Raw genomic sequence first — 144,179 nt, forward strand, 5'->3', positions numbered from 1 at the left:
TTTATGTAAGATAGGTATTGGAACTCTTTTGTGCTCTGCACCAGTTGTTCTCCAAGTCCCCAGTTCCCTTTCTTTGGGGGGGGGGTGGTCTGCAAGTCATTCACTCTCTAACAAGTAACAGGGGAGTTTTCCAGCTGATACTTGACATGTGATGCCACATGGATTGAATGCAGAAAGAGATACGAGAATCCACATTTGCAAAATTGTAAAAGAATGCCCCTTTTCTCACTGTATATTTTATTTTGGAAAATGTTTTTTTAATAAAAATGTTAACGTATAATGGCTTTATTATTTTTAAGATAAAATTTTTAAGTGTTCATTTGTTAATTTAAATTTCTAAGATGATAAATATTGACAGATATGGCCCATATAAACAAGCTATTTAGGGCTTTCAGTAGTTCTGTTTTGTTTTTTTTATTAAACTTTTTATTTTGAGATAATTGTAGATTCACATGAAGTTGTAAGAAGTATTCCTGAGAGATCCCAGTTTCCCCCAAAGGTAGCATCTCCCGGTACTCCAGGACAGTATCACAGCCAGGGTGTTAACGTTGGTATAGTCTAGGTGCAGAGCATTCCCATCACCAGAAGGATCTCCCTTCTGCCAGTCACTAATCTATTCTCCATGTCTATAATTTTGTCGTTCAACAGTATTATATAAATGGAATCATACAGAATGGAACCTTTTGGGATTGGCTTTTTTCACTCAGCATAATTCTTTGGAAATTCATCCAGGTTGTTTGTGCGTCCTTAGTTCGTTCTTTTTTATTGTTGAGTAGGATTCTGTGGTGACTGTGCCACAGTTTGTTTAACATTTCACTTGTTGAAGGGCATCCAGGTTGGATCCAGGTTGGGGCTGTTATGAATAAAGCTGCTGTAAATATTCATGTGCAGGTCTTTGTGTGAACATAAGTTTTCATTTTTCTGGGATAAATGGCATGCAGCTGCTGCATCATACAGTAGTTACATGTTAATTTTTTAAGAAACTGCCAAACTTTTTTCCAGATGTGGTAAAAGGGATCCTGAGATCAGGAAGTTTGACAACTGCTGCTCTATACAGAGGCAGCTATCCCAGCTGATGTGCAGCATATACAATAAGAAAATTTTATTGTGTTGACATCATCTAGTAAGGGAACCCTTTTATTTTTTCTCAGCCTTTTGAAAATTAAAGGGAATAATATTGTATTCTTTGCTTTTTTAATCACAGGACAGAGTCCAAGATTTTGTTTGCTTTGCATATGCCACAAGAACTTCACAGGTTTTTTTTCCAGTATATTTATACAGCTATACTCTATGTTTCAGGACTCATACATTTCAGGCTCATGTATGAGTCCAGCCATAAACCTTCCTTGAATGCATAGTATGTGCCAGGAATATATGCAGAAGATAAAAAAGACACTATTTCTAACCTCAAAGAGGTAAGGAGAAACATATACGGATTTGCATTTACTATGCAAATATGTAGTAATTGCTGAAATGAAGGCATGTGTAAAAAGCATCTGGAGCATACAGGAAGGAAGATGTATCCCAAAACAAGAGGAATCGGAAATGATGGGACAGAGGATGCAGAATTTGAGCTGAGATTAAGGAGTGAGTAATGAGTTTGCCAGGAACTCTCTTTGCAAAGAGAAATTATTCTTAGGTTCTCGACCTCTGATGACACTAAGGAACTGTAAATGTTTTCCCAGCTAACCGTTCTTTGAATGATGGCAATCCTTAGCTTATCATCTTTTTTCTAGGCTGGATTCCTAGGTTAGGGCCATTGAGGACTCTTTAAATTTGAGTCAAAAATAATGTCAAGAGAAATGATCTGAATAATGTATAGTTTTGAAGTCTGCAGATTAACTGTGTGAAAAAGTCTTAGTTCTTTCTGAGATTCTTTGTGATGTAACAGGATATTCTTGTCCCAAAAACCAGGAAGGCCAAGCATATTAATCTACCTGGAGTTAGATAATAAACAGTGTGTTATAACTCCCTTTTCATTGCAACTTGCTTTTTCCCCAAATGTTATTTAAAATGTGTTGTAAAATTCCAAGCAAATTAATAGCTTCCATCTCTAATATTCCTGGAAAGTAGCTGAACAGACAATGTAGAGTGTAAACATGTTTATTGTGCCATATTTTATCTTTACATTTTCAGAAATGTTTGACTTATTTATTTAACTTGTATTTTAATATTTCAAACTGTGCTCATGTGAGACATGTGAAATCAAAATTTTATCCAAACATGGGCATATCTTGCTGTATGCATAGATGTGATAGGCCACCTTGAACTTGCCAACAGTGAGAGTAGTGTCACCAGTTGGTCATTCAACATTTATAGAGCCTTTTCCCTGTGGAAGCTTTAGCTGGTAAAGAGCACATAATGAGAGTCAACAATGTGAGAAGTAAATTAAGGTGTTATGGTGGAATTAAAATGATCTGCTTGGGTTGGGAAAGAGGGGTGGGTGGTGGATTGGAGAAAGGGGATTGGGCTGTCTTTCTCCTTGCAAAACTCACTGTCACAGCCCAAAAGGGCTTTTGCAGCTGAAGGACCAAAGAAAGCACTAGACACATTCTAAGACATGAGCTTTTATTTGGGGGCTTACCTACAGGGTGGAAAGTCAGTCATATTGCCCTGAATTCAGAAGCTTCTCTGAATGGACCCAGCAGCTGCTCTGAGTGGCGGTGGGTTCCGAGCTCAACATGAAGATTCTCCACAAAAGCAGGGGGTGCCAGGGAGTGGTTTATAAGGGTTAGGACAAAGACATTTAAATGGGTATGAGAGGAGCGGGGGTCTTGTGACGTAGGGAGGGATTGATGGTAGTTAACAGGGAAAAGGGGAGGATTATAGACTATCTTGTAGCCTCAGGGAGTTTCAGGGAGGAGGTAATTTCAGGAGGGTACATTTAGCGCCCGAGGCCTGATTTTACGAGGAGAGTAGGTCAAACCTTAACTGTCCTAGGTCAAGCAAGGAGTTGTGTGCAGTCTTCAAGGCACTTGGGGAAGGCCCTGTGTCCCACACTCACGCACTGAATCATCTGTGAAATGCCTTTCCCCTTTCCTAGAATTACTTAATTTACTTTTGGGTTATTTTGAAGCAAGAAAGAACTGAGTTGATCTTTCTGTCTCTCTTACTAAATGCTTATGAGTTCTGTGCCTTTGGGCAGGTCATAAGATCTGTTTGAACTTCTGTCTTTATCTGTAATAACAGTAATAATAGCTAAGACTTATATAGTGTCTGTTATGCCCCAGGCACTGTTGAAGCACTTTATATGTTTATGAATTCATTTATTCTTTATATCAACCCTTTGAGGCAGGCCCTGTTACCACCCACATTTTATGTAGAAGAAGTAAGTTCTTGGAGGTACTAACTGACAGAGCAAAGATTTGAACCCCCACAGACTGGCGCCAGGGCTTTTGCTCTTAACTAATTAGGCTATATTGCCTCTCAGATCTTTAATCGATACTTTTATATATACACGTTGCTGATCTACCCATGGTAATTTTTCATTTAATGTTTATTTCTTGGGAAAATGGAGGTATCTTGGGGGTGGAGATGATGCAGTTGTTATTTGGTATTTTTAATGGGAACATGTTATTTTTCCTCATGAAAAGATTTTGTGGTAAAATGAAAATAAAGAATTAAAAGTTATTTAGAGATCTAGAAAATAGCTAAAACATAATAGTCTTAAGATAAATGCTTTCTTAGTCATTATGTGGGAGGCTAGAATTGCAGTTTATTTGCTTGAAGAAAAGAAATATTAGAATAAAAGCTACCACAAACAAAATAGCAAAGGATATGTAAATTTTTTGCTAATTGAGTAGGAAATTAGAGTCTATAAGAAATTCTGTATTAAAATACCTAGATTGAACTAGTCTGTGTTAGATAAATGATGTTTCTCTCTGTAATCTGGCATAATTTGCATTGAAATTTTTAAAATTAAATATCCTTAGAGGTGAAAGAACAAGCCCCATGAGTTATAAAATATGAGAAGTGTTTGCTGTCTTGCTGTCTTGCTATTGGCACTGTAAAAGTTTAGATCATAGGCTGTTATTATTGTTATTTCATTAGATAGTTTTCAAAAACCCACCTAATTTATCTGAGGTCAGCCATCCCATCTGAATCCTGTCCTACCCCCTCATATCATAGCAGTTCTTATTAAATCTGTTTTTTTTTTAAGAGGTTAATGTTGTTCTTCTAATATGTGGTCCAAATGAATGAAATCGCAAATACATACACATGATCGGAGGAGAATTTGATTATTGAAATACAAATGCTAGTAGCATGAACATGGTGTCCTACTGTCTTCACGTTCTTGTGGCAAGGACACTAAGTGTTATCATTCATGTGCCCTGAATGCATCTTTCTTTGCCCAGATATTTTACCTTCTTCATATTCCCTGAATTTGCCCGCACTTTCAAGGCTCTGTGTCTTTGCTTTTGCTCTTCTCTTGCCTGAGACCAGTCACTACTCCCCTTTTTCTCCCCTGCTAATGCTTCCTGTCACAACTCGGTGTGTGGATTTTCCCCTTTCAAATGTATTTCTAGCCAGAAAGCCATACTGAGTTAGATGCCAATTCTCTTCCTTTTTCTCCATACCCGTATAGCATCCTGTACTAAACCTTCTTAGAGTACTTATTACACTGAATTTTTTTCTTTAAATTTAGTTTTTATTTCAAAATAATTTCAAACTTACAGGACAGTTGCAAAATAATACAAACCCCATACAGAAAATTACAACATACCCCCCGATACCCAGATCCACTAATTTTAACATTTTGCCACATTTGCCTCCTCCCTCCCCTCGTCTCCCCTCCCCTCTCTTTCTTTTTTCTCTCTTTCTCTGATCAGTTCATCAATCTATCATCTATCTGCTTATCTACCTGTTTTCTGAACATTTGAGAGTAAGGAGTATACATCATACTCTTTGAATACAACATTTCCATGTACATTTTCTAAGAACAGGGATATTCACTATGTAATCACCTTAAGAACAATTATCAAGCTTAAGAAATTTAACAATGATATGACGCTGACAGTCTAGATTCCAGTTTTCTCATAGGCCCCAATAATGTCCTTTTGAGCCTTTTCTCCTCCACTATTAGATCACATCCAGGATCATATATTACATTTAATTGTCATTATCTCTTTATTTGCTCTGGTTTTTGTTTTTTGTTTTTTTTTTTTTAATTGCAGAAACATATATACAGCAAAAACTTTCCCATCTCAACCACTCCCAAGCATTCCATTCAGTATTAACAGATTAATCACCACCATCCATCTGGCACTAGCTGCTGCTTATCTCTGGTCCTTGGCTCTTCTGTCACATGGCAATGAACATGGTGACTGCTCCTGGCCTCTCCATTCTCTTCTGGGTTCTGTTGAATTTCAGCTTCTTGCTTCTGTAGCTTTCTTTCTCTGTGTGTCCAAATTTTACTCTGCCTGTAAAGGACTCCAGTAATAGGATTAAGACCCATCCTAACTGAGGTTGGCCACACCTTAACTGAAGTAACCTCATCAAAAGATTCTGCTTATAATGGGTTCCCACGTACAGGAATGGATTAGGTTTAAGAACATGTTTTTCTGGGGTATACACAGCTTCAAATGAGTACAAGCCCAATACATCCTTGATTAAGTTTATTCCTAGATATTTTATTCTTTTAGTTGCTATTGTAAGTGGAATTGTTTTTTTCTTGATTTCCTTTTTGGATCATTCATTGCTGGTGTATATAGAAATACCACTGATTTTTGTATATTGTTCTTATTGTCCTGCCGCTTTGCTCAATTTGTTTGTTAGCTCTAGTAGCTTTCTTATATAGATTCTTCTGGATTGTATATGTATATAGGATCGTGTCATCTGCAGATAAAGTTGGGTTTACTTCTTCCTTTCCAATTTGGATGCCTCTTATTTCTTTCTCTTGCCTAATTGCTGTGGCTAGCACTTCCAGTACAGTGTTGAATACCAGTGGTGATAGCAGGCATCCTTGTTTTGTTCCTGATCTTAGGGAGAAAGCTTTCAGTCTTTCACTGTTGAGTATAATGTTAGCTGTGGGTTTTTCATGTATACCTTTATTATGTTGAAGTTCCCTTCTATTCCTATATTTCTGAATGTTTTTATCAAGAAAGAGTGTTGGATAAAATACCTTTTCTGTGTCAATTGAGATGATTCTGTGATTTTTTTCTTTCATTCTGTTAGTTGGTATATTATATTGGTTGATTTTCTTATGTTGACCCACACTTGCATTCCTGAGATATATCTCACTTGAATAATGCACATCCTTTTTTTTTTTTCCTAACTTTATCAAAAATGCACATCCTGAATGTTCTTGTTCATGGGGACTGTATATGTGAATTATATTGTTTGTTCAAGGATGTGTGTAGCTTGCTCTCATGTGTGCAGAAGACAGAGCAATAGATGATGGATGATAGATAGGGAGGGAGGGAGGGAAAGAAAGAAATGGTGGTGTGACAGGATGTTAAAGTTGGTGGATTGGGGTATCGGGGGAGGGGGTCAGGGTATGCTGGAGTTCTTTGTATGGGTTTTGTATTGTTTTTTGCAACTGTTCCTGTAAGTTTGAATTTATTTCAAAATAAAATTAAAAAAAAAAAAGCACATCCTTTTGATGTGCATTACATTGAATTTTAATAATGGGTTTTCTTTCTTAACTTCTCTTTCCCTACCTCTCCTCTGTCCTTGTTCTGTGCTTGGCACATACAACAGATTCTGTAAATATTTGAAGAAGAATGAATACAGAGAGCTGCTGCCTTTGAAGTTGAATTTTTAACCTCTGATGCTTCAACAGCAGGAAATGTGGAAACTGTTGTAGGAAGGGAGCATGCCTTGCTAGCCTTACACTAAACTGGAGAAGGCCGTTTTTAAGTCTTGTGTTGGAGACGTGCCCACCCACACACAACACATAAATTGCTGCTCCTAGTAAGCAGGACCTTTTCCTCAAGCATAGTGGAGAGCAAAGGTCATTTTTATCTACAAATTCTGAATTATCCTTGAGAATACATTTCAAAGACAATCTTTGGCATAATATTATAATTGCCTACAATCATTCAGAGGCAAAGAACCAGACTGGGATGACAAATGCAAATTATTACATAATACATCTTAAATCTCATTATTACCACACTATGCAGATTGATTGACTTTGAAACCACCATTGAACAGTGAAATATTTGGGGATTTCTGTAAGTAAAATAAATTGATTCTTATGTGACATCATATAATATATGATATCTTTGCTTTTAATCACAAGTTCCTTTTTCCTTGAGAACTTGGCAGTGTAAGTAATTCTTCTTAGCCAACTGACAAATTAGTTCATTTCACTTTTATGTTTTTAATTACTAATTTATTATCTGATCTCAATTTTAATTTTTTACTAAAAAAGTTAATTGATAATATCTTTGTGTTGATACTTTTAGACCATTTTGATTAATATTAATTGGTTTGTTGGTTTGTTTGTTTTGTTTATCTAGAAAACAGACCTTCGTTTTAGTCAAATACATCACTTTCTATTAAAGGAACCGAAACTTTAAGTGGAAGTCTAACATATGAGGAAACAGAACTGCTCCAGTTAATTCAAAATGGGAACGACAAGTGACGAGATAGTTTCTGTGGAACAAACCCCGAGCTCCTTAAATCCTCTGTGTTTTGAATGTGGCCAGCAGCACTGGACAAGAGAAAACCACTTATACAATTACCAGAACGAAGTGGATGATGACCTAGTCTGCCACATTTGCCTTCAGCCTCTGCTGCAGCCGCTAGATACACCCTGTGGACACACATTCTGCTACAAGTGCCTCAGAAACTTTCTGCAAGAGAAAGACTTCTGTCCATTGGACCGGAAACGACTTCATTTTAAGTTGTGCAAGAAGTCTAGTATTCTAGTACATAAGCTTCTGGATAAATTACTAGTTTTATGTCCTTTTTCTTCAGTGTGCCAAGATGTAATGCAGCGCTGTGATCTGGAGGCACATCTTAAAAAAAGGTATGCAAAAAATTACAAAAGAGGAGTAACTCTAGGTTACTTTATGAAAAAGATTGTTCAAACAAACAAAAACTTGAATAAAAAAAAGTCAAGGCACCAATAAATAAATGGACAAGGACATTAACAAATCAAATACAGAAGAGATAGAATAAACACCAATACAAAAACTACAATGAGGAAGTACCATGTAATACCTATAATATTTTTGCTGCTTTAGGAATTAATACCTATTACTATTTTACTGTGAAACTCATTCACCTGGTTATCAGAATAAAATGATAAACTTTTTGCAAGGCAATTTGGTAGTTAGTTTTAAAAATTATAAATGTAAATATCCTTTCATCTAGCTGTCCCTCTCATTGGAATTTATCCTAAGGAAATAATCCAAAGGAAGGAAAAATTGTTTATAAAGATGTTCACTGCAACATTGTTCATAGTTCAACAAATTGGAATCAATCTAATTGCTTAAAAGTAGCAGGAGGCTTAAAAATACTGTGGTGCATCGACTTAATGGGAATATTATACAGCCAATAAAATTACAATTTTGTTTCAGAATGGAAATAAGTATACATGATTTTATCTTGATTTTTGCTAAGATCTTGTAAAGATTCTATGGTTAGGGACTAGACTGGATAAGAACTTAAGGGTTAGAAAACTTTAAATATTTAGTGGTGATTTTTGTTTTACTAAATGTAGTAAAAATAAAAGCTTTTTAAAAGGCTGTATTATTTAGCTGATTGTTTTGTGAGTTTTATAATATGATTTTGGTAAAATACATTGTGGTAAAATACATTTTACCACAATATATTTAAAGTTATTTACTTAGGGAGGGATAAAAGATATCTCTTATGTCTTATGTAGATGGAAACACAAAGAATGACAGAAATAACTATTGGTTTCTCGACTCCAAAGTTAAGCCGCTTGTGCATTATAAATCTCTAGAAATCTTGATTGCTGTGAAAAAGAATGCATACTACAATAAACTGGATTTAGAAATAAATCTGGTACAGAGCAGCTTGTCATTACATGCAAACAAAATCATAGAATTGAAGGAGATTGTCTAGTCTAATGCCCTCTCTTTACAAATAAAGAAATGGAATCCCAAAGACTTAGAGCTTTCTAATGGTACAATTAGACTTAAACCTTTCAATATTCTTGTTTATCGTTCTAATATACTATGCTGATTCTACCACAGGTCAAATCATGTTCTCTGTTACTTGTAGTAGTACAAGTTCCATTTACACATGAGTACACATGTTCATTTTGTTCCTAAATATCAGTGTTTTAAAGGGTTTCACTGTACTCATTAGAAGTATCTAAGACGAGAAAGAACAAGATGTTATTCAAATGTTAGAAACATGATTTATAGAGCAACTACCCAATTTTATATTGTGTTGTCTGAAAAGAGGAGCTAAGAAAAAGTATAGGAGAGATGTATGGACTTTTTCAAAGTCCATGTGGCCTTAAGTTTCTGTATGCCTTCCATCACCAGCAGGAATAGAATCTGAAAATGATAGCAGAGAGCTCCTGGAAACTGACACCACGGTTCAGTCTGGGTTAGGCCTAGTTATGATTGAAGTTGAGGAATATTTTAGACTTTTCTTATTTCTCTCGGTAGAACTATTTGTTTTAGGGTATAGATTTCTTTTGTAAATCTTTTATGAATATCAGTTATGGGATTGAGAGAAATTGAAAGTTTCAATTTGGTTACTAATTAGATAGCAGTGAGATAATAAAATTTTGACACATTTTTAGGAATATTCACTTAACTGAAATATATACAAAAATAGGTAGTTGAAGTGTTTCTAGTATTTTTTAATCAAACTATCACAATGTAAAAACTGTTGGGAATTGTAAACTGTCCTTTCATGTATGGGTTGATATAAATGTTAAGCAATTATATGCACTTTAAAGTTCCATTTTACAGCTGTGCTTATTAATATTTAAGCTATTAATTTAATCATCATCAGTGTCTTAGGCCTAGAATGTGAAAGATAACAATGAAAAGGTAGATGATTTGTTCAGTAAACAAGGTGGAAGCTGCATGGCCTTTCATGAGCTAGCCTCAGAAGTCACTTAGCATCACTTTTGTGTTTACTCTATATTCGATGCAGTCCCAAGCCCACCCAGATTCAACGCGAGTCAATATAGGTCTCCTTGCAGGGGGTTGAGTGTCAAAAATTTTGCAGTCATGTTTTAGAAACACTGCAAACTAGCAAAAAAAGTTAGGTACAGAATATGATTATTACTACTACTTATAGCATCTCTATACACAATCTCGTTTGTTAGAAATGGATAAGTTTTGTTTGGAAATTCATGGAAATTCAGCATCAGCAACAGTGATTCATTGATTAAAAGTTATTCATGTGCCTCTGTTCTTAGAGTGTTTGGAAATCCATTAATTATTAGTAGAAACACAGCACTACCAGGAGTTTGCATATATCTGACAATTTCGAGTTTATTATATTTTTAAATCACTTTCTCTACTTGAATGAAATTCTACTCTTAAAAAATTTATTTCAACTTGAGAATAGTTGATGTTCTCCTATAGATAAAAGTAAAGTATCTGTGAAAGACAAATGTGTTTTTAAATTAAATTGTTAGCTTCTAATTGATTATATATCAGTAAAACAATGAAGAAATTTAAAAGACCTGAGAAAGCACCTTCTTTGAAAGGAGAAATAAACCCTTTGAGAAATACTCTATGTATTATACTAATCCTATATCATTTTAATAATTACTTGGTGAAATTCCACCAAGGAAGACCATCTATAAAGCATTTTTCCTTCTCTCCTCTATCTTTCATCCCCACCCCACACCCAACAATTTAAATGTTATGGTAATTGTAAATGTTAATTTTTTTGTTAAATATGCGTTTTGTCCTAGTTTATGGCAAGGATCAGAACTGTTTTTCTTTTTTGTCTAAAAAAATTATAGCTTAAAACTGCTATAAGTAGTATATAAGCTTAACACTACAAACTAAAAAAATTCATACAGTAGAGCAAAAATCTTTAAAGAAGTCTTCAGCGCCTAAAAGCAACATCATTATGTGTAGTATGCAAGTCCTGCTTGTCAAGGTATTTAAGAAAATAGCTTTTCTTTGCAGGTCTGGGTGAATGATAATTCTTTTAGAGACTAAGGAGTTAATGCTCCACTTTGCCTGTAGAACATCTGTTGGGGCATCTGTATCCTTTACCTTTCATTAGATGTGAAAATAAATGGGAAGCCCTCTTTTTCCATGGTAAGTCCTCTTCTAGTTCAGGCATGGCCTTTGGGGGCAGGAGGTAGGGAGGACAGGGTAGGCTGAAGCAAGATTGCTCCTTTAAATTCACATGCTAACTGAGGGAAGTTTGTGTTTGCCACCTTCTTACCAACATTCTTTTTTCATGTATAGTGTAAAAAGCAGAAACATAGTGACAGATATATGTATTTGCAGATATATTTACAAATCACACATCTGATAAGGATCCAGTATCCAGAATAATAAAGAACTCTTACAACTCAACCAGAATTACAAATAATCCAACTTGAAAGTGGGCAAAAGATTTAAATAGACATTTCTCCAAAGAAGATATCCAAATGACCAATAAGCACATGAAAAGAATGTTCAACATCACTTGTCATTAGGGAAATGCAGATCATTTCCCATTGATTGGAAGTATAGAAACATAAATTCTCAGTTATTTCTGTGTCCTACTTAGCTTCTCACATCCTTTGTTTCCTTATTTTTAATGAAAAGGGTTTTCAATTCCATCCCTAACACTGTGACTATAGCTTTAATTATCCCCGGCTGTGGAGGACTTGTTAGTGTTACTGCCCAAAGCTAGCTGGTTGCGCGATACACACATAAGTCAATGCCATGACACCAGGATTTCTGAAAACAAAAAGTTTATTGCTAGTAGCTCAGCAAGAAGACAGGAGGTAAACCTCAGATCTGTCTCTCTGAGCAGAAGGGGCCTGGGAGTTTTATACTATTTGGGGAAGATGGGCTTAAGGAAGTGGCTAAGGATAGGGTGAGATGCCGTGGGTTAAGGGGCAGGTAGAAGTGGAGCATGTGCAGTTCCAAATCATTCTACTTCGCATGGTGTGCTAGTGTCATCAGCGGGTGTGATTTTTACTATTATAATTAGGCAAAGGTGACTTTAGGTCAGGACTTCTCCTGACTGCACATGCCCTAGTGGCTAGAGCTGGCTAGAACCGGCTTTAGCAGGTGCTGCAAGGGGAGAGGAAACAGTAACATTTCTTTTGGTGAAGCAAAACTACTGAATAAACATGAGGAGTAGGAGCTTAAACTAAGGAAATGGAAACTTATGCAAACCAGTAAGGGAGGGGCTATTTCACTGGAAACGTGGGTTAGTAGGTAGTGGTTTTAATCGCCTATTGGCCTCAGACAGTCATAGAGCAGCCAAACACATACTTATATCTTTAAAAACCTTTGAAGTAGTTAACCTTACTACATTTGCACCCATATTTGTCAATTTTAAACTATTAATCCTCCACAAACAGAATGCTAGTAATAATTCTCCCACACATAAGGTAGGCATGTCCAGTTTTGTTAGTGATGATATCTTTTTTTTACTCTAAGGTACATGAAAAAATTTTAAATATTTATTCTCAACATTAACAATCATCACCACTGTCTAATTCCAGAACATTTTCATCACTCCAAAAAGAAACCCTGTATTCATTAGCTGTTATCCTCTATACCCCAACACCAATCCTTTGGCTGACACTAATCTATTTTCCTTCTCTATAAATTTGCATATTCTGGACAATTTCACATAAATGGAATCATACAATATGTGTCATTTTCTGTCTGGCTTCTTTCACTTAGCATAGTGTTTTCAAGGCTTATGTTGTAGCATGAATCAGTATTTCAATGCTTTTTATGGATGAGTAATATTCCATTATATGGATATATCACATTTTGTTTACCCATTTATCAGTTGATGGACATTGAGACTATTTCCACTTTTGTGCTATAATGATAATGCTGCTTTAGACATTCATGTTTTCATTTCTCTTGGGTAGATACCTAGGAGTAGAATTGCTGGGTCATCTGCTAAATCTGTGTTTAAATCTTTGAGGACTGCTAAGGTGTTTTCTACAGTGGCTGCACCATTTTACAGTCCCTACCAGCAATGCCCAAAGGTTTGAGTTCCTCCACATCCTCACCAACCCTTGCTATTGTCCATTTTTTTGATAATAGCTGTCCTAGTGGGTGTGAAGTGGTATTTGAGTGTGGTTTGGATTTGCGTTTCCCTAATGACTAATGATCTAGAGGAAACTTTTTATGTGATTATTAGTCATTTGTATATTTTCTTTGGAGAAATGTCTTTTTAAATCATTTGCCCATTTTTAAATCAAATTATTTGTCTTTTCATTGAGTTTTAAAAGCTCTAGAGTTTAGACTCTTTGCAGATATATGATTTAAAAATATTTTCTCCCATTCTCAGAGTTTTTTCACTTTCTTGATAGTGTCCTTTGAAGGACAAGCAATTTTAGTTTTTATAAAGTGAAAATTACCTACTTTTTCTTTCTCTGCTTGTGTTTTTGATGTCATATCTAAGAAACTATTGCCTAATTACTGATAAAATAAGATTTGTGCCTGCCATCTTGCTATTTGTTTTTATATGTCTTCTGTCTTTTCTGTTCTATTCTTCTATTAGTGCCTTCTTTTGTGATAGATATTTTCTAGTAGTGTACCATTTTAAATCTCTTCTCATTTCTTTTAATACATATTTTGAATTATTTTCTTAGTGGTTGCCTTGGGTATTAAAATTAACACCTTAACTTATAACAATCTAGTTTGGGTTAATACCAACCTGATTTCAATAGTTTACTAAAACTTTGTTCATATACAGCTCTGTTTCCTTCCTTCTCCTTTATGCTGTTGCTGTTTTACAAATTACATTTTTATACATCATATGCTTATCAACACAGAATTATGATTATTGGGTTATGTGGTTGTCTTTTAAATCAGGTTGGAGGGAAAAAAAAGTTAGAAATAGAACTATTTTTATGCATGTGTTCACCTAGAGAGTTACCTTTACTGATGCTCTTTCTTTATGTGGATTTGAGTTACTGTCACAGTGCCCTTTCATTTAAGCCAGAAGGACTTCTTTTAGTATTCCTTGTAGGACATTTCTGCTAGAGACAAACTTTCTCAGTTTTTGTTTACCTGGGAATTCTTAATTTTGCCTTCATTTTTAAAGACTATTTTTGCTGGGTGTAGAATTCTTGGTTGACAGCCTTTCCTTCAGCACTTTGAATATGTCATCCCACTCCATGGTTTCTGATAAGAAATCAATTGTTACCTTTATCGAGGATCTCTTGTATGTGATGAATTGCCTCTCTCTTGCTGCTTTCAAGATTCTTTGTCTTTCTAGAGTTTGATGAGGGTGTGTCAAATGTAAATGTCTTTTAGTTTATCCTACTTGGAGATAATTGAGTTTCTTGGATGTGTAGATTATAAGTTTTTCATCAAATTTGGGAAGTTCTCAGCCATTATTTCTTCAAATACTCTTTATACCTTTTTCTTTCTCCTTCTGTGGCTCCCATTATATGTATGTTGCTATGCTTGGTGGTATTCCAGAGATCTCCAAGAATCTGTTCGTTTTTCTTCATTTTTCTTTCTTTTCTTCAGACTGGATAATCTTTTGCTGATTGTTTCTTCTGTCTGCTCAGATTTGCTGTCAAGCCCCTATAGTGAATTTTTTTAAATTTTATTTATTGTACTTTCCAACTCTATAATTCCTATTTGGTTCTTCTTCTTTTAAATAATTTTTGTCTCTGTTGGCATTTTCTATTTGGTGAGATACCATTTAAAGTCATTGTCTGGTAAGTCCAATTTCTGGGTATTGTCAGGGACAGTTTTTGTTTGACTACTCTTTTCCTTTTGTGTGACCATACTTTCTTGGATTTTTTTTTTTTTTTTAATGTCTCAGAATTTTTTGTTGAATCCTAGGCATTTAAAATAATATAGAGTGACAACCCTGGAAATCAGAAAACAGTTGTTGCTGCTTGTCATTGTTGTTGATTTGTTTGTTTAGTAACTTTTCTGAACTAATTCTGTAAAATTTGTATTTTTCATGTGTGGCCACTGAAGTCTCTGCTCAGTTAGCTTACTACTAAGCTTATGATTAATAGAGCTATTTCCTTAAATGTGTGGAACAAATAAATTTCCCAGTCTTTCCCAAGGGTCTCTGCTGGCATGGTGAGGGACAGTTTCAACAGTCAGTCAGGCAGTTAACAAGCCTTCCCTCCTGCCTGCACAGAGCTTCAAGGTTAGCTGGAGGAGAGAACCCTGGGCTTTCATGGCCCTTTCCTGTGCAAGTGCATAGCTCTGGGCATGTCAGAATCCCTATGGACATGTCGAGCCCAGCTTTTCCTTTTAAACTTTTTGGCTTGCTTTTCATTTGACCCTTTCAGGAAGTTGTGATGTTAAATAATCGCCTCTGATTTTTTCTGACAAATGCCTGTGGGGAAAAAGCTGTTTGCACTTGGCGGGCCCCACATCAGGTTAAATAAAGACAGCTTTAGAGTAGAGTCTTCCTGGGAACCAACAATGATAATTCTCCGGGAATGGGACTTTGAAGGAGCTCCAATACTGTTCTGCCTTTTCAGGGCTGCCAAGCTCCTGGTTTCTGCCATAATTGTGGGCTGTTAGTTTTCAAGTATACCACAGATCTAGGGAGGTGGAGTCGGGAATAGAGAAGTTTAAATGCCGCAAACCTTACTGTTCTTAATGAGATTTAGCCACTCTTCTTGAATAAGTACCTCCCCCCCCCGCCCCAGAATGCTACAATCCTTTGGTTAATTTCTAGAATTCAGAAATAGTTGGCTCTGATGACTTTTTTTAAAATTCAGATTTATTGAGATATATTCACGTACCATACAATCATCCATGGTGTACGATCAACTGTTCACAGTACCGTTGTGCATTCATCACCACAATCTGTTTTTGAACATTTTCCTTACACCAGAAAGAATCAGGGTAAGAATAAAAAATAAAAATAAAAAAGAACACCCAAATCACCCCCCCACTCTATTTTTCATTTAGTTTTTGTCCCCATTTTTCTACTCATCCGTCCATACACTGGATAAAGGAAATGCGATCCACAGGGTTTTCACAATCACACTGTCACCCCTTGTAAGCTACATTCTTATACAATCGTGGCTCTGACGATTTTTGCCATTGCTTTTCTGGTGGAGCAACTTTTTGGGTTTCCTTAGTCTGCCATTTTTTATTGACATCACTTGAATGATTTTTTTGTATATTTTAATCTATAGCTATTTTGGTCATTTTTCTTGGTTCTATTATGTTAATATCCTTTGAGTTTCACTAAGTGCCTGGCATTACCACAAGGTAGTGTGTTCTGTTACACCATAAGTTTCCTAATATAGTTGCTCAAATGCAATTGTTATATAAAGGAACAATGTCAGTGTAATCTAAAACATGTTTTCCTTGATGGTGTTCCAGAGGTCTCTGAACCAGTATAGCAGGAATGGAATTGTAACCTTCAGCAGGAATCCCTCAGCTTGGCTCATGGCTCCTTTGGTTTTGTTTCAAGAAAATGAAAAACCACACCCTCATCTAGGGATCCACACCTAAGGAGGGACAGTTCTCAGTCGGGCAGGTTGCACTCTCTCAAGGGCCCTTCCTAAGGGCAGCACTATCTCAGAGCCATCCCATCTGCTTCGGATCAGCACGTGCCCACTCTTCTAATCAAAAGGATGCATGAATTTCTTTTCCATTATTTTGATTCACTTAATATCTGTACTGGCCTCCTGCTATACTGAGTTACCTGCTTCAATAAATCATGTTATCTCCCCAGATGACACTTGCGGTTTGTGTTTAAGAAGATGAGTAGGTTTTTTGTTTTTGTGTTTGTTTGAAGGTTGGTTGGTTGTTGGTTTGGTTTTTACTGATCTCTTGCTCTAACATTCTATGACTGCATTTCTAGATACAAGTTTGTGGAGCAAATTTATGTTTTCCTAAGTCTGAGAAAACAACTCCTGTGAATGAATTTAGTATGATGTGATGGAAAGAGCAGGAGCCTTTACCATCAGTCTGTGTTTGTTTGGATTTTGGCTTTGTAATAACTATGTAATGTTGGCTTAATTAAGTCTAAAGTTTCCCATTTGTAAAGTTGTGGTAATGGAGTGGATGTGAGGATTAAATGAAATAAAATATGTAACAGTCTTTACAGAGTCATTGTCACAAATTAGGCAATTGGCATATGTTGGAGTCTTTCTTTCCATTCTGAGTGTTTACAAACATGAGGCTGAAGCCCCTGAAGCTGTCTGTGGTCATAAGCTTTTCTCTTTCCAAGGCTGCCTCGATCTACCCATTCCCTAATAATTTTTTTTAAATAGCTTTATTGAGATATATTTCATATACTGTAAAATTCATCCATTTTAAAATGTACAAGTCAGTCGTTTTTAGTGTTCTCACAGGATTGTGCAACCATCATCAGAATCTAATTTTAGAACCTTCTCACCACTCCAGAAAGAAACCCTGTCATTGCTCCTTACCAGGAGTATAGGTTTTAAAGGTCTGTCTCAACCCTCTTTTCCCCTGTAAGCCCTATGATTTTTAGTGTGCAGTTTTTGCGGAGTGCATATATCCCGTTAACAGAAATGCCTGTACTATCATTTTGACTTTTGCCCCACCACTGAAAGTGTTCTCATAGCCAAGTCAAACCAACATTTTTTGATCTTATTTGTCCCTCTGTGGTATTTGTGTTGGTAGCTGCTTTTTGTTGTTGTGGACGCTCTTACTTCCCTGATTGGTCTGAAGTCTTTCTCTCCCAGTCTCCTGTCTCTCGTTCTGTCATAGTCTCCTCAGCTGGTCCACCTTCTTTTAATATTGATGTTCCTATAGTCCTCCTTTAATGCTCCATGAGATCAATTATTCTTTCCATATTTTTATGTGATATCATTTTTAATATCTATTAAGTTCCTGTTAGCAAATTTGCTGTCCTACTGGGAATTTGAATGTACTTGTTTCTTCACCTTTCTCACAGTTTTAGGCTTTCATTTTTGTCTTTGTTTTGGCATGTTTCATAACTATAAGGTGGTCCTTGTAATTCTTTAAATTGCAGTTTTATTTTAGTTATTACTAGACTACTTCCCAGGTATTTACATTCTATTTGTATTTCCTCTTTACTTCCTGTTCCTAGTCCATTTTTTCCACTGAAGACTTGCTATTGCTCATGAAGATATTTGTGTATGATACGTATTTCAGAAATTAAATCTTTACCTCTCTTTTCAGTTACAAATTTTTTAAGGCCCAGTGTTTGCCTCAAATATTTGAATGAAATATTTTAAAAATTATTTCTAATCAAACCTGCTTACTTGATGAATGTAATATACTTTTGAAAAGTACTTGTCAGGCCTTTGCAAGAACAGTCCTTGGAGTGCCATACACATGTGCAGAAAGGAAAATTAATTGCCCCCCTTCTTAATAAGGTGAAAAGATAACAAGTAATAACAGGGAGTTGAATAAGGAAATTTCCTAATGATCCTTTTCAAAAACTTTAAATTCAGGACTTAAAATAAATCTTTAGTTCATAAGGGAAAATTTATTACTCTTAATGGTAAAGGGATAGCTTTCAATTTTAATTGAATTTAATCCTGTATTTTGTTTTTAGAAATTTTGGGTTTTTTAAAAATATTGCCATTGAATGAAGATCTGTAACCTAGGCATAAGACTGTCACCCACAATCCCTAACCTTATTGTATCCACATTTACCCCAACAATTAAAGTGAGTGGTGTCTGAAGAAGAGTGTTAGACTCTAGGAATATGTGTCTGTCTGGCTCATTCACCAGTCCCCTACACCTCCTCCGCTTACTCCTCTTTCCCCTCCTCCTTTTAAAACCAGGCCATAGCAGTCACTTTGTCCAGTCAAGATGTCAGATGGAAAGGAACTGGCACCTTGACATCATTTCTAATATCTGTCATATAAAGACCTTATTTAAATGCATCATTGGTCATGAGTTTAGAAGAGCATCATCTGTCTGCTCTTTTTGTTTGCTGAAATAACTAAAAACAAACCAGTTAACTGTTCTTATTTCTTGGTGCTCATGTAAGTTTCCCAAGTACTTAAAATATATTTTCAAGTTACAGTGTATATCTGTATCCGCTATTGCAATTCTAATTTTATGAATGAGGACATATGTTTTTATCTCCTTTTATGTTTATCATTAAAGTAAATCCTTGGGCCTTTGCTATGCCCTTCTGTAAGTTGCCAAGCTTCAGATGTGTTGCTATCCACTAAGTAATTAACATCCAGTATGGCAGGGAGGAGTGTAAAGGTGTGCTGCCACACTAAAGCTCTGTGTCACGAGGCCATGGTTCATTGTGGGAAAGGACTGATTTCCATTTCTGTGGGTAAGCCATTTTTCTTGTAAAAAGGGTTTTATATCCAGAATTTCAGAATAAATCTCACAGCACAGAGACAGCGTATTTTCTGATGTATTAGGGTATATCTGAATACAATTTTTATTCAAGTATTCTTTGAGATAGGTACCAAGCTATGGCTCTTGCCAATGCTTTTTTAAAATGTATTGCTGGGTGGAGTTGGAAGTGCTTAATTTGATTGAAGATCAAGACTGGCCTTATGTACCATGGTGGATTCTTCTGGTGCTTTTTGTATAGAAGTCATTGCCATTCTTTCATTGTTGTGCTAGTGTTTATGCTGTTAAGCCCTTTTTTCCCCCTTTCAAATATTCTGCAAACCACCTGATGTTCTCTTTGTAGGTGTCCTGGAGCTTCTCATTGGCGAGTTGCCCTAGAAAAACGGAAAACTAGTAAAACTCAGACAGAGATTGAGAGTGAAAATGGACCCACTGTAGTAGATCATCCAGGGACCGTGTCACCAGAAACAGACAGTTCGGGGACAGGGGCAGTGCCTGCTGAACGGGACTTTACATCAGCGTCTCTCTCCGCATGGGCCGAGGAGCCTGGCCTGGACAACCCCGCCTTCGAGGAGAGCACTGGAGCTGACAGTGCGTGGACTCTACCTCCTCCTACCTTAGATTCAGATCTAATCTGTCTGTTTTCCAGATTGGACATTTTCAAGCTGATTTGCTTCCTTCCCTCCCTCCACTCTCTTGGCATAAACTTTTTCTCCTCTTAAAAAAGTAATCATATTGAGGTATAATTTACATACTAAAAAATTAACCCATTTCAAGTGTGCAGTTGTAACAGTTTGCATTTTAAAGGTGAAACATATCTTTCACCTGAGAAAGGTGGTCCTTCCCCATCCCTTTTCCATTGGGATCCATGAACTCACTAGTCATTAGCATCGTTCTTTTGGTTTGTGTTTTCAGAAACTTGTTTGCCTCAGCAGATGAGAAAACTGAGGCTTAGAGTAAATAACTTGCTCAAGCCCATCCAGCCAGTAAATGGCTGGGTGTGTATCTGACTCCAAGGCCATGCTTCCCACTGTTCGCTCCTCTAACACCAACCCTAGTCCAACCATATGGTCCACTAGGAAATAAATAGAAAGCTCATAGCCATACACCTTGGTCATAGATCTTGGTAGCTGCTCTTGGGAATTTACTTTTAAAAATAATTTTCTTTTACAAATTCTAAATTCCACAAATTTAAATTTTCCCTGCTACAGCCGTAACCCTCTTTCATCTCCTAATGCTCGGTTCGGGCCCAGCAGCTTGGTGTGACTGGTCTCCTCGCACCAACGGTTTTTACACACCATGGAGTTAGTGCTTTATTTATACTGCCTTGCATTGTTTTACAACTGCCTCATGGTCCAAACTCCCTTACCACTTGAGAGCAAGATGACTTTCTCTTAATATTCCTTAATCAGATCACCTGATACATAGTAGCTCCTTGTTGATTATTTACGGATCACTTTTGGAAGAGGAAATTTTTAAATAATTTTAACATGTAGTCTTTTTTGTCATTCTGTTTCTTGTCCAGTGGTATTGCTGAGTTCTTAAATCATCTATTAGCATAATAAGATAACTTATTTACTTGAAGATAATCAGAATATAAAACATTGTTTTTCTTTCTATTTCTCCCATTTTTTTCCCTCTCATTTCTAACTTGGCAGCCGCACAGCAGCCACTTAGTTTGCCAGAAGGAGAAGTAACCACGATTGAAATTCATCGGTCTAATCCTTACATTCAGTTAGGAATTAGCATTGTGGGTGGCAATGAAACACCACTGATTAACATTGTTATCCAGGAAGTCTATCGAGATGGGATAATCGCCAGAGATGGAAGACTCCTTGCCGGAGACCAGATTCTTCAGGTACTGATTTTAATTATTCTGTTAACTTGTACCTTTCTGTTCATGTTCATAAGTTTAAAACTTAGAAATTATGGGCTGGTGGAACCTGAATAATATAAAGATGAGCTTTATTTTTATGTGCAAAACAGATTAGAATTATCTGCAATTTCTATTTTCCTACACACACACACACATACACACACACACACACACACACACAGAGGATGTATTTTTTTTTTCTCCCTACTTTCATTTTCAGTCCCTTATGTGTGCTCAGGCCTTTCTGACTAGCTAGACTCTTTCCTTGTGTGGATCCATGTTGGGCTATTTCAGCACTACCTTCGCCCGGGCTGAAATTCTCTCATCCCATTGGCTTTACCCCGAGCCCAGTTTTCCCATCCATCCACTGCCTTCATTGTCTGCTATATCCTTCTCTACAATGATTGCTAAAATTAGAAAAGGCCATGCAGCACTAGTTACTTATAATTTATATCATAGAATTTAAGCTGGGATTCAGAAATCTTTTAGTTATCTCTCCTTGACTCCCTAATGCACTCTCTCCTCAGCAAACATTTAACTGTGCATTTTCATTAACCCCTTGACACTACCCTTACCATCTTCCCTTTCAGATGCTGATCTCTAAGAAGAAATAGGAATTCCAGAAAAAGAACTAGCTTGGGACAAGATGATATTTTACTAGAGGGCATGTTGAGACTGAGGAAATGGAATAATGAGAACTCCACAGTGTAGGCTTAGAGTTTAGTGAATATTGGCCTAGATGTTTGAATCCTACAAGTATAGATGATAGTTGAAGCTAGAAGAATAGATGACTCCTAGAGGGAGAGAGAAGAAATATTCATGAAAACAAGAAAAAAGGACTTAGAGAAACCGAAGGTCAAGGCCTAGTCCCTCACTGATTTAGTTGTTCAGTCTTTCATAGTGATCTGTTGATAACTGCCCCTTACTTTGATTTTCCCTGTTGCATCTCTAGTCCAAGCCTTCACTACTTCATATTTCATTTAGTAGAATATCCCATCAAGTATCTCTGCCCCCCCATTTCTTCTCCCTCAAATCCAACACGACTGCCAGGCTAATGAATCTGTAACACTGCTTTCCTTGCAAAGATTTGGCTCACTGATCAAGCCCAAACTTGACACAGGCATTTCATTTCTCTTCAGTCATTACTGTATTCATTACTGTATTCATTACTGTATTCATTCAACGAAAATGTCTTGAATACTTACAGTCTTACAATGTTCTAGGCACTGTGCTAGTTGCTGTGGATTCCATTAGAGCAAAACACAGTCCTTGTCCTCATGGTATTTACGATCTAGTGGAAGAGCCCCACATAGCACTCCCCTTGCTTCCCTCCAAGTAGCTCATTACCACATTCCCTAACCTCTTTGGACCCCTAGTTTGTCCTCCTTCCTCCTTAAAGCTTTGCTCAGCTCCTCTAGCCCATACTGACCTCTCATTACTTTAATTACTGAGAGCATTTATTGCTTTTTTTTCCATCACTGGGCACATAATCAGTTACAGTAAATCATTTACATTTAAATGTTTTACATATGAATAGACTTTCTCTGGCAATTGCAGCCACATCAAAGGTAGGGATTATGATACAGATTTCTCAGACTGCTGTATATATAATAAGTGCTTAGGAAGCATTTGCTGAGTCAATAAAAGAGTGAATTTGTTATGCATTACATATTCTTTTTTTAGTTTCTAGTGCATTCGAATAGCTAGAAGGAAACACCTGAATTTGTTGAGCTGTAATCCAGCAGACTTGATTCTTGATGAGGATTGTATAACTATATAGCTTTTATCTTGTGACTGTGTGATTGTGAAAACCTTGTGACTGACACTCCCTTTACCCAGTGTATGGGTCGATGAGTAATAATATAAAGACCAAAAAATATATAAATAATAGGGGGGAATAAGAGGTATGGAATGTTTTGGGTATTCTTTTTTATTTTTTTCTTTATTTTAGAGTAATAAAAATGTTCTAAAATTGATTGTGGCAATGAATGCACAACTATTTCATGATAATGTGAGCCATTGATTGTATACTTTGGATGGATTATATGGTGTGTGAATGTATCTCAATAAAATTGAATTTAAGAAAAAAAAATGATACCTATTCAATTCACAGAAAAAAAAAAAGTGAATTTGGATATAACATTCTGCTAGGATAACCATCTCCTTTATTAAAACAAAACTTAGAACCTCTAGGATTTTTAGCTCTTGAAAGGAAATCTCCAGATGGGAAAAAAAAAAAGCAGGTTACCACAGCAGCCAGGATTGGCCTTTCTGTTGAGGATTTGGGGCTTTGATTTCTTTTCCCACTCGATGCTGCCTCTCACAGTATATTATTCCTTTAACACTCGGGCCCAAAACCCTTCCTTTGATTTCCCTTCCTGTGGCTAAGGCAGATTGAATTTTCAAACTGTTTTATTTTTAGCTTAATGCTAAGAGGAAATAGGAGAATATAGGAAGCATAACTGATCTAGCTTGTAGAAAATCAGGATTCTGATCCTACAATCCCTAACTATTTGCTGTATTCTGGCTGCTGCTTTAAGATAGTAATTTCTCTAGTTGCATGAGGCTGGCTCGGCTTTGGGGACACCTCACCTGCCTTCCGTACTTCCTAGCTTCTGCCCTGCTTCAACCCAGAGGGACTCTTATAACTGATTTTCCAGGAACGTCTGCCCAGACTTCTTGACACCTTGGTGGCCAAGGCCAAGAAAGTCAGATTTCCATTTTCTGCAGCCTACATGGTGTTTCTTTCTCCCATGTCTGACTTTTCACAGCTGTAATTGAAGCATATCCTGATTTTTATATTTTGTTCTTTGTTACCAGCAGTGTGCCAAAATTGGGTATTAACAATTTTATACCTTCCTAATCCTTATTCTAAATTTTAAAAGTAAAAATAAGTGTTTTGTTTTTATTTGTATTTTCTTTGACTACATTGAGGTTAAACATTTGTTTTCAAGTTTTGTTTATCAGTGGGCTTTTTACTCTTCTATTTTGAAGAATTGTTTAGTAAACATAACTCAACCTTTATACCGCAAATGAAATTATAATTATCAAAATTACTGACTATGTTTTTGAGAACCAAAAGCTAGAAAATCTTCATTGTAGATGTACCAACATATTATTTATGGGCACATATGTATTAATAACACTAATAATGGTCATCTTAAATCCAGTTTAATGATTCAAATTGATAAGAAAAGCATGAACACATAACGTGACTAATGGATTCGCAAAGGATCTCTATTCTTATGGGCCCTGACTTCTGGCTGGCCTTTAGCTGGTATGCTATAGCCAGAAGGGAAAGCCGTACTCCTTGCCCAAAATGTAGAGAAGTATGTACCGTTGCTCAAAAGTAAACACTTGGAAAGAAGTCCAGTTGGTATTTTTTTATTACTTCGTTACCCCTAACTTTGTATAAGCTGAATAAATAAGACAAATAAGACAAATTTGATTTGTATTATTTTGAAGAGCCCCAGAGGCATTAAGATGGTTCATTTGTAGACCATAAAGGTGGCCTATGCAGTAACACTATGTGGCTTTGTTTTACCCACATTAAAAAAAGAAAATGTTACTCTATTTAATAGCCTCTTTCAAAGGAGACTCATATGGCCTCAGGGCCTTTTGTTACTCTTCAAAGATTCATACACAGTTCTTTTAAGCAGTTTTTAAGAACAGATATTACTGTTTTAAATTACATCAGTGTCACTGTTAAAATTAATATATCTTTTAGAACATTAAGAACAGATGTTTTCAGTTTGATCTGTCATCAATAATTTAGCATTTTCAGTTTTGAAGGAAAATAATTGGCACCATGTGTTTATTGCATTGGTTACACACACACACACACACACACACACACACACACACACATACAGTTAGCCAAAAAGGTGATAGAGTTTACTATGCTATAGTGTTTTGGTGTTTTTTTTTACAGAATCTGAAAATAGTATGTGATTTGGCACTGCTTTATTCATATTTCGTGGGCAACCAAACATTCTGGGAGGAAAAGTCTTTTTCCAGTTGCAGAATATTCCCCAGCCTATGTCCTAAAGATAGTATGAAGCTACCTGCTTGCTGGCTGAAAATGACAGCTGTATTTCAGCCAGGCATTTAGTAAGTTGTTTGTGATATATGTAAGATAGAAAAATGTGAAGCTAGAGATAGTTTTAGAGATGAATAACCGAAAATGATTTTAACTAATGAATCCATGTTAGCTTGGTTTTTTAGAAGCTTCCATGAAGTTCTCTTCTTGACCCTCTGTTATTCAATGTTCTTTTCAAGGGCTTAGACAGTTACCAAATGCATGAATGTCACAAAAGGGGGAAAATAGAAAGTTTGTGTATGACATCTATGAATTTGATGACTGAATTTTAAAAGATGTCAATGAGCCAAAATCAACAAAACGGAAGTAGCATTCAAAACTCTTCACCCTAGATAATAGGATGTGGGAGACCTTGCTTAGCATGGATTCATATGAGAAAGATTTAAAGATTTTGGGTGATCACAGCCCTATCACATACCAAATATTCAGTGAATATTAGTTTTCCCCTCACCTTCTTCTCAGACGGGTTGAGAGAGGAACTCAGATTGTGGTTAATACTAAAAATTTTGCTAATCTATGTCTGTAACTAGATGAATGATTGAAGCAGGGTACATTTTGTAAGTGATATTACTTATCCAAGGAAAAGTCACTATACATATTTCAAGATTATAAAGTTTTATAAATAGACTTTATTTAAGTATTGAATTATACTTAATGTACTATATATATTATATTTTAAAGAAGTAGAGTGAAATTAGGATTATCTGCTTTTCTTTAAAGTAAAAGTCACCCATCTAAAATAAAGTTACATGTGTGGAATGTACGACTGTCCTTAAAATAAAATTGTTTATTTTCTATAGATTAAGTGTATTTCATTTGGCAAAGCAAATTTATAATGTAATATAACTTCAATTTCTGTTCACTTGAACTAGTATTTTGTCAGCACTTGGGCTATGCTAGTGTTACCTATTTATGCTCGTGGTGATTCTATGAAGTAGATAGAAATACATTTTACAGGTGAGGAAACATAGTCAAACAAGTTGTGTAACTTAACCAAGGTCATCCAGTTAGGACATGGCAGAACCAACGACTAAACTCAAGACTGTCATTGACATCTGTGATCTCAGCCACTATTCTCTATTTGATGTTTGTCAGTATAAGTTAATTCTAGGAACTCTATATTTTAAAGTGTCTTTAGCATGGTTTTCTTTATAAATAATGATTTTATAACATTTTTATAGTGTTAATTTCCTTTGAAAATGTTATGGAAACATTTCTCCAAATTGGGAAAATCATTATTTGGTCATAATTCTTTTTTCTAGGTTAACAACTATGATATCAGCAATGTGTCCCATAATTATGCCCGAGCTGTCCTTTCCCAGCCATGTAGCACACTGCACCTCACTGTGCTTCGAGAGAGACGCTTTGGCAGTCGAGCAAACAACCATCCTGATAACAGCTCTCCACGAGAAGAGATTTTCCACGTAGCTCTTCATAAACGGGACTCTGGAGAGCAGCTCGGCATCAAATTAGTACGAAGGACAGATGAGCCAGGTGTTTTTATTCTCGACCTGCTGGAAGGAGGGCTGGCCGCACAGGATGGAAGGCTCAGTAGCAACGATCGCGTGCTCGCCATCAACAGCCATGACCTGAAGCATGGAACACCTGAGCTTGCTGCACAGATCATTCAGGTAAATTCCTTTTCACATTCATTCAAGAGACTTATCCTTAATTATCATATGTCAATATTTGCTTTCATTGTCAAATAACATAAAAATTCAAGGAATATGTGATATTTCGTTGGAAAATCAAGCATGGCTAGCACAGTCTTCAAAATCCACAATAGTGTAACTTCATTATAGAAAGGATCTTTTCTAAAAACTGTATACCAATAAACTTTTAGGTTGACTACTTATGGACTGTAGGTGCAATAATTTCTCATTTGACTTCTAGACTCCACCTAATAAGGCAGACATAATAGTTGGTGGTGTCCATATTTAACAAAAGAAGAAAATAAGGGTCAGAGGAGTTGTGACTTACCAGTGTTCTGACTTGGCTGGTCTTGTAACTGCTTTCTCTGGTTCTGGAGCCATAAGAGTAGGGGGAAAACAGGAAACAAAGTGCTGCAGGCGGGAGACGCGGCGGCGCGCGGACTCTGCTCGGCCCTACGGGTCCCCCTCCCTTCGCATTTTCCCGTGCGTGTGTGTGTCTGCGTGTTTTCTCCCAAAGGGCATTTTGCAATTTATTGATTGATCTGTAATCTCCCCCTTTGCCCTTTTTACTGCAACCCCGCTCCCGCCATCCCAGGTGCTTCTTCCTCCCCCACGCCGACTTCTGCACGCGAGGGTGGGTCGCTGTTTTGCACCTCCAGTATCACTTTGCTCTCTACAATCTTCTCCGTGCCACCCCTTTGCCCGCGCGGCCTCCCCGCTCCGTTCTCCCAACCGGTTGTTTCCTCTGATCGCCCCTCCGCCCGCCATGGCGACCGCGACCCCCGTGCCGCCGCGGGCGGGCAGCCGCTCCGGCGGCCCCGCCACACCGCTGAGCCCCACGCGGCTGTTGCGGCTGCAGGAGAAGGAGGAGTTGCGTGAGCTCAACGACCGGCTAGCTGTGTACATCGACAAGGTGCGCAGTCTGGAGACGGAGAACAGCGTGCTGCAGCTGCAGGTGACAGAACGCGAGGAGGTGCGCGGCCGCGAGCTTACCGGCCTCAAGGTACTCTACGAGACCGAGCTGGCCGACACGCGACGCGCTCTCGACGACACGGCCCGCGAGCGCGCCAAGCTACAGATCGAGCTGGGCAAGTTCAAGGCCGAGCACGACCAGCTGCTCCTCAATTATGCTAAGAAAGAATCTGATCTTAATGGAGCCCAGATCAAGCTTCGAGAATATGAAGCAGCACTGAATTCTAAAGATGCAGCTCTGGCCACTGCACTTGGCGACAAAAAAAGTTTAGAGGGAGATTTGGAGGATCTAAAGGATCAGATTGCCCAGTTGGAAGCCTCCTTAGCTGCTGCCAAGAAACAGTTAGCAGATGAAACTTTACTTAAAGTGGATTTGGAGAATCGCTGCCAGAGTCTTACCGAGGACTTGGAGTTTCGTAAAAACATGTATGAAGAGGAGATTAATGAGACCAGAAGAAAGCATGAAACTCGCTTGGTAGAAGTGGATTCTGGGCGTCAGATTGAGTATGAGTACAAGCTGGCCCAAGCCCTTCATGAGATGAGAGAACAGCATGATGCCCAAGTGAAGCTGTACAAGGAAGAGCTTGAGCAGACTTACCACGCCAAACTTGAGAACGCCAGACTGTCCTCAGAGATGAATACTTCTACTGTCAATAGTGCCAGGGAAGAACTGATGGAAAGTCGTATGAGAATTGAGAGCCTTTCATCTCAGCTTTCTAATCTACAGAAAGAGTCTAGAGCATGTTTGGAAAGGATTCAAGAGTTGGAGGACTTGCTTGCTAAAGAAAGAGACAACTCTCGTCGCATGCTGTCTGACAAAGAGAGAGAGATGGCAGAAATACGGGATCAGATGCAACAACAGCTGAATGATTATGAACAACTTCTTGATGTAAAGTTAGCTCTGGACATGGAAATCAGTGCTTATAGGAAACTCTTAGAAGGAGAAGAAGAGAGGTTGAAGCTCTCTCCAAGCCCTTCTTCTCGTGTGACGGTATCACGAGCATCCTCAAGTCGCAGTGTTCGTACAACTAGAGGAAAGCGGAAGAGAGTTGATGTGGAAGAATCTGAGGCAAGCAGTAGTGTTAGCATCTCTCATTCCGCTTCAGCTACTGGGAATGTTTGCATTGAAGAGATAGATGTTGATGGGAAATTTATCCGCTTGAAGAACACTTCTGAACAGGATCAACCAATGGGAGGTTGGGAAATGATCAGAAAAATAGGAGACACATCAGTCACTTACAAATATACCTCAAGATATGTGCTGAAGGCAGGCCAGACTGTTACAATATGGGCTACAAATGCTGGTGTCACCGCCAGTCCTCCCACTGACCTCATCTGGAAGAACCAGAACTCTTGGGGCACTGGCGAAGATGTGAAGGTTATATTGAAAAATTCTCAGGGAGAGGAGGTTGCTCAAAGAAGTACAGTCTTTAAAACAACCCTACCTGAAGAGGAAGAAGAAGAGGAAGAAGCACCTGAAGTGGTTGTAGAGGAAGAGCTCCAGCAGCAGGGACCCCCAAGACCACCATCCAATAAAAGCTGTGCAATTATGTAAACTTCTCAAGTCAACTGTCTTCCTCAAAATAAAGAAGTATGGTAATCCTTACCTACATGCAGTGCAGAGCCTTCTCAAAGCACAGGATATTTTTGTATTTCCTTTATGTGAATTTTTAAGCTGCGAATCTGATGGCCTTAATTTCCTTTTTTGACACTGAAAGTTTTGTAAAAGAAATCATATCCATATACTTTGTTGCAAGATGTGAATTATTGACACTGAACTAACTGTACTGTTTGGAAGGGGTCCCTCAAATTTTTTTGACATTTTTTGTATGTGTGTATTGTTTTTTTGTTTTTTAAACTCTTATGAGAAGAGGGCATAAAAGTAAACCACTGTGTGTCTGGATGTAATCTCAAGATTGCTCCTTCTAGATTAGCAATCTGCTCTTGATTATTCTCTGCTATACATAAAACGGTGCTGAGAGGGAGGGGGAAAGCATTTTTCAATATTGAACTTTTGTACTGAATTTTTTTGTAATAAGCAATCAAGGTTACAAATTTTTTTTATAGAAAAGAAAAATTTTGTAAGAAGGCAATATTAACCTAATCATCATGTAAGCACTCTGAATGAAGGATTCCACAAAACTTTGTTTTATGGTTACTTCTTCTCTTAGATTCTTAATTCATAAGGGAATGGTGGGAGGGAGGGAAGGGTTTCTCTATTAAAATGCATTAGCTGTGTTTTTTAAGATAATGTAACTTGCTTAAATTTCTTATGTGACATTAACAAATAAAATGCTGTTTTAATATTAAAAAAAAAAAAAAAAAAGAGTAGGGGGAATAAGCATTTCTATTAACACTAATTCTTATCTCCATAGTGCTTCTTTTTTTTTTCTCTCCTAAGGAATTCAAAGCATTTCAGACACATCATAACATCTGTCCTCACAGTTTCCCTCTTAAGTAGACAAAGGTAGGCATCCTTAGAGGAAAAGCGTGGTTGAGCATTAAGACAGGTAAATTGAAAAATCATTCAGAGAAGATGTACCATTTTTGCAATATGCCATATCATTAAATGGTCACCTTCTACAGAGTTAAGGCTAAAACAAAAATGTGTTTTTCTTTTTTTTTTAATTTTATTTTGAAATAAATTCAAAGTTATAGGAACAGTTGCAAAAACAATACAAACCCCATACAGCATACCCTGACCCCCTCCCCTGATACCGCAATCCACCAACTTTAACATGCTGTCACACCGCTATTTCTTTCCCTCCCTCCCTATCATCCATCATCTGTTGCTTTGTCTTCTGAATATATGAGAGCTAGCTGCACACATCCTTGAACAAACAGTATAATTCACGTGTACAATTCCCATGAACAAGAACATTTTTTATGCAATCCCATTAAATGCAGCTAAGAAGTACAAGAGATTGAACATTGATACAAAGCTCACATTCTATATTTCCTTATTTTTTTTTTTTTTTTTTTACTTATGTCTCAACTGTGTCCCTTTGAGCCTCCTGTCTTCCATCCTCAGATCCCATCCAGGGTCATCCTTGGTATTCAATTGTCATCTATTTAGACTGTCTTTTTTTTTTTTTCCTTAATTGTGGAAACAGATATACAGCCTAAATCTTCCCATTCCACCCCCTCCCTAGCATTCTATTAGTGGGATTAATCACAATTAGAATGTTGTAATGCTATCTCTTTCCCACCATCCATTACTAGAAATTTCCCTTCACCTCAAACAGCAACCCTATGCTCATTTCTTAACTCCCCATTGTCCCTTCCCCCACTTCTCATAACCCATACTCTACTTTTCATCTCTATTGTCATATTCTCTGATAATTTCTTTGTGTTTACTGTGGGGCTTAAAATTAACCTCTTAAATCCATAAGAATCTTGTTTTTCTTTGATACCAGCTTAACTTCAATAGGACACATAAACTATGTTCCTATACTCCTCCATTCCCCCACCTTTATATAGTTCTTGTCAAAAATTACATATTTTACATTGAGTTCAAAACCACTAATTTGTCATTAGAGTTTGTGTATTTTATATAATGTAGGAAGTAAATAGTGGAGTTACAATTCAAAAATTGAGTTCTATTTGTATTCCATTGTGGTTGGAGAATGTGCTTTGAATATATTCATTTTTTTTTTTTTTTTTAATTTATTGAGGCTTGTTTTATGTCCCAGCATATGGTCCATTCTGGAGAAAGATCCGTGATCACTAGAGAAAAATGAGTGTCCTGGTGATTTGGGATGTAAGGTTCTATATATGTCTGTTAAAATTCTCTATATCTCTTTCTCCTTTCTTTGTTTCTCTGTCGGTAGGGCTCCCTTTAGTATCTGAAGCAGGGCAGGTCTTTTATTGGCAAAGTCTCTCAGCATTTGTTTGTCTGTGAAAAACTTAAGCTCTCCCTCAAATTTGAACGGGAGTTTTGCTGGATAAAGTATTCTTGGTTGGAAATTTTTCTCCCTCAGGATTTTAAATGTCATGCCACTGCCTTCTCGCCTCCATGGTGGCCGCTGAGTAGTCACAACTTAGTCTTATGTTGTTTCCTTTGTATGTGGTGAATTGCTTTTCTCTTGCTGCCTTCAGAACTTTCTCCTTCTCTTCAGTATTTGACAGTCTGATCAGAATATGTCTCAGAGTGGGTTTATTCGGATTTATTCTATTTGGAGTTGCTGGGCATTTATGCTTTGTGTATTTATATTGTGTAGAAGGTTGGGGAACTTTTCCCCAACTATTTCTTTGAACACTCTTTCTAGACCTTTACCCTTCTCTTCCCCTTCTGGGACACCAATGAGTCTTAAGTTTGGACGTTTTATTTTATCTATCGTATCTCTGAGATCCGTTTCAATTTTTTCGGTTTTTTTCTCCATTCTTTCTTTTGTCCTTTCATTTTCTGTTCTGTGGACTTCTAGGACACTGAGTCATTGTTCAACTTCCTCTAATCTTGTATTATGAGTATCCAGAGTCTTTTTAATTTGGCCAACAGTTGTTTTTATTTCCATAAGATATTCTATTTTTTTATTTACTCTTGCAATGTCTTCTTTATGCTCTTCTAGGGTCTTCTTTATGTCCCTTATATCCTGTGCCATGGTCTTCTTCATGTCCTTTATATCCTTTGCCATGTTTTCATTCCTCGATTGTAGTTCTTTGATTAATTGTGCCAAGTACTGTGTCTCTTCTGATATTTTGATTTGGGTGTTTGGGATTGGGTTCTCCATATCATCTGGTTTTATCATATGCATTAAGATTTTCTGTTGTTTTTGGTCTCTTGGCATTTGCTTTGCTTGATAGGGTTCTTTCAAGTGGAAAAAAAAAAGTACCAATCTAATTTTTCAGAAATACAAGTTGGTGGCGTACACTTTCTCTAACTAACCAGCAGATGGCATCTGCAAGTCACCTATACTCCTCGACTTTGTCCTTGTGGTGTCTGGGGAAATGATTCTTGTGGGGTTCAGTTGGTGAACTCAGTTTGGGTTGTTGCTGGAGCCATCCACCCAGAATGTGGGGCGTGTGTCCAGGTGGCTAGGGAGGCAGGGCAGCTTTAATACTCAAACCCCCCAGGTGTTCCCAGAGATTCAAGGCTGCTTCAAGAGTCTAAGCCTTCATTTCAGTTCTGCCCCAGACTCTGTCTGTCGCTGACCCACAAACCACTGGCATTGACATAGCGTCCCTGGGTTTTCCGAGCGGGCCCCCTTGTCAGCTGTGATCTTCCAAGACCTCTGCTGAGGGAAGGCTGTGCTATGTCACAAGTACACACCATCCCTCAAGGGAAGCCCTGGGCCGCCGGGCTGTGCAGGGGCGCCCTCAGCCTGATGCAAAGATGGCTGAATGGGGCGTCTCAACCCCCACCCCGCTCCTCGCACAGTTCCCCCTTTCCAGCTCCAGGACAACTGGTGCGACTCTGGGCTGTAGGCACGGCCCCGGGCAGGAGAGTCTCCAGCCCACCAGGGAGCCAGCTGCAAGCTGCGGGGTTTCTTTCTCCTTCTGGTTCTCCCCTCCGCTCCCCTAGCCCTGAGGGAATCTGCAGCAGGCTATCCTCCATGCCAGACACCTAGAGGCCGGCTCAGCCCGCTCCTGCTGTGCTTCACTGCACGGTTCCCACTGTTGCAACTGCAGCCTCTCCTGAGTTTTTCCCTTTTTTTTTTTCCTTTAAAAGAACCAGTCCATCTCCAAACGCCAACCCCCAGCTTCCCCACACCGCAGCACAGCGGCAGGTCTTTCAGCCAGCTTACTCACTCGTTTCAGAATGCAGACTCCCGGTTTCACCAAGTGTACGGCCCCTGTGGTTCTAGAAGACCTTGTCCAGCTGGTGCATTGCTGAAACCGGTATTCTGGGTCACCTTCTGGTTTTTATCTAGTATTTTTCACGGAGGTGTTTTTTTGCCCTGTCTCACCTAGCTGGCATCTTAGGTTCTCCATATTTTTCTTAAAGTAAGCACAACAAAACACTATAAAGGAAACCAAGCATCAGAAATTAAGATAGGTTTATAGTCACTGAAAAATGTGTATATACACAGAATAAAATAACATAATGGAGATTTAAGACCCAACCCTCTTTAACTTAGTCTCTTGGTTCAGTGCAGCCTTAAGTAAACAAACACACATAGACAGCTTGCATTGAGAGGAGATTCAGGTATTGATCTCATTTCATAGACTTGAGGTTTAAAGAAATTGGGTGCCTTAAAATTCCCTCAAATCAAGGCAGCATTAGCACGTGTGCCTCTGGATATCGCCAGCTGCTATATCTGAAAAGAATTCATCTTGGAAAAGCAAAGAGTTGTGGGAGGAGGAAGCTAAAAAAAAGAAGAAAGAAAGAGGAGGAAAAGAAGGAGATGAAGAAGATAGCAATCTTGTTAAGAGATTTGTTTGAAGCAACATAGGAGAATTGAGTGTACTTTATGACATGAGATGTCAGATTAATAAGGAAGAAAGGATTAGATTGACTATGTAAATTTCAGGCATTGTTTGAATATTATGACCCCTAAATAAATGGCTCCCACTAAATGTCTAACCAAAATGTGGAAGATACAGTTACATAGATAGAAAATATACTGTATTTGAATTTTTATAATTGTACTATATTTTGTACTATAATTTTTCCCAAACTATGGAAGCTGAAATTTTTTGTTTCTTTTTAAAAATAAGTAAAAGTCTTACTGCTTTTTGGATTTTAAAAGTGACATATACTCCATATTTAAAAAGAATAAAGGAGGCGGGGCAAGATGGCAGACTGGTGAGCTGTATGTTTTAGTTACTCCTCCAGGAAAGTAGGTAAAAAGCCAGGAACTGCGTGGACTGGACACCACAGAGCAATCTGTCTTTGGGCATACTTCATACAACACTCATGAAAACGTGGAACTGCTGAGATCAGCGAAATCTGTAAGTTTTTGCGGCCAGGGGACCCGCGCCCCTCCCTGCCAGGCTCAGTCCCGGGGGAGGAGGGGCTGTCAGCTCCAGGAAGGAGAAGGGAGAATTGCAGTGGCTGCTCTCATCGGAAACTCATTCTACTGATTCAAACTCCAACCATAGATAGACTGAGGCCAGACACCAGAGACTCTGAGAGCAGCCAGCCCAGCAGAGAGGAGACGGGCATAGAAGGAAAACAACACGAGAAGCTCCAAAGTAAAAGCAGAGGATTTTTGGAGTTCTGGTGAACACAGAAAGGGGAAGGGCGGAGATCAGGCCTTGAGGCGCATATGCAAATCCCGAAGCAAGGCTGATCTCTCTGCCCAGGGCACCTTTCCTTAATGGCCCTGGTTGCTTTGTCTATTAGCATTTCAATAACCCATTAGATCTCTGAGGAGGGCCGTTTTTTTTTTTTTTTTTTTTTTTTTAAATCCTTTTTGCTTTTTCTAAAACAATTACTCTAAGAAGCTCAATACAGAAAGCTTCAAAGAATTGAAATTTGGGCACGTCAAGTCAAGAGCAGAAATAAGAGAGCTCTGAGACAAAAGGCAATAATCCAGTGGCTGAGAAAATTCACTGAACAACACAACTTCCCAAGAAAAGGGGGGTGTCCGCTCACAGCCACCATCCTGGTGGACAGGAAACACTCCTGCCCATCGCCAGCCCCATAGCCCAGAGCTGCCCCAGACAACCCAGTGTGACGGAAGTGCTTCAAATAACAGGCACACACCACAAAACTGGGCGTGGACATTAGCCTTCCCTGCAACCTCAGCTGAATGTCCCAGAGCTGGGAAGGGGGAGCAGTGTGAATTAACAGAGCCCCATTCAGCCATCATTTGAGCAGACTGGGAGCCTCCCAACACAGCCCAGCAGCCCAGAACTGCCCTGGGGGGACGGCACTCACCTGTGACATAGCACAGTCATCCCTCAACAGAGGACCCGGGGTGCACAGCCTGGAAGAGGGGCCCACTTGCAAGTCTCAGGAGCCATACGCCAATACCAAAGACTTGTGGGTCAGTGGCAGAGACAAACTGTGGCAGGACTGAACTGAAGGATTAGACTATTGCAGTAGCTTTAAAACTCTAGGATCATCAGGGAGATTTGATTGTTAGGGCCACCCCCCCTCCCCGACTGCCCAGAAACACGCCCCACATACAGGGCAGGCAACACCAACTACACACGCAAGCTTGGTACACCAATTGGGCCCCACAAGACTCACTCCCCCACTCACCAAAACGGCTAAGCAGGGGAGATCTGGCTTGTGGAGAACAGGTGGCTCGTGGACGCCACCTGCTGGTTAGTTAGAGAAAGTGTACTCCACGAAGCTGTAGATCTGATAAATTAGAGATAAGGACTTCAACTGGTCTACAAACCCTAAAAGAACCCTATCAAGGACAGCAAATGCCACGAGGCCAAAAACAACAGAAAATTATAAAGCATATGAAAAAACCAGACGATATGGATAACCCAAGCCCAAGCACCCAAATCAAAAGACCAGAAGAGACACACCTAGAGCAGCTACTCAAAGAACTAAAGATGAACAATGAGACCCTAGTACGGGATATGAAGGAAATCAAGAAGACCCTAGAAGAGCATAAAGAAGACATTGCAAGACTAAATAAAAAAATGGATGATCTTATGGAAATTAAAGAAACTGTTGACCAAATTAAAAAGATTCTGGACACTCATAGTACAAGACTAGAGGAAGTTGAACAACGAATCAGTGACCTGGAAGATGACAGAATGGAAAATGAAAGCATAAAAGAAAGAATGGGGAAAAAAATTGAAAAACTCGAAATGGACCTCAGGGATATGATAGATAATATGAAGCGTCCGAATATAAGACTCATTGGTGTCCCAGAAGGGGAAGAAAAGGGTAAAGGTCTAGGAAGAGTATTCAAAGAAATTGTTGGGGAAAACTTCCCAAATCTTCTAAACAACATAAATACACAAATCATAAATGCTCAGCGAACTCCAAATAGAATAAATCCAAAAAAACCCACTCCGAGACATATACTGATCACACTGTCAAACATAGAAGAGAAGGAGCAAGTTCTGAAAGCAGCAAGAGAAAAGCAATTCACCACATACAAAGGAAACAGCATAAGACTAAGTAGTGACTACTCAGCAGCCACCACGGAGGCGAGAAGGCAATGGCACGATATATTTAAAATTCTGAGAGAGAGGAATTTCCAGCCAAGAATACTTTATCCAGCAAAGCTCTCCTTCAAATTTGAGGGAGAGCTTAAATTTTTCACAGACAAAGAAATGCTGAGAGAATTTGCTAACAAGAGACCTGCCCTACTGGAGATACTAAGGGGAGCCCTACAGACAGAGAAACAAAGACAGGACAGAGAGACTTGGAGAAAGGTTCAGTACTAAAGAGATTCGGTATGGGTACAATAAAGGATATTAATAGAGAGAGGGAAAAATATGGCAAACATAATCCAAAGGATAAGATGGCCGATTCAAGAAATGCCTTCACGGTTTTAACGTTGAATGTAAATGGATTAAACTCCCCAATTAAAAGATATAGATTCGCAGAATGGATCAAAAAAAATGAACCATCAATATGTTGCATACAAGAGACTCATCTTAGACACAGGGACACAAAGAAATTGAAAGTGAAAGGATGGAAAAAAATATTTCATGCAAGCTACAGCCAAAAGAAAGCAGGTGTAGCAATATTAATCTCAGATAAAATAGACTTCAAATGCAGGGATGTTTTGAGAGACAAAGAAGGCCACTACATACTAATAAAAGGGGCAATTCAGCAAGAAGAAATAACAATCGTAAATGTCTATGCACCCAATCAAGGTGCCACAAAATACATGAGAGAAACATTGGCAAAACTAAAGGAAGCAATTGATGTTTCCACAATAATTGTGGGAGACTTCAACACATCACTCTCTCCTATAGATAGATCAACCAGACAGAAGACCAATAAGGAAATTGAAAACCTAAACAATCTGATAAATGAATTAGATTTAACAGACATCTACAGGACATTACATCCCAAATCACCAGGATACACATACTTTTCTAGTGCTCACGGAACTTTCTCCAGAATAGATCATATGCTGGGACATAAAACAAGCCTCAATAAATTTAAAAAGATTGAAATCATTCAAAGCACATTCTCTGACCACAATGGAATACAATTAGAAGTCAATAACCATCAGAGACTTAGAAAATTCACAAATACCTGGAGGTTAAACAACACACTCCTAAACAATCAGTGGGTTAAAGAAGAAATAGCAAGAGAAATTGCTAAATATATAGAGACGAATGAAAATGAGAACACAACATACCAAAACCTATGGGATGCAGCAAAAGCAGTGCTAAGGGGGAAATTTATAGCACTAAACGCATATATTAAAAAGGAAGAAAGAGCCAAAATCAAAGAACTAATGGATCAACTGAAGAAGCTAGAAAATGAACAGCAAACCAATCCTAAACCAAGTAGAAGAAAAGAAATAACAAGGATTAAAGCAGAAATAAATGACATAGAGAACAAAAAAACAATAGAAAGGATAAATATCACCAAAAGTTGGTTCTTTGAGAAGATCAACAAGATTGACAAGCCCCTAGCTAGACTGACAAAATCAAAAAGAGAGAAGACCCATATAAACAAAATAATGAATGAAAAAGGTGACATAACTGCAGATCCTGAAGAAATTAAAAAAATTATAAGAGGATATTATGAACAACTGTATGGCAACAAACTGGATAATGTAGAAGAAATGGACAATTTCCTGGAAACATATGAACAACCTAGACTGACCAGAGAAGAAATAGAAGACCTCAACCAACCCATCACAAGCAAAGAGATCCAATCAGTCATCAAAAATCTTCCCACAAATAAATGCCCAGGGCCAGATGGCTTCACAGGGGAATTCTACCAAACTTTCCAGAAAGAACTGACACCAATCTTACTCAAACTCTTTCAAAACATTGAAAAAAATGGAACACTACCTAACTCATTTTATGAAGCTAACATCAATCTAATACCAAAACCAGGCAAAGATGCTACAAAAAAGGAAAACTACCGGCCAATCTCCCTAATGAATATAGATGCAAAAATCCTCAACAAAATACTTGCAAATCGAATCCAAAGACACATTAAAAAAATCATACACCATGACCAAGTGGGGTTCATTCCAGGCATGCAAGGATGGTTCAACATCAGAAAAACAATCAATGTATTACAACACATTAAAAACTCGAAAGGGAAAAATCAATTGATCATCTCAATAGATGCTGAAAAAGCATTTGACAAAATCCAACATCCCTTTTTGATAAAAACACTTCAAAAGGTAGGAATTGAAGGAAACTTCCTCAACATGATAAAGAGCATATATGAAAAACCCACAGCCAGCATAGTACTCAATGGTGAGAGACTGAAAGCCTTCCCTCTAAGATCAGGAACAAGACAAGGATGCCCGCTGTCACCACTGTTATTCAACATTGTGCTGGAAGTGCTAGCCAGGGCAATCCGGCAAGACAAAGAAATAAAAGGCATCCAAATTGGAAAAGAAGAAGTAAAACTGTCATTGTTTGCAGATGATATGATCTTATATCTAGAAAACCCTGAGAAATCAACGATACACCTACTAGAGCTAATAAACAAATTTAGCAAAGTAGCGGGATACAAGATTAATGCACATAAGTCAGTAATGTTTCTATATGCTAGAAATGAACAAACTGAAGAGACACTCAAGAAAAAGATACCATTTTCAATAGCAACTAAAAAAATCAAGTACCTAGGAATCAACTTAACCAAAGATGTAAAAGACCTATACAAAGAAAACTACATAACTCTACTAAAAGAAATAGAAGGGGACCTTAAAAGATGGAAAAATATTCCATGTTCATGGATAGGAAGGCTAAATGTCATTAAGATGTCAATTCTACCCAAACTCATCTACAGATTCAATGCAATCCCAATCAAAATTCCAACAACCTACTTTGCAGACTTGGAAAAGCTAGTTATCAAATTTATTTGGAAAGGGAAGATGCCTCGAATTGCTAAAGACACTCTAAAAAAGAAAAACGAAGTGGGAGGACTTACACTCCCTGACTTTGAAGCTTATTATAAAGCCACAGTTGCCAAGACAGCATGGTACTGGCACAAAGATAGACATATAGATCAATGGAATCGAATTGAGAATTCAGAGATAGACCCTCAGATCTATGGCCGACTGATCTTTGATAAGGCCCCCAAAGTCACCGAACTGAGCCATAATGGTCTTTTCAACAAATGGGGCTGGGAGAGTTGGATATCCATATCCAAAAGAATGAAAGAGGACCCCTACCTCACCCCCTACACAAAAATTAACTCAAAATGGACCAAAGATCTCAATATAAAAGAAAGTACCATAAAACTCCTAGAAGATAATGTAGGAAAACATCTTCAAGACCTTGTATTAGGAGGCCACTTCCTAGACTTTACACCCAAAGCACAAGCAACAAAAGAGAAAATAGATAAATGGGAACTCCTCAAGCTTAGAAGTTTCTGCACCTCAAAGGAATTTCTCAAAAAGGTAAAGAGGCAGCCAACTCAATGGGAAAAAATTTTTGGAAACCATGTATCTGACAAAAGACTGATATCTTGCATATACAAAGAAATCCTACAACTCAATGACAATAGTACAGACAGCCCAATTATAAAATGGGCAAAAGATATGAAAAGACAGTTCTCTGAAGAGGAAATACAAATGACCAAGAAACACATGAAAAAATGTTCAGCTTCACTAGCTATTAGAGAGATGCAAATTAAGACCACAATGAGATACCATCTAACACCGGTTAGAATGGCTGCCATTAAACAAACAGGAAACTACAAATGCTGGAGGGGATGTGGAGAAATTGGAACTCTTATTCATTGTTGGTGGGACTGTATAATGGTTCAGCCACTCTGGAAGTCAGTCTGGCAGTTCCTTAGAAAACTAGATATAGAGCTACCATTCGATCCAGCGATTGCACTCCTCGGTATATACCCGGAAGATCGGAAAGCAGTGACACGAACAGATATCTGCACGCCAATGTTCATAGCAGCATTATTCACAGTTGCCAAGAGATGGAAACAACCCAAATGTCCTTCAACAGATGAGTGGATAAATAAAATGTGGTATATACACACGATGGAATACTACGCGGCAGTAAGAAGGAACGATCTGGTGAAACATATGACAACATGGATGAACCTTGAAGACATAATGCTGAGCGAAATAAGCCAGGCACAAAAAGAGAAATATTATATGCTACCACTAATGTGAACTTTGAAAAATGTAAAACAAATGGTTTATAATGTAGAATGTAGGGGAACTAGCAGTAGAGAGCAATTAAGGAAGGGGGAACAATAATCCAGGAAGAACAGATAAGCTATTTAACGTTCTGGGGATGCCCAGAAATGACTATGGTCTGTTAATTTCTGATGGTTGTAGTAGGAACAAGTTCACTGAAATGTTGCTATATTATGTAACTTTCTTGGGGTAAAGTAGGAACATGTTGGAAGTTAAGCAGTTATCTTAGGTTAGTTGTCTTTTTCTTACTCCCTTGCTATGGTCTCTTTGAAATGCTCTTTTATTGTATGTTTGTTTTCTTTTTAACTTTTTTTTTCATACAGGTGATTTGAAAAAAGAAGGGAAAGTTAAAAAAAAAAAAGAAAAAAAAAAAAAAAAAGAAAAAAGACAAACAAGGGGAAAAAAAAAAAAAAGATGTAGTGCCCCCCTTGAGGAGCCTGTGGAGAATGCAGGGGTATTCGCCTACCCCACCTCCATGGTTGCTAACATGACCACAGACATAGGGGACTGGTGGTTTGATGGGTTGAGCCCTCTACCATAAGTTTTACCCTTGGGAAGACGGTTGCTGCAAAGGAGAGGCTAGGCCTCCCTGTATTTGTGCCTAAGAGTCTCCTCCTGAATGCCTCTTTGTTGCTCAGATGTGGCCCTCTCTCTCTGGCTAAGCCAACTTGAAAGGTGAAATCACTGCCCTCCCCCCTACGTGGGATCAGACACCCAGGGAAGTGAATCTCCCTGGCAACGTGGAATATGACTCCCAGGGAGGAATGTAGACCTGGCACCGTGGGACGGAGAACATCTTCTTGACCAAAAGGGGGATGTGAAAGGAAATGAAATAAGCTTCAGTGGCAGAGAGATTCCAAAAGGAGCCGAGAGGTCACTCTGGTGGGCACTCTTATGCACACTTTAGACAACCCTTTTTAGGTTCTAAAGAATTGGGGTAGCTGGTGGTGGATACCTGAAACTATCAAACTACAACCCAGAACCCATGAATCTCGAAGACAGTTGTATAAAAATGTAGCTTATGAGGGGTGACAATGGGATTGGGAAAGCCATAAGGACCAAACACCACTTTGTCTAGTTTATGGATGGATGTGTAGAAAAGTAGGGGAGGGAAACAGACAGACAAAGGTACCCAGTGTTCTTTTTTACTTCAATTGCTCTTTTTCACTCTAATTATTATTCTTGTTATTTTTGTGTGTATGCTAATGAAGGTGTCAGGGATTGATTTAGGTGATGAATGTACAACTATGTAATGGTACTGTAAACAATCGAAAGTACAATTTGTTTTGTATGACTGCGTGGTATGTGAATATATCTCAATAAAATGATGATTTAAAAAAAAAAAAAAAAGAATAAAGAAGAAAAAATACAGAAAATAAAGAAGTGGAAGTTAAAAATCACATAGAGTCTCATCACCTCAAGAAATCAACATCAATATTTTGGTGAATATCACTCCAAATATTTTCTCTGTCTGTATTTGCAGATAAATGGGTACATATTTGCACAAGTACTTATGCATGCACTCTTCTCATAAATGCTGGGTTTGTCCTTTTTACTTTATGCCAACAATATGTCATAGACAAGGAAAATAAATATAGACTCACATCATGATTTCTTAATAGCTTTATAGTAGACATGGGCCATAACGTATTTAATTATTCCCCTGTTGACAGACTTTCATTTTTTTTTCACGTTTAAGACATTTTGCTAAGCTTCCCTCCAGAAAAATCATACCAATTTATGCTCCTGACAGCAGGGCATGCCGCTCAATTAAGAAGTCTGGATACTTTCATTTGGGTGTCCTACATTTTTAAAAATCTTAATTTTAACAAAACTCTTTTTGCTGTGTTTGAAACCCCAAAGTGTTTAGATGCTTAGTCTATTAAAGTTAGCCTAACCCAAATGTTGGTCCATCATTTAAATCCTAAACGCCCACTTCCATTACATTCACTGAATTTTCTCTTTCAAGCAGTCCAGAAAGATCAAGGATTTGTTTGTTAATAGACTTGCATAACAAGGAGTTTTTCCCTAAAGCTGAAATACTGATTATTTGGTCGTTATGAAATGTTAAGCAATAATGAAAATGATTTTGTATGCTGAAATAAAGTCACAAAGGAAACATGTCACTACTTCCCACTGTGCCGTCTAATAATCTGAAGTGTCAGAATTTTAAATATCAGAATTCTAAACATTCTTTGGTGTTTACCTTTTAGATCATGTCCCCAGACTCCAAGCTCTGGAAGTCTAACTGTGTGTTAAGTGTTATTCCTTCAGTTATTTGGAAGAATTTGTCTGAAACTATTCCATTTAATAAGATGCTTGAATAAGCAAGTGATTTTTAGTAAGATATTAAAATTGGTTATCCTGAGGATTGTGGGCAGTTGGCGAGGAAGGAGCTCCAGGACTCAGTCCTTCCACCAGAACAACTATTAAGTAGACAGGAACTATCTGAAACAACTCCTTTTAAACTTTGGCGACCAGAAGAACACTGTACAGCAACCAGGGAAGAGTGAAAGGAAGAGGCTGATAATTTACCAAAGAACAGTAAATTGTTCTCTCTGGATGGCAGGTACTGGTGCCCATCCCCACTCTCACAGCAGGCTGCCTAGGGGTCCAGCCTCTGGCTGGCTCACTGGTGACAGAAAGGGACATAAAAATCTTCCCCGAGACCAAGGGTGGACATAGCCAGTCACTGATCACAGCTCTTGGTTAGTGACTTTGTATCACAGGGGCCCAGCTCTGAGTTGTTTCAACTCACCTGGACAAGGGCAGCAGCTAACCATTGTTTCAAACTGCCCCAGGCAGGAGTGGTGGCGATGGAGACTTAAAGACACTGTGCTTCCTCGGGGATATGGGAGACAGTTAGTTGAAGGGCTGCATTTGCTGGGCAGGCCTGGAGAGCTCAGTTTTGGAGAGACATTGGAGAAGTTCTTGGTACCCTTCCTGTTCCCCCTCCCCCTGACACACACATAGGGCTTTGGACCGGTCTGCACCCCCTTCATGGGTCCCTGGCCCAGTTTTGGCTGGGAAAGACTGGGAAAATCCCCTCCAGTGTGCTCTCCTCCCAGAATTTGCCCATCAGGCAAAAACAGCTTAAGTTTTGGTCAAAGCCTGCTGGCTTCAAATACCTGGGAGAGGGAGGTCTATCCTGGGAAACAGAGGGGACAGGCAAACTCCTGTAAACAAGGGACTCCAAAACAACTACCAAGCAAAAGCCCAGGACAGGACAGAGGCCCAGAAAGACAAGGAAAATCATGCTTGCATTTGCCTTGGTATACTTTCCTGACAAGAGGGCTGAAGCTCAGGAACCACTAGCTGGTTAACAAAACCAAGGGACAGACATATCAGGGAGTAAATCCCAGAGTTAACATTTCAAAATGTGAAAATGTACATTATGCAAAAAAAAAAAAAGAGTACAAGACAGAGAGACAGTAAATGATGGCCCATGCAAAGGAAGAGGATAAAAATACGAAAAAACACCAACAAAGTAGATGAGAATTTGGACATACTGAACAAAGCCTTTAGAAAAATGATCTTAAAAATGCTCAAGATGCATCTGAAACTCACAGCTAGAGCTTGGCAGCTATGAATGTCAGTATTACCTCATACGGCAACTGTTAAAAAAGCTGAAAAAGAGTTCAGACTTCAATTAGAAATAAGAGTGATGTGTATCTGGTTAGGACTAAGGCAAATCAGGCCAAAGGGTAAAGGACATTATTGACTGTATTTTAAAACTTCAACTTCTGTGTGAGACCAAGGGAAGAGATGTTTATTTGATGCAAGATCTATATTTTCTGCAGCACACTAAATAATTGACTTGTATGGTCAGTTTATGCAAACATCGTAATTACATGGAACTTTGAATAGGAAGTGAGATCTGTTAGGTTTGTACAGATTAGTGTGAAACAGCAGTACATCCCAAAGTAATCTGGGCAGAGAATAAAAATATATTTGCAGGCCTCCCTGAGAAACTGGGGAAAAATGCAGAAATGTTGGGCTTCCCTACCTGGGGTTCTTATTGATATTCTCACAGACATTGAAGACTAACAATTTAGTAGGCCAAGCCTTTGATCTTGGGGCTTGTTACTGCAAAGGAGAGGCTGAGCCTACTTACAATTGTGCCTAAGGGTCTCCCCCAGAGAACCTCTTTGTTGCTCAGATGTGGCCTGTCTCTCTTTCTCTAAGCCCACTCGGTAGGTGAACTCACTGCCCTCCCCTCTATGTGGGACTTGACTCCCAGGGTTATAAATGTCCCTGGCAATGCAGTACAAGTTTCCCAGGAATGAGCCGTGACCCAGCATCATGGGATTGAGGAAATCTTCTTGACCAAAAGGAAGAAGCAAAATGAAACAAAAGTTTCCGTGGCTGAGAGATTTCAAATGGAGTTGAGAGGGCACTCCACTCTGGAGCACATTCTTATGCACTATATAGATATCCCTTTTTAGTTTTTAGTGAATTGGAATAGCTATAAGGAAATACCTGAAACTGTGGAAATGCAACCCAGTAGCCTTGATTCTCGAAGATGATTGCATAATTATGTAGCAATTACATGGTGTGACTCTGTGATTGTGAAAACCTTGTGGCTCTCACTCCCTTTATCCAATGCATGGCCAGATGAGTAGAAAAATGGGGACAAACACTAAATGAAAAATAGGGTGGGAAGGGGGATGGAATGCTTTGGGTATTCTTTTTTACTTTTATTTTCTTATTTTTATTCTTTTTGGAGTAAGGAAAATGTTCAAAAATTGGGGCAATGAATGCATAACTATAGATTGTACTGTCAACAGTTGATTGTACATTGTAGATGATTGTATGGTATGTGAATATATCTCATAAAACTGAATTTAAAATTTAAAAAAAAAATGCTCAAGATGAAGGAAAATGCCAAGAAAGAACTAAAGGAAATCAGAGCAATATGAGCAATATATTTTAATAAAGAGATAGAAATTTTAAAAAGGAACCAAACAGAACTATTGGAGTTGAAGCCCCGAGTAACTGAAATAAAAAATGCCCAGGAGAGCTTCAAGAGCAGATTGGAGTGGCAGAAGAAAGAATCAGTGAACTTGAAGATAAGACACTTGCAACATGAGTCAGGCTGAGAAGCAGAAAGAAATAAGAATTATTAAAAGCAAAAATAGCCTAAGGCACTTCTGAGACACCATCAAGCACATCAATATATGCATCATGGGAGGTTCAGATGGAGAAGAAAAAGAGAAAGTGGCAGAAAGAATATTCAAAGAAATAATGACAGAGAACTCCTCAAACTTAGCAAAAGACATGAATATGTGCATCAAAGAAGCCCAGAGGACACTGAACAGGGTAAACATGAAGAAAAATTCACCTCATCATCTATCGATCACACTATTGAATGCCAAAGACAAGGAGAAAGTTCTGAAAGCTGCAAGAGAAAAGCAATGTGTTATGTACAGGGGAGTCCCAATTAGATTGAGTGCCAGTTTCTCAACAGAAACTATGGAGGCAAGAAGGTAATGGGTCAAAATACTTAAAGTACTGAAAGAAAACAATTGCCAGCAAAGAATTTTGTATCTGGTGAGACTCTCTTTCAAAAGTGAGGGAGAGATGTAAGACATTCTCAGATAAACAAAAGCTGAGGAAGTTCATCACCACTAGACCTGCCCTACAAGCAATGCTAAAGGGAGTTCTTCAGACTGAAAGGAAAGGACACTAGACAGTGGTTCAAAAGAGCATGAAGAAATAAAGACCTGTGGTAAGTGTAGCCATTAGGGTAATTATAAATACCAGTACTATTGTAGTTTATTGTTTGGTATCTAACTCCATTTCTTACTTACTGCAGGTGCTAAAATTCAAATGCATAAAAAGTAATGATAAATTTATATTTTTGGACATAAAATGTACAAAGATATAAGCAGAAACAAGTACAGAAAAAAGGAGGGGGACAGAGGGGTATAGGAAAAGTATATTTGCAAGATATTGAAGTAAAGTTGGTATCAAACCAAATATGATTGTTATATATTTAGTATGTTAAATTTTAACCCATGGTAACCACAAGGAAAATAGATGAGAAATATATCCAGATAGAAATGAGAAGGCACTCAATGTGGTACAACACAGAAAACTAAATAAATATAAAAGTTGGCTTTAACAGAAGTGAGGGACAAAAAAGATTTGAAACTTAAAAAAGCTAAATAGCAAAATGACAGAAGAAAGTCTTGTATTATCAGTAGTGACTTTAAATGTAAATAGATTAAACTCCCTAGTTAAGGCAGAGATTGGCAGAATGGATTAAAAAAAAAAAGCATGACCCAACTGTACACTCTGCAAATGACTCACCTTAAATTCAAAGATGCAAGTAGGTTGAGAGTGAAGTGATGGAAAAAAAATTTACCTTGCAGGTAGTAACCAAAAGATCTGGGTGACTATACTAATATCGGATAAAATAGACTTTATGACAAAAACAGTTGCGAGGGACAAAGATGGTCTTTTGATACTGATAAAAGGGACAATTCTACAAGAAAATGTAACAATTAAAATTTTAGCCCCTAACAGCAGAGCCCCAGAATTTATGAAACACATACTGACAGATTTGAAGGGAAAATTGACAGTTCTACATTAATGGTAGGAGACTTCAATACACCACTCTCAATACTGGATAAAAGAACATTAGTCAGAAGATCAATAAAGAAGTATAGGACTTGAATGATACTGTAAACCAACAATACCTAACAGACAAATATAGAACACTTCACCCAACAAAAACAGTTCTTCTCGAGTGCACATGGTTCACTATCCAGGATAGACCATATGTTGGGTTACAGAACAAGTATTAATAAATTTTAAAATATTGAAATCATGTAAGATATATTCTCTGACCACAATGGAATGAAGCTAGAAATCAGTGATGGAGGGAGAAATGGAAAATTCACAAATATGGGGAAATTAAATGACATACTCTTAAACAACCAATGGGTTAAAGAGGAAATCAGAAGCAAAATTAGGAAATATCTTGAGACAAATGAAAATAAAAGTACAACATAACAAAACTTATGGGATGCAGTGAAGGCGGTGCCAAGAGGGAAATTAATAGCTCTAAATGCCTACATTAAATTAGAAAGACCTCAAATCAGAGACCTAATTTCAGAGCTGGAAGAAGTAGAAGAACAAGAGCAAACTAAACCCAAAGCAAGCACAAGGAAGGAAATAATAAAGATTAGAGCAGAGATAAAGTAGAAAACAAACAAACACAAAAAATAGAATTAACAAAATCAAAAATTGGTTCTTTGAAAAGATCAATAAAACTGACAAACCTTTGGCTAGACTGACAAAGAAAAAAAGAGAGAGGACACAAATAACGAAAATCAAAAATGAAATGGGGGCATTACTACCAATCCTGCTAAAATAAAAAGGACTATAAGAGGATACTGTGAACAACTATATGCCAATAAATTAGATAACCTAGATGAAATGGACAAATTCTTAAACACACACAAACTACCAACACTGACTCAAGAAGAAATAGAAGATCTCAACAAACTGACTACCAATACAGAATTGAATCAGTAATCAAAAATGTCTCAACAAAGAAAAGCCCAGGACCAGAAGGCTTCCCAGGAGAATTCTACTAAACATTCCAAGGCGACTTAACTCCAGCTCTGCTCAAACTCTTCCAAAAAATTGAAGAGGAGAGAACACTCCCTAACTCATTCTACAAGGCCAACATTATCTTCATACCAAAGCCAGATAAAGATAACACAAGAAAAGAAAACTACAGACCAATATCTCTTGTGAATATAGATGCAGAACTCCTCAACAAAATACAAGCAAACCAAATCCAACAGCATATTAAAAGAATTATACACCATGTTCAAGTGAGATTTATCCCTGGAATGCAAGGGAAATCAATTAATATAATACACGACATTAACAGAATGAAGGGGAAGGGGGGAAACCAAATGATCACCCCAATTGATGCAGAAAAGGCATCTAACAAAATCCAGCACCCCTTCTTGATAAAAACATTTAGGACACTAGTAATAGAAGGAAACTTCCTCAACATGATAAATGGCATATATGAAAAGCCCACAGCTAAAATCCTACTTAATGGTGAAAGACTGAAAGCTTTCCCTCTAAGATCAGGAACAAGACAAGGATGCCATCTGTCACCACTGTTCAACATTGTACTAAAAGCTCTTGCCGGAGTAATTAGTCCAGAAGAAGAAATAAAAGGTATCCAAATGGGAAAAGAAGTAAATCATTCCCTATTTGCAAATATATGATCTTATATACAGAAAATCCTGAGAAATCCACAACAGCGCTTCTAGAGCTGATAAATGAATTCAGCAAAGTGTCAGAATATAAGACCAAACCCCCAAATCAGTAATGTTTCTTCTATACACAAGCAATGAACAATTGGAAGAATTCAAGAATTAAATTCCATTCACAATAGCAACTAAAAGAATAAAATATCTTGGAATAAATCTAACCAAGGATATAAAGGGCTTTTACATAAAAAACTGCAAAGCATTCTTGTAAGAAATTAAGGAAGACCTAAATAAATGGAAGGACATTCCATGTTCGTGGATTGGAAGACTGAATATTGTTAAGATGTCAGTCTTATCCAAAGCAATTTATAGATTCAATGCAATCCCAATCAAAATTCCAACAACCTTCTTTCCAGAATGGGAAAAGCGAATCATCAAATTTACCTGGAAGGGTAAGATGTGCTGAACAGCTAAAGCAATTCTGAAAAGGAATGAAATCGGAGGACTCATACTTCCTGATCTTAAAACTTACTACAAAGCCACATTAATCAAAACAGCATGGTACTGGCACAAGGACAGACATACAGACCAGTGGAATCAAACTGAGAGCTCAAAAATCAATCCTCATATTTATGGCCAACTGATTTTTGGTAAGAGTGCATAGACCACTCAATTGGGAAAAAATAGTCTCCTCAACAAATTGTGCTGAGAAAACTGGATCTCCGTTTGTTTTTGTTTTTGTTTTAAAAAAAAAAAAATAGGAAGGAGGGCTCTACCTAACACCATATACAAAAATTGACTCACAGTGGATCAAAGACCTAGACCTATCAAATTCCTGGAAGCAAATGTTAGGGAAGCATCTTCAGGACTTCTTATTAGGTGGTAGTTTCTTAGAAAGACTTTACACCCAAAGCACAAGCAACAAAAGGAAAAAATAGATAAATGGGACCTCATGAAAATTAAAAACCTTTATTTTCAAATGACTTTTATCATAAAGAAAAATGACAGGCTACACAATGGGAGAAAATATTTGAAAACCACATATCCAATAAAGGTTTAATATTCAACTCAACAACCAAACACAATGCAATTAAAAAATGGGCAAAAGACTTGAATAGATATCTCTTCAAAGGCGATATACAAATGGACAGAAAGCACATGAAAAAAATGCTCAACATCATTAGCTAGCAGGAAAATGCTGATCAGAACCATGGGATACCATTTCATACCTATTAGAATTGCTGCCATTAACGAAACAGAAAATAAGTGTTGTAGAGGATGCAGAGAAATAGGAACACTCATTCATTCCTGGTAGCAATGTAAAATGGTGCAGCTATTGTAGAAGATAGTTTGGTGGTGCCTCAGAAAGCTAAGTATAGAAGTGCTGTATAATTTAGCAATTCCACTCGTAGGTATATACCCAAAAGAATTGAAAGCAGGGGCTCGAACAGATATTTGCACCCTGATGTTCATAGAGGCATTATACACAGTTGCCAAAAGATGGAAGCAACCCAAGTATCCATCAGTCGATGAAGAATGGTTAAATAAAAGGTGGTATATAATTTAACCATAAAAAGGAATGAAATCCTGATATATGCAACAACTTAGATGAACCTTGAAGACATCATGTTGAGTCAAATAAGCCAGCCACAAAAGGACAAATATTGTATTTCAATCTCACTGTATGTAAATCAGATCTCACTGATTTGAAACATTTAGAATAGGCAAATTCATAGAGTTAGAATCTGGATTATATGTTACCAGGGGAAGTGGTAGGGAATGGACAGTTAAGGCTTAAAATGTACAGGGTTCCTATTTGGAATGGTGGAAATGTTTTGGTAACAGATGGTGGTAATGGTAGCACAACATTGTGAATGTAATTAACAGCACTGAAATATATTTCTGTATGTGATTAAAACTGGAAATGTTAGATTGTATACATGGTAAAAGAATTAAAAAAAAAATAAACATAGATCTATACTACACAAACCTATGTTAAACCTTGGACTTTATTTAATAGTGCAATTATAAAATGCGCTATCATCAATTGTAACATGTTCCATATCAATGCAAGATGTTGGTGGTAAGATGTGTATGGGAATCTTATATTTTATGCGTGATTATTGTAAACCCACAACTTCTCTAATAAAGAAAAAAATTTTTTTAATTGGTTACCACTTATTTTTCACTTCAAGAACTGAAAATAGTGATTTCTTAATATTTTTAACTATAATCATAGAGAGTCGCCACTTTCTACCACTGTTCATTGAAATCAAGCTATCATTTAGAAATAATAATAACATATCATATAGGAATAATAGTGGAACTGGGAATTGTGGTCATGACCAGGAGTCAGCATCAAATAAATTAGGCCTGTATTTTAAAAGCAAATACAAAATAGCCTTAAGAAAATATAATAGATAATCTATGTTTAAAATATTATAGATATGGGCCTTTAAATTTAAATAGCCATGAACCTCTAAAATAATTTAACCTAACATTTAAGGGTGTGTGTGTTCCACACACACTATATATATGTATACTAATCTTGTTATTCAAGATTTCTATAATCATTCTTTCCAGGAGTGTTTGAGCTAATGTCTAGTATTTGACTAGACCTATAGGAAGCAGAAACATAGTTCTGCATAGTTTCATAAATAATTACTTCCAAAGTAGCAGCCACAGGATTTATTTCAGCCCTTACAATGGATTTTAATTACATTTTGAATCACTTCTTCCTTTTATTTTCTTTCATCTGCTCTCCCTCAAAAGACTAAGGCCTATCTTGAAAGGGCAAAAAAGTATTAAAAGGGAAGTTACCCTTCCAGAAATCACAGGGAGATGACAGCATGGGCAGTGTGACTGCTTGCCTTGTTATTTGGGAGAGGGTGGGGGCACGGGGGTAGGGGGAGCCGAGGTCATGTCCAAGAGCTGTGTGTGTGGGTTTTAACCTCAGAAGTTTTTAAATATTAACTAATGAAACGAACGCCCTCCCCTCCCCTCTCCCAGGTGCTGGCTGTCATTGCCCAGGAGAGGCCCCAATACAGTGGTTGAGAGAATTGCATTGCCTCTAATTTTTTAAATGACAAATCTCAGTAATGACTGGTGGTAATGTGTGTGTGTCTTCTCCAGGCTAGTGGAGAGAGGGTGAACCTAACAATTGCAAGACCAGGGAAAGCACCTCCTGGTAACACTAGCCGCGAAGCTGGAACTCAGAGCAGCAGCCAGCACCACTCTCAGCAGCTGTATCACAGCAGACCCAGCTCACACAAGGTGGGGATTTTTTTTTTTTTTTTTTTTTCTGCCATCCTCAAAGGATTGTTTAGTCCTACTTGAAAGTGGGATTTATGTTGGGTAGCTGATTTAAATGTAACAGTTGGTATATGATTGAAAAAGCATAATGAAGACATGGTCCACAAGGCTATAATGAGCAATTAATCAAGTTGCCTACAATAACAGAATTAGATATGTGAATATTAAAATAAGTGGATCATAAATTTTTATTGTTATGCATATCGCATATTTCTTTTTTTATGTTCTAACTTTTACAGAAATACTAACCAAAATCATTTAAAATTCCTGTCTGTTGAGCTTTTTTACTGCTTCTTCATAGTCAGTATTTAACTGACTAACATAGTCAGTATTTAACATGCAGTATTAAGTCATTCATCTGGACTGGGAATGTCAGTGCTGTCTCTAGTTCCAGAAATCAAAAAAAGGTAGTACTTTAATATATTCTTGATATTATTTATGCTATTTGAACTCAACTTCTGGTAGGCTATGAGACAGACAGGATTTTAAAAAAGATGATGTTTCCCCAATTATGTGAAAATAAAAACCAAAGATGAGCTTCCAAAGTCATTCTCCGTAAATCAAATTAAATTGCCTCACTAAACAAAAACTTATTCATTGTTTTGCTTAACACCATAGAAAATTTCCTATGTGCTAAAGTGACTTTTTTAAGTAGGAAAACTATTTGAGAGAGTAATTAATTACCTTTACAATCTGTCCCTGATAACCAAAAAAGCATAGTTTAAAAGCACAGTATTTTGGACCCATCAGGTTTATCTAGTTTTCTGAGCCTAAGTACAGACTTGTCACTGGTCTTTGGTTTAGTTAATACTTTAAAGAAATTTATAACCACAGACTTTGTTCTCATTTCTGAACAAAAACCTAAATGTATGAAGGAAGCCTATAATTTTGTCCCCGTAATGAGGACTATGGAAACGGAGTTACTGTTTTGAATAGGAGTTGTTTCATATAGCTTGTCCTTGATTTACAAATTATATATTCCTAAAGAATTTATAATATGAAACAAAAATTGTATTGAATCTTTTGTACCTCGTTAAAGTCTACAATAATTTAAGATATGGATATCTATAGTAACATTATAGTGTTAAGACAATTTAAAAAACTGTGCTTAATTATTCTAATATTCTTATAGAGAACTCTGCTTATTTTATTTTATTTGTTTTGGCATATTTTATTTTTCTCCTGAACTCTGCTAATTCTTACTCTCTTTAATTTCATTTGACAGTATTTTTAAATAGCAATGCTGAATTTATTCTTACTCTAGCTTTTCTGCAAACTTGGTTGGTTAGAACAACCAAATGGAATGTACTTTTAAATGTTAATTTAGCTGTTTACTACTAAACATACTTCATTTGTTATGTCAAATCCTGATTTAGAAAAATAAAGGGTTTTGTCAAGGTCTCCTAGCGACCTCACACACAAATTCACCAAAACTATAATCTATATCTATAATCATTGTTAAAAATTAATGTATATGTTTAGTTTACTACTGAATCTCTAGGTAGTTGCTTAGATAAACATTTATGTGGTATTGAACCTTTAGAAGGTTCTTTGAAGTTTACTGATTGTAATCTTTGAGATTTGGTTTGATTCCTGTGGGAAAAAAATGTATACATTTAGAGGAGTTAAAAAACTACCCTTATGGTTAATTCCTTGAGGGCTGAAAAGCTTAAATAAATATACTCAAGGCTGAGTTCACCTGAGTTGTGTTCATTTTAATGAAGTAGTTTTGTCCAATTTTGAGGGATACGAACATATCTTTTAAAGAGGAGACTGCTTTAGATCTTTACAAGTTTTTTTACTAGGTCATAATAATTTCCAGGAGCACTTCAAGTTATTCCCTTGATAAAATTTCAAAAATATATGGATTCCAGATCCAGGGAAGGGCAGATGGGCCTGGAATTCCAGAGCTGTTTTAGGGATTAGGTAAATGCCATTCTTAACAATCAAGTAACATGCCAACTCTTTGATAATGTCATTAAAGGAAATCTTATAATTAATTCTGTAAATACAATTTACTTATCTCTGTTGCTGATATTAATATTAATAATTATTTTGTTATCTACAACATCCTCTTACAGTTGTATTAGGAAATACTTGAGACGTTAGCTTTGACTATTACACTCAGTGAGATAACAACCTGAATGTGTGCATGTATACAATATTGAATAGGTAGTATATAGGCTATATATGTACATATACAAAATGTTTACTTATTTATATATAATATATATACTTTAATATCTGGTGTAGAATTATACTGAAATTGTCTTTACTCTGCTCACCTGATGTACTGATTAACATGTCTGAACCAGATCTATTCACACCAAAGTATCCTTTCCCATCTTAATAGTTCCTGGTGGTGGTTCATTTCTTTTCAAATGAAAAATAGTTTTAAAAGTACTTCCTGTGAAACTGCACAAATGGTTCCTGATGTGAGCAACCCAGGACTAAAATAATTATTTACCTTTCTGTCAATTTTAAAATTCAGCAGATTTCACCTTAAGTATATGTAATTAAATTCTGTGCATATATTCCAAACAATAAGTAAAACTTCTACACAAGTAATATTATCTTAAGATTAATGTGTCAAAAATAATTTAAAATAAGTTATTAGTAGTCTTAGTCAGTTAACGTTATTTCTTATATGAGTTGAATTCTCAGCATCTCTTCTGTATTCAAAATGCCCAAGAAACTGTTATCAAACTTCAAAAATATTTCTATTCAACAATACTGCAATACTGGCTTTATTTTTCAAATGCCAATAACACAAACTATTCTGAAATTTGTTGCACTACATACAGAAAATCTTCTTGTCTCTACTTTAGCACATGAAATCTAAAATATTTAAACAGCCAGTGTATTCATTTAATTTGTAGTAAATGTGGGATCCAAATCATGTAAATTCCATTTCATTATCTTGGAACAAAGGTTTTATGACCATTCTCTTCAACCAAAATAGCAAAATTCTGGTGGACATGAAGTCTAAAAACCAAACCTAAATGAAATTAAATTGCCAATTTCAAAAGATTAGGACCAAATTGGACTCAACCAGGCTAGCCGGGTGTAGTATGTGATAGAAAGCAGGATCCTTGGCATCAGTTCAAATCCCAACACAGTCACTCAGTGTTCAGTGATTTGGGGCTAGTGATGCAGCCTCTCTAAGCTTGCTATTTCCACAGCTGTTGTGAGGATTAAATGAAATAATGTGAGTAAAGCCAATAGCTTTGCACATAGTGGTCAATAAATGTTATTGTTATCTTAATATTAATAGCAAGTATATAGACATTATTTAATTCTAATTCAAAACAAAAGTAATGTTTTAAATTTTCTTTCTTGTTTTTTTTTTTTGTTTTTTTTTTGTTTTTTTTTTTTTACTGGCAGGGAATGTTTTAGTAATCAGCAGTGATGAATGTCAGTAAAAATACCCTCTCCCTGAGAATATTAACTTATTGGAAATTTGTTTCCCCTTCATTAACTTTTTCAAAAATTCAGTCCTTTGTATCCTTTTAGCTTCTCATGCAAGTTTTGAAGGAAGATTTGCACTTTTCTCATGATTGAGCACTCTGATAATCTTAGGAAGAATTGGAAGAGTGTTCCGTAGTTTATTTCTGGCAGTTAGCAAAACCACACCTTACTTTTGTACTATTCCTGTCAACTTTTCTTTCAAAGAATAGAGGGAAAAGTTAGAAGTAAAATTAACGGGCTTGTCTTCAGAATCTTAAAGCTTAAATACACTATTGACTTTTATAGAGTTGATTGTAGAATTACCTTTAAGCTCAATGTAATTATACAAATGATGTGCTTGTGTTACTTTGACTTCCATATGTCAACAGTCCTGAGTCTCTTCAGTTCCATAAATAGTCATATGAAAATGCCGTAGTCCAAAATTTGTATTGCGATCCACAATGTTCAGTCTAGAGTTTGTACCTATTAAGAACTGGGGATTACTTTCAACTCTATAGTAAGGGATTAAAAAATATGACTTTATAAATACCACCTATGCTATTACTTTAGTTTAAACTGTCTTCATCTTTCTATTATTCATGATCCAATATTTTTTCCTCTCATGCTTTAGGATCTTACCCAATGTGTTACATGTCAAGAAAAACATATTACTGTAAAGAAGGAGCCACACGAGTCCCTTGGAATGACAGTTGCTGGAGGCAGAGGAAGTAAGAGTGGCGAGTTGCCCATCTTTGTAACCAGTGTGCCACCTCATGGCTGTCTTGCACGAGATGGCAGGATCAAGAGAGGTAAGATAGGATGTTCATCAGTTCTACCACATTTTCTCCCTAAGTCAAATTCAGATTTTTAAAAATCAAGAGAATCTACAAAGTTTTCCGTTAAACATGATTTTTAAAAATCATTTATCATGTCCCTTATATATGAAAGTATAATGCCTTCCTATGAGATTAGAAATATGCTCATGAAAAAGGATAATTGTTGAAGCTTGATGACAATTCTAGAATTTGCTGATAGTTACCTAACCTGTTGTATTATTTTATGTTGGAAAAAATCCTCTAAGAGATACATTTCCATCACTACAGTACACAAGATACTCTGAAGGGCAGTCTCACTAAAATACAAAGGTTACTTTTAAAGTTAATTTGGAAAAAAATGCAAAATTGTTTATATGGTATAGTATCAAGGATGCAAAAATTCATTTAAAAAGACTGGACTTTGTAAAACAAAATTTCTTGAAAGCCAAAGAGTTATCTGTTTCTGTGTGGTAGCATTTTGACTCTTTTGTTTTCCAAACTTTTACAACAGGTTTATATTATCTTTAAAGAGCCTGTTTGGAGGGCAGTAGAGAAGGAGATGGGGCAGAGAACAAGCTTAATAAAAAGGTAGTGGTCTCAGTATAAACTCAGTCACAATTTCGCTTCCCCATCAATACTATATAATTGACAAAGGTGTAGTGGAGGTTGGTAAATAGCCACCATGACTGTGATAGAAGTGGCATTCTCCATTGACTCAGTTTTTTCATATGGAAGAGTATATCTTAAAAGTTATTTATTGAAGCATGAAGGTGAACCCCTACCTCATACCATATACAAAAATTGACACAAAATGGATCAAAAACCTAAATAGAAGAGCTAAAACTCTTAGAAGAAAACATTGGCATACAATTTCATGACCTTGGATTAAGTGATGGTTTCTTAGCTATGACACCAAAAGTACAAGGAGCAAAAGAAAAAGCACGGCAAAGTTGACTTCATCAAAATCACAGACTTTTGTGCTACAAAGGAGGACTATCAGGAAAGTGAAAATACAACCTACAGAATGGGAGAAAATATTGGCAAATCATATATCTGATGAAAGACTTGTTTCTAGAATTGCTAAAGAACTCTTACAACTCATAATAAAAAGACAATGCAATTTAAAATGTGCAAATGATCTAATAGACATTTCTCCAAAGAAGATGTACAAATGACCAATAAGCACATAGAAAGATGCTTGTCATTAGTCATTATGGAAATACAAATTATAATCCAAGATGAGATACTACTGCACACCTAACTAGGATGGCTATAAGCAAAAAGATAGATAATAACAAGTGTTGACAAGGATATAGAAAAATTTTGAGACCCTCACATACTGTTGGTGGGAAGGTAAAAGTCTGCAGCTGCTTTGGAAAATAGTTTGGCAGTTCCTCAAATGGTTAAGCATAGGTACCATATGACTCAGCAAGTCCACTTCTGGAGAGATGAAAACATAGTCCACTCAAACATGAACAAGAATGTTTATAGTGGCATTTTTTCATAACAGCCCAAAAGTGGAAATAACCCAAATGTCCATCTGCTGATGAATGGATAGACAAAATATAGGATAATGATACAGTGGAATATTATTTGGCCATAAAAAGAAATGATGTATCAATACAGGATACAACGTAGATGAACCTACAAAACATTATGCGAAGTGAAAGAAGCCAGTCACAAAAGACTACATTTTGTATGATTCCGTTTATGTAAAATGTCCAGAAGAGGCAACACTGTAGAGACAAAAAATAGATTAGTGGTTGCCTAGGGCTGGGAGAAAGGGGATTGACCGCCATCAGCCTGGGGTTTTTTGGATGGTGATGAAAATATTCCAAAGTGATTGTGCTGATGTTTATACAACTCTGTGACTATATTAAAAACCATAGAACACTTTATATGTGTGAATTGAATGGTATGTGAATTATATCTTGATAAAGCGGTTGTATTTTAAGAAACTTATTTGTCCACTTGTGGAATTGGGGTAATTTTTATTTCCTTCTAGTATTTTATTATGTTTTCCAAGTTTTCTACAGTAAGAATGTTTTTTTAAATGCAATTTTATTGAGATATAATCACATAACATATAATCGATTGCAAGCCACAAGATTTTCACAATCACACAGTCACACTGTGCATGCTACATAGTTACATAATTATCTTCAAGAATTGAGGTCACTGGGTTGCAGTTCGACAGCTTCAGGTATTTCCCTCTAGCCATTCCAACACACTAAAAACTGGAAAGTGCATCTATATAGTGCATAAGAATACCCTCCAGAGTGACCTCTTGACCCCATTTGAAATCTCAGCCACTGGAACCTTAATTTGTTTCATCTCTCTTCCCCCTTTTGGTCAAGAAGATCCTCTCAATCTCACGGTGCTGGGTCCAGACTCATCTCCAGGAGTCATTTCCTGCGTTGCCAGGGGGATTCACACCCCTGGGAGTCATGTCCCACGTAGCGGGGAGGGTAGTGAGTTCACCTGCCGAGTGGGCTTAGAGAGAGGGGGGACCACATCTGAGCAATGAAGAGGCTCTCTAGGGGAGACTCCTAGGCACAATTATAAATAAGCTTAGCTTCTCCCTTGCAGCAACTAGCCTCACAAGGGAAAGCCCCCAGATCGAGGGCTCGACCCACTAAATTGGCAGTCCTCACTTTTTTGCGGGAAAATCAGCAATAACTCAGGTGGGGAAGTCCAGCATTTCCCCATTTCTCCCCAGTTCTTCAGGGGGGGCCTGCAAATACACTTTTACTCTCTGCCCATATCACTCTGGGTTGTATTGGGATTTCACCCCAGCTACAGTAAGAATGTTTTGCTTTAATAATCTGAGAAATAAATAGTAAGTTGAGAGAGGGGGATTTTCTATAGGCTTTTGTGATATGTTTGTGCTTCCCACAAAACTAATCCTTTCATTCCTAACCTTTTATATAATCCTCATTGCCCTTTTTATTATTTCATTTGGCAGAGCAACAGTTTTTTTTTTCTTCAAGCAAAGGAAAATGTTCAGATCACAAGTTTCATTTCTTTGTGTAGGCCCAAGGATATCTTTTCTTTGCATCTTCCTGATATACTGACACCAGAAGAAACATGTAGGGTTGTTTTTGTGTATAAATTGTGTAAATACAAAATAGAATGTATTAAAAATTTTTTAAGAGCAAAGGATCAAATAATTTTTGAATTGGAAAGAACTGTAGAAATCACTGAAGCTTAAAGAAAAGAAAGGAACATGCCCAGGGACTAGACACAGCTAAACTAGGACTAAGAATTTGGTCTTTCCACTAGATCACAGTACTTCAAACCATACATTTTCCTATGTATTATGAAATTATTTTAAATTTCTGCATTTTGGGGGGTTGTTTTCCATAAATTGGATTATTCCTCAGTATTATAAAAATTACAAAGAAGTAAAAATGGTCTTTTACCTTATCTCTTAGTTATTGGAATGACCTTTGCTGATTAGTTTACAAATAACAGAATTTACAAGGTGCTGGTCCCTGAGTTGATCAGCTCACTTTTCTTGTGTCTTCATTTGCATAGGTGATGTGTTGCTGAATATCAATGGCATTGACTTGACCAATTTAAGCCACAGTGAGGCTGTGGCTATGCTGAAAGCCAGTGCTGCTTCCCCAGCTGTTGTCCTTAAAGCGCTGGAGGTCCAGATTGCGGAGGAGCCGACGCAGACCACAGAAGAGCAGCCCAGCGCTTTCAGTGAGAACGAGTACGATGCCAGCTGGTCCCCATCGTGGGTCATGTGGCTCGGCCTTCCAAGGTACAGGGGGCGTTTCTGTTGTTTTATGGAAGTCTCATCATTGTAGCCTTTTCCAGGGTATAACACAGCAAATTCACCCATAAGAAAACAATGGCTTTAATTAGATAAAACGAGCAATATCAAGTCAAGTTACAAAGAAAAGTGGTAATTTTTCTTAGGCTATTATATTTTAAAAGGCAAATTTAATAACAAGGTTTATGCCATAAAGGCTTCTATCTGTTAAAAAATGAATAAGGCAATTCTGCCCATTCCAGTCAAGAACCTTAGGCAGGCCAGCCGTGAGATTGGACACCAGTCTCTTGCTTGGAAAAGCAACTGTTTACCAAGGTTCATTTAGATAGATGCTGAGGCTTCATGTGCTTTTATCACCAGAAATACCAAGCCAGTGCATGGAGTCTTGCCCCCTCACTGAAGCCTTTTATAAAAGCCCTTTTCTAATCTTTTTAACTCTCCCTAGTAAGGCAGAGTTTAAAATTCAGTTTTTATTGGACCTAAGAGCTCTTTAAGCCAAACCATTGCAGTTTAAGGGTCGCCACTCCTACCAGCGTTTACAAGGAGTTTGCTGTTTCATGGCTGACCCTGAGTGGATGGGCGATGAAAGCACTTTGCACCCCAGTGGCATCACGGGCTATATCCCACTCACGAGTTATGTGATTGTTTTGATATTTGGTATTGGGATAGAAATATGATGAACCGGTAACATTATTTTGCTTCACGTCAGTTTAATTTCTTACTGTAAATAAAGAGCCCTAAAACTGAACTAAGATGAAGCATTTTGATTCTTAGCCAAGTATGAAAATTGATTCTTTAAAATAAAAATAAGCATATGCTAATTTCAGAGCTTGATTTCCAATGTATAATAATAGCTAGCCTTTGTACAGTGCTTTGTGGTTTATAAAGTAATTGCATATAAAAATAACAAAAAGCAAAGCTATTATTGGACTGGATTCTAACTTGCTGACTTGCCCTCTTGATTTAAAAAAAAAAAAAATGTCCTAAAACGGATGAAATTCATGTCTTAGAGGACATTAGGGACCTTGTATTTGGACCTTGCAGAGACACAGATTTTTTTATGACAAAGGTGGATTTAAATACTTCATATACGTTTATTCCATGCACCAAAAGGGATTTGTTTTTTCCAACTGAAAAGCAAATTAACATAAATTTGAATGGTTGCTGTTAAACTCTCCTACAGAGATTCTTCAAGGAAACCTAATTTATCTTGTTAAATACTCAACCTGACATTTTGACCTGTCAATCTTACACTTTAAATGATTCCCTTCACACATTCCCGAGGCAGAAGTTGTCTCCTCCTGCCCTGCAGACGCTGACGCATCAGTGAGGAGCAGGCAGAGACCATCCCTGGCCGGTAGAAATTCTCTTAGCCTGTGTTGCTTCCTTCAGCTTTCCTTATCTGTGATTCCAGCCTAGTTTAGGGACCACCACGCTTACCTATGTGTTCAGAGCTCTTTCTGCTGTGCTAGGAAGAATAGCAAAGATGTTAGATGAGCAGTAACTCTGTATAGTAAAACCTATCCCTAAAGAACCTGTCCCTAAAAGACAACTGTCCCTAAAGAAAATGCTGTTCCTAAAGAACCAGGCCAAAGCATGGGACCTTTCCCCACCCCAGAATCCTTTCTAAAAGATCTTTTTTTGTTAGTGAGCTAAGAAACTAGACCAGATTAAAAGTTCTACTATATTTTGTGTTTTATATTTCTTTACAGAATCAGCTTTATTAAGAAATCTTTTTTGCTAGGTTAAAAATGGAAAACCTTCCCTTACATGCCAGTTTTGCCTAAAAATGAAAGTTATCTCTATTAAGAATATTTTTTCTATATCATTTAGGTTTTTTAAAAATTATTTTTAGTTTTAAGTTTTTACTCACTACTTGTTCCCAGATCCATAGAGCTATGGAAGTGTAAGTCATCTTTTCCCCCTCCCTGTATAACATCCTCCAAACTGACTGTGGCACTTTAACTGTATCATCTCAATGTCCATGATATAAAAAAGAAAAAAAATACAGATTTTTTTGTTGTTGTTGTTACTCTTTTCCAGGTTGAGTTCCTTATACTGGCAATCAGAGTCTGCCTTAATATGAAAGCATTTTAAGAGAAGGAGAAAAGGACAACAAATAACTCCTCATGTAGATTAAAAGTGGAACATTGGAGTGTGCCTTTAGAAAAGGGGGATAGTTATCTTGTTTGGCTTTTTGTTTTTGAAAACTACTCTTGTTACTCATTTTTTTTCTTCTTTCATATAAGTGCTGAAATCAGCAGTAATTTTCATTCCACTTGGTCATTATTTTTGTAGACACAAATAAGTATTAGAGTTGTGGACCTTGTTGTCAGTGCCATGAGCAAATGTGGGCACAATACCATTCCATATAGAGAGCTGAGGTGTGATCTGTAACCACGTTTATTTAAGTGGGTGTGCGCACATGTGTATGTGTGCTTATATGTGTGTGGATGTGTTTGTTATGTCTTCACTTGGGAAGAGAAGACTGAAAAGAAGTTGGAGAAATTAAAGTCTACCTAGGATTGCATCTGTGCTACAAAATGTGTTGTCAAAATAATATATTCACAAGGAACTAAAGTAGCCCTTCTTTTTTCAAGACTGGTAAGTATAACATGATGCGGAGTTATAGCAAAGATTAGTAGGCTAGAAGATCCTCTGTGTTCATTTTTTCTTTATTTTGATGTTCATTTATAGTGCCCTTCATAGCTGCCATGATATAGTTTTACGGAGAAGTTATTTGGGAAGTTGGGGCTTTAGTATCGTCGGTGGATATGAAGAGAACCACACCAATCAGCCTTTCTTCATTAAAACTATTGTCCTGGGAACTCCTGCTTATTATGATGGAAGATTAAAGTGAGTCTTTAATCTTAATGATGTGATTCATGTGTTTTGTGATGGACAGGAACCAGACCAGGAGTCAGCACCATGCCCAGCCTGCTGTCTGTTTTTTGTAAATAAAGTTTTATTGGAACACAGTCACGTGCACTCATTTACGTACTGTCTGTAGCTGCTTTAGCACTACTGTGGCAGTGTTGAGTCGTGACAGAGACTATTACCAGCTACAAAGCCTAAAGTACTTACTATCTGGTCCTTTACAGTAAAAATTTGCCAACTCCTGATCTAGACTAAAGCGTTACCTTTCCCATCTTGCCCCTCACAGCTAGATTTTGTTATTCTAATGACAGGCACCGAACCTGAGTCATCTGATTGGACACAGTGTGACATGGCTGCTAGCTCTGAGCAGTGTTGCAAACAACCTGACACAGGTCCTGCCCTGCATTAGACTACTCTGCTTTATTTTTCTCCACCACACCTATTACTCATGCCATTGTATCTATGCAGGCTCCTTGAGGGAGGGATTTTGTTGCATTTATTATTATATCCCTAGCAGCCATAACAGTGCCTAGTATGTGGAAGGTCTCGACAAATATCAGGTGACTGATAGCCTGCAGTGTGCAGACTGTGCCAAGCACTTTGCATGTGTGATTTCATCTTAGCAACCCTATGAGGTACGTGCTACTATTATTCCAGTTTCACAAATGACAGAAGGTTGAGAAACTTTCCCCCCAAGATCACATAGCCAAAAGTGGTTGAGCTGCATTCAAACCCAGGACTGTCTGACCCCAGATCTTTGCCTGCAGAGCCTCTGCTAAGTGCCACCACTGGGCCAGAAGTTCTTGCTCAACCAAGGTGCAACCTGTTTTCCTTTTCCAAGCTGAGGCACTGGTAGGAGAAAGAGGAGGCATCATTAAGTCAAGAGATATCACACAACAGACAGGAGAGGGTTGATTTTAAGTTCCTGGTGCCTAGTTTTTGATGGAAGAACTGGTTCTTAAAAATTAAATGTTAATATACTTGATAGAAAGCCACACAAATGGCAAATGCATTCTGTTTTGAAAAGAGAAAGTTACATCTAAATGATATTGTGAAGAGTTGATCAGCTTTAGTGTGTTCCATGTCAATTTATGTTGATAAATATGAGAAAACATTATTTTAAGAGGGAAAAAGTAAGAAGAAAATTAATTGACCATTCTCTTAGCTTAAGTTACTCCTCATCTAGGCTGGACCTCAGTTAATTAGCTTATAATTTGCATTCCATTTACTTCCAAAGAGATTGATGTAGCTAACACTAAAATAGCCTAATTATTAAGGTCATTGAATTACAAATTAAAGACCTAAAATCATTAAGGATAGAAAGTCCCCAGATTAATTATCTATTTATGGTAATAAATAGAACAGTGACTATCAATAACTTAACAGTTAACTTAACAGGACGTATGGGTCTTATTCTCCGTTTAATATTATTCTCCAATTCTTTAATGTCTGAACTCTTGAGAATAAACACAGCAATATGAGTCAAAATAAAAACTAACCCCTCAAAATGCAATATTTAGTATTTTTTAAAGAGGCAACAGATTTACCCTCCTAGTTATATTTTGCTTAAGCTAATTTGAAAGTTAATCTGCTCGTCCTCGAAAGTCACCCACAATTACAGGATCATTTGGCACAAAGATATCCTGGGTTGGCAAGGGGAAGCTCAAGGATTGCCCCTCATGTTTCTCAAAGCAGATAGTATCCCCTAATAATTGACAGTTAAGTGAAATTATCATTTTCAAGCTAAACAAATTTCAAATGAAATGTTTTTAATATGATAAAAATAGCAAGAGTAAGTTTCTGTTTCTGTTTGTCTTTGCCCAGATGTGGAGACATGATTGTGGCTGTGAACGGCCTGTCGACCGTGGGGATGAGCCACTCAGCGTTGGTGCCCATGTTGAAGGAGCAGAGGAGCAAGGTCACTCTGACGGTCATTTGTTGGCCTGGAAGCCTCATTTAGAGTTTTGAAACTGGTTTAGAGTTGACCATCTTTGCTTGAAACCCTTTGGTTTCATTGTGTTTCTGGTTGTTAGGAGCTACTGACACAGCTGGTATAGGCAGGGCCAAAAACCACTAAGATTGTCCTTTAATTCCATAATAGTTCTCTCAAGTTAGACACATTTCTTTCATCCTGAAAGCAGTCTCCCATTAACCCTTGTGAGTTTACATTTGCAGAATTCAGCCTCTAGTTGTCAGAATGTTACCTATAATACAGAAGGAAGCCTCCCCAGACTGGCAGAGCCAGCTGGATTATGGAACTTCTGGTGGGTCTTTGTTTTCAAAAACGGAATCGTAAAGCGGATTACGTGTCCTCCACGACTGGAGTCGGTGAAGCCAAGAGAAGTGCGTTCACTGCCGCTGTCACAGCCAGCACCATGAATGGGTACATTTTAAATTTGAGTGAGAATCGATTCCCATTTTTCATCGGTACCAACATTTCAAAAATTCATCCTATTTATAAAGTGATCTTTCTGGTTTCTTTTATTTCTGCTTTGGTCTCTCAGTATTCATAGATAGTGAAGACATAAGCTTGACACTATGAAGAGGTTTTTTAAAAATAATGCACCATTATTAGAATAGTAGAGAATAAAAGATAATGTTATCCAGTGAAAAAAAGGAATTTGGAAGGTAATTATAGTTTAGTGCTGAAGATGGTTAAAGCCTCATTTACTTGAACAGTCCTAAAGCATTAATGATTCATTTCCAAAGGAATGTTTTGTTACATAGGAAAATTTTGAAGCAGTTTTTGCTAAAAATCCTTTCTAGAGTTTGTATTGTATTTATCAGCAGTCTTGGCTGGAAATGTTTTTGTGATTTATGCAGCTAAAATAGATGATAAAGATAAAACCATACTGCTGTTAAATATACACTTATATATAGATAGATCACAGCCAAATAGGAGAAGGAGACCTTTTTATTTTATTCTGATAAGAGTCTTGAGTGTTTTAGAAGCCCTTGTTTTTCCCATTATTTCATTACTTATGAACGTAATTATTTCAAGAGACAAAAAAGTTCTGGTTTTTTAAATAGGTTTTAGATCTTAATATTTTCCAATCAACACTTGGTCACTAGACTATTTCATATTTTTGAAATGTTTTTGAAAGCTCTGACCAGCCCATTTTGTTTGTCCTTTATTCCACATAATTGTGCTTTGGAAGAACACATAAAGAAATGAATAAGAGAAAAGTATCTTTACCTTTTTAATATTATGCATAATTGAAAAAAGTTTCATTTAGAAATCTAGTTCAGAATCTGAGCTAATTTACAAGTGGCCTCTGGAATAAATGGTGTTGATGATCAGAGAATGTATTTCAAAACACTTTAATCTGTTGTGAAGCATGACCACTTTATTTTCCAACTTAGCAGTTTCATTGCTGGGATTTATTGTATTTGCATGTCATTGATTATTCCAGTTAGTTTTATAATGATTTTTTCAAAACATACCTCTTTTGAATAAATAGGAAATGTCAACCATAATGCTTACTGATGTGTTCAACTCCCTAGCTATACTGTGTGGTCAACTTATAACCAGGATACAGTGTAATGCCCCATACAGTATATTACTGTTATGTGATGATTGGCTTTTGAAACAATTTGATATTGCAATGCTTTGATATTCTAATTGAAACAGAACAAGTTTTTTCCCCTGCACCCCAGGTAGAATTTTGTTAACTACTTGCTATTTTTTTTTTAAACATTTTATAAGAGTGCATCATTTCTTGGGGAGTGGCCATCCATCAACAAATATAAGTACCACTTTGTTATATATAAAATACTTACATTGAATCCTGTGGTATAATGAGTGTTTAGAAAGAAAAAAATTTTTAATCATGGAAGTCTTGGAATCAGCTTAAGCCACAGGTTTTCTTACGAAAGACTAGCTTCTGGTCAGAGTGAGGTTTGGGATGGAAACTTGTTCATAATTTATTGTTACTATGGAAATATTTGGATTTTCTCTTCTGGTTAAATATTTTGATTTGTTCCATGCCTTCAGTTTAAATTATTTCAGGATTTTTCAGATGTGTTTAAATAATGATGTGATAATCATTCAGGATGGAAATAAAAGTCATCCTTTCTATAACAGCAACGTTGTCTCTTTACTTGAAAAGCAGATGCTCACTTATCCTGTGATCCTGATGTTCGTTGCTGTCCACACTCTAAGTCACAGGCCTGTAGGCAGACCTCATGGGATCTGGCCTGACTCTCGGCGTGTCACCCCTGCAGGACCTCTGACCTGCACTGACCAGTGCATGTGGCTGTTGAGTAGCTGAGATGTGGCTCCAGTGCTGCATGTTGGAATAATAACCTTTCAAATATATTAGGTTATATACAATGTATTACTGGATTTATTTCACCAGTTTCATTTTACTTTTTTTATTGTGGTTACTAGAAAACATTAAACTACATGTATGGCTCACATTACTGTTTCCACAGAACAGTGCTGCATTAGAACCTCTCTCACCTCTTCATTGTCCTGGCATTTACCAACCCAGGCAGTCCTGACTTGGTTGTTTCTGTTCTGCCTAAGGTTTGGATCAGACTCTTCATAAAAATAATAATTTAATTAAAAGAAACAAAGTCCTCTCCCCATTTCCTAGTCAGTTAAGTTCAAAGCAAGGCCTCTGTGATCTGACCCCTCACTTAGTTTTCTGGATGACTCACAGTCCCCTTTGGCACTTGTTACCGCAACAAGACTCCCCAGCCCCACTTGTCTCCTGCGTCCACACATGTGCCTCTGTTGTCCACTTGAGCTGCAGTGCATTCCCTCCTCTGTGTGTTCACATTCTCCCATGTGTGCAGGCGTCATCTGAGTACTGCCCCATCACGAGTCATTTCCAGCTCCCTCTTGCCTCTACTCCTCGCTTTAAAGAGAATTGCTGTCCTTATGATGGCTCTCCTTGGGCCTTTATAACTGCATTTATTGCAGCCCTGATCACTTTCTACTTAGTTATGGTTACAGTTTGCCATCTTTGACTACCACCTTGCAATCTCTACTACCACTGACCCCCTTAGTCTGTGGTGCCCACAATCTGTCTACAGAATGCCCTATTGCTTTAAGGCTCCTGAATCTCAGCTTATCCAAAACCGAAATAGAGGCTTTCCCAGACATTTGCCTACTTCCAGTCTCTCCATCTTTCAATCAAACTTCTAGAACTCCATTGTAGTAACTTTCCTAAATCATAACCCTGATGATCACTCAGATCATATCCTTGCCCTGTTTTCATATTTCCAGTGGTTCTACATTGTCTACAGGATAAGCACAAAATGCCTTGGTACAGCATAAAAGCCTCTCCATGATCTGGCCCCACCTACCCCTCTCACCTTATGTCCCACCCTGCCTTGGCTCCATGTGTAAACCACCATCCCCTACACGCAGCCTGTGCCACAGCCACACCAGCTGAGTGTTTGCTTACCACTCTGTCAAACAGAAATAGTCCATCAGTCGCAGCACATTTACTGTTGTTACATTTCTCTGCCTATAATTCCTACGTGGAATGATGACTTAAATTTCATTATCTTTGGGAAACTGGTACTGACCTCTCTGGGCAAACATATTTCTTTTTTTAAGAACTCCTCCTGACTCTGCCATTTCATAGTAAAATTTCATCCAAATAGTTGTCTCCACAAATTGTCTCCATTTTAGGCTTTTTTATAATAAAAATTTTCAGACAAAAATAATTATAAACAATAATAAACAATGAACAGTTATGTACTCACTACCTAACTTAAATAGAAGGCCCTTCCCCATTCGCATCTATTTTCTTTCTGGCCTTCCTGTGCACATCTTCAAATATAGTACTATGTGTGTGTTTTTCCTGGCTGCTAAAACAAATACCACACAATGGGTTGGCTTAACAAAGGAATTTTTTGGCTCATGGTTTCAGAGGCTAGAAGGCTTGCTTTCTCTTGGGGTCTGTATCTTCTGGCTGACAGGCAGTCTTTGGGGTTCCTTGGCTTTTTCATCATATGGCCATGCAAATGGCAGCATCTTCTTTCTCATCTGTGTCAAATTTCCTTTGCTTATAAGGACTTCAGCCGTATTTGATTAAGGCCCATCCTCATTCAGTTTGCGCACCTTAACTAGTAACATCTTCCAAGGTCCTGTTTACAAATGGATTCACACCCACAGGACCAGAGTGTCCAATAGGAATATGCCTTTTATGGGGGACACGATTCAAACTCCAACAAAATGCTTTTAAATTTTTATTCAGGGAGTTGGAAGAAGATGGCAGCATAGAGAGGAGTGGAAGCTAGTTAGTCCCCCTGGAACAACTAATAAACAACCAGGAGCAACTAGTAAATAATCTGGAATAACTGCTGGAGGACAACCATGACTGTCCACACATACACCAACCTGATTAGGAGGAATGCCTGAGATCACAGTGTAAAATCTGTAAGTAAAAACTGCATACCCAAGCTGAGAGCCCCTCCCCCACAGCAGCCCAAACTGCAAAGTCTTGTTGTGCTAGAGAGCAGCACTTTCTGAACAAGCAAATATACCTCAGCCCAGCTCCAACTGAGATTTTAATTAACAAATATTGACTGTTCAATGCAAGCTACGAATCTCCAACAAGCAGACAGAGGCTTTTGGTGACAACTGACCTTGGAGAGCCGGAGGACCTCTCCCAGAGGGAGGGGGAGCCCAGAGGACCAGGTGCTATCTCTGGCCAATGGGTGAAACTGAAGATGGCTGCAGACTGGCCCAGAAGGGGGGCTTTCTGTCCCTTTTTCGACTCAGAGGAGAAAGCATCAGCCATTTTCAATTCCCAGCGCTCTGACCGATACAAGGGTGGAGATAGCAGAATCAAAGAGACTGTTCTAATGCAAATGATATCTCCCCAGGGGGTGTATCTTCCCTAAGAGAAAAGAGTTGATGCCAAGCTCTACTACCCGTCTTCCATTCAGAATCAGATCCCAGAGCCTAGGGGAGAACAGCCATGGGCCACACCTCCTACACCAGTCTGGAGTGACAGGCTGACAGGTGCCACCTGCTGGGCAGAAAATAGCAGTGGCTTAGGGCCTCAAAGAGTGTATCAATCTTCTAAGACACACCCTCAGGGAGATCTGATACTACTGCCTCCTTCTGAAACCTGAACCTGTTCTGGTCTGGGAAAACCTGATTGGGGTAACCAAGGAAACCAGATGCCTAGACAACAGAAAACTACAACTACACTAAGAAAAATGAAGTTATGGCCCAGTCAAAGAACAAACTTACACTTCAACTGAGATACAGGAAATGAAACAACAAATGCTAAATCAATTCAAAAAGTTTAGGGAGAGGTGCTGGGGCAAGATGGTGGGCATAGCAGAGGCGTGGAAGCTAAGTAGTCCCCTGGAACAACTACAAAAAATCAGAAACAACTAGTAAATAATCCAGAATAACTGCGGGGGGACAAACGAGACTGTCCACTCATCATACCCCAACCTGAATTGGGAGAATGGCCCAAGAACACAGCATAAAACTCTGTAAGTAAAAACCTGCGGAACCAAGTCGTGAGCCCCTCCTCACCCCATAGCCTGAGCTGCAAAGCCTCGTGGTGCCAGAAAGAAGCTCTCTCCCGCAAGCGAATATAGCTCAGCTGAGCTCCAACTGGGGTTTTAAGTAGCGAGTGTGAACTGCTCACTACAGGTACACATCCCCAAAAAACAGACAGAGGCTTTGGGTGACGACTGACCTTGGAAAGCCGGAGGGTCGCCTTGGACTGGGTCTGAAGGGGATTATCTGTTTCTTTTTTGGCTCAGTGGAGAAAGCCCCAGTCATTTCAGTTTCCAGGGCTGTGACTCGGGGAAGGGTGGAAACAGCACAAGCAGAGAGCGAGACCATTGAAATGCTGATGACCTCCACCTGGGGGGTCTGTCTTCTCTAGGAGGAAAGGGGTGGGGCCCTTTCCATTCAGAACCAGACCCCAGAGCCTGAGGGAACACGGCCATACCTCCTCACACCAGTCAAAGAATTATAGCTAACAGGCGTCACCTGCTGGGCAGAAAGCACAGTGACCCGAGGCATCAAAGGGTGGAACAATTTTCTAAGACACACCCCACAGGGAAACCAGATACTGAATATTTCTTCCCTCTGGGACCTGAGCCTGTTCTGGTCTGGGAAAACCTGATTTGGATAACCAAGGAAACCATGCCTAGACAACAGAAAATTACAAACCTACACTAAGAAAACAAAGTTATGGCCCAGTCAAAGGAACAAACGTACACTTCAACTGAAGATACAGGAATTTAAACAACTAATGCTAATCAGTTCAAAAAGTTTAGAGAAGATATTGCAAAAGACATAGAGGCTGTAAGGAAGCACTGGACATGTATATGGCAGAAATCAAAAGTCAGAAAAACACCTAGAAGAATCTATGGAAATGAAAGGCACAACACAAAGAGATGAAAGACACATGGAAACATACAACAGCAGCATCTCAGAGGCAGAGAAAAATACTCAGGGAACTGGAGAACAAAACACCTTGAAAGCTCTACACGCAAAGGAGCAGATGGAGAAAAGAGATGAAAAAATATGAGCAACATCTCCCGGGAATCTCAAGGAATGAAACAAGAGTACAATAATGTTACGTATCAGTGGTGTCCCAGAAAGGAGAAGAGAAGGGAAAGTGGTGCGAAAGCAATAATAAGAGGAAATAATTAATGAAAATTCCCATTCTCTTATGAAAGACACTAAAATTAACAGAGCCAAGAAGCGCAGCATACTCCAAACAGAAGAGATATGAAGAGGCCTATGCCAAGACACTTAATAATCAGATTATAAATGTCAAAGACAAAGAGAGAAATCCTGAAAGCAGGCAAGAGAAAAGCAATCCATTACATACAAAGGAAGCTTAATAAGACTATGTGCGGATCTCTCAGCAGAAACCATGGAGGCAAGAAGGAAGTGGTGTGATATATTTAAGATACTGAAAGAGAAAAACCGCCAACCAAGAATCTTGTATCCAGCAAAGCTGTCCTTCACATATGAGGGAGATCTCAAAATATTTTCTGACAAACAGACAATGAGAGACTTTGTGAACAAGACACCTGTCCTACAGGAAATACTGAAGGGAGCACTACAGGGTGATAGAAGACAAGAGTGCGTGGTTTGGAACACAATTTTGGGAGATGGTAGCACAACAATGTAAGTACACTGAACAAAGATAACTATGAATACGGTTGAGAGAGGAAGGTGGGGAGCATGTGAGACACCACAAGAAAGGAGGAAAGATAAAGACTGGGGACTGTGTAACTTGGTGAAATCTAGAGTCTTCAACATTGTGATAAATGTACAAATATGTTCTTTTACAAGGGAGAACAAAGCAATGTCAACCTTGCAAGGTGTTAAAAATGGGAGCATTGGGGGGAGGGATGCAAATCAGCATAAACTAGAGACTGTAACTAATAGAATCATTGTATTATGCTTCCTTTAATGTAACAAAGGTGATATACCAGGGTGAATGCAGATAAGAGGGGGGGATAGGGGAGGCATGTTAGACACTTGACACTGGTGTGGTATTGTCTGATTCTTTATTCTACTTTGATTTAAGGTTATTTTTTCCTTTTGCTGCTTCCTAGCTGTCATTTTGTTTTTCTTCTTTCTTTTTGCCTCTCTACCTTCTTTGACTCCTCCCTCCTGCCTTGTGGAAGAAAATGTAGATGCTCTGATATAGATAGTGGGGAAGGTGGTGAACACATAAATGTATGACCATGCAGAAAACCATCGATTATTACTTTGGGATGGAAATGTATGGTGAGTGAACAAAACCATATTAAAAAAAAAAATGGGTTGATGACAAAATCTCGAGGGCAATATACTGAGTGAAATAAGCCAGACACATTAGGACAATTATTACAGGGTCTCACTGACGGGAACTAATTATAATATGTAACTCATAGACATGAAATATAAGGTACCAAGATATAGGACGAGGGCTTAAGAATGGGGAGTGGTTGCTTAATATGAGGAACTGTTGAATTAGGATGAACTCAAATCTTTGAAATGAACAGGGGTGTTGGTAGCAAGATGTGAGAATAACTAACAGCGCCGAATGGTGTGTGAATGAGGGTGGAAAGGGGAAGCTCAGAGTCATGTAATGTCACCAGAAGGAAAGTGGGAGGTCAAAAGATGGGAATGTATAAAACTGAATCCTATGGTGGACAATGTCCATGATCAACTGTACAATACTAGAAATCACTTCCATGAACCAGAACAAATGTATGACAATACATTAGAAGTTAATAATAGAGGGACATATAGGGAAGAACTATATACCTATTACAAACTATATACTACAGTTAGTAGTATTTCAACATTTTTTCATAAACAGTAACAAATGTACTATATCAATACTACGAGTCAACAATTGAGGGGGGGGTGGTTAGGGATAGTGGAGGATTAGAGTTTCCTTTTCTTTTTTCATTTTTCACTTTATTTCTTGTCTGGAGTAATGAAAAGTTTCTAAAAATTGAACAAAAATTAAGTGTGATGGATGCATAGCTGTATGAGGGTACCCAGGGGCAAGTGATTGTACACTTTGGATCTTGGATAATTGAATGGTATGTGAACAATCTCAATAAAAGTGGAGGAAAAAAAAAAAGTTTAGGGAACCTGATTGGTCTCTGGAACAATGGGTATCTCTGTGACACCTGAAACTCAAAGCTAGAGCTCAGCAGATATGAATGTCAGTATTAGCACATACAGCAACTGCTTAAAAAAAAAAAAATAATGCTGAAAAAGAGCCCAGACTTCAATTAGTGATATGAATGAAGCAGATCTGGTTAAGATTAGGGCAAACCAGGCCAAAGGGTAAAGGTTGAAACTGACTGTTTTAAAACTTCAACTTCCAAGTGAGACCAAGAGAAGAGATGTCTATTTGGTGCAGGATCTATATTTTCTAAACAGTATAATTCTACAATCGGTTTGTTCAAATACCACAATTGCATGGAACTTTGAATAGGAGGTGAGATATGGTAGGTTAGTATAGTTAGAGGAAATAGTGACACAATCCCAAAGTAATTTGGGCAGAATAAAAATATGTTACAGGGCCCCCGTGAGGAGCTGGGGGAAGTGCAGCAGTGTTGGACTCCCTCACCTGGACTGATGCTGATGTTGTCACAAACATTAGGGACTGGTTGGTTTGATGTGCTGAACCCTCTATCATGGGACTTAACCTTATGAAGCTACGTTACTGCAAAGGAGAGGCTAAATTTGCATATAATTGTGCCTAAGGGTCTCCCCCTGAGTACCCTCTTTGTTGCTCAGATATGGCCCTCTCTAACTGAGCCACCTCGGCAGATAAACTCACAGCCCTCCCCCCTACATGGGACTCAACTCCCAGGGGTATAATCTCCTTGGCAATACAGGATTGACTCCCAGGTATGAATCTGGACCCAGCATTGTGGGATTGAGAACATCTTTTGACCAAAAGGGGAATGTGAAATGAAACGAAATAAGTTTCAGTGGCTGAGAGATTTTAAATGGAGTCGAGAGGTCACTCTGGTGGACATTCTTATGCACTATATAAATGACATCTCTTAGGTTTAATGTATTGGAATAGCTAGAAGTAAATACCTGAAACTGTCAAACCCAACCCCAGTAGTCTGGACTCCTGAAGACGATTGTATACAATGTAGATTACAAAGGGGACAGTGTGATTGTGAAAACCTTGTGGATCACCTCCCTTTATCTAGTGTATGGATGGATGAAGTAGAAAATGGGGGACAAGAAACTAAAAGAAAAATAGTGTGGGATGGGGGAGATGATTTGGGTGTTCTTTTTTACTTTCATTTTTATTCTTATTCTGATTCTTTCTGATGTAAGGAAAATGTTCAGAAATAGATTGTGGTGATGAATGCATAACTAAATGATGGTACTGTGAACAGTTGATTGTATACCATGGATGACTGTATGGTATGTGAATATGTTTCAATGAAACCAAATTTAATTAAAATAAATAAATAAAAAGTTTAGGGAAGATATGGCAAAAGAGAAGCATATAATGAAAGCACTGGGCATACTAAGGTAGAAATTGAAAGTTGGGAAAAAACACACTGGCATAATCTATGGAAATGAAAGGCACAACACAGAGAAGAAAGACACAGTGGATACATACAACAGCAGATCTCAAGAGGCAGAAGAAAACACTCAGGCATTGAGAACAAGACACCTGAAAGCCTACACATGAAAGAACAGATAGAGAAAAGATGGAAAAATATGAGCAATGTCTCTGGGAATTGAATGACAACATGAAACACAGAATGTATGTGTCATGGGTGTCCCAAAAGGAGAAGAGAAGGGAAAAGGGGCAGAAACAATAATAGAGGAAATAATCAATGAATATTTCCCATCTCTTATGAAAGACATAAAAGTACAGATCCAAGAAGCGCAGCATACCCCAAACAGAATAGATCTGAATAGGACTAAGCCACGACACTTAATAATCAGATTATCAAACATCAAAAATAAAGAGAGAATCCTGAAAGCAGCAAGAGAAAAGTGATCCATCACATACAAAGGAAGCTTGATAAGACTCTGTACAGATTTCTTAGTAGAAACCATGGAGGCAAGAAGGAAGTGGGGTGATATATTTAAGATACTGAAAGAGAAAAATCACCAACCAAGAATGCTATATCCGGCAAAACTGTCCTTCAAATATGAGGGGGAGCTTAAAATACTTTCTGACAGACAGTGACAGAGTTTGTGGATAAGATACCTGCTCTACAGGAAACACTGAAGGAAGCACTACACACAGAAAGGAAAAGACAGGAGTGAGAGGTTTGGAACACAGTTTTGGGAGATAGTAGCACAGCAATGTAAGTACACTGAACAAAGATGACTGTGAGTATGGTTGAAAGAGGAAGATTGGGACCATGTGGGACACCAGAAGGAAAGAAGAAAAGATGAAGACGGAACTGTATAACTCAGTGAAACCTAGGGTTGCTCAATGATTGTGATTAAAATGTACAAATACGTTTTTTACATGAGGGAGAACAAATGAATGTCAACTTTCTAAGATGTTAAAAATAAGGTGGGACTGGGGAAAAAATACAATCAATGCAAACTAGAGACTATAATTAACAGAAACATTGTATTATGCTTCCTTTAATGTAACAAAGGCAATATACCAAAGCTAAATGCATTTGGCGGGGGAGGGGTGGCATAGGGGAATGAGACTCTTGGCACTGGTGATTGATGTCTGACTCTTTATTCTATTTTTAGTTTAATGCTATCTTCCTTTTGTCGCTTCCTAGCTGTTCTTTTTTTGGGGGGGGGGGTCTCTCTACCTTCTTGACTTTTCCTCTTTCTTTGTGAAGAAATGGAGGTGTTCTTAATAGATAGTGGTGATGTGGTAAATACATAAATACGTAACTATACAGGGAACCATCGATTGTTTATTTAGGTTGGAATGTATGGTGTGGTGAACAAAACCATGTTTAAAAAAAATGGGTTGATGAAGAAAACTTGAGGGCACTATATTGAGTGAAATAAGACAGACACATATGGACAAATATTGCAGGGTCTCACTGATATGAACTAATTATAATATGTAAACTCATAGGCATGAAATACAAGTTACCAGGATATAGAACGGGCTAAGAATGGGGAGTGATTGTCTTATTATGAGCCGAATGTTTGACTAGGGTGAACTTAAATGTTTGGAAATGGACAAAGAGGTGATGGTAGCACGTTATTGTGAGAATAACTCACAGTGCTGAATGGTGCATGAATGTGGTGGAAAGGGGGAAGTTTAGAGTCACTATGTCACCAGAAGGAAAAGTTGGAGGTTAAAAGATGGGAATGTATAAAACAGTGAATCTTGTGGTGGACAATGTCCATGATTAACTATACAAATATTAGAAATCTCTCATGAACTAGAGCAAATGTATGACACTATAACTAGAAGTTAATAATAGAGGGGCATATAGGAAAAAAATATACCTATTGGAAACCATATACTACAGTTAGTAGTATTTTAACATTCTTTCATCAACAGTAACAAATGTACTATACCAAAACTATGAATCAATAATGGAGGGGGGTGGTTAGGGGTATGGGAGGATTTGAGTTTCCTCTTTTTTTGTCTTTATTTCTTTTCTGGAGTAATGAAAATGTTCTAAAAATTGAAAAAAAATTGTGATGGATGCACAGCTGTATGATGGTACCATGGGCAACTGATTGTACACTTTGGATCTTTGGATAATTGTGTGGTTTGTGAACAATCTCAATAAAAAAAATTATGCAAATACTATTGCGGATATGTGGTGTTCTGTAATTAACTTTTTTTGCTCCAGCAAGATTCATTCATGTTTGTTAACGCAGCTCTAGTTCATTCATTCTCACTGCTGTATACTCGATGACTGGCAAGTTTACATCCATGCTTTAGTCGGTGGGCAGTGAAGGCTGATGCCGTTGCCTACCGCTGCTGACAGTGCTGCTGGGACCATTCAAAAGCAAGTCTCCTCGGGCACACGGCAGAGCTCCAGGGCAGTGGTTCTCAGCCAGCCCTTGCTGCACCTAAGGATCAGTTGGGGAGCTTTTTAAAAACACCGGGGCTGACTGCCTTGGTCCTGGATGGGCCTTGGACAGCAAGTTGGTTTCTTGGTTTTTTGTTTGTTTTTGCACGTTCCTCGGTAATTATAATGTAGAGCCATGGTTGGAAACCACTAGCAAAATAATCAAAGCCAGAGGAAGGATAGAAACAACAGTGTCAGGAGCCTGACCTGGCAAATGCTAAGAGGAGCATTTCAAGGTGTTAGGGTCAGAATATCTCTACAAGGTAATTAATCCCCCAAGTGGTTCTACCAGGCTACATTTCTCCCAGTAATGTGGTGTTCCACGTTCTTGTGGATATTTGGTTTTATCAAGCAGAAGGGGATGAAATGGTATCATGTGGTTTGTATTTGCATTCCGGAGTCCTGGTAAAGCCTTGTAAGGTGTTTACAAGACATTCGAGTATCCTCTCAGGTGAATAAGCTGTTTGACCATTTTCTAATGGATTGTTTATGTTTCTTTACAGATCAAGAATTGGTAGAAATTCTTTCTCTATTCTCGATATTGATAGTGGATTATATGTGGGGCAAATAGCTTTTCCCAATTTACTTCTCTTTTCAGCTGCAATGATATGATAAACTGAAGTTCATCATTATAATATAGATCAATGTATAAGTAACATATAAGCTGATTCTTTTTTATCCAGTTTTGCAATTTCTTGTCTGTCAAGTGTAGTCCAGCTACATTATTTTGATTATTGGGGTTTTTTCCCTACCATCTTATGTTATGCTTTCAATTTACCCTGCTTTTTTGGGCGGGGGTGGGGTGTTTGTTTGTTTGTCTTTTGGTTTTTAGAATTATAAATCAGTTTTGGTCCATTTATTGTGTACCCTTAATTTGTCCTTTGTGCATATTTAACTTCAAGTTTCAAGTTGATCAATAGCTCTATCGTCCTTCTGAACAGCACAAGAACCTTAGGCCTCCTTAACTCCACCCACCGCCTACTTGGCAGCCAGTATTTTAGCTCCACTTTGTTTTCTTATAACTGTTTTATATAGTCAAGGTTTTTTTTAGATTCAGTTTCTGAGCTATATAAAGTACTGAAAAACCTACCCAAGCACAGCTCATGATACTTCTTAACATTATAATAACATTCCATAAAGAACATCTGGAAAACATAAGGTAGAGTGGGTTCGTGACAACATACTGACCCAGACAATCTGGAAATTGGAGTTGCGGTCCAGATGATGGAAAGAGTTCCTAAAAGCTCGGGAGGCAACGGCAGCATTACCATCGTGTTGCCAGTTTTCAAGTTGTTTGGGAGTCACTAAAGCAATTTTTCATTTTCCCAGGGGGAGCATAAAAGACAATCCCACAAAGTTCACTGAACCCAACTTCTCTAGAACAAATGCAGCTGACGTTTTAAATCCAGAGACGTGTTTTCACAGGAAAATTATCCCCCAGTTGAACACTTCCTATGTCTTGTGAGACAGATTCAGAGGGTTTTGTTTCCTCAAGATACTCTGCAATGTGAGCAGGTTTTCCAGCAGCTGAATCCTCTTTCCCATCCCTTCCCTATTGCTCTTTTCTCTCCAAAAGACCACAGAGTCTGTTAGTTCTATTACTGTAACTTCAGAGCTTGATTCTCATTCGTTTGTGCATTAAAGTGAGCTGTAGCTTTATGATTCCCATATGTTTGAAACTTTGGTCAGATAAATGTATGGTTAAAATTAAATTTGAAATGAACAAACCCAAATTTCCTGTTCTAAGGATACCTGACCAGCTCATCCATGCCTAAAGCACCCACATTACAGATTAGAGAAGCCCCATTCGTTCTGGCTGAACTAATTTGGAATTTGAAGACTTAAACAGAATTAAAATTGACTTGGGCCTTTATGTAAATGATAATAGGTATCTTAACATAGGAAAAGCCTGGAAGGTGGATATTTAAGCTGCATGTTAAAGGAGTCTGTTACCAAGTTTCCTAAAGCACTTGCAAAAAGCCATGCACGTTAAAGCACAGAGTAGGTTTCTTTCCCATCGAGTCACTTAGACAAGGGTTTACCCCGTGGCATGGTGATAGGCCCTGAATCACTTCTTTCTAACATCTGATTTTGTCTTTCATAATGCAGGGTTTGTTCCTTTGGTCCACAAATGGCAATCTGTAAAAATGTAAGGTGACAACGGGCAGAGTTGACTGCTGCCCAGGAATTCAGGTCTGAGCTTTTTCTCCAGTCTCCTCTCTGCCTGCTGAAGGAAAGGTTGCAACTCCTTGGGGTCCACATTAGAAAGTTCTTGCCATTTTACAGTATAAATCTATTCCATTTAACTACACGACCAATTAATTTCTATTGCAACACAAAAGCTCTTTAGAAGTGAAGTTGTACATGTAAGCACAGTGTCTAATAGCTATAAAGTGCCTAGGGTAAGAGATGCTAAAACTTTAATCACATGCAGGAATGAAAGATGAGCCTTTGGAGCCCTCACGCCGTCTCTGCAGATGGCGGAGTGCACCTCCCCAGGGAGCAGGTGGCTGCAGCCCTGGTCGGCTGGGTGAGAGTCACTTGGAGACGTCCATCTGAGCTCTGTTAACTCGCTCTCCTGCAATACAGATTTTGTTTCTACTGAAACAGCACTTCGAAGTTGGGCTGTTTGGCAAACTACTCTCAGCTGTCCCTGAAGACTGCCCATCATTAGTACAAGAAAGGGTGTGTTACACACCCCTATTGCTTAGACTCTCTTGGAAAGAAGCAACAGTTGTCCATTGTCAAGGTTGTGGGGGTAGTGGCAGTGTTAAAAATAAAAGTTTTCTTTACCTTGCCTAGATTTCATTGGAATGTCTTCTCTCACCCACCTACCCTAAATGAGCAGAGAAACAGTGTCTTAGATCATGAGGCGTGTTCCTTCCTGTGCTCAGACCACAGCCTCTCCTGCCGCAGACACTGCAGGGAGTGGGCTCACAGAGCAGCTCTGCAGGACGGCCCCTCTTGGGGCCTGTTAGCTTCCTTGCCTGGCCTTGATGGCCTTGGGCTAGACCCGTGCTCCTGGGGTCCCAGCCTGGGTTGTGGGTGGGTGCCCTGTGGAGAGTGGTGGATGCTCAAGACGTCTCACAATATGAGATTCTGCATCTAAAGCTCACCCTGTGGATACTCAGTAGATGTTTAAGGAACCTGAGCTCTTGTCTGCTCTCCTTCGAAAGGGATTTATGACATATTTGTGTCATCCACATCCCCAACCCCTATACAGTCTTTCCGCATTGACCAAAAATCCTAGGACCTTAGAATTAGAAGGCCCTTACCCATTTCTCTGGTATAGGAATCACTTCTAAAATTTGATCTTCTCCTGCATGAATGCTTCCTATGATGGGGACCTCACTACTTCATTTCAGCCTTGTCCACTGTTGGGCAAGTCTAATTGTAAGTTCTGTCCTCTGGGCCAAAATTGGCTTCCCTGTCTTCCATCCATTGATCGTCCAGTGCTGATACATGACAGCTTGTTTATTAATAGTCTGGCTCTGATCTCTGTCTCTCGCCAAGCTAAAGTGTAGGGTGGAAACAGGGTGGTGGAGGTACTTGTTACTTTTAATACTAACTGAATATTAGGCAGGCATAAGGCACAAAACACTTCCTGATTCATCTTTTTCTTTCATTTAACAGATATTTGTTTAATACCTAATATGTGCCAGGCACTCTTTAGAGGCTCACAACCCATCAGTTACCAAAACAGACAAAGTCATTGCAATCTCCAAGCTTACATTTTACGGAGGGGACATAATAAACATAAAGTGAAGAAATAATGTAAAATTTCAGGTAGTGATAAATGCTAAGAAAGTGAAGCCAGGTAGATGGAGAATGAACAATGGAAACAGGATCTGTGTGAGGGGTGGCTGGGGGCAAACTTGGAGAAGGTACAGTGGGGACAGAATATGAGTTGCAGGGTGAACGTGCACGTGCTGAGCGTTTAATGACTTTTGGGTAAGTCTCCATTCCCTTCAGTCGGGATCCCCACTATGGGATGGCTCTGCAGGTAGGAGGGGCTCTGGGGGACCTGCCTTTTTTTCCTAGTGATCTGTCATAGGCAAACGCTGATGTCAGCTGGTACAAACAAGGGGCGCATTTAGAGGGGCACCAGCTTGGTGGCACAGTGGAAAGAGCCAGCTATACCTAGATTTGATTCCTGCCACTTACTAGCCTGGACAACCTTGGGCAATTCATTTAACCTTCCTAGCCCTCGGTTCTATCATCTGTATAAAGAGAAAAATACCTTCCCAAGTCATTGTACATTTCAGAGGTTGTGCATATAAATGGGCTGGTGCATTCTGTAAATGTGTAGTAGCTCTAGTTATGTGTGGACCTGAAGATGTAATGGCCGGACTTGCTCACCCCTGGGAATGATCAAGATTCACTGGAAGTGAATTATCAAAACTACTTTTGGAGATCCCTCTGAACTCAAATGTTTGATTACTCTCAAAATGACGTGCATCTCCCCTGAGTGCCTCGTTGTTGCTCAGATGCGGCCCTGTCTCTAAGCCACCTCGGCAGGTGATCTCACTGCCCTCCTCCCTATGTGGGAACCAACTCCCAAGGGTGTAAATCTCCCTGGCAACGCGGGATATGACTCCCGGGGATGAATCTGGACGTGGCATAGTGGGATTGAGAACATCTTCTTGACCAAAAGGGGGATGCAAAATGAAACGAATTAAAGCTTCAGTGGCTGAGAGATTTCAAATGGAGTTGAGAGGTCACTCTGGTGGACATTCTTATGCACTATATAGATAACACGTCTTAGGTTTTAATGTATTGGAATAGCTAGAAGTAAATACCTGAAACTACCAAACTCCACCCCAGTAGCCTTGACTCTTGAAGACGATTGTATAACAATGTAGCTTACAAGGGGTGACGGTGTGATTGCGAAAACCTTGTGGATCACACTCCCTTTATCCAGTGTATGGATGGATGAGTAGAAAAATGGGGACAAAAACTAAATGAAAAATTGGGTGGGATGAGGGGGATGATTTGGGTGTTCTTTTTTATTTTCATTTTTTATTCTTATTCTGATTATTTCTGGTATAAGGAAAATGTTCAAAAATAGATTGTGGTGATGAATGCACAGCTATAAGATGGTACTGTGAACAGCTGATTGTACACCATGGATGACTGTATGGTATGTGAATATATCTCAATAAATCTGAATTTTTGAAAAAATGATGTGCTTCTTCCTAAATGTGGTACTTTCATAAGCAAATTCTCTCAGGCACCGGAACCACATAAAAGGCACTCACAGTCCCCAGACCTCACCCCGTGCTCCCCGACCTCCAGGCTTTGCTTGCTGCTCCCCTCTTCCAGCAATGCCCTTTTCCCACTGATTCTCTGGTCTGGCCCCTGCCTGCCAAGCCCTGCTTGTCCCTCTAAGTCCAGCCCAAATGCCATCTACACCAGGACGCCCGGACTCCGGGTCCAAATCCTTACCTCCTCCACCCCCACCCCCATCTGTCCTTCCCTTGTGCCGGCTCCCCCAGATGCCTCACTCTCACTGCATCCCTGAGGGTCTGCTCCCCTCTGGGCTGCGCGCTCCTTCGAGTAACCGGCATCCAGCCACCCACAGGCCGAACGGTGCCTGGCAGCCCATGTCTCGCGCTACTCACTGGTTTGTTTTTTTGTTGTTGTTGTTTTAAATTCAGTTTTATTGAAATATATTCACATACCATACAATCATCCATGGTATACACTCAGCTGTTCATGGTACAATCATATAGTTATGCGTTCATCACCACAATCTATTTCTGAACATTTTCCTTACATCAGAAAGAATCAGAATAATAAAAAATAAAAGTGAAAAAAGAACACCCAAACAATCCCCCCATCTCACCCTATTTATCATTTAGTTTTTATCCCCATTTTTCTACTCATCCATCCATACACTAGGTAAAGGGGGTGTGATCCACAAGGTTTTCACAATCACACTGTCACCCCTTGTAATCTACATTATTATATAATTGTCTTCAGAAGTCCAGATGGCTGTGTTGGAGTTTGGTAGTTTCAGGTATTTACTTCTAGCTATTCCAATACATTAAAACCTAAGACGTGTTATCTATATAGTGCATAAGAATGTCCACCAGAGTGACCTCTCGACTCCATTTGAACTCTCTCAGCCACTGAAACTTTCATCTCATTTTGCACCCCCTTTTGGTCAAGAAGATACTCACTGGTTTTAAAGGAGGTGGCAGGAAAGAGTGTCAGAAGCCACAAAGGAGTTGGTGGTGAGAATTTAAAAATGGTTTCTGGATTTACATCCTTGTTGAGTTTGAAGAGGACAGCTTCAGCAGAGAGGCAGAGCCGGTACGTAGGATGGCAAAGGGTTCAGGAGTGGGTGCCTGAGAGCAGGTTCTGCAGACTGCTTTCAAGAAGACGGGCAGAACGGTGAAGGCTTTGTAGGTGAAATGACATGCCATCTGGGATCTGCTTTCAAACACTCCAGCAAACAAAGAGAAATGAGAGTAAGGGAATAGAAGGGGGTAAGGGAATATTTGAAATTTTTCATCATCAAAACAAAACAAACAAAAAAATTTGAAGTGAGAGAAAAGGCTGTCACTAGCCAGACCCCTCTACTTTGAAATTGGTAGAATGAGTCCATACAAGAAACCCAAGATGTCATTTATTTTTGCATTCCTATTTTGGCATAATTTTCTAGGCTGATTGGCTTATTTTATCTCCTATACATGTTCAAGGAGTACAAGTGACAAATGGCTAACATAATGACCTCATACATTCGTCTAACACTGAGCAATTTCAGTTTTGTGGTTTTTGCCTTGTTTACAAATTTTTCATTTTATTCTCATAATAACCTTAGGCGGTTATCATTTAGTGCAGATGATTTCCATTTGATAAATGAAGAAAACCGAGGTTTAAGTTAACTGACTTCATTTGCACACCACCGGCAAGAGAAAAAATGCACACCAGAAACCCCAGCCCCTGACCCCCTTCCCTGTGAGCTGCCTATAACAATGCGCCTCACCTCATTTCCTTAGTGTCTTTCAGCTCATGCTGCACCTCCTGAAGATAAGGTGAAAGAACTGCTCTCCTCCTAGTCTTACATCTGCCTTCCCCACTGAGGAGTACTTTGCCACTTTCAATATTCATTCAACAAACATGGAAATGAGTAAGACAGCCCTTCTCTTTGGGAAGCTCACAATGTATATGTCCAAGTAGGTGACAAATAATGGTCTTGTTTTCTGCTAGACTTTTGGAGAGGCCAGAAGTAAAGTTCTAATCCTGAATAGGACTTTTGCAAGGTTACAAACTGCTAAATCAATGTACTAGTTTACTCTCACCCTGAACTTTGAAAAAGATTAGCATTCTTTTAAAGATTAAGGTTGGGGTGTCAGCCTCTTTTTAGCTGAACCATTACTTTTCCATTTTAATTTATCAACAGAAGAACTTCATCTGAGATCTCTTCTCAATTCCTCCTCTTGGCTCTGAAGTTACAGATCTTGGCAGAAATCCTCAAGTGTATTTCAAGATTCGGAGATTGTGTCTGTTGAGAACTTGACATTGAAATTCAGGGAAAGATCTGGAGAACTTCAGAGATGCAGCATCTTAACCTGAACGTGATCTCTTTGGCTTCAGTGCTTACATGAAATTACGATGGCTAACATTTTTTGAATGCTGACCATGTGCCAAGCACTGTTCTAAAGCACTGTAGATGCATTTACTCACTTACTCCGCACAACAGTTTTCCAAAGGCTGTCATTAGCCCAGTCCTACAGTCCAAGCAAACGGAGGCACAGAGAGGTTAAATAACTTCCCTAAGGTCTGAGGGCTGGGAACCCACGGAGCTACATCCCATGCCGAGTTTAATGTGAGGGCCCACGCCAGATCCCGCGCTCGATGAGGTTCGAGTCCTTTGATTTTGTGTGTGAGCACAAATCTGAATTCTCCCCCTGCCTTTGCCTCTGTCTGAGCGTCTGACCCGAGTCTCCCTGTTTGCAGAAATTCTCTCCTCGCCATCTGCTGCGGCCAGGCAGCAAGGGAAAGAGTGATCCCGCCGCTGAGTCTGCAGCTCCCCCACTGTTCCTGCCACTTGGAAAGATGGTGTGATCCACCCCAACCCGGATTTGTTTCCTGCCACTTCATGATAAAAATTGTTCCCAATGCACGGTTATTTTCACAGGACCTTTCAGATAGGGTTTCATGTTTTCAAGAAGTAAATACAAGAAAGGGCTTCTTAAGAAACCTAGTGTATTGTTGACAGACATGCCCATTCTCCAAATGTTCAGCCGCCACAGGCCCTGCTCTCCGTCCAGCAGGTCAAATGACAGTGGGCAGGGGGCCAACAGGACTCTTAAGGAAAGCTGGCTGGCTTGGCAAGAGTTGAGATTATTCAGCCAAGAAGAGGATCAGATCCTCTACTTAGCCCACTTGCCTGTCAACCCCATGCGCTCAGGGAGAATATCTGAGGCACTGCTCCAGCCACAAGACCGGGCCCCTGTGGTTGCTGAATGAATGAACGAGTGACTGAAGGAGCAAGTGGGTTTTGCACACTTAGGGTCTACAAAGCCCTGAAGTAGACCACTCCGGTTTTCACTGCCTGCTCTCCTATCCCCACCCCTGCCCGCTCCCACGATTTTCCTCTCCAGGCTTCATCTCCCTCTTTCTCTGCCGGCCCCTCAATTCCCTCACTTTCTTCCTCACCTTCTCTTGGTCTGTCTGAAGCTTGCTTCCATCAGCCTAAAAAGCCACTGCTTTCAACCACACCTTCCTTGTATCTTTTCTCTCTTTCCTGAAGCTCTTTTCTGTTGTGTTTTGCCTGGGTTCTCAGGGGACCTGGTTTGGGGGCTGAATTCCAAGCGTCTGGCTGTGTTATCCCAGCCATGAGGAGCCCCTGGTTGCAGGTGTCAAACCTTCACTCCCAGCCTCCTCGCTTCTCTCCCCTCCCACGTGTCCTCCTGCCACTCCCACCCTGCTGCCCCCACCACCCTCACACCTGGCTGGGGAGCTCCCTCTCCACCTCCTCAGGGACCCAGCCCCCAGGGAAGGCCCACCCAAGCTCTCCGAGGCTCTGTTTTTGTTTGATTCTTTTTCTGAACTTCCCCCCACGGGTAAGCCTTGCCTTTGCAGCTGGACTCTGTGCTCCTGGAGGACAAGAGCCAGAGCTTACATCTTTTTTAGTTCCTTATAGTGCCCACCTCTGGGAAGGTGCTCAACGGGCAGTGCTTTTGCCACGTCCCCCAGTGAACCGATGGCAGCCCTCCGTTGTCCTCTTTTCCTTTGGGGGCAGAGGCGTGTAAAAAGCTCTCTCTTTCCTGGAATTGTGGCCAACACATGACAACCCTCACCAAAGCCTTGCAACTCGGGAGTAGTCTGGAAGCAGTGGACCAGGTGGTTAGTTGTTCCAGTGCACAGAGCAGCTGGGCCCCGGGGCCTGAGCACAGGGTGGGAGAGGGGGCCGCGGCGTGTGCTCACACCCTCTGGTGGCCGCACGGAGCGACCACCCTGACTTCAGCCCTGGGCAGTGGACCAGCCCTGGGCAGTGGACCAGGTGGTTAGTTGTTCCCGGTGCACAGAGCAGCTGGGCCCCGGGGCCTGAGCACAGGGTGGGAGAGGGGGCCGCGGCGTGTGCTCACACCCTCTGGTGGCCGCACGGAGCGACCACCCTGACTTCAGCCCTGGGCTCCCAGCGGAGAAGGTGGTGGGAGGGAAGCTGAAGCTCGAAGGCCCGAGTCTGAGCCCACAGAAGTGTACATATATGCGGGAAATGCGTATATCCCATGCGGTATGAAGGCCTCACCTAGTTGGAATAAAATAGAAAAGCAAGTTGTGCAAACATTGTCGACCTTCCCCGTGGCCATGTCTCCCTCGGTGAGCGCTGAAGACAGCAATTTGGCCAGTGCACTGCATGTGAGCTTAGCATCTATGGTACAGGGCTCTTTGAATGTCAATGTTATTGAGGTTTTGATAATTATGTACCTTCAAAAGATGTTCAATGTAATTCTGATCATACTCCTCTGAAAATGCCTCAGATTAAAAGCTTTTGCTGGCTCTTTAGACCGTGGGCCTGCAATTACAGAAAATGAACTGCATTTTAGCTTTCCATTGAAATTAATAACAACGGTTCCCCAGTTGACTCTGTGAATAGTTAATGGAACAAACAAGATACTTCAGTACAATCTGGGTTGGAAAGCCATTTGAGGGAGATTCTGGGTTTCAAATGGGAAAATAATTCCTACATGCAAACCTTTCTCATATGCACTCTATACGGTAGGTGCTTTCTCTAGAGTAAAAAGGGAACCATTTAACAAATGGTTAACCATCGTTAACCATACCCCAGTCAGCAGGAATATGGATGAAGATCCAACTCAGGCAAAGGCTGTTCAAAAGATGTGCCTCCTTATATGACAATGACAAAACTAAAGTTCAGAGAGGTTCAGAGTTCTGTGCAGACACCAAGCTGATTCAGGGAGAGAAAAAAAAGTAGAACCTGGTCTTCTGACTCCAGAGCAAAGAGAACCCCGAGGGCCCCGTGGAGGAGGCCAAGACCCCTCCTTGGAACTTGGCTCTTTAGCCCCTGACAATGTGAGGCCACCCAGAGGATTGGGGAAATGTTGGGAGATTGGGATAGGACAGTGAAGGGGGAGCAGAATAAGGTATGGCCCAGAGTGTTCTCTGGAACCCCATTTCAGTTTGAAAAAACAAAGACTAAAAAACAATAAACATAATACTGTAGAAATGTATTTATTGAGATGAAAAGAGCTTATTAAGGAAAAACTGGGTTACAGTCAAAGTGTTCAAATTGTACAGATGTTTTAAAAAGAGTATGTTTCTGGTGTGAGTATAGGTCTGGAAGGATGTTTCAAGGCATTAACAGTTACTTCTGGTCGTTAAGGTTATGGGCGATTTGGGTTGACTTCTCCATATATTATTGTTTTTTCACAGTGGACATGAATTTCATGTGTCTCAAAAGTAAAGTCAAGTTGAAAATAACGTGCAGGGTATACTCAAAGAGGAAAAAAATGCCACTAGCAGGCCACACACTGCCCAAGGAGGCTATGAAAGTGAAATTTAAATAAATTGATTCGTTTAATCCTCACAACAAACAACCCTGCCAAGTAAGTACCACCTTCCCGTTTTATTGAGGTGGAAATTAAAGTAAGTTGCCCGATGCCTGCAGGCAGGGAGGAACAGCTTTCCTTCCAAGGCCCAGCTCTGTCTAGATGCCTGGAAAGAACTTCCAGGGGCTCAGGGTACAGCATCTGGCCCTTTCCCCATCACGTGACACCTCCCACCCCCGCTCCCAAGTCCTTGCGCAGCCTTCTGTCCCCAGCCTGCAGACGGGGAAGGGGCCCTAGAACCACTTTGTCTGCTGTCATCCTGCAGTCACTCCATTTTGACTCCTGTTCTTGTCAAATCCAAACTGCATTTCCTTCCAGGATTTCATTGTAATAGGGTCTAGGTGTAAGGGAGGAATTTCAGAGTTAGATTAGGCCAGGTGCAGGTGGGTAAGAGAAACTCAGAGGGATGGAATGAAAAAAATTTTAATAATTTTAAGACGGAAGCATGAGAGGAGAAGAATCTCAGCCTCTCCTCATTTAGAAACTCAATTGTTTAAGGCACCTTCCCAGTGACTTTGAGGCTTCACCTTTCACACATTTTGCCCCTTATCTGACACCTTATGTTACACTAGGAAGAGGTGAGTAACACAGAGACGTAGCACCCAGAACATTGTAGACGCCTGGGGCAATTAGTGGAATGCTCTTATGGACCTCCCCGATATTTGCTGAAGCGGGCACTGCCGGGGTGCAAACGCTGTCGTGAGAATAGTGTTCCCGGCCGGCGGAGCTGGGACAAAATGGACTGAGAGCCCCTCCCTCCATGGCGGGGTGATAACAAATTCTGAGATGTGGAATAGATGTTATTACACTCAGAGCTATTGAGATGGAACTGAATAATGATAATAAATCCTTTTTGAGGCTTCACAGGCAACTGGGATGCAAATCTGCAAGGTCATGGGTCAGAGTTTTGTCTTTGGAGTTGTCCTACTTGATATTTTACTTCAAAATGGCACCAAGCTAGGAGGGAGAGCCAAAAGGTTAGATGACCAACTATCAAGATTTAAATGGATCTTAATAGACTGAAACAGAAAGGATGAGCTTTTGAAAGGTAAAATGCCTCATTTAGGCTTCAATAATTAATTGCATAAGTACACTATGGGGTAATAGTTAGACATTCTAAACATCCACAAATTCAATATGAATTAACATTTGTCTTGACTGCTGGTCCAGTTTTCAGCTCCATTAATCTAACTGGAGCGTGATGCTTAGCTGAAGGGAGGAGTGACCCCAGCATCCTTGTTCTCAGCACATCACATCCACTTCTTGTGGAGACTCATGAAGTTGGACATTGGAATCTGGATTGTGTCCAGGAGTTCTGGAAACCTTGTCATAAGGATTGACTGAGGAAGCTGGATAGAAAAGGGATAACTCAGGGCCATGCTCCTGCTGTCTTCATAAGGCTGCTAGGCCATCTGCGAGGAGAGAATTGAATTGTCTACATCACTCCAGAGGCCTGAACTGGAGCTCATGGGGGGAACTGCAGGGAGGCAGATTGGGGCTCAGAGTGAGGAGGCAATTCTTCACTGCTCCAGGTGTTCTGGGCATGCAGCCATCATCTCGGGAAGGTTTCATGCGGAGACCACGTGACCATCGGGGGGATTAATGTGCTAGGAGAGAAGTGGGACCAGATGGTCTCTGAGATCCCTTCCAACTCTAGGATTCTGGCTGGTGCCGTTAGGACTAATGGAGAGTTGTCGAGGCCCAAGCCTTCCACCCTGTCCTCCAAGCTCTTTTGGGTAGTGTCCTCGTTTGCCAGGTTGCTATGACAAACACCACACAGTGGGTTGGCTCACAGTTTTGAGGCTAGGAGAAGCCCAAAATTGAGGCATCAGCAAAACAACATTTTCTCCCTGTATTAGTTAGGTTTCTCCTTGGAAACAGAATCAATGAGAGATGTCTCTTATTATCAAATTGTAAAAGTGACTCACGCAACTGCGGGACCGCATGAGTCCAAATTCTGCAGAGCCGTCAACAAGCTGTCAACTCCAAGGAAGACGTCCGACGAACTCCTTAGGAAACGAACCGACAACTTTGACGAACTCCTCAGGAAACGAACCGGCAACTTTGAAGAACTCCTCAGGAAACGAACCGGCAACTTTGACGAACTCCTCAGGAAACAAACTGGCAACTTCGACGAGCTCCCCAGGAAAAGCTTCACTGAGCAGCTGAAGAAGTGAAGGTTCTCTAACCGTCCGGCTTATAAGCCTCCAACTGATCACCCGGACCAAATCCAGCCAATTGCATTCTCTCACTGTGGAAGCACGCCCCTTGATGAGTCATCAGTCAGCTGCAGTCAATTGACTGATGATCCGACAAACCAACCAGCCTCAAATAGCCTCACAGGAATCGTCAGGCCAGTGCCCGCTTGACCAGACAGCTAGGCCACCTAGCCAAGTTGACACATGAACCCAACCATCACATTCCCCAAAGTCTGTTCCATTCTGGTGCTGGTTGACAGTGATCTTTGGGGTTCCTTGGTTTGTATCCCTGTCTTGCATCTCAAGGCAATATCCTCTCCTTTCTCTCCTGGGTTCTGGCTTCTGACTCCTCCTCATGGCTTTCTCTGACTCTAGCTACTGGTTTCCTTCTCTTTCTAAGGCCTCCAGTAATCTAGATTAAGACCCAACCTCATTCAGTTGGACCACACCTTAATTTAAAATCACATCTTCAAGAGGTCTTATTTAGGATGGGTTCACACCCACAGGAATGCTGGTTAAGATTAAAAACATGTCTAAATTGGAGCACATAATTCAATCTACCATAGATGGTGATTTGGGTTTCTGGTAGGAAATATTTGAGGAAAAGAGTGTTGGAGGACAATTACTGCTTGAGGTTGTACCAAACAAGTGTTAAAGCTTCTCCCACCTCCTCTCTTTCTTTATAGAAAAAAGGTAAGACTGTGAAAAGCATTTATAGGACCATGTTATGTGTTGCAGGACACTTCCAGCAATCAGTTCAAAGCACAATTACTGGGGAGCATTTTCGGGGAGAAAAAAATTAATAGTTCTGTTCTACCAAGCACTTCATTGTGAGGATAGTCTTCTGAATGGGTTGCACTTGTCTTTTCTGTGCTGGAATTGTCTTTCTTTGCTGAATTTGACTCACAGTGAGGTGCCTGTGTCCCGTCACTTGCCCTCCCACGAGGCAGGCAGAGGTTGGCAACAGGAAACTATGAGAAGAGGGGGGGTTGCAGATAATGGAAGTACCAGAGTCCTAGAATGTTGTAGTATTTGACATCTTAGCAACGGATCATCTGACTGACCCCCACATAAGAGGTGAGGAAACTGGGGTTCAGAGATGTGAAATGACTTTCCCAGAGCCAAGCAGAGCCTGGGTCAGAATCCAGAATCCTGTTTCTCTAATGCTCCTTCCACCTGCCCACAAAGTAGGCTGCTAAGAGGAGAAAACCGTGCTTGCTGAGGACAAGGGGAAAGGAGAGCTCATTTAAGATGACTGGCAAGAGAAGAGAGAAGACCAAACATGCTTCCTTCCTTCATTGGAGAGGCTTCTCCCAGGCCAGGCACCCCAAACTGTGGTTGTCTGTGGGGCTTGGAGCTGAGCCTGCTGGCTCTGGCCCGTAGTTCGTAGAGTGGAGGCTTGGTGCCAGGCAGACCTGGGTTTGACATCCAGCCCTGCCACTTACTACCTGTGTGAGCCTGGGTAATTACTGAACCTCTTGGAGCCTGAGATTCATCAGCTCTTTCACAGGGTGGCTGCGGGGTCAGCAGAGCCTTAGGGCGTTGAGCTCTCTGTAGGAAAGTCACCTTCCCCTTGCCAGGTCGGCTGGTCCCGCACACCCTCCTTCCTGCTCTTGGGTTGGCGCCTTGGATTGCTGTTGTTCACGAGGGAAGCCCTAGAAGAAGATCCATATGAACCAAGCAGTAGCATGGGGTAGAGGTGAAAAGAACAGAATTTGGAGCCAGATTTGACCCTTAGGGCCCTGTTCCCTACACACTGAGCCTCAGTTTCCTTACCTGTCAAGGACACCCATGAGCCAAAGATTGAAGAGCTTCGTGAGCTGCAAGTGTAGAGGGTCAGCTGCTTGGCCTTCTTATGAAGGTCAGAAAAGACAAGACCCCCAGCCCTCGGGGCCTGCCAGCGTTGTCTCAGGAGAGCCGTGAGCCTGCCTGCTCTCTCACCACCTGCAGCACCTCCTCCCTGGCCCCGGGCTGAGGGCGGCCATGCAGGCTGTGCCAACAGGTCTGAACAAAGAGTGTCTTACAGCAGCTGCCAATGCGCCTCCACTCTTAAGCCAAAGTGTCTTCTGTTATTTAGCTGAACACCACCTTCTAAACATGGTGTGCCACCCCATGTAGACAGCTTCCTTGTCCACACCCTATTAAAGCAAGCCAAGGTGTGGCTTCCTGGCCTCCTTCTGTTGGTCACTGTAGAGCATTCCTCTGAAGGGGTGTGCTGTGAACTGCCTCTAGGGAGACAGGAAGCCCTGATTTGTAGTGTTTGCCAGTTTTCCATGGTGTAAATACCTCCACCATGGTCAATTTCAAGCTACCGAGGCGGTGTTGAGAAGACATGTACACGTCAGCTATGGGGAGCTGGTTGGACCCCCTCCAGCTCACCAGGCTTGAGAACTTTTGGGTCACCAACTCAGCCAGGCCCCCATGGGAGTGAGGAAGTCCAAGGCACCCCCTCAAGGGAAGCCCCTGAGATTTTCCCCGACACTGAGGCCTGAGTATACCTGCAAAGGTAACCCAGGAACCATGAAAGTCAACTCTTGGATGAAAGAGGTGCCCAAGGGGAAACTCATCCCTGAGACATCTTTGAACCCTTGCTTTCTTTCAAAGGCACAGCAATGTCTGGAGCAGCTCCTGTTCCCAGAGGATGAGGCATAGGGTGTGCTTGAAGTCAAACACCAAGGGAAATGTTGATCTCACCTGTGGATTTCAGATTTCTTTGGCATCTTCCCCACTGGGTCCCTGGCAGAGTTTACAGAGCACTGAACTTGGAGTCAGAAACTTTGGTCCAATTCAGGATTACCCCCTACCTGCTGTGGACCTTGGGCAAAACAGCCAACCTTTCTGAACCTCAGTGTCTTCATCTGTACAATGGGATAATAGCAGCCTTTCCAACCTCACCAGGTAAAGCATAAATTAAAAGGAGATAATGAATGTTGCTGGGGTTTGGATCATGTCCCCCACAAAAGGCATGTTCAGGTTCCAACCCCGGTCCTGTAGGTGTGAACCCGTTTGTAAATAGGACCTTGCAATATGTTATTAGTTAAGGTGTCCAAACTGAATGAGGCCTTAATCCAACATGGCTGAAGTCTTTATAAGCAAAGGAAATTGGACACAGAAAGAGAAGACATTGGGAGTAGCCAGAAACTGGAAGTCAATGGAGCCTGGAAGAAAAAGGAAAATACACTGCCATGTGCATTGCCATGTGACAGGAAAGCCAAGGAACCCCAAAGATTGACGGCCATCCAGAAGATACCGACCCCAGGAGGAAGCAAGCCTTCTAGCCTGGGAAACCGTGAGCCAATAAATTCCTGTTGTTAAGCCAATCCATTGTATGGTGTTTGTTTTAGTAGCTTGGAAATTAAAACAAAAGTAAACATACTTCGTAAACTAAAAAAAAGTACACAGAATTAAGGAATTATTTTTATGGTTATCTGTGCTTGTTCTTGTCAAGAACTGAGCTGAGCTGAGCTGAAAGAGCTAAACTGAGCTTCCAGATGTTGAAGTAGCCTATTAAGACAATCAAAGCCAAAATGGAAGTAATAGTGAAGCCTTTAATCACCTACTGCAATAGTATAAGTAAGAGGGTAAACTTAGGAAACTCCCCTATTCCATCCGGTGCCCTGAGACCCCCCATTCCACCCAGCGCCACCAGGTGAGGGTCAGCACAGATGTGGGAGTACATCTCACTGCCGAGAGAGTCCTGAACAAAAGCTCCTACAGTTTTTTGGCCTTGGGGCTGGGCACTGGGAACTGGGGTCTAGTGGAAAGGTACCAAGACAGGTACTGAGTACTGAGTCAGAGTGGAGAAAGGGTCTTCAGGGTCTTCTCCTCCTCCCCCAAATAACAAAGTCTCAGCGGAGACAGCTGAGGAAGGTCTCAAGTTGTGAATGCAGAGATGGGCAAGAGTGTGGTCAGCCAGGGGACCCGAGTTCTTACCTGCAACTCCCTCCAGAGGCTGTCATGCCCTGGCTGTGCACCCAGGCCGAGCAGGGAGGGCAGTGAGCCCCCACCAGCCCTGCCAGGTAAAGCCTTTGAAATTGCCAATGACTGGGACTGAAAAATCATACATAGGATTTTGGCTGGGAGCCAGACTCCCTAGTTCTCTGCCTGTGTATTATAACATGTGCCCACATTAGGCAGCCCTCCACGATGGTAAGCTAGAGTCAAGGGAAGGCCTTGTGCATAACCCCGGCCCCAAGCTCCATGCTGCCTTGTGCTGAGGATAATGGCGACAATTCAGCCATGCCCAGGTGGTGTCTGCTGAGGGTGGCGGGCACAGCTGCCCTGCACACAGCAGCTCCTGGGGCCTGTCAAAGGAGTCTGAGATGAGGTGCTGGGCAACCTCCAAACCAACAGCTCCGACCACCTGCCTGTGAATGTCAGGGTCTGTGCCCGCTAGAGCCAGGGGCTGGGGATACAAGAGTAAATAAGGCTCTGCCCCATCTGCCCCAGGGAGGGACACGGATACACCGATAAAGACTGTCACTCCTGCTTGTGGGTGAAACTCGAGCAGGTCCCTACCTGCTTTTCTGGCTATTGTGAGAATTTCAGTTATAGTATCCGTGAGTCAGCCCCACTGGGGATAATTAGGGAAGACAAAAACTGCAGGAATAGAAACAGAGGGCAAGCCAGATGGTACCACAGGGTTAGAGGGTTTGGGGCCTGAAGCTTTGGGAGAGGCAGTGGGCACTGGAGGAAATAAACCCCAAGCCCGCGTGACTCCCACATCTGTTCAGAGTGAGGGCAGCCACGTGTAAGAAGAAAAACTGACTGGTGCTTTGGAGCTTCCTCTTTGGAAACTTTCTGAAGCTAGTGGGTCTTCAAGCTCCACTCATAAAATCAAAAGAGCACCGAGCACCTGCACGGGGTCTCAGAGATGGGGGGAAATGCCTCTCTAACCCACACCTGCCACCAAGCAGGACAGATTCACGTAGATCTTGTTTAAACTGTGGAGAAAGTAGATTCCCAAAAGCTTCTAGCAGAGGATCCCTGACCCACTGGAGATTCTTAAGCAAATGTCTTAGACAACATCAAACCACAATTTTTTTTGTGGACCTCATTCTTCTTGGAATGACAGCAAGACAGTTCAACCTACCCTAGTCCCACAGTTAAGCACTGAGCAAGTAAAAAGCAGCAATAAATCAATAATAAAGAACATTAAAAGTTGGAGCTTTCTTTAGCGGAATGTATTCATTTGCTTTCAGGGGAAAAGTCTTGAAACAGATGCATGAGAAGCTTCCTCTCCTTTAATGCAAATCTCCATAATAGGTGTCTCACTTGAAAAACGAGGGGGGTGGGCAAGTTACCCCCCACCCCCACCCCCAGGCCGCTGGGAGCTCCCACATTGGCTGCTCTCTAGTTCTTGGCTTTTAAGGCACCTCAGGCATGTTTGCGTCCGGGCTGGGTGGCATTCCTACAATAGTCACAAAGGCCCAAGAGCCCCCCGAGAATGGGTGTCCCAGGTGCTTCACAGAACCTTCTGACTTACTTTTTTTTGCAACAACCATTTTCTAAAACTTTAAAAAGTAGGGACTGGGGGTTCCTATGAGAAAGGGTTTCTAGGGCCCTGTTAATACTTTGCTTCTTGACCTGGGTGGTGGCGCCATGACTGTGTTCCCTTTGTGAAAATTCAGTGACCTGGCAACCCGGGCAATTTATTTACATGTGTTATACCTGAATTAATGTTTATTTTTAAAATATCATAAAAACATCCTATTAAATTGTCAATCCTATTTCTGACTTTTAGGTTTTTAAACTTAAAATACATCTATAAGGTGGGTTATGGGGATGACATGGCTGAGATCCTGGGACTCCGCGGATAATGGGGGTGGGTGGGCTCACCTGCCGAGTCAGAGACCTTCCCCCCGTGAAGACCCCACCTGAAGGAATCCTGGGTGGGACTCGGGAGAGCCACCTGAAGCCCCTGTGCGGCTTAGCAGGTCTACACTCACAGCCTCCCAGTGTTGGCCCTGTGTCAGCTCCAGCTGCCTCCTGCCCCTCTGAACCCCCAAACTCAACACATCTAAAACTGAACCAACTCCACACCTTGCCCCCAAGCCCTGGCTCCCCTCCAATGGCCGTATTTTTGTCAGCAACAGGTGGGCCCATTAGGAGACTCCACTCCCAGCTGGAGAAATATCCTGGAGTGTCAAATCATCCCCTACTTCTTTATAACATCATTTATTTTATTTAATTTTTTTCATTTTCTGTATGGTGTAAACTAATTTATTTCATACCACATTAAAGAAAACTACAAAAACTAAAAGAATTTTCTTGGGGCGAGAAAGGCATCCTTTCAAGGAACCAGGCTCTGGGGCGTTAGCAGGTGGCCCGTTCAGCAGAGGCGGGTGGGGGACGCCAGCACCCTGTGCAGCCTTGCTGGGCCAGTTCCAGCGCATACCTTGCTGGGATGGGGCTGAGAGCTGATCCTGGGGCCTTCCCAGAACATCAGTCTCCACCTCCCGTCTCAGCTCATGACAAAGAGCAGGCCCAAAGGCAGTGGCACGGTGGAGCCTTCTCATTTCCGCAGATTTTGAGCTGACTTGAATTTGTTCATTTTTCACATATGCAAGCCCACTTTCTTGACCGAGCACTTAGGTCTCTAAACCATATGGGTTCTGCTCCCTGGAGCTGTAAGAGGATTGAGGTTGTGCACATGGCAGGCCTGGTGGCTCAGGAAAGGAAATGCTAACCCTGGAGTTAGGGCTAACGGGGTGCTCCAGACTGAATCATGTTTTCCCACAAAGACATGTTCAAGTCCTAACCCGCCATCCTGTGGGTGTGGGTTCAGCTGTGTGCCGGGTTGAATGTATTATGTCCCCCAAAATGCCAAGTCCTTTAATGTAATCTTGTGGGGGCAGATGTATGGGTGTTGATTGTTTCCATGGAGATGTGACTCAATCAACTGTGGGTGAAAGGTTTGATTGTATAATTTCCATGGAGATACGGACCCCGCCCATTCAGGGTGGGTCTTGATTTAATCACTTAGGTCCTGTAAAAGAGCTCACAAACAGAAGGACCTCAGAGCAGTTGAGAGTGACGTTTTGGAGATTGCGGGACACTGATTACGTGCTTCGACTTGGCGGGCCTGGGCCAGGGGATCGGCCACCCCTGGGGAGGGTAGTGGGCACGGGCGACAGCGCCCTCCGCAGCCCCCCGGGCCTGGGAAAGTGAGGCCGGAGGCAGGCCCCATTTCCTCACCCAAAATACCACTGTTAGGAGAGGCTTGCCGGAGGGAACCGCCTTTTCCCCACCCCCTTATCTTGCCCGGACACTCCCCGTTGCCAGTGCAACTCCCATCACCACCAGTGCGCATACATTGTTGCCAGACACCGTTACCGGAGCAACTCTCGCCCCTTTTCAATCAACCTCCGCGCCCTCTCAGAACCAATCCTAACCTCCGCACCCTCTCAGAACCAATCCTAGCCTTTATCCCCTCAGCATTGACTTGTAACAACCCCCGCCCTCTATGCCAGCCTATATAACCTGTGCTCACCCCTAATAAACTCTCTTGGCTTCTTCACCCTCAAAGAACCGTGTCCTGCCTGTTCCTTCTCGCCGCCCTCCACACCTTGCACGCCTCCGCCGGGGACCGGGCCCAGTCCCCCGCCTTGCCCTCGCCTCCGGGAAAGAGCCCCCGCCGCCGGTACCCTCCGAGCAACGCCGAGAGCCGAGGGTTCAGCAACCGGCCGCCCCCCCCCCAGACAACTCAACTGCGACCGCAACTGGCGCCCAACGTGGGGCACCTGCACTTGGAAGTCCTCTCCACGCAGCGGTCCAGTGAAGCCACTCGCTCGCCCGGACGCCTCTCCAGCTCTCCTTCTCCTCGCCTGCAAGGTAAGGGCCGCCTCTCCCTCGCCGCTCCCGGAGCCGCCTCTCCCTCGCCGCTCCGCGTCAGGAGCCGCCTCTCCCTCGCCGCTCCGCGTCAGGGGCCGCCTCTCCCTCGCCGCTCCGCGTCAGGGGCCGCCTCTCCCTCGCCGCTCCGGAGCCGCTCCTCCCTTCCCCACTACCCATTCTTCCGTCTGCCTCTCGTCCTTTTCTTCTATAACCCCCATTCCTCCTAACGCTCTCCCTCTTTCCCTCCATTACTTTGCTGTAGTCCTTTGTGTGTTTCTTTCTTTCTTTGGCGCCGTGTACCTCTTTGCAACTGCCCCCTCAGACTGCTCCAAAATGGCGAACTTCCTCCTTCTTCTTCTACTGAGGGGAGGAAGTGCTCTAGTGATGACGTCAGCCCTAAGCCAGACCGGAAACCGCATGCGCTTTACCCCGCCCTTTCACAGGGCGGAGCTAGTCCGCCATCTTATGCCTTAGGCCCCTCCCTTTCACAGGGCGGAGCTAGTCCGCCATCTTATGCCTTAAGCCCCGCCCTTTCGCAGGGCGGAGTTAGTCCACCATCTTATGCCTTAGACCCCGCCCTTTCGCAGGGCGGAGCTAGTCCGCCATCTTATGCCTTAAGCCCCGCCCTTTCGCAGGGCGGAGCTAGTCCGCCATCTTATGCCTTAAACCCCGCCCTTTCGCAGGGCGGAGCTAGTCCGCCATCTTGTGCCTTGGACCCCGCCCTTTCCCAGGGCGGAGCTAGTCCGCCATCTTGTGTCTTAGCCACGCCTACCGCGCCGCCATCTTGCGACGCTTGGGACCTCCCACTTCCACCTCCCCCTTCGACAAGCTCCCCCTCGGAGCCGCTACTGGCAGCTGCCGCCGCCCCTCCCACCCCGCCGACTAACAACCCCTGGCTGCCTTCTACACCTCAAGGCAACCCTTAGAACAGCGCTGCCCCTACCCCCACTCCCGTGCCAGGCCCTCTGCTTTGGGTGCACCCTACTAAAAGCCGGCTTAGAAAAATTTACCCCGCAGTGCGGCTCTGCATCAGCCTAGCTTCAGATCTAGTCACCCTGGCTGTTCATGTATTTGGAGAGCCGCCGGAAAAAATTATCTGGCCCCTGGACGCAGGCCAAACCCGCCTACTTATCCGTGATAACCCGGACATACAAATCCTCTTAAAAGGATTTCAAGGGGAATTCAGCTGCCACTATCCTAGCCATCAACTATTACAGGGGCTCGCCAAGCTTCCCTTCCGCAGCCCCTTCCATCCTTTCCCTTCCTCTGCACCCATCCCGGGTGCCACTACCGTCTTCACTGACGCCTCCAAGACCCGTTTCGCCTTCCTCTCTTATTCCCAAGACCACCCGGAACCCCGCCTATTCAGTTATGTTAACCTTCATTCAGTCCAAGTGGGGGAAATTCTGGCGGTATCATATGCAATAAAAGCCCACTGCAACCACCCAGTAAACCTTTTCACAGATAGCCTCTACACGTATCAGGTCTGCCGAGTCCTCGCGTTTTCCACCTTTTTCCCGGGAGACTCGGCCATTGATAAAGCACTTTCTAACCTCGTAAGCATCCTGGAGCATCGACAGGATCCTTGGTTCATTAGCCACATTCGTAGTCACTCAGGCCTTCCGGGGCCCTTGGCTAATGGCAATCGTATAGTAGACCAAGCGGTCTCAGCTCAGACTACCCAAGCTATGCTAACTCACACGGCAGCCCCTCCGGGGGACGCTGTTAACCAGGCCAAGTTATTGCATTCCAGGTTTCACTTTTCGGCTACGTCGTTACATCATCTATGTGGCCTCCCCCTAGATACCTGTAAACATCTTGTCCGCAATTGTGCAACTTGTGCGCCCTTTGCGCCGCTTGGCCCCCTGCAACCTCAGGGAGTCAACCCACGAGGCCTAAAACCCAATTCTAGATGGCAAATGGACGTAACTCACGTTCCGTCCTTTGGACGCCTCAAATATGTGCATGTAATAATTGACACCTTCTCGGCCATGTGTTATGCAGTCCCCCTTGCCGGGGAAGCGGCCAAACACTGTATCAAGGCCCTAAAACAAGGAATTCTCTTCATGGGAGTCCCCTGGGACCTAAAAACGGACAATGGGCCTGCTTATCGCAGTGCCTCCTTTGCGGCCTTTCTTCAGTTATATAACATCACCCATCATTTCGGCATCCCCTATAATCCACAGGGGCAAGCCATTGTGGAAGCAGTCCATCGCCGCTTAAAAACACAAATTGAAAAAGAAAGGGCAATGCTCCCCCAGGCAACTCCAGGGGACCTTATCATAGCAGCCCTTATTCACCTTAATCTACTCACATTCAATAAAGAAGGGCTTTCGCCCCTACATAAACATTGGGGGCCCTCGTATAGGCCCACCCAGGCCCCGATGGTTTACTGGAAGGACCCAGAGAATAATGCCTGGAAGGGTCCCTCCCCACTCCTCGCCCAGGGGCGCGGGTTTGCTTGTGTTTTCCCAGATGATGCAGCACAACCAATCTGGATCCCAGGAAGGGCAATCCGGCCCGCCACCAGCAACCACGCGTCTAACGAGACGAGAACGCCGTCGTCTCCGCAACCTGGTGCACCAGATGACAACAGTACACCTGGGCCTAAACCCCAGTCCGAGTGAACCCCCTTTTTCCACAGCCCTCCAGCCGCACCTCAGCTCCAACCAGCCGCACCTCAGCTGCAAACAACGCATCGCCAACCCCACCACCCCAACCTTTCCTACCCCCCTCTCGTTACTCCTCTCCCCTCCTCGGCCTTATCCAAGCGGCCTTCACCTCAGTGAATTCCTCCAACCCCAATCTTACCTCCTCTTGTTGGCTTTGCCTCTCTACTTCTTCCCCCCTGTATGAGCCAGTTGCCTCCAACCTTTCCTTTTCAGAAAACACAGAGAACAGCCCTTCGGAATGCAATTGGAATACCTCTGCCGTCCCTCTAACCTTTCATTCAGTCTCCTTTACAGGAAAGTGCATCCGTCCTCGCTCAAGCAACTCTCCCAGCCTCACAGCTTGTGCCAGCTACTCCTCTCCCAGCAGCTCTGCCAAGTTTCTTATTCCCCATAACTCCTCACAGTGGCTGTGCTCCTCTACAGGACTTACCCCCTGCCTTAATGTGCAAACCCTCAATACCACTAATGAAACTTGCCTCCTAATTGTCCTTATTCCTAGGGTCTTATACCACAGCGAGGAAGACTTCTTCCTCCGCCTAGAAAGGACTGCAGATCCCGCCCTTCTGCAAAAGCGAGAGCCCATCACCGCCCTCACGACTGCCTCCCTCCTAGGTCTTGCAGGCGCTGGCACCGGAATCGCTGCATTAGCCAGTCAAGGCTCCGCCCTAACTCACCTCCGAGCGGCGGTTGACGAGGACATTCGTCACCTACAGAACGCTATTTCCCATCTTAAAAATTCTGTTAACTCCCTCTCTGAGGTAGTGCTCCAAAACCGCCGGGGTCTCGACCTTCTCCTCCTCAAAGAAGGAGGCCTCTGCGCCGCCCTAGGAGAAGAGTGCTGTGTATATGCCAATTCCACAGGTCTCGCCGAGGACAGCCTAAACAAGGTCCGAGAGGGACTAGAACGACGTAGAAGAGACCGTGAAGCCACCAGCTATTGGTCCCACATCTTTACCCCCCTCCTCCCTTACCTCCTCCCTCTTCTCGGCCCCCTACTAATGATCATTCTAGCTCTCACTTTAGGACCCTGCATTATCCGCAGAATCGTCCAACTTGTAAGAAAACAAACAGATGCTATTTTTTCCTCGTTCGTGCAAATCCAGTACCAGCGACTCGCCACCTCTGACACTCCCTACTCCAAGATGACAACCAACCCTCCGCAACCTCACTGCCACCGGTCAACCCGCCGACCGCGAGGCCATTCTCAATCGCCTGAACCTCGTACCAACCTCGAGCTCCAGTTAAACCTTCCACCTTCGCCCATCCCGCTAGCAGCAAGGCCCTTGTCGAGCGCCCGGGCGCCACACCAACGCTGAGCTCCAGCCTTGCTGAGCCACCGTCAACCCTTTTTCCCCTCCCCAACCTTCCCCTTCCCTCATCCTTTAGCGGACCTCTCCGGTAATCTTCTTCCTTTAATTAGAAAAAAAGGGGGTTCACTCGGACTGGGGTTTAGGCCCAGGTGTACTGTTGTCATCTGGTGCACCAGGTTGCGGAGACGACGGCGTTCTCGTCTCGTTAGACGCGTGGTTGCTGGTGGCGGGCCGGATTGCCCTTCCTGGGATCCAGATTGGTTGTGCTGCATCATCTGGGAAAACACAAGCAAACCCGCGCCCCTGGGCGAGGAGTGGGGAGGGACCCTTCCAGGCATTATTCTCTGGGTCCTTCCAGTAAACCATCGGGGCCTGGGTGGGCCTATACGAGGGCCCCCAATGTTTATGTAGGGGCGAAAGCCCTTCTTTATTGAATGTGAGTAGATTAAGGTGAATAAGGGCTGCTATGATAAGGTCCCCTGGAGTTGCCTGGGGGAGCATTGCCCTTTCTTTTTCAATTTGTGTTTTTAAGCGGCGATGGACTGCTTCCACAATGGCTTGCCCCTGTGGATTATAGGGGATGCCGAAATGATGGGTGATGTTATATAACTGAAGAAAGGCCGCAAAGGAGGCACTGCGATAAGCAGGCCCATTGTCCGTTTTTAGGTCCCAGGGGACTCCCATGAAGAGAATTCCTTGTTTTAGGGCCTTGATACAGTGTTTGGCCGCTTCCCCGGCAAGGGGGACTGCATAACACATGGCCGAGAAGGTGTCAATTATTACATGCACATATTTGAGGCGTCCAAAGGACGGAACGTGAGTTACGTCCATTTGCCATCTAGAATTGGGTTTTAGGCCTCGTGGGTTGACTCCCTGAGGTTGCAGGGGGCCAAGCGGCGCAAAGGGCGCACAAGTTGCACAATTGCGGACAAGATGTTTACAGGTATCTAGGGGGAGGCCACATAGATGATGTAACGACGTAGCCGAAAAGTGAAACCTGGAATGCAATAACTTGGCCTGGTTAACAGCGTCCCCCGGAGGGGCTGCCGTGTGAGTTAGCATAGCTTGGGTAGTCTGAGCTGAGACCGCTTGGTCTACTATACGATTGCCATTAGCCAAGGGCCCCGGAAGGCCTGAGTGACTACGAATGTGGCTAATGAACCAAGGATCCTGTCGATGCTCCAGGATGCTTACGAGGTTAGAAAGTGCTTTATCAATGGCCGAGTCTCCCGGGAAAAAGGTGGAAAACGCGAGGACTCGGCAGACCTGATACGTGTAGAGGCTATCTGTGAAAAGGTTTACTGGGTGGTTGCAGTGGGCTTTTATTGCATATGATACCGCCAGAATTTCCCCCACTTGGACTGAATGAAGGTTAACATAACTGAATAGGCGGGGTTCCAGGTGGTCTTGGGAATAAGAGAGGAAGGCGAAACGGGTCTTGGAGGCGTCAGTGAAGACGGTAGTGGCACCCGGGATGGGTGCAGAGGAAGGGAAAGGATGGAAGGGGCTGCGGAAGGGAAGCTTGGCGAGCCCCTGTAATAGTTGATGGCTAGGATAGTGGCAGCTGAATTCCCCTTGAAATCCTTTTAAGAGGATTTGTATGTCCGGGTTATCACGGATAAGTAGGCGGGTTTGGCCTGCGTCCAGGGGCCAGATAATTTTTTCCGGCGGCTCTCCAAATACATGAACAGCCAGGGTGACTAGATCTGAAGCTAGGCTGATGCAGAGCCGCACTGCGGGGTAAATTTTTCTAAGCCGGCTTTTAGTAGGGTGCACCCAAAGCAGAGGGCCTGGCACGGGAGTGGGGGGTAGGGGCAGCGCTGTTCTAAGGGTTGCCTTGAGGTGTAGAAGGCAGCCAGGGGTTGTTAGTCGGCGGGGTGGGAGGGGCGGCGGCAGCTGCCAGTAGCGGCTCCGAGGGGGAGCTTGTCGAAGGGGGAGGTGGAAGTGGGAGGTCCCAAGCGTCACAAGATGGCGGCGCGGTAGGCGTGGCTAAGACACAAGATGGCGGACTAGCTCCGCCCTGGGAAAGGGCGGGGTCCAAGGCACAAGATGGCGGACTAGCTCCGCCCTGCGAAAGGGCGGGGTTTAAGGCATAAGATGGCGGACTAGCTCCGCCCTGCGAAAGGGCGGGGCTTAAGGCATAAGATGGCGGACTAGCTCCGCCCTGCGAAAGGGCGGGGTCTAAGGCATAAGATGGCGGACTAACTCCGCCCTGCGAAAGGGCGGGGCTTAAGGCATAAGATGGCGGACTAGCTCCGCCCTGTGAAAGGGAGGGGCCTAAGGCATAAGATGGCGGACTAGCTCCGCCCTGTGAAAGGGCGGGGTAAAGCGCATGCGGTTTCCGGTCTGGCTTAGGGCTGACGTCATCACTAGAGCACTTCCTCCCCTCAGTAGAAGAAGAAGGAGGAAGTTTGCCATTTTGGAGCCGTCTGGGGGGGCAGTTGCAAAGAGGTACACGGCGCCAAAGAAAGAAAGAAACACACAAAGGACTACAGCAAAGTAATGGAGGGAAAGAGGGAGAGCGTTAGGAGGAATGGGGGTTATAGAAGAAAAGGACGAGAGGCAGACGGAAGAATGGGTAGTGGGGAAGGGAGGAGCGGCTCCGGAGCGGCGAGGGAGAGGCGGCCCCTGACGCGGAGCGGCGAGGGAGAGGCGGCCCCTGACGCGGAGCGGCGAGGGAGAGGCGGCTCCTGACGCGGAGCGGCGAGGGAGAGGCGGCTCCGGGAGCGGCGAGGGAGAGGCGGCCCTTACCTTGCAGGCGAGGAGAAGGAGAGCTGGAGAGGCGTCCGGGCGAGCGAGTGGCTTCACTGGACCGCTGCGTGGAGAGGACTTCCAAGTGCAGGTGCCCCACGTTGGGCGCCAGTTGCGGTCGCAGTTGAGTTGTCTGGGGGGGGGGCGGCCGGTTGCTGAACCCTCGGCTCTCGGCGTTGCTCGGAGGGTACCGGCGGCGGGGGCTCTTTCCCGGAGGCGAGGGCGAGGCGGGGGACTGGGCCCGGTCCCCGGCGGAGGCGTGCAAGGTGTGGAGGGCGGCGAGAAGGGAAAGACAAGACACTCTTCCTCCAGTAGGGGTAGAACAAAAGGGGGGTTTATTCAGGGGGGTAAAGCCAAGAGCGTTTATTAGGGGTGAGCACAGGTTATATAGGCTGGCATAGAGGGCGGGGGTTGTTACAAGTCAATGCTGAGGGGATAAAGGCTAGGATTGGTTCTGAGAGGGTGCGGAGGTTAGGATTGGTTCTAAGAGGGCACGGAGGTAGTTTGAAAAGGGGCGAGAGTTGCTCCGGTAATGGTGTCTGGCAACAATGTATGCGCACTGGTGGTGATGGGAGTTGCACTGGCAACGGGGAGTGTCCGGGCAAGATAAGGGGGTGGGGAAAAGGCGGTTCCCTCCGGCAAGCCTCTCCTAACAGTGGTATTTTGGGTGAGGAAATGGGGCCTGCCTCCGGCCTCACTTTCCCAGGCCCGGGGGGCTGCGGAGGGCGCTGTCGCCCGTGCCCACTACCCTCCCCAGGGGTGGCCGATCCCCTGGCCCAGGCCCGCCAAGTCGAAGCACGTAATCAGTGTCCCGCAGGAGATGGCCAGTGAAAGCAGACTTTTACAGATGTTTTGGAAATGCTAGTCCAGAGTTTTCTCCAGAGAAGCTAAGAGAGGACAAAACGCCCCAAGAGCAACATTCTGAAGAATGCACAAGAGCTGAGAGAAGAGCTGGGACACAACCTGGGATCAGCAGACACTAGCCACATGCCTTCCCAGCCAACAGAAGTTTTCTGGATGCCATAGACCTTCTTTTCATGAAGATATACTCATGTTGATGCCTTAATTTGGACATTTGCATGGCCTTCAGACTGAATTTGTAACCAAATAAACCCCCTTTATAAAAGCCAATCCATTTCTGATATTTTGCATAATGACAGCATTAGCAAACCAGACCAAGTTGTAAATAGGATCTGCAAAATCCTACTAATTAAGGTGAGGCCAAACTGAATCAGGGTGGGCTGGATTCCTTCCAAGCAGAGGAATTTTGGAAATTAATCTTTTATAGGTTACTTACGTTGTAAAAATATTTCCCTGTTTGGGAATTATCTTTTTGTTGATAAACTTTTTATTTTGGGATAATTTTAGAATTACAGAAAAGTTGCAAAAATAAGTCAGAGAATTATGTCCCGTATGTCCCTCACCTAGTTTCCCTCATACTGACATGTGACCTTACTGGGATGCTTTTGTCAAAACCAAGAAGCCGGCATTGGCACACTGCTGTTAACTAACTTGGATTTCACCCGTCTTTCCACCAAGGAGCTTTTTCTGTTTCAGGGTCTAATCCAGGATGCCAGGTTGCATTTTTAGTGTGAACAGGGAGAGTACTTCATTTTAATGTAGTTGCATTTACCAGCCTTTTTGTTTATAATTAATGTTTCAGGGAACTTAAGAAATTCCTCTTTACACCTAGGTCATAAAGATATTCTCCTATATTTTCTTCTATAAGTTTTGAAGTTTTGCATTTACATTTAAGTCTTTAATTCATCCGAAATTGATTTTTGTGTATGGTGTCAGAAAGGCATACTATTTCATTTTTTCCCTGTGGTAATAGCTGTATATTTGATGTGGAAGTCCCTCTGCATTTTTCTTCTTCAGGAATTCTTTGGATATTCCTAATTCTTTACTCTTACATAAAATTTTTGACTCAGCTTGCTAATTTCCTTGAAAAAGCTTGTTGGGGTTTTGATTGGAATGGCATTGAGTATTTTAGATCAATTCAGAGAAAACTGGCACCTTTATAATATCACATTTACAATACTGATAATTTCTGTGCATGAATTTTATACATCTATACATTTATTTAGGTATTTAAAAATGTGTTTCAATAATTTTAAAGTTTTTTTCTGAAACGATGTTGCAGATTTTTTGTTAGATTTATTCTTACACATTTTGCTTTTCTTGCTACTGTAAGCAGTACAGATTTTCTAACAGTTTGTTGCTGTTGTATAGAAATTCAACTGCTTTTTTTTCTTCGAGTTATAATTCACATCACACAAAATTCACCCTTTTAAAGTGTACAAAATTCAGTGCTTTTTACAAATTTAGGCTAAATTTTGCCCAACTTACCTGGCTAGAATTTCCAGGAAAATGTTGAATAGAAGTAGCTAGAGTGGGACATCCTTGTCTTGTTCCTGATCTTAGGAGGAAAGCTCTCGGTCTTTCACCACTGGGTATGATGTTGACTGTGAGTTTTTCTCAAATGCTCTTTCAGCTTGAGGGCTGGGAGAGAGCAGTGGATGGACAGTCTTTGGTCCTTGCATGCTTTAGGGTTAATGCTTTATAGGTGGTATTTGTTTATTTTCTCAACAGCTTTGTGTTGGGGCTGAGGACCCACGGTGAGCAAGTCCAGCAGGGACTCCGGCCTGGGGGGAGATTGTAAGCCTCCCCACAGCTCAGGGCAGCACTCGGATTCCTCCAAGTACTACTTTGTTAGCATCTCTAAAAAGCCTCCAGAATGCCGCCTTTGACAATCCCTTTTCCTGAATTTTAAGCTTAGTTTGTCTGAGGTTTACTTTTTAATTTTAGAAACCTAAAGAATTATTACCATATTAATAAATAGCATGTAATAGCCATTAAAGCATTTACAGTGTATAACTGTTTACTATCTCAACAACATAAACCTAAAATAGAAAAACATTACCAGCCACTCCTTGACCACCACCTGCTTGCTGGATCTGAGCTGCCCCCCTGCAGCGGCGCCTTTTTGTTTTTCATGACACAGGTTGTGGAGACTTAAATCAGGTGCCCCAATTTGGGTATGTTCTTAATCTTAACCCTATCACTGTGGGTGGGGACCCACTGAAAACAGGACCTCTTCAAGATGTTATTTTTAGATAAGGTGCTGCCTAATTGACTAGCTTGATTCTTAATCCACATTACCAGAGGCCTTAAAAAAAGAGAGAGAGGGAAAGAACCAGAAGCCAGAATTTAGAGAAAGCCCCAGAGAAGCCGGAAGTCAGTGGAAACCTAAAGAGCAGATACAAGGCGAGAGATCTTGTGACGGGAGGAGGCAGAGAGGTGAGTCAAGGAACCCCGAGGGGCACCAGCAAGCCAGCCCAGGACACTGGTTTGCCAGGGAAGAACGTGGTCTTGCCAGGGCCTTGATCTTGGACTTCTAACCTCGAAACTGTGAGCCAATCAACGCTCATTGTTTAAGCCAAGCTAGTTTGGGGTATTCGTGATAGCAGCCTGGCAAACTCAAAACCGGTGCACATGGTTGCAGGGACGTGCTGTGCTGAAAGACCAGTGACACTCGTGCAGAATCTAAGATTCTACAGATTTTTTTAGGGAAAAGGGACAGAGAAGCTGGGTAACAGCCTTTCTGGCACAGAGGAACTCACACATCAATACCGAGCAAATCCGTGCTTCTCTCTGACCTCACTAAACCTCAGTTTTCCTACCAGGAAACATGGGATCATTCTTACCACACAGGTATTCTGAATACTGAGTAAAATTACGATGACAAAGTGTTTAGCACAAAGTCTCAGAAAATCTGACGTGTTGATTTTGCTAACATTATGAACGTTGTAAATATGATGACTTGACACATGAGCTTTGGCTTCTTGTTTCTCTCGCCTGCTATTTTCCCAGCAGTGCAGATTGTGAAAGGGCAGATCTTACCTCCACCCTAGAAAAGTGTGTAGGGTGACTCTAACATAAGAAATCAGTAAATATGTTTTCTCTTATTATGTATCAGGAGATGTAAAGTGTGTGTAACTAGACATCTATTAGTGGCTTTGAACATTCCAGTTTGCTGATGCATAGTGCCTGTTTCACTACGCTGATAACTTACAATTGCTAAACCCATGTTTCCAGAAGCCTGTCTGGCTTGTATAATGTTTAAGAAAGAAGGCCTGGAACTCCAGCACAAGTTCTTATAAAAAAATCCCAGCTTTATGGACCTCCCCTCATGGATGTGGACTGAGATTCATGGGAGATGGGTCAATTACTCAAAGTCTCACACACAGCTCATGAAAGGAAGTGTGGGATTCACAGCCTGTCCCCCCTGCTCCCGAGCTCACATTCTCCCCACTAAACTTGCCATCTTCCCTCCTCAAATAGAAAACTGTCACAGAATCAATGAGTTCACAAAACTGATGTGCTGTAAGATAAATCCCCCCAAATCACTTTGTAATAATAGACTAAGGATAAGCAGAAAACATAGTGAATGAGGAAATCTCAGTCACAGACATCTTAAAGGACTTTGGAAATTGGTTGGATGTGGTAATTTCAAAATCCATTGAAAGAAGATTAAAATATTCCTATGGGACAAATAAAGGGGATTATTGAAAAATTAGGTACTGGATTCTGTCTCTGGCTGGGAAGATCATAAAGCTCCTATGGCTAATTATAGGTAGAATTCAAAAGTAAATTAAAATTCCCACAGAAATTTTGCTAAAACTCCATGTGGAAAATAAATAGGCGAGAGTATTGCATTAGGGAAGGAAAATAAAGTTGAATCAGGAGAACTTAAACTATCAGGTCTTTACAAAATATATTATCAAATGATAATCAATGAGGCAAGATGGCGGCATAGAGAGGAGTGGAAGCTAAGTAGTCCCCCTGGAACAACTACAAAAAAACAGAAACAACTAGTAAATAATCCAGAATAACTGCAGGGGGACAAACGAGACCATCCACTCATCATACACCAACCTGAATTGGGAGGAATGCCCGAGAACACAGCATAAAATCTGTAAGTAAAACCTGCGGATCCAAGTCATGAGACCCCCTCCCCCGTAGCCCAAGCTGCAAAGCCTCGTGGTGCCAGAGAGAAGCTCTCTCCCAGCAAGCGAATATAGCTCAGCTGAGCTCCAACTGGGGTTTTAAGTAGCGAGTGTGAACCTTTCACTACAGGTACGCATCCCCAAAAAACAGACAGAGGCTTTGGGTGACGACTGACCTTGGAGAGCTGGAAGGTCACCTTGGACTGGGTCTGAAGGGGACTATCTGTTTCTTTTTCGGCTCAGTGGAGAAAGCCCCAGTCATATTCAGTTTCCAGGGCTGTGACTCGGGAAGGGTGGAGACAGCACAAGGAGAGAGCGAGACCATTGAAATGCTAATGACCTTCACCTGGGGGCTCTGTCTTCTCTAGGAGGAAAGGGGTGGGGCCCTTTCCATTCAGAACCAGACCCCAGAGCCTGGGGGAACACGGCCATACCTCCTCACACCAGTCAAGAATTATAGGCTAACAGGTGTCACCTGCTGGGCAGAAAAGCACAGTGACCCGAGACATCAAAGGGTGGAGCAATTTTCTAAGACACATCCTCAGGGAAACCAGATACTGAATATTTCTTCCCTCTGGGACCTGAGCCTGTTCTGGTCTGGAAAAACCTGATTTGGATAACCAAGGAAACCATGCCTAGACAACAGAAAATTACAACCTACACTAAGAAAAACAAAGTTATGGCCCAGTCAAAGGAACAAACATACACTTCAACTGAGATACAGGAATTTAAACAACTAATGCTAAATCAATTCAAAAAGTTTAGAGAAGATATTGCAAAAGATATAGAGTCTGTAAAGGAAACACTGGGCATATATATGGCAGAAATCAAAAGTTTGAAAAAACAACTAGTAGAATCTATGGAAATGAAAGGCACAACGCAAGAGATGAAAGACACAGTGGAAACATACAACAGCAGATCTCAAGAGGCAGAAGAAAACACTCAGGAACTGGAGAACAAAACACCTGAAAGCCTACATGCAAAGGAGCAGATGGAGAAAAGAATGAAAAAATCTGAGCAACGTCTCCGGGAACTCAAGGATGAAACAAAGTACAATAATGTACGTATCATTGGTGTCCCAGAAGGAGAAGAGAAGGGAAAGGGGGCAGAAGCAATAATAGAGGAAATAATTAATGAAAATTTCCCATCTCTTATGAAAGACATAAAATTACAGATCCAAGAAGCACAGCGTACTCCAAACAGAAGAGATATGAATAGACCTACGCCAAGACACTTAATAATCAGATTATCAAATGTCAAAGACAAAGAGAGAATCCTGAAAGCAGCAAGAGAAAAGCGATCCGTTACATACAAAGGAAGCTTAATAAGACTATGTGCAGATCTCTCAGCAGAAACCATGGAGGCAAGAAGGAAGTGGTGTGATATATTTAAGATACTGAAAGAGAAAAACAGCCAACCAAGAATCCTATATCCAGCAAAGCTGTCCTTCACATATGAGGGAGAGCTCAAAATATTTTCTGACAAACAGACAATGAGAGACTTTGTGAACAAGACACCTGCCCTACAGGAAATACTAAAGGGAGCACTACAGGGTGATAGAAGACAGGAGTGCGTGGTTTGGAACACAATTTGGGGAGATGGTAGCACAACAATGTAAGTACACTGAACAAAGATAACTATGAATATGGATGAGAGAGGAAGGTGGGGAGCATGTGAGACACCACAAGAAAGGAGGAAAGATAAAGACTGGGACTGTGTAACTTGGTGAAATCTAGAGTCTTCAACAATTGTGATAAAATGTACAAATATGTTCTTTTACAAGGGAGAACAAGCAAATGTCAACCTTGCAAGGTGTTAAAAATGGGGAGGCATTGGGGGAGGGATGCAATCAGCATAAACTAGAGACTGTAACTAATAGAATCATTGTATTATGCTTCCTTTAATGTAACAAAGGTGATATACCAAGGTGAATGCAGATAAGAGGCAGGGATAGGGGAGGCATGTTAGACACTAGACATTGGTGGTATTGTCTGATTGTTTATTCTACTTTGATTTAAGGTTATTTTTCCTTTTGCTGCTTCCTAGCTGTCATTTTTTTTTTCTTCTTTCTTTTGCCTCTCTACCTTCTTTGACTCTCCCTCCTGCCTTGTGGAAAAAATGTAGATGCCCTTATATAGATAGTGGTGAAGGTGGTGAACACATAAATGTATGACCATGCAGAGAGCCATCGATTATTTACTTGGGATGGAATGTATGGTGAGTGAACAAAACCATATTAAAAAAAAAAATGGGTTGATGACAAAACCTCGAGGGCAATATACTGAGTGAAATAAGCCAGACACATAAGGACAATTATGGCAGGGTCTCACTGATAGGAATTAATTATAATATGTAAACTCATAGACATGAAATACAAGGTACCAAGATATAGGACAAGGTTTAAGAATGGGGAGTGGTTGCTTAGTATGAGCAGAATGTTCAACGAGGATGAACTTAAATGTTTAGAAATGAACAGGGGTGTTGGCAGCAAGATGTGAGAATAACTAACAGTGCCGAATGGTGTGTGAATGAGGTGGAAAGGGGAAGCTCAGAGTCATGTATGTCACCAGAAGGAAAGTTGGAGGTCAAAAGATAGGAATGTATAAAACTGAATCCTATGGTGGGCAATGTCCATGATCAACTGTACAAATACTAGAAATCGCTTCCATGAACCAGAACTAATGTATGACAATACAATTAGAAGTTAATAATAGAGGGGCATATAGGGAAGAACTATATACCTATTACAAACTATATACTACAGTTAGTAGTATTTCAACATTTTTTCATAAACAGTAACAAATGTACTATATCAATACTACGAGTCAACAATTGAGGGGGATTGGTTAGGGATAGTGGAGGATTAGAGTTTCCTTTTCTTTTTTTCTTTTTTCATCTTTCACTTTATTTCTTGTCTGGAATAATGAAAAGTTTCTAAAAATTGAAGAAAAATTAAGTGTGATGGATGCACAGCTGTATGAGGGTACCCAGGGGCAAGTAATTGTACACTTTGGATCTTTGGATAACTGTATGGTATCTGAACAATCTCAATAAAAATGAAAAAACAAAAAAAACAAAAAAATGACAATCAATGAAATTGAATGATATTAGCTTAAAAACAGAAAAATAATACCTATAAGATGAAGCCTAGACTCCAGATATATGCATTAACTTCATGACAGTGGAATTAGATTAACAATAGTGAAGGAAATCACTTTTTAATAAATATCACTGGGGAAACTGCATGACAATAATAGCTAATATTTAATGAGGATTAACTCTGTGCAATAGCTTATTTCATCCTAAGACAACCTCATAAGTCACATTTATTTATCCCCATTTTATGGATGAAGAGACTGAGTTACCAAGAGCTCGAATAAACTCACCCAAAGCCGCCCAGGTTAAGTTGCAGAGCTGCAGGTCACATCGAGGGGCACTTCAGGCCCTGCTCTTGCCCCCCGTTGCTGCCTCTCTCATGCTACTGTAAGGAAAGAACTTGAACCCAATTGTTTAAAAATACCTATTTAAAATCCCTATTTAAAAACAGTTGTTTAAAAATCCTTATTTAAAAATAATTGTTTAAATCCTTATTTAAAAACAATTGTTTAAAAATCCCTACTTAAAAATCCCTATTTAAAAACAGTATTTTAAAAGCTATCTCAAAGGTAGAAGGAGATAAAATGCTGACATTTAAGGAATTGAAAAAATTATCAGTGACAAGTCATTTTTAAATACCAATATAAAAATAAAAAAAGCAAACAAAGAAAAAAATGAAATTAGATAAGAGACCTTGGAAAAACTGTGCTCAATCACCATAATGACTGAAATTTAAAACACTACTCCAAGTGTTGGCAAGGTTAGGAAACGCTGGAGCTCTCATACATTGTAGATGGGAGTATAAATTTGCTCTGCCACTTTAAAAAACTGGAGTCCCTACTGAAGCTGTACATATACATATGATATGACCCAGCAATTACACTCTAAAGAACATGTCCAAGAGACTTGAAGGTATATATCCATCAAAAAACATTCACAAGCTCTAACTACTTGTTAAATCGTACTTTGAAACTTATCACTGTTCTATAATATTTTATATTTCACAATAAAAAATTTACAAAAACATGCACAAGATATTTTTAGCAGCATTATTCACAATAGACAAGAAGGTCTATAGCAGCATTATTCACAGTAACCAAAACATGGAAAAAACCAAAATGTTCATCAGCGAGTGAACAGGATAAACTGCGGTAGGTTCATACAATGGGTATATGTTGCAGTCTGCCAAAGCTGCCAGAATGCAATATGTCAGAAATGGTCTGGCTTTTAAAATGGGAATTTATGAGCTTACAAATTTACAGTTCTAAGGCCATGAAAATGTCCAAATTAAGGCATCAACAGGATTGATATCTTCTCTGAAGAAAGGCTGCTGGATCCAGGGTTCCTCTGTCAGATAGTAAGGTACATGGCCTGTGTCTGCCGGCCCTCCACTCCCAGGTCCCATTGTGTTCAGCATCTGGTTCCAGTGGCCTCCTCTCTCAGCTTTCTTTCCTCCTGCATTTTACTAGAAGCTACAAGGAGGAAGCCAGGCCGCATTTTCCACATTAAATTTGGAAATTTTCTCAGCTAAGTACCTCAGCTCGTCGCTTTCAAATTCTGCCTTCCATCCAACACCAGGATTCAATTTTGCCAAATTCTCTGCCACTATAAAACAAGAATCACCTTTCTTACAGTTTGCAGTAACACATTCATCATTTCTATCTACAAGCCTCATCAGAAGTACCTTTAGCATCCATATTTCTACCAACAGTCTCTTCAAAGCAAAGGAGGCCTTTCCTATCAAGCATCTCACAATTCTTCCAGAGTCTTCCCTTTATCCATTTATAAAGCCATGCCAGCATTTTTGGTATTTGCAAATCACAGCACCCCACTCCTGGTACCAAAATCTGTTTAGGTTTGCTGAAGCTGCTGGAATGCAATATACCAGGTATGGGTTGGCTTTTACAATGGGGATTTATTCGTTCACAAATTTACAGTTCTAAGGCCATGAAAATGTATCAGTTAAGGCATCATCAGGATGATACCTGGACTCTGAAGAAAGGCTGCTGGGATCCAGGGTTCCTCTGTCAGATGGTAAGAACATGGCCAGTGTCTGCTGCTCCTTCACTCCCAGGTCTTGTTGCTTTCAGCTTCTGGTTCCAGTGGCCTCCTCTCTGTCAGCTCTTCCGGGGTCTTTCTCTCCAAGTTCTCTGGGGGTTTCTCCATCTGTGAGCTCTCTCTGGTGCTTCTCTCTCTGAGCTCTTTGGCTTTTTTCTGTCCTTTTTCCTCTCATAAAAGACCCACCTGGAATTGTGAGGGTCACATCTCAATTGAAACAACCTAATCAAAAGGTCCCACCCACAATAGGTCCACACCCATAGGAATGGATCAAAAGAGCATGGCCTTTTCTGGGTTATAAAACAGCTTCTAACCAGCACACTGTACTAAACAATAAAAAGGAATGAACCACTGATACACATGATGATATGGATGAACCTCCCAGATATTAGGTTGAATGAAAGAAGATGCTAAACAGAGGCAAAGCAAATCTATGGTTTAACAAAATCAGAACAGGATTTATCTCTAGTGGGTAGATATTTGACTGGTAAAAGGCATGAGAAAACTTTTTAAGGTGCTGAAAAATTCTATATCTTGATCTGGATGCTTACACAGGTATAAACATATGTAAAAAGTTAACTGAGCTGCACACTTAAGATTTGCCTGCTACCGTATGTAGGTTATAGCTCAATTAAAAAATTAAAACCAGCAAATTAACAAAAATTTTAGGCTAAATATGACTGTTAAAGCATTTGTTCATTCATTCAGCAAACATCTCTAGAATAACTATTATGTGCCAGATGCTGAGGACACCTCATGACTGAATGAGGAGATACAGATAAGCAAATAAGTACAGAACCACAGAACAAGTTGTGTTTGAGTTGGGGACAAGGGCTGCACACTGGCTGATAACTCTACTGGGGGAAATCTGGGGAGTTTGGGCAGGAGAGGTGAGGTGTAAGTGTGGTCTTAAAACATGAGGTAAGGGCAATAGCTGAGGGACCAATAGGATGCTTGAGAACTTCCTGGCACATGAGAGCATACCTAAGTGTGCAGCTTTGAAGAACCTTGTGTCTTCAAGGAATGTCAAGATATCAAGTGAGGTTAGTGCAGAGGATGCAAGTGTGGGATGCTGGGAGAGGACCCCAGCAATGCAGGCAGGAGCTGGATTTTGAAGCACCTGGATTACCCTTTACAGAGCTTTGGCTTGAACTGGTAGGTACCATAGAAGGTCCCCAAATAGGAGTGTGGCATAAAGCATGGGTTTCTTACAACACTCACTACCACTTGATATCTATCTCCTCCCCTAGATTATAAGCTCCATGAGGAAAGGCACCCCTCTGTTCATCTTCACTGCATGTCCCATGCCCACGACAAGGTTCACACAGAGTAGGCACTCAAACATACGTGATAAAAGAACAAGTAATGTATTTTGCATTTTAGAAAGGCCAGTCTGTTGGTGATGTGGAAGATATAATGGAAGGTGAGGCTGGAGCAGCAAGACAGTTTGGAGACAATTGCAGGAGTTCTGATTATGAGAATTGGGGAGCATGAAATAAGGCAATGGCATTGCAAGGCAGAAGACAAGGACAGTGGGAATAGTGCCTCTTTATGAGATAAGGTTGGCACGGTTGTGATGGATTTGATGGGAGTGTAAGGGAGACATGGAAAGTGGACATTTCTAAAATTTCAGACTGGGGTCTGGGGTGAGTTGAATAGTGCTTCCCCCCAAAAGATTCTGTCTACCCAGGACCTCAGAATGTTACCTTATTTGGGATGATGGTCTTTGCAGATGCAATTAAGGTAAGGATTTTGAGATGAGATCATCTGGTTTAGGGTGGGCTCTAAATCCAATGACAAGTGTCCTTATAAAACCAGAAAAGGAGATGACACAGAGACATATGGGAAAAGGCCATGTGAAGATGGAAGTAGAGATGGGAGTTGTGCACCTGGAAGGCAAAAATTGCTGGAGATTGCTGGCAGCCCCCAGCCCGGGAGAGAGACATGGGATGGATTCTGTTTCAGAGCCTCCAGCAGAAGCCAACCCTACTGACATCTTGATTTTGGACTTCTGGCCTCCAAAACTGTGCAAGAATAAATTTCCTTTCTTTTAAGCCGAGTTTGTGCTAATTTGTAACTGCAGGTGCAGGAAGCTAATACAGGGTGCCTGGTTCAGTTTCAAGTGGATTTTGAGGCCCTTGTGGGAGGGGTGTCCCAGAGAAAGTGGCCAGCAGATAGCCAGGGACACTCAGGGCTGGGAACGAGGGTGGATCCTCCTTTAGGTTGTCCTTTGTACCCAGGGACGTAGTGCAGGACCAGACACGTGAATAAATGCTGAAAGGGGAGAAGGAAAGAAGAGAAGGGAGGAACACAATGCCAGAAGGGAGAGACAGAGGGCAATGGGATCAGTTCCCGGGCCTGGACCCCTGCAGTGGATGAGATGGCCTATGATGAGCACGTGGCACAGAGGCCACCTGGACATACCATGACTGCAAAGGCCGGAACAGGCACAGAAGAAGGAGTGGCCTGACACGTGGGGTGAACCGGGTGTGTGTGTGTGGGAGGGGGGTTGCTGAGGAGAGGAGCACTCAGAGGAGGAGGGGGAGGAGAAGGCACGGGCCGCGGTGGAGCTGTCCAGCAGGCCGAGGACGTTGAACTGGCAGGTCGCAGGTCTGAGCAGGAGCCCCCTCCTGGAGTTGGGCCTGCCTTGGGTTGGAGAGTGACAGAAGCGAGGGTGGGGCAGACACTGCTGGATTCTCATGGGGCAAGCGAGGGCAGCAGCTGGGGGACCAATGGAATGGTTGAGGGAATGTTTTTAATTAGTTCTTTTTAGGATTGGGCAGACTTGAGCTAGCGTGAAGGAGGCAGGGCAAGGAAACAGTGCGAGAGAAGAAAGTTAGAGGCGATTGATAATACCAGGATTTGGAGGTGGCAGGAGCAACTGGGAACCAGAGCTTGGTGAAGGGGGAGGCTGGGGAGAGAGGGAGGCCAGGGGTGAGGATGTATGATGAGGGAGGTAATGTGGCCTGTAAGCATGTCTCTGTATGGAATGGAAACTTAAGGGTCTTTGAGCCTTTTTTGGGATATTTTTGGCCAAGCTGCACCAGCTCCCAGTGGTGTCTCCTCATGAGCCTCTGTCCCTCAGTGACCCTCACCTGGGCAGGGGTTTGCACCTGGAGGCTCCTCCCTGCTGAGGAACCTGAGTGCTTATTTCCCATGAGTCCAGGAGCTCCCACCTTGCAGGCCACATAAAACCTACCTGCAAACTGGACCAAAGGGCTCTAGCCTTAAAGACCCTAGTGTGGATCCTGCCATATTTTTAGATACCAGACATCCCATCATAGAGAGCAAAATACTGAACCTCTGTTGTAGTCTCCTAGCTGCTAAAACAAATACCATTTTATTTACAATGGGTACATGCCTACCAGAACGTGGACCAAGATCAAGAGCACATCCAAACTGGGGTACACAATTCAATCCAACACAACCTTCTAAATCCAGTTCCCTTCTCTCTAAAGTAAGGTCAATACAACCTGATTCAAATGTTTGTGGTGTGTGCTGAGAAATGGATGTGTTCCGAGAACAAAAGCTAACCGCACTTGCATGAATTCCCAGTAAATAGCAATGACCACAATTAAGATTTGTGTATTTGGAGTTCCCAGTGCACTGGGGCATAACCCTTTCTCACTGAAATCCCAAACCCTGTGAGTTGGATGTTATCAACCCCAATCAATGCTGAGTAAACTGGGCTTGAGAGATGTTCTGGAACTTGCCCACGGTTGCCCAGCTAATAAGAAGGGGCCAAGTGATTTTGCTTTCCCGACTTTTGTAGTCATGCCTTTAATAAAAACCTTCTTTCCTTCCAGCGGTAGTTTTCACAGCACTAGATGCTGTTGAATGTTTGTGCTCAGCTGCCTCAGGACCCTCCAGGTAGAAGGAGATACTCCTTTGCAGTGCTCCCCCTGCACGTGGGACCTCCTCTATTCCAGCAAGGTCTCCACCAATAGACACAATGGTCTTTGAGGCAGGATCCTTGGGTTGTCACCTTTGTCTTCCCAGCACCTAGCACAGCCTGGCACGATGCTGGCTGCTCAATACATGCTGAATGTTCTGGGTTGCTTAAAAATGGCCCAGAGACTTCATTCTCTTCTTGCAATGCATCTGCAGAAAACCAGACCTGTCCTTCTGCCAATCTGTCTCCTTCGTTTGAACTTAGTCTTCTCTTGTTTCTCATTGAATTCAGCAGAGGCCATTGCAATTGATTGTCTATTCACAAATATTGTTGAGCAGCCCCTGTGTGCCAGGCTTATTGCTAAGGATTAGGGAGGTGGCCCTTGAAGGGGGGCTGGGCATGGTTGTGTGGGTTGTGCACTGTACAACCCCAGGGATCACCTCTGCCTAAAGCATCTCTGAGTGCTCCAGCCTATGGTCAGAGGAACAGATCAGGCATTTCCCTTGGGAAATATTTAATTCCATCTAATCTGGTATTTGAGAGACTCGTCTTACTTGGTGGGGGAAGGCGACAGGATTCAAACTCCTCCAGCATCTTGGCTCCTAAATCACCCAGCATTGGCTTTCAAGTCCCAGGATGCCCCCTGGGGAGATTCTTTCCCCATAGTTCCCCACCTGGCACTAACTTTCAGCCTCAGCCAAATCTTCCCAGATGGATTTCTAACCATTGAAATGGAGGTTTCTAATGGAAATCCCTGCCGCCCTTTACTTAGAGCCTCTCTGGTGGGCACCACCCTAATTATTCAATTGCCTAATTCCATTTATCTTTCATGATCCATTATGCAGCACTGACGGGCTGCGTCTTCCTTAGCAGATACATAACTGAGTCTAATGGACTCTGGGTGAAGCCAACCGAATTGACTAAGGGATTTAGCTGGTACCTAATTCCCCTAAATTATTATTTTATAAATGAACAAGGCAGACAGACACATTTTCTGTTTTAGGATAAATATTTTATGAATCGTCTCTCTGATACAGCACATTATTAGTACATTATCCCTCATCCTTACCCGAGGTTTGACGAGCCTGCTCATACACTCAGGAGTACATTTTGGTGATTTTATTGAAAAGGCTGCTTTTAAAACCTGTTATTTTTATCAGTAGAAAAGAGAAATAATGTTGCCCCTGAAAAGGAAAAGTTCCTTAAATTTCAATTTGCTATCTCAGTGTGAAAGTTATCATTTGGGGACTTTTGGGTTGACAGAAGTATCCCGGGTCTCCTTAAAATAATTCAGTGCATCTTCTTTCTTGGCTCACCCCAGTAAGACGACACAATGCTGAGAAGAGTTTTGCAGAAAGGTGGATGTTTCTTATCTTGAAAATAAAGCATCATAAGAAAGTTCAGTCTTTCTCTTGTGTTAAGTTCACTTTTATAAGAAAGATGCAGGTTATATTATTTTCATGTGCTCCTGATACCCCAGATGGGTGCTGTGAACTGGGTGGGACTGGGATGGGTGGTGGCACCCTCACTAAGAACCAGTGTCTCTGAGCACTGAGCTCTCGACACTTTGATGCCTAAATCATAAAAGGAAGTTGATTTCGGGTTGCAATGCTCAATCCCTTGTACAGGATGAATAATGCACACACTTTCCATACTTGTGAGCCGAAATGTATGCATTATTAAAATGGTAAAAAGCTCTAATTAGCCTCTTTATCATTTGTTATCCTTCACGTCACGGCACAAAAGAAAGGAAGGGAGATAACCTTAGAAAATGCTGATTCTGAGATCCCTCCCAATCGACGGGAAAATAAAGGCAAAGATTTGGAACCGAGAGTGAATTAACTAAATTCTAGGAGTTTTTTAAGTGACGACTAGCCTTCCCATTGGTTCCCGATATTGTGTCAACATATCTGCTTACAGAAATGAAATTGGTCGTAACAACTTTTAGGGATTAATTAGAATCGAATTTGAATAATAACCTTTGGTAACATGCCACGTGAAGTTGGAATGGGGCTAACATGAAAAGGGAGGAACGAATGTTATAAATGTATTTCCACCTTCTTAGAGTCCCCCTGGAGTGTGTTGTTACCTCTGCCATAAAATGAAAACATTTAAATTTCTTTAAAATTACATTTGCCTTAATTATACCCAGGCCCTGATACCGGGCAGCCCCCCATCTCGCCGGCCTCTCTGTCATCAGTAGCGAGCAGGCTCATCATTTCATCAAGGGTTGTTTTGCTACAGGAGGTTCGCTATGTGCAGAGTGTTAAGAGCCAGCTGAATACGAATGGGCTCTGTGGCTCCACTTGAAATATAGAAAAATGGCCCGGACATGAAAAAAGATAAAAGGGAAAAGGGCAGTAATGAATTTAGAGGAAAATGAGCGTTAATGGTGCGAGCATTACACACACCGCACATAACAAATTATTGGAAATCTGTCAAGCACACCAAATTATCTACTCATCGGCGGCTGCGGGGCCGTCCACAGCCATCCAAAACCAGCAGAAGCAAGACAATTTAAGCTAATTTTACTATTTATAACAATAGAACAGGCCATTAAGATAAATTAATGTCATTATCAAGTTTCTATGAAAATGACAAATACCACTATTTCAAGCAGCTTAGAGGCTGTTGACTATAATGAAATCCGCCGCGCAGGTACTAAAGGGAAACACTCCAAGTAATTATTTTCTAGTAGTCTGTTTGTTTCCTGACCATTCATTTGCTTTCACCACAATTAGTTCTGTACACAATATGGTGGTGACTAAATAGTCAACACTATGCAGCATTAGGACTAATTGGGCCATTAGGATGCAGTTTCCAGGCTTTTCCTCCCTAAAAGGGAGCTGGGAGTAAACAGAGAGGAGGGAACAATGAAAATACCATGCTGGCATGTATTGTTTTAATTTAAAGGAGCTCCGAGCGGGACAATGAACTATACAGGTGAAAAGCTCTGCATAACACACCCTCCGATGAAGTTCAGGGTCAGTGTGATGGTTTGAAGCTGTATGAACCCCAGAAAAGATCATGTTCTTAAAGCTAAACCATTCCTGTGGGTGTAGACCTATTATGGGTGGGACCTTTTGATTAGGTTGTTTCAGTTGAGATATGACCTCCCAATTCAAGGTAGGTCTTAATCCTCTTACTAGAGTCTTTTATAAGAGAGAAAAGCCAAAGAAGCTAAGAGAGAAGGACACACAGAAAACAGAGCAAAACCACCCCAACAGAGAGGAAGCCGCTGCAGCTGGAAGCAATGAAAGCCGGGAGAAAAGGGACAGAGCAGCAGACACTGCCATGCGCCTGGCCAGGTGACAGAGGAGCTGAGGATCACCGGTCCTCGGTCTTCGGGGAGCAAGCATTGCTGGTTGATGCCTTGATTAGGTCATTTCCACTGCCTAAGAACTGTAAGTTTATACGTTAATAAATCCCCATCATAAAAGCCAGCCCATTTCTGGTCTCTTGCACTGCAGCAGCTTTAGCAAACCGGAGCAGTCAGGCACTGGGCGGTGCCGGGTGCATCCCCTGGACCCTCCTGGGGACGTAACGCCCAACAAAGCCGTCTGCAACAGCAGCATCTTTGCCCTCCAAGGGTGTTACTAATACTCTGTTTGACTGAACCTGGGAATTCCACTGACACTGAAGGTGTCAATGATTTCTGGGTTGTCCAAAGCTGCACTAATAGAAGGTTCAGTCTCCCCAACAGGGCTGTGCCTCTGATTGCTTCTGAGTCATTGTCTACGACCAATTGCTCCGAGATAATCCCAGCAGAGGACTGCATTCCCTAAATCCGACATCAACGGGAAAGAATTGTCCCTGACCATCCAGTGAGTGGCGTATGGAGATGGCCTCACCATCAGGCTCTCTTGAACTCCACATTGGGTGCAGCAAGTTGTAAACTTTGCATGGGTCAGTGGGGCAGCAGGAGCCATGCGTGTTTGGTTAGGAAAGAGGCTGGAGCTTCTGAGGCCTCTGTGGGTGACACACGTTCTCCCGGAACCATGGGGTCATCAGGCACTGTGGCATGTGAGCCAGCTCTGTGACTGCCACCGGAAACGAGAGCTGCTCTCCAGGCTCATGCAGCTTTCCCAGCTCCAGCTGAGATGCAGGTGTTCTGCATGGCCTCGGAAGCCTTGGGTTCTCCGAAGACATGAGCCACAGATTTTAAAGCACGGAAGAACTCGGAGGTCGTCGGGAGTTCAGGGAAAAACAGAACTGCCAGAAGCGGTGGGCAGAGCCCCCCAGGCAGGGCAGGCGGGCCGTGTGCCGTGCTGCCGACCGTCTTGGATCCCACAGCAAGCCAGACCGCAGATTCGTCACCGGCTGGGTCATGTGGGCTCTGCCAAGGTGCTTAAATATGGAATTTTCTGGAAGTGACCTCAGAGATGAACTCTTCCAGTCCTCTCTCCTCGCTCTCTGGACGATTAAGAAGCAGATGACTAAAGAGGCAGAGGTGAGCCCTGATCCCCGGTGCCCCGACTTCCTCACCTGGGCCCTTTCCACAGGACCATTCTGCTCCTCCTCACTGGTGAACAGTGTGTGCGTGTGTACACGTGTGTGTGTGCATGCACATGCATCTCTGTGTGTGCAGGTGGGTTGTGTGCACATGTGTGCACATGTATGCGTGTGTGTAAGCATTTGTGTGTGCATGTGAATGTCTGTGCACGTCTGAGTGTGTGCACCTGTTCTCATGTCTGCATGCCTGCATGTGTGGCCATGCATGTGTGCAAGCATGTGCATGTGTGTGTATGTGTGCACATGTATTTTTTTGTATGCACACGTGTGTGTGTAAACCCACCTCCCTCTCCCAGGGAGGCTCTCCTGCTGCCCTACATTCAGTGCCTGCAGACCACAATGGCCGGTAGCCAAAATTCAGATAGGGGACTGCAAAATCCACGCTCCTCTAAGAAAGACCGGCTTCACGCTTCAGGGGGCCAGTGGGACCTGAAAGAAGGGTGAGGTGGCCCTCAGCCTGCCCTCAAATCCACACCACAGCTACTGCGACTCCCCACCCTTCTCGCCTCCCACCCACCCACCCCCACCTCCCAGCTCAGATGCCCAGCTTCTCCCCCTTCCTCAACAAGAGCAAATCCACTGCAGGAGAGGCAGGGATTACCCTCCCCAGTACCAGAGCAGAGCTGGCATTCCAATTCCAAGACATGGGTTGGGTTTTCAGACTGCAGTGTTTTGCGAAGAGGCAAAATCCAGGTGGGCCATTGTGACGTTTGAGGAATCTCAGTCCGTAAGACCAGCCTCTCTTCAGAGACGAATTGCAAGTTTGAGCAGTTCCCCAAACACCCTCAGTTTCCATAATTTACTAGAAGGACCCTCGGAACTCATGGAGGGCTGTTATCCTCACGGTTAGAGTTTATGATGGGGAAAGGGCACAGACTAAAGTCAGCCAAGAGAAGAGATGCCCGGGGCAGGTCCAGGAGAGTTCTGGATGCAGTGTGTTCGTTGTCGTCTCCTGTGGAGTCAGGCAGGGTCACTTTTCCAGCATCCAGGTTTATGGCTAACCAGAAAAGCCCCCTGACCTTGCTCTCCTGAGTCTTTACAGGCTCTCCATCGTGTTGGCACGGCTGACGCCCACGTGGCTAATCTCCGATTTTGCCATCACCCAAAATCTGCCCCCTGAAGTGGGATATGGGTGGGGCCTGAAGCCCCTGGGCAAAGGCACTTTTATCAGGCAGGACATTCCCAGGGCTTAGAGACCCCTCCCAGGGGCCGAGGGGGACAGGTTAAACTCTTCACTGCACGGCCACGGGCCTGGGAGGAGATGAGTGAGTGGGGGGCTTCCTAAGAGCATGGTGCCAACTGGCTCCTGACAGCCTGGGAAACGCTATTTTGAGAAAGGGCCCCTCTTTGGTTCTGAAGTCTGTGTTGCCGTGGTGTTTGCTGACCGACTCCAGCAGAGGACCCTCGGGGAGCCACTTTGTCTCCTCTGTGGTTCGGGATCCTCGGGGCCTCCCAGTCCCGGGCCCTGCAGCCTCGATGCCAGAAACCTCCCGGGCTCCCCTCAAAAGGCTCCCACCCACAGGCTGACCCGGATGGGCCATCCAATCTGTCAAATAACAGGTAATGACTTTTATAGACTACGGTTTCTGGGCAAAATACGTGCTATATTTGCATTAATTATATCTGCCATCCAAATGATGATCATCATATTAATAAACCTTAACCTCAAAGAGTTCAAAGCACTCTGAATTATTATATTAATCATTTTCCAAGTTTCCCCCAGGGCTGGACCACTTCATCGCCCCTGCTTCCAGAGGAAGAAACCAAAGGCGAGTGCTCGGAGAACAGACTGGAAGCACACTGTCCGTGTGCTCACCAGGGAGTGGACTCGTGGGGGTGTCGGGAAGGTGTCGTGCTAGGAAGTCAAAGCGGGTGAGGAGTTAAGACAAAAAGGGACAGCGAGGCCCACGCCCCTCCGAGGACCCACGGAGGCCAGGGTTAGGGAGGCTTCACTATGTGGTGTTGGCCCCACATCTGGGGCCAGCAGAAGGGGCTGGCATCGGGCAGATGGGCACTTGTGTCTTAGCCCCAAAAGGCAGGACTAACAGCATGAGTCGGTGTGGAGGGATGGAGGGGCTGTGTCCATGAGAGGCCACACTGTGGCCTGCGAGCCTCTGCTGGGTGCTGCGGTTGTCCCCAGCAGACTTCAGCCTCCCGAGGTCATTAGGGCCAGTGGGAGAAGCCCCCCACCCTGATGCCCTCATCATTTTCCTCTTAGTGAGACCAAGCCCAGGCACTGGCCTGAACACTTTAATGAGCTTTCTGACCTAATCTTCTCCACTGCACTATGAGGTAGGTGTGCTGGTTTGGATCTGTTTTGTACCCCAGAAAAGCCATGTTCTTTTAATCCAATCTTTTAATCCAATCTTGTGGGACCTATTGTTGGGTGGGAACTTTTGATTAGGTTGTTTCCATGGAGAAGTGACCCCACCCATTCAAGGTGGGTCTTAATCATCTTTACTGAAGTCCTTTATGAGAGGATAAAAGGCAGGGACATTGTGGAGAGAGCTCAGAGAAAGTGAGACATGTAATCCCAAGTTTGCTCCCAGGAGAAGCTAAGAAAAACACACACCAGAGAAGCAAGAAGGACCCACAAGAGAAGCAAAGACAGAAGCCCAGAGACATTTTGGAGAAAGCCCCAGAAAACAGAAGCTAAATCCAGGAGAGGCCCAGCAAACTCTGGCCATGAGCCTTCCCATGTGACAGAGGAACCCCAGATGCCATCAGCCTTTCTTCAGAAAAGGTGTTGTCATTGTCCTGTTGATTCCTTAATTGGGATGTTTTCATGGTCTTAGAACTGTAAATTTGTGAACTAATAACCCCCCATTGTAGAAGCCGATCCATTTCTGGTATTTTTCATTCTGGCAGCTTTAGCAAACCAAAACAGTAGGGTCATTTACATGGGGAAACTGAGGCTCAGCCAGGTCAAGAAACTCATCCAAGAGCAGGTGGCAAGTGGGTGCCAAGCATGGGGAGACTCTGTGCTCTGCTCAGAGGCTTTTCTCCCCAGCCTCTACCCACTCCCCACCCCCTCCTCGGAGCTGTGGCTCCAGCCCCTGCCGGCCACATGACCCGGGGGAGGTTTTGTAGACTCACTGAGCCTCAGCTTCCCCATCAATGAAATGGGGTTAGTCGTGACTTCATCCGATCACTGTGAATACCCAGTGGGTGCTGCTGCCTCCCTGTCCTTCTCTGACCGCATCGTGCTGATTTGGGGGCTGACGGTGCTGCCCCGACTCATTACCGGCTGCAACAACTTCACTCTGCAAAAATGACCTTGGCTTTTACAGATCTCTGCAGGAAAGAAAGAGGCTAATGCACTGTTTTCCCATGTGTGCCAATAGCCCAATCTGTCTCTCTAATGGGCTCAAATTGCAGTTTTAAAACCCAATCTATGAACTTAAATTCCCCTACAGACATGCCCAGGACACCATCCTTGTGTCTTATGCATCCAGGGAAAATTAAGACAGAAAAAAGAACCGGGGCCGTCCTCCTCCACGTGAGCCACCCATTGTTCTGCCTAAAGGAGAGCAACGGGGAAATCTTAGGAAGAGCTTTTGATTTCAGAACTAATAATAGCTTCAAACGCAGGGCGACTGGGACTTTCTCCTCTGAACACTCCACTCGTGCACTCACTCCCCAGCCCCCTGCCACCCCCACCTCACCGCCACAGGAAATGCAAAGCAGAGCCCAGGCTCAATGCCAGGATCATCCAGGGTCAGCACCAGGGTCGTCCAGGGTCAGTGTCAGGGTCAGCACCAGGGTCATCCGGGGTCAGGTTGCCACAACTCCACTGCCCTGCACGACCCTCCTGCCCTTGGAGCAGCCTTCCCTTTTTGAACTCTGCTACCACATTCCCGGGAGAGACTCTGAGGCCCTTTGTTAATCAAGCACCTTGCCCTCAGCAAGCCGGATTTCTGACCAAGGACTCTCAATGAGCTAACAGCTGGCATCTTCAATGTGCTTGGCACCGGGCACGAGCCCTGTAAATGCATTTTCTTGGGTGCCCACAGCAGCCCTATGAGATAGGTACTTGACCGAATTCTAGAATTGAGGAAACAAACTCAGAGAAGCTGGGTTACTTACCCAAGGTCACACAGCTGGTGAGTGGCAGGGACAAGGCTGGTACCTGGGTGGTCTGACTCCTGAGCTGCTCTCACTCTGTCCAGAGCCTCTGGCCTGGTTGGGTTCCTGGGCCAGGCCTCAGCCAGAACAGCCCATCCCATCAGCACCCAAGACCCACCACCCCATGCTGCACTGAATGTACTGGCTAGGAGAGGTAAAGGGTCATTGTCACCTAATTGAATTATTGTGGATATTATTGTTTTAATTGCTCTCTGCCCCCAGATTTTATGCTCCTTGAGGACAGGAGCTTTATCCACTCTTGTTGTTTTATCCTCAGTGATAGTGTCTGGCAGAAAGAAGGTGGTCAGTTAAATGTTTGTTGGATAAATGAATGGATTACCTGTGAGTTCAAAGTCAAAATTTGGGCACAGTCGATGGAGACGTGTACAGGGTTTACACAATCCGCCCTCCCCCGTACATGTGAACATCATCCCAGGGTGGATCATAACCGGGCCCCCTCTCTATCCCTGGGTGAGCCGGGGGCCCTTTCAGAACCACCCACGCCGCACAGGGCCCATTCCAGGAACATACAGATTCTGTGATTGTGCTGTCTTAGGTGGCCAGAGCTGCTATGACAAACACCAAGCAGCGGGGTTGGCTTAAACAACAAGCATTTATTGTCTCACGGTTTTGAAGGCCAGAAGTCCCAAATCAAGACGTCCACAAGACCGTGCTTCTCCCTGAAGTCTGTAGCATCTGTTGGTGTCTCCATCACATGGTCATGACCTGGGTCTCTCTCCGACTTCTGTCTTCCCCTTATAAGGCCTCCAGCAATACGGATTAAGGACCCCTCCCCCCATTCAGTCCGGCCAAACCTAAATAGGATCCTAGAAGATCCTCGTCACAAATGAGCCCAACATTAACTGATAGTACGTCTTCAAATGGTCCCATTTACAAATGGTTTCACACCCACTGGAATGCAGATTAAGAACAGGAACATGTCTTTCCTTGGGGTACCTGATTCAATCAGCCACATACCAGATTTTAGTGCTGTGTGGGATTCAAAATTTATTTATGAGAATGTAATGTCTGAGTAACTTAGTTCACTAATCTTTATGGAAGTGAGGGGAAAATTCCAGCTCAGGCACATGAAAATGCCCCTAGAATGGGATCTTTACCTCCCACCTTAGGTGGTGTCATACAATAGTGAGCAGGGTGGGATCTTGTTTTAAGGATCTTGCAGTTCCTCAGTGTCATATTTTGAACATTGCTGCAGAATTACGAAGTACACAGGGTGACTGAGAGTCTCCAAGGAGAGTGGGAAACACCCAGTGTAGTAGGAGCTTAACCAGGAGCAAACAAGCGAGCCCGTCCTTCCTCTTTTTCCCAAGCAAGAGCAGCAGTCGTAAAGCATTTTCCCATTTTGATTCTTAAACTGCCAAGTCACAGGTAAAGTCATATCCATTTAATTGGATTTTCCAGTTGGGTTGAGTCTAGCTAATAGAGGATTTGTTGAGATTTTATTGTCAGGATGATAGTTTTAATGAATTTTGACTTGTTACGGTGTTTTAGGTTTATGGACTCAGAGCAGTTTTAATATGTGTTGTTGTGACTTCACAATACGTAGGCACAAGAAATGCTTAATTCATCCTGGAGTTAGACAGCCAGTTCTGATGCCTGGAAATTTGCTTCCCAAATCTGAGCCCAGATTCTAACTTTGCTCCTTTGTTCACCTGACTGTGAAATAGGAAGATGAAAGAAGTGAGGAATTCATCTCCTCTCAGCTAGCTCCAGGCTATTACTGTTGCTTTGGGGTTTTTTTGTTTGTTTTTTTAAGTTATTATTGTGGTAACATATATTTATCACAAAATTTCCCATGTTAGCCATTTTTAAACTTTTAATTCAGTAGCATTAATTACATTCACAATGTTGTGCTACGATCAGCATTACTGGTGTTTTTTTTTAATGTACATAACCAACTCCTAGCAAATTATTTCTTAAACAATGCCTTCGGAGCATTGCATCCTCTGGAAGGCACTTTCTCTAAAATAGTGCCACCAATTGTGCCTGAGCCACATTCTGTCCCTTAAGGGCCACTCAGAAGAATTCCCTGGGGATTAGAACCCAGGAGAGAAAGTCACAGAAGGGGGAAGACCTACCTGTTTTGGGACGATGGGAGCCACAGAAATCCTGGGGGTGCTCCGAAGGTGGGGGCAGGACGTTCTCGGGCTGCCAGAGATGAATAATACATTGGAAAGCCAACGTGCGCATTATTTCTCTTCTAATCAGGATCATGAAGCATTTTACAAATTAACCACTCTCCCCAGATACTCACCATATTGAGTAGAGCCATCAGGAGGGACCCGGCCATCTGCATGTAGAAAATTGCCTATACATTTATTAAAGTGAAATTCACCCATTAATTAATGCTGATCTCCCTGAAGACTCTCATTAGCACATTGAGCTAATTACTGACATCACAGGCCCGAAGGGTTTTGTTGGTTTTTTTTTTTTTTTAATCCTATTATGGTAAAATTTTCTCCAGTCTTACCTTTAACAGTAAGATTTAAAATGAGAAAATGACAGAGTTGGAATAACCGTTGGATGCAGGAATTGAATAAATGTGCACACCACTTTCACGCTGGCAATCATTTCTCTGTGGGATGTAGCTGCAGCTGCTATTTCAGCAAGAAGTCGTTCCTGTGTAAGAGAGGGCTACTCAGTCTCCTAACAGCTCAGCCCTGGAGCTTGGAAGAGTTCGGAAATAAATCTGGAAGGCTACACTGTGTCTGTTCAATGTGTTTTTTTAATTATTATTATTTGCTCCTTTATTTGCTCCTTTCCTCTTCCCAACCCTCTATCTGTCCTTTTCATTCAGCAATGAACTAGGGGGAATCCCACTGATTAAAAAAAAAAAAAAAGTTAAACACAGTGCTAAAGCTTTCTGTTGCCTTCCTGGAGCGCGGCACCGGGGGGGCAGGGAGCAGGGCAATTGTGCTAACTTTGGTGGACAGTGACCCAGTTAGGCCGAAGGACCACCTGTGCCCAGCCTTGCGTCCTCCTGGTGTTTCCAACAAGCCTCTGAGCACCAGTCCTCTTTGACGTTAAAGAATAAGTTCTCAGTTACAGTAAGGATAGCTTAAAATTCGTATTATATTAGGTGTAAAAGCAAAACAAGAAGTAGTATCAGTCCTATACATGCAATGACATAAAATCATGCCTGCATTTAGCCCGGGATAGAAAAGGAAAACAGAAACATTAAAAGTTGTGGATTTGCTCAGGCAGCAGTGTGGTAGTGTTTTTCTCTTTCACACTTTCACAAACTACGGTATGATGCTTGTGTTTCCAGGTGAATCATTTATTCAGAGCGTTGGCTCTGCTGCCAGGCCCACCCCCACTGGAGCAGTGGGGAGATGCCGGGTGGGGTGGGCTGAATAACGCACCCCCCACCCCAGATGTCCACACCCTGATCCCTGGAAACTGTGGCTGTTACCTTACATGAAAAGAGTCTTGAAGATGAGTTTAAGTTAATGATTCTGAGATGGGGAGATTTTCTGGGATTATCCAGGTGGACTCTAGCTGTCATGACAAGTGTCCTTAAAAGATGGGGACAGAGGGACAGTAAGACCACAGAAGAAGATGTGGCAACAGAAGCAAGAGGTTAGAATGCTGTGAGGGAAGGGCCCCAAGCCAAGGAATGCCGGCAGCTTCCAGAAACTGGAAGAGACAAGGGAGCAGATTGTCCCCTGAAGCCTCTGAGGGAACGCAGCTCTGCTGACACCTTGATTTTACCCAGGTGAGACTGATTTCCGACTTCTGGCCTCCCAACTGTGAGAATAAGACTTTCTTGTTTTAAGCTACCAGGTTTGTGATAATTTTTATAGCAGCCACTTCTGGGGTTTCCTTGAGACGAGAATGGGAAGCCAAGCACTGCCAGGCTGCATGCACGCCAAGCCTAGAAGTCACCCTCAGGGCTCAACTTTCTTGCCATATGCAGCCTGACTAAGGGGTGGAATTTCTTGGCTTCCACAGCCATAGCTGCAGTGCAGTAGTAGCTGAGCCTGGGGACAGGAGTGAGTCACGTGATGAGGGCTTGGGCCCTGAGTGTCGGGGTAGTAGGTAGTGGGTATTGTAAGTAAGTTAGTCCCCTTTGCTCTCTCCAAGCAGAACCATGCCCCAAGCTTCTGCGTCCCCATCTGTGAAAGGGGAGTGCTCCCTGGGTAATGTACAGTGAGAGGCTGCCCGTCAACCTCCAGCACCCAGCCCGTGGTGAGCATGGGGCGGACAGCGCGCCCTGCCCCCATCTCCTGCAGAGCCTCCTCTCCTGCAATGGGCCGGCCCAGCCCCGGCGTGGCAGTGCCTGGGGTGTTCTGCCAGAAGCATCGCAGACACCTCATGTGGGACACACAGTGCTGCTCTGCTCCCAGACCCCAGGACTGTCACTCTACATTCAATGATCGCCACCACAAGCTGGAGATCTGCTGCAGAACAAGACTGTCGCGGCACCTGCCCTCACCACACAGGCGCTTTACTGGGGAAAAGAGAGTTTGAAAAGCAACAACAAACTGCTCTGTGATGGGTGGTGACAGTGTCAGGCATCAACAATAGGGCACTTCACAGAAGAATGGTCAATGGTGTCTGGCACTCTGTTGTCTGGGAGGGTACGTGGCAGGCATCTTCTTCCTTTGCTCCAAGGTTGTGTTTCAAAATGGCAGTCTCCAAAATGTCTCTCCACTTCTTGGGACAAACTCTGGGCTAGTATCTCCAAAGTGTCAGCAAAAGTCTGCTTTCAACGGCCGTTTCCAAAATGTCTCTCTAAGCTGCTGCTGCGGCTGGGCCTGTGCCAGTGGATTTTAAAGGACTCCAGTGAACTTAATCCAGACCCACGCTGAATGGGCAGGGCCACACCTCCATGGAAATAGTCTTATCAAAGGTATTCCCCACAGTTGGATGGGTCATTTTTTTCTGCAACCCCATCTAAGCAACTCCAAATATATGTGCAATCTGAGTAAAAACCAGTAGTGCTTCTAAACGAGGACTCTCAGCCTCCCTTCTGGATAGAAATTCTGAAACTGCTGTTGTTGGTGAGAAGTATCAGGCACTGAGCAAGATCGTGGAAAAACATCTACCCAGCTGCCTTGCTTGGGATCACTTCTTCTCCGTAAACACAGACTACCTAATATTTGCACACTGGTGGCTTCCCTTGAAGACTGGCTTCCCAGAGTTGGGTCTCAGAATGTGTTTTCATTGTGACAGCGTTACAATGTAGTGGTTAGAAGATCACCATCTTTTCTGAGCTGATCTGCAATCTTCACCACTACAGAGAAATTCATCAAGACATCGAAAGGAATCTTTGGAGTCCAACCCACTGGTAAGTTGGGTGCTGCCTGTGATGCATCTAAATTTTGATAAGTTTCCAGCTTATTGCAACATGGCAATTTATTGGTTTAACTCTTCCATTCATTTATTCATTCAACAAACATTTGGTGAGCACCAACTTTGACAAGGCTTTGTGCTAGGTGCTGGGCACACAGGAAGAGAAAGTGACCATCTCTGTCCTCAAAGGTTCCAAAGGTTGAGAATTGCAGCAACAGAGTCCCTGGTGCTGTGGAGGCAGGGCCTGCACCAGGACCCTCTGCCCAGTGACAAGATGTTCACAGAATGCCAGACCCCCACTGCATGATGCCAGAAGGCAGCAAAGAGTTGCTGAGCCAGGGTCTTTTCCTGAGAAAAGCCTCAGACAGAGGAGATGCACAATCTAGATATAGCTGACGTGAGGGAAGTAGGAGAACATACCTGTGCCAGTTTGGATTATTATGTCCTGCCAAAAGCCATATTCTTTAATGCAGTTTTGTGGGGGCAGATATATTAGTGTTGATTAAGTTGGAACCGTTGGATTAGGTTGTTTCCATGGAGATGTGACCCACCCAACTGTAGGTGATAACTCTGATTAGATCATTTCCATGGAGGTGTGGCCCTGCCCATTTAGGAAGGGCGTTGATTAGTTCATGGAGCTCTGTAAAAGCTCTGACAGAAGGAGCTCACTGCTAGGGCAACTGAGAGTGACATTTTGAAGAGCAGCTGCAGCTAAAAGAGGACAAAACACCCCAAGAGCAACATTTTGGAGAACGCCATTTTGAAATGCAACCTGAGAGCAAGCGGACGCCAAGTACTTGCCTTCCCGTCTAACAAAGGTTTTTGGACACCATTGGCCATCCTCCAGTGAAGGGACCCTATTGTTGATGCCTTACCTTGTACACTTTATGGCCTTAAGACTGTGACTTTGTAACCCAATAATCCCCCTTTATATAAGCCAATCCATTTCTGGTATTTTGCTTAACAGCAGCATTAGCAAACTGTAACAATACCTAATTTTTTTTTTAAACTTCAAACATAGGAAAAAAACAGAATAGCAATAATGAATCCCATGTACCCATCAATCAAAACTCCAGCTATTGGCAACATTTTGCCATTCTTGTTTCATCTATATACCTCCTCCCACTCCCTCACCAACTCAATGATTAATGATTTTTCAACTTTTTAAAGGTGAAAGATATGTATATGGAAATGCACAGATCTTAGAAGTACACTTTTGGCAAATGGATATACCCTGGTAGCCCACCTCTGATCACAAAATAGAGCATGTTCCATCCCCCAGAAAGCATCCCCATATCCCTTCCCGGGTAATCCCTCAGAGGCAACCACTGTTCTGATTTTTTTTTCCACCTGGTTTATTTTTCCCTGTTTCACATCTTCATATAAGTGGAATCACACAGCAACATGCACCTTTTGTGTCTCACTTCTTTTGCTCAGCATAATAACTACAATTTTCATCCATGTTGTTCCCTAAATCAGAGATGTGCCTTGTTTATTGCCAAGCGGTATTCCATGGGAACACATATATTTAAAGCAACTATTTAGGCCTCCCTTTGGACAGACCACTCTAGTGGGGATAATAACGACACAGAAGGTATGACTTCTGCTCTCCAACTGTAAAGAACAAACATAAAGGAAAGTGACTGGCAGAGCTGAAGGGACAATGACAGACGCTGTTGGCTGTCTACCCCATAACCATTCCTCCTTTTTGCTTGCTCACAGAACAAGTTTGGTCTTTTGAGGCTTGGGAGTTGCACTGGTTTGAAGCTGTTATGTACCCCCATTCTTGTGGGTGCAGACCTATTGTGGGTGGGACCTTTTGGTTAGGTTATTTTAGTTGAGATGTGACCCAGCCCATACAAGGTGGCTCTTGTTCCTTTTACTGAGTCCTTTATGAGAGGATAAAGGAAAGAAAAAGCTGAGAGAGCTTAGAAAGAAACACCTAGAGAGAGCTGAGAGACAAGAGCCCTGGAGGAGCTAAGAGGGGACCCACAGAGGAGGCTACAGGACCAGAGCTCAGGGCAGCGAAACCCGAGCAAGGGACCAGCAGACACCAGCCACCTGGATGCCAGAGTCTGACTTCAGAGTCCAGGTGTCATCCTGTTGATGCCTTAATTTGGGCATTTTCGTGGCCTAAGAACTGTAAATTGTAAGCTAATAAATCCCCATTGTAAAAGCCGACCCATTTCTGGTATATTGCATTGCAGCCATTTTAGCAAACTGAAACATGAGTCTTTTTTAAATGTCCAAACTGATCCTAAAAATATAAGGCTTTGTGGTTTTGGCCAGTGCTGGGGTGTCTTGTCACCATGTTGCAGCTACTCACAGGATGCAGAAAGAAGTCCTTATTCCTGCTGAATAAATTCCAATGTGAAGCGTCAATTCCCATTTCCTGGTAAGCTCCAGAATAAGCATCACACCACATTTAAAAATATATTTTAAGAGCCCCCTATTTATGAAAATTTTTGCCATCAAATCTTAGAATGGGTAATCCTCTTTCAATTATCTCTAATAATTTGATTATCAATTCTCATTTTATTAAAAACAGGTTTGATATTGTGGCTTGGAGTGTTTTCATTCCACAGGATAGTAAATACACAGCACCTGATCTGTGCACACAGGGGAGGGGTGTGGGTGGGTGGGTGGGATCCTGCTCTGTCCTGCAGCCTGAGGAAAGACCCCAACCTGCTTCCTCACCTGTATTACTCCAACACTTGACTTTCCAATGAGTATTTGCAAATATGCTACAGACGTGACTGGGAAATTCATCCTTCAGGCCTGGGTGGATGTGGGACATCTGTTATGTTGCCATTTGCCCCACATGTGCACAAATATTATCACTTTCTATGCACAGCAATACATTAAAATGTAAAGTTTTGAGAAGCCCATCTCTGAGGGCTGTGTGTGCTAATAAATGCTCAATATTCCAATCTCCTGTGTGGCTGGGGTGGTCATGTGACACAACTCTGACCAATGAGATGAGCCCAAGTCTGCCAGTGCCAGTTCTTGCCCTTCCTCGGATTGGCAGAAATGAGGTCACATGCCCAGAGCCTAGCTGCAAGGAATTCTGGGAATGTGAATTTCTCAGCTTCCACTTTGGGAAGGCAAGACTCAATATAGGAAATTACCACAACGTGGAGAGATGGTCCAAAATATCAAATAGCCAAAAACGGCAAATGTTCACCCAGCAGACATGCAGCTCAATACCAACTACAGTCTTGAGCAGAGTTCTCAGATTTTCCACACTATTTTGATTTGATGTTTTACTCATGACAGTGGCTCCAGATCCCCGCCCTATATGGAGCATTTTTTGCCTCCTTCCCCCTGTAGAAGCTGCACATACACAGCATTGTGGATGATGCCTCCATAGTTGGGCAACGTGAAGTCCTGGGGCCATTTTGCCTGTTTCTGGATGCCACATCCAATGGACTTGGGGCATTATATGATAGCACCTCCCCATTTCTATCCTGGTTCTGGTTTACAAAGACGTCTATGTGGTTTTTGAGATGACTGTATATTTCAAGTGTTTTCAAAGGTGTTTTGTTGGTCACTGTTATGTGTTTGGAGCACAAAAGGAGGGTGTGGTGTAGGAGGGGGGTGGTGCTTGGGGTATTCGTTCCTGGTGCTGCCGTAACAAATTACCACAAACTGGGTGGCTTCAAACAACAGAAATGTCTTCTCTCACAGTTCCGGAGGCTCGAAGCCTAAAGTCAAGGTTGCAAGATTGTTTCCTCATGGAGGTTCTGAGGCAGAATCCATTCCATGCCTCTTTCCAGACTTCTGGTGGTTGCTGGCAATCCGGGACGTTCCTTGGCTTGTGGCCGCCTCTGTCTTCACATGGCCTTCTCCTCTACTTGTGTCTGTGTCGGCTTCTGTTCTCCCTCTGCACCCTTAAAAGGACACCTGCCATTGGATGTAGGGCCCACCCCAAATCCAGCATGATCTCATTGCAAAATCCTTGTCTCCGTTACATTTGCAAAGCCTCTATTTCCAAAGAATATCTTGTTTACAGGATTACAAGACTTCTTAGACCTGTCTTTTGGGTCCATTTTGTAACCCACTGCAGGTGGTTTCCATGTGAACCCACTTTTCCATCTTGACCAAATACTAAAACAGCAATGCTATACACAACTTTATTTAAATCAGCCATCTGTTCAACATTCACATTAAAGTAATTTCTGAAAAACTGACACTAATTTTTCTTATAGACTATAAGATTAACAACATCAAAGTGGTACTGATAAAAAAAATTAAGAGATGGAAAGCCCAGAGACAGACCCAAGTGTCTACAATAATTTAGCATATAGCATGATTCCGTTTATTGAACATTTTCTATTTGCCAGTGTTGGGAACCAGTTCTTCATGTGTCTCTAGTGTTTCTGCACATCCTGCCACAAAGGCACCAACTGTCCTTCATTCATGTAGCAAACAGCGTTGGAAGACAGAGAGAGTGAAGCCCTCCAGAGAAAAGGCCGGGCATGCTGACAGCATTGTAGACAATTTGGCTTCTCTGCGCTCAGGGCTCCTCTCCTGTAAGGCAACCCACTGTGTGTACAGGCAATCATCCAGGCCCATCTATGTCGATGGGGACGCTCCTGCTGCTTGCGCCTTGGGTGATAAGCTTTCTGATCCAGGAGTCTCGTGTCTTCTGCCAGCATCCATGAAACCGTGGTAAGCTGATTTGTTAGCTGGCAAGCAGGATACAACTTCACACCCTTCACAGTTCTTGGCAGCAGGTTAATTTTTAGGAACTTTGTATATATTATATCATTAATCATTATAACTCTGAAAGTAGGTGATATTGTCTTCTTGCTGCAGATGATCAAGCCAACATTTAGAGAGATTAAGTAACTTACTCAATGTTCCACAGGAATATATGGCTGGGCCAGAAGTTGATCTCAAGACTCTCTGGTTCTGATGTTATACAAAGTTTTACTTATTTGGGGAAAAAAAGGTCAAATTCCTACCTCATGTGGTAGACTGAAATTTCAAATGGAATGTAGCCTTAATTATAAACAAATAAAAACAAAAAAAATTAATAAAAATATGAGCATATATATATATATATATATATATTTGATCTCTAGATGGAGAAGGACTGTTTAAGCATAAAAGAAGAAATTTTTAGAAAAAACTTAATAGCTGTGATTACATGTCCAAAAGTCACCATTGAAAGGCATATGAAAACCTGAGAAAATCCTTGAGTTAAACAGGTCTAAGGGCTTAATGTCTTTAATATAGAAAGAGTGCTTTAAAATCAATAAGAAAACCATTATCTCCATTAGAAAAAAAAACTAGTAAAGAACATGAATAAGCAATTTACAGAAGTAATATAAATAGCCAAAAACCTCTACATATGCTCTCCAGTTTCAAATAAATGGAATCATAATAGCTAAAAATAAATAGAAAAATGCTTGATTTCACAACCATTAATGAAATGCTACCCCCAACTACTCTTCTTTCTTGCAAGGTAGCTAAGTAATTTTCATTATAATATGCAGTACTGGTGAGGACACAATAAAATGGTTACTTTTATATCCTGCTGATGAAAGCATACAATCTTTCTGGAAGACAGTCGAAAATATTTTCCCAGAGCCTTAAAAATTTTCTTGCCTTTTGACCTCCTTGATAGCAGCTCCAAAAATTTGTCCTAATGAAATATTCAGAGACGAACACAACGATTCATGCGCACAGCAAAACAACGTTTCTTGTGTTTTTTTTAAACAAAAATATTTTTACACTTTTTGTTGAGATCAAAGAAATTTATGTTTTTCCAGTGGGTATGTGTATAATTCACAACTCATTAAAAGTTGTTAAAAGAATCTCAGGAGAAAAAAATCAAAACTGTGTTTTCAGAAATAATGCATGCTTATCGTTGTAAATAATTATTTAAATACAAAAATGTATCATGTAGTCTTCCCTCTCCCAGTTGTCTGGAAGTTTTTTTTCCTTAATCCAATTTCTAGTTTAACAAACATATTTGAACATGTATTTTTCACAATATCAAGAATTAAACAATTATATACCTCCCTAAACTTCAAAAAATATGAGTGCATTAGCATACTGTTTCTTCCTCTCTACCTCCTTCCTCTGGCTAGTTCAGCCTCTGCTGAAATAATCTAAGTGACTGATTTTATGTTATTATTGATATTTTACATTAATGACTGAATTTATGTTATTATTGATGTTTTACGTTAAGCCTCTTTTTGAAGAATATTTTAAAAAGTTGTGCTAAACTTAACCACCATGTTATCAATAATTATTTAAACTTCATTTCAGGCTTTATTATTTATAGCTGCTTCTAGTCTTCACCTTTTCTGAATTGTTTATTTTGATGCATTGTCAATTCTTTCCCTGAGTATTTTGTTTTGTTTTACAGGGAAGACATGTGCGGGGGATCCTGACCATGCTTTCTTTTACCCTAACACATAAATGACAAGTTGGGCAGACATAGAATTCTAGGTCACAATTCCTTCCTCTCAGAGCCTGTGGACACTGTTTTATTATCTTCTAGCATTTAATGTTACAGGTAAGATATCTGATTCTCCTTCCTACGCATGAATTGGGGCTTGGGGGGTTTGCTTTGGTTTTTCTGTCTTAAAATTTTTCCCTTTGACATGGGAAGTGGGAAATTGCATCAGACTATTTCTAGGTCTTTTAATTTTTAATTCCTACTTGGCATTTCATGGCATTTTTCTATACTGTCAGAGAAATTTGTATTATATATTTTCATTGATTTCTTCTCTTCATTCCATTCTCTCCACATGCAATTCCTATTTTACAGACATTGGTTATTCTGGACTCATATGTTTCATTTCTCTCATGTTTTCCATCAGTTTTTCCTCTAATTCATGGACTCCACTTCAAATCTCCACTGAGGTTGGTTTGTTTGCCTTTGAAGGGGGATCATTCATGTTTTTCTTAATTCGCTTTTAAATTGCTGTTTAACACCCAAACAGCTCAGTTTTAAGCCATGTGACCACACAGTAAAGACGTACAGCAATTCTATCACCCCAGCCTTCCTCATGTCTCTTTCCAGGGAATTCACAGCCCTTCCCTTGAAACCACAAGTGATTTTGATCGCTGTAGCTCAGCTTACTGCTGCCTGTTCTGGAGTGTCGTATAAATGAAGCCAACAGTCATGTACTCTTCTGTGCCTGGTCCCTGTAGCTCATCATAATGCTTCTGAGATTCCTTCCATGCTGTAGCAGGTATCCATAGCTTGTTCTTTTTTATTCCCGAGTAGTATTCCATTGTACGGATATACCACAGTTTGCTTCCACGTGAGTTTGTGAATTTCCAAAATAGGTTTCTTTCTTAATATCTAATTTTTCTTTCTCAAGAAGCCTGTTCTTGCTTTATTGAAGGAACATCTGCTTGAATATTTCCTAAGAATACTAATTATAATTTTAGATTTTTATTTCTTATATGCTGAATTAACTGTTAGATTGGGAGAGATGGCATTTATTTTTATTGTTTTGGAATGATTCCTTCTATGTGCTGATTCTCTGCAAATATCTAATGATTTTTTGTTATTGTCTGTTTACATATATCACATGCCCTAGTATATCCATATAAGTAGCCCCCTCAGCAATTGTATCTGATTTCCCCAGTGAGCACCTCCCTACCCCCTGAAAAACAACTGGTATAATCTGTAGCTGCAGGTGGCAGAGAACAGTTTTTCCCCTGCACACGTATTCTTAGGTACTCTTGCAAAGTTATTTATAGGCCTGAAGCCCCTCCTCTCATCATCAAAATAATATTTTCCCTCTATTTTGCAGAAAAGATAAAATTAACAAACTGTAACTAACATTTGGTATATTATGCTAAGGCTCACAGATGTCTTTTCAAAAAGATACGTGGTGCACGTGATGGTTACAACTTCCTATCCTAAAGTCTCCCAGCTGACTGCATGATGTTGGTTCCTGAAGAGTGGCAAGGGCTGTGTCCAGTGACCCTGCCTCAAACTGCTGTACTGGAGTTAGGACCAGATCTCACCCCTGCTAATCACTGATGCCCCAGGACAGGTTACAAAAGCGGTAGAAACACTGTCCCCATGTTGAAGCAACTTGTCAATTGCAAGCAAAACCTTTTCATCCACTCCTAAAAGGTGGGCAATTGGGACCTGCTAGGAAAGGACACTCTCCCTCGGCAGAGGGCTAAAGTCAGTGTGGGCAGTGGCTGGATGTGGCTTAATATTTGATTGGATTGGAAATAAAGAGGCAGTGAAAACAAAAACAAAACATAGCCTTTGGCTTTTCTGTCTTGCGATTCTTTAGGAAAAAAGAAAAAACCTAGCCCTCAAGCTGGTTTCTCCCTGATTTGGAGAAATCAGGCAGCAGCTAGGCCCAGGAGGCTGAGGAGCCTGGGTGTGGGAGAGTCCAATGCCAGGGAAGCCGGGGAAGGTCACTTCCAGCCAGCTCTCTGCTTCTCCTGGGCGCTGTGGGCTCGGGCCCAGAAGGGCTGTTAGCTCCTGCTGACGTGGCTCCCTGGGAAGGAGCACAGGGGAGGCTGCCCTGGGGTTTTCAGAGCCAGGCTCAGTGACCTGCTTCTGCTTGGAGGGGTGCCTGGAAGTGACTCCGGCACATTCCTGCATCTCCTTTCCTCCTTCACAGTCGTCCCTTGATTGGCCCCAAGCTTGGAGGTTTCTGGGCTTGGTTGGGGAAATACATGCAGTTATTTCTTAGGAGAGCCTGCTCCTCTTCTTCTGTGGCCCTTGCACACTGATCCTCTTTCCCATCGGCTCAGCTCCGTTTGTTACAGCGTCCATCAGTCTCTGGCACAGCGTTGCTGTGAATAGATGATACGGGGCGTGTAAGGTGTTCGGCAGGGTATCCGGACAGAGCAGATCCACACAGCTCCTTCTGCTCTTATGCACATCTCATCGCTTCCTTACTATCAATGGTATGTTTTCCCTGCCATAGATCCTCCCCCTTTTTACTTACTTTTCTATTACTTATTTTAAGAAAAGGGAGGGAGTAGAGAAAAATACATGGCAATTTGGCATCTTTAAACCAGAAGTCAGCATTATGGATTATAGTTTTCAAATTCTGGCAACAAACTCAAGTCCAGTAAATAGGACCACAATTAGGTAATGGGGTGCTTGGAGGATGAGATTTTTATTTAGAAAGAAATTCCAAGACAGACAGGTTTAGAGTATCACACCAGAGCAGATCTTCTTCAATCTGCAGAGAATTGTTTCAATATTTTCCTGTAACTATAAGGCAAGGGCACCCGTTTTCCTGAAGGAAGGATGGCATAAAACAGTTTTTTTTTTTAAAGAAAGATTTAGCAAGATTTAAATTTTTTTAAGAAAATTTGACAAGATTTAAGAAATAAAGATTTAGATTTGGTTTGTTAGGCTATTGGCTGGGAAGAAGGCTGATTTGTCTGAAAATTCTGGCATTCTCTGAATGGGTCAGTAATCCAACCACTGCTCCCCCCTATTTGAAAATAAGAAGGTCTATTAGGTATAGCAGGGTGGCTCAAACTAGTAACAGGGAAGTTAACAAGACCCCCAAAATGGAGAAGGAGAGTCAAGGTGCACATCCCCTGTTCATAGCAGGCACCTAGGAGTTGGTAAGGAAACTGATTTCAGAGCAGTCAGTGGTCTGTCCGGGAGGCTTGACCAGGAAGGACGTACGGGCATTGCCTGCGAGGTGTGCAGGACTACTCTTCAACAGCGACACCATGTGGCAGCCAGGAGCAACTGCAGGGCTTGTCTGCCAGGACTCCAGTTTCGTTAGCTTGATATTTGGGGTTCTTCTTTGGAACTTAGAAAGGACCAAGTGCTCTCAGACAATGTGGGTGGGAGGTGGGCAGGTGGGGAGTCATGAGAGGGACAAATCGGACTGTCTGCTTTTTGGGGATTGAACATGAACCTACAAAAGACATGTTCTTAATCTTAATCAAAGTTCTGTGGGTGTGAACCCGTTTTAAATAGGACCTTTTGAAGATGTAATTATTAGTGAAGGAGTGGCCAAACTGAATCAATGTGGGTCTTAATCCACATGTCTGGAGGCTTTATAAAGAGAGAAGCCACAGTAAAAGCCAGAGGATGCAGAAGCCCAAAGTCAGAAAAGCCCGAGAGAGGGATGGCCGTGGGACCCCGAGGACTGCGTGGAGCCAGCACT

The 144,179-nt window shown here is 41.8% G+C and overlaps 2 protein-coding genes across 2 annotated transcripts; both read left to right on the forward strand.

Moving 5' to 3' along the window:
• The first annotated feature begins 7,468 nt into the window (after positions 1 to 7,468).
• LNX2 (ligand of numb-protein X 2) lies at positions 7,469 to 67,774 on the forward strand. The gene is made up of 9 exons (XM_037800255.1): positions 7,469 to 7,975; positions 19,741 to 19,988; positions 21,056 to 21,255; positions 26,635 to 27,003; positions 52,592 to 52,732; positions 56,850 to 57,027; positions 60,571 to 60,802; positions 63,512 to 63,670; positions 65,516 to 67,774. Exons 1-9 carry the CDS (start codon positions 7,572 to 7,574, stop codon positions 65,649 to 65,651), a joined length of 2,067 nt encoding a protein of 688 aa, XP_037656183.1. The 5' UTR covers positions 7,469 to 7,571; the 3' UTR covers positions 65,652 to 67,774.
• LOC119507146 (lamin-B1-like) lies at positions 27,539 to 29,647 on the forward strand. The gene has a single exon (XM_037800256.1). The coding sequence runs from the start codon at positions 27,791 to 27,793 to the stop codon at positions 29,549 to 29,551; it is 1,761 nt and encodes a 586-aa protein (XP_037656184.1). The 5' UTR covers positions 27,539 to 27,790; the 3' UTR covers positions 29,552 to 29,647.
• Positions 67,775 to 144,179: the final 76,405 nt, after the last annotated feature.

This window comes from Choloepus didactylus, chromosome 12 (genome assembly GCF_015220235.1).
Source record: "Choloepus didactylus isolate mChoDid1 chromosome 12, mChoDid1.pri, whole genome shotgun sequence".
NCBI classification, from domain to species: Eukaryota; Metazoa; Chordata; class Mammalia; order Pilosa; family Megalonychidae; genus Choloepus; species Choloepus didactylus.

Excerpts from the sequence above, each read along its gene's own strand:
- LNX2 (XM_037800255.1), top strand. The coding sequence starts at position 7,572 with ATGGGAACGACAAGTGACGAGATAGTTTCTGTGGAACAAACCCCGAGC. Across the intron at positions 21,256-26,634 it reads CCGGAGACCAGATTCTTCAG|GTTAACAACTATGATATCAG; the intron begins GTACTGATTTTA and ends TCTTTTTTCTAG. Across the intron at positions 27,004-52,591 it reads TTGCTGCACAGATCATTCAG|GCTAGTGGAGAGAGGGTGAA; the intron begins GTAAATTCCTTT and ends TGTCTTCTCCAG.
- LOC119507146 (XM_037800256.1), top strand. The coding sequence starts at position 27,791 with ATGGCGACCGCGACCCCCGTGCCGCCGCGGGCGGGCAGCCGCTCCGGC.